Raw genomic sequence first — 114161 nt, forward strand, 5'->3', positions numbered from 1 at the left:
GAAAGTTAATTCTACTCATTTGAAAAGAGTTTTGAACTCAGTGTTGAAGGTAATGAGTTAATTACATATCTCATTACTTCAACTTAAATGGAGTAAGTTCACAGTACTCATATAGATTTAATTTTTTAACTCAAATGGTTTGAGTTGACTTAACCTATCGTGTTTTACAGTACTCAGTTGGTTTGAGTTCTTTTCATTTATTGGGTTTTACTGTGCTCAAATTGCTTCATTTACTTAAATGGATTAAGTTCACAGTACTCATTAGGATTAGTTTTTGAACTTAAATGGTTTGTTGCAATCGGTTTCCTCAAATTATTTGAGTTACCTTAACTTTTTGGGTTTTACAGTGCATGATATTGCTTTATGACTTCAAACATTTTGATTTTATAAAAAAGCTTTCACAATGTGTCGAATTCATTAAAATGTAAAGCTATTATATTTATTTTTAAAGATTAACGTTAATATTTGTAAATACCGTCGACGCAATAGCCTAGTGCTCAGCGTGCTGACATATGGTGCAGTAGCACTACAGGGCGTCCCGAGTTCGATTCCCGGCGCGAGGACATTTCCCATCCCTACCCCCTGTCTCTCTCCTACTTCACTTCCTGTCTATAATACTGTCCTATCTACTTAATAAAGTCCAAAAAAAAAAACAATAATAATAATTATATATATATATATATATATATATATATATATGTAAATGTAAATATGTAAATATTGTTATTTATTAAATGGTTATTATGATCTATTAATACTGTTAATATTATTATTACAGTTATTTATTAATATTTAGAAATTTATAATTTATTAATATAGATTTATTTTAAACATTTTTTATCACCCAACACAAAAAGAATAACATTTTTAAGTTGAAATATATTTTATTGTTATATTATATTTATATTATATATTTTATATTTTATCATTTTTTATATTTTATAATTTAATTAATTTCATTTATTTATTTGTATTTATTTTATTTTGTTAAATTGTTTTGAGGAAGTCTTTAGAAAATGATATATATTATAGGTCAAAACGGGCTCCGCGTTCAAAACAATAACATGATGATTCTACATCTAATCAATAATTCAGCATTTATTATTTGAAGTGTGACTTATCTAGATATAGGTCGCCATTCATAAGAGGGTTAAAAGAAAACCTGCTTTGATATCAGTCTGGTGATGTCATACGACAGCTGTGATGACGTGTTTCTTGACAGGTGCAGCGGTAGCGCTAATGCACGCGGCTCCGCTCAGACTGCAGAGGTCCAGATCTGGACAGACAGTGGCGGACAGATGTTCAACACGTGGAAAAACCCTGACAGCTGCTGCTTCTCCCACAATCAGCTCAGGGTCTCTCCATCATTCACCTTCAGATCCGTTTATTTGATTTACCAACACAGTCTGTAGAGTTGATGTAATGCATGGTGGATCAACGATTTCATGTTGTTTACGCCGAATATGCTCTTCCCATCCTAATGTTGCAGCAGAAATCAAGACTCATCACTCAAACTAGACTTTTCCCAAGTCTTCCATTGTGAAGATTCCTTCTGTATTTTGTTACTATTAAATACTGTTATTATTAATTGTATTATTATTGTTACTGCTGTTATATTATTCGTTATTTATTAATATTAAAATCATATTTTTATATTTGTATTTTTAGTCATGACCCAACACAGAGTCACTTTTTTAAAATAGAAATTTATTTTTTTAAATAATTGTATTGTATTTATTTATTTTTGTTATTCAATTTTATTATTTATATTTTGTTTATTTTCTGAAGAAGTCTTTAGAAAGTTATATGTATTTCTTATATTTAGTAGCCACTCAGACTAGACTTTTCCCAAGTTTTTTATTGTATAACTTTGTGAAGATTCCTTTTGTATTCTGTTATTATTAAATACTGTTATTATTAATTTTATTATTGTTGTTACTATTATCCTGATATTACAGTTATTTAATAATAGTTTGAAAAATCATATTCTATAGTTTTGTGTCTTTAGTTATGACCCAACACAAAAAGAGTAAAAATTTTAAAAGTAGAAATTTCTATAAACATATAAGAAATTCATAAAGACTTTGAGACTTTCTAAGAAAAAAAATATATATATATTCTTATATGTATTATGTATTTCTATGACTGTAAAATAAAATGCAGTTATCTTTTTTCCATGTAGCCTATCATACGGTAGAAGTGCGATTTGGTTCTAGCGAATCGATTCACTCGCAAAGCTATTCACCGATTCATTTGAGTCATCTTCGTTTGAACAACAGTTTGAACAATATTCAGATCATCTGAAAATATAGTTCTAACGGTTTTTACCAACAACTATGACGAAAATTATAAAGCTTTACCACACTGTAGTTATATAACGATAAATACACGATGAACTGTGTCTTTGGAAACACGTTTATCACGTTTACCGAACGAATAAAAACATTTAGCCAATCAGAATCCGTTCAGATTTCTGCGCGAGATTTTAAAGCCGCCTTTTTGAATTAGGCTAATAGGCTTGTGTATATTTCTAGCCACGATTTTGGAAACGAGCCTTAAAACGCGATGTGTGGTGTGTTATAATACTTGAAGAGACTTTCATTGTTGCTGTTGTTTGTTCAGTATCTCTTTAAAGTAGTTAAAGCTCCATACTTTTACAGGCTATCGTTTGTTTGACCTGAACTGTAACCTGCAGGTAAGTTACGTTATATCACTTAAACGTAGGCTTAATGTAATCCTGCAACTTATTTATTTAGACTTTAATAGCACTAAAACGGCTTAAATTAAGTTAAATGCTGCTGTTTTAAACAAGTTAAGAGTTAAATTTAGAAATTGAACATTGAGAATTGTGTTTACTTAGCTGAGATGCTAGGCAAAATGAGATGTTTAGCTTCATTGAAATGTATATTTGCCTTCTGCTTAAGATATTTCCTATACATAGCCATTTTAAAATGTTTATTATGTAAAATAGTGATGTAAATGTGTTTGTACGCAGATAAAATCTTCAGAATCTGCTCGTCCAGTGGCGTGCCGGTGATGAAGATCAGTGTGGACAGGTGTGATATGAAAACAGCTGCTCTTCTGGTTAATGGTCTTCCTCACTTTCGCCCCGGGTCTGCTGATGAACTGAAGAAGGTGCGCAAGTGTAACATGAGCGTGTGTCTAAAGTTTCAAACCTTTGAGTGGTCACAGATTAACCATCTTCTGATTGAAAGAAACCAACAAATGTTTGTTTAGACACATTATACCAGTAAAACAGCATTCTTTTAAAGCACGCTTTTCTGCAATATACACACATATATTGGTGTAGTATGTCTAGCAGACATGCAGCTGTCAGTGAGATTAGACTTTTAGCAGGTGTCTATTTATAGTGTCGGTTAAACAGATCACAATGACATGTCCACACTATTGATCATGCTGTTTAACAGCTTATAGAAAACAAAGATTTACGTTACACATCACAACAAAATTCTGATCTCTATATGCTGTTAACTGTTCATCAGTAGGTCCAGACTGAACCCAGAGGTGGTGACATGATTTGGACTGCTATTAATGACTAACACAGGCTACAGCACATGTGATTTCATGTTACACATAATTTCATAAGCACATTTCAATGTGGTGATGATATTGGCCCATGAACATTTCCTGCTTGTATTCTGAAAAATCATATATAGTTTATAGTTTTGTATTTTTAGTTTTGACCCAACACAAAAAGAGTCAAATGTTTAAATAGATTTTTTTATTTGTTATTTAATTTCATTAGGTCAGTACTGAAGGTCCAGTAGGTAAATAGATCCAGACTGAACCCAGAGGTGGTGAGATAATTTGGACTGTGCTATTAATGACTGACACAGGCTACAGCACATGTAATTTCATGTTACACATAATTATAAGCACATTTTCAATTCAATTCACCTTTATTTGTATAGCGCTTTTACAGTGTAGATTGTGTCAAAGCAGCTTCACATAAAAGATAAAAGATTTCAATGTTGTCAAACTATGTTGTCAAACTCTTGCATAACTGTAATGACGCAATTTAATCATAATTTTTTTTATGTTTGAACAACTATCATAACATTATTTATCAATATGTTGACATTTTTTAATTCCTGAAAGCTATTAAATTAAAAATGTAAACTAGGAAATATGTTAGGACCATGTTAGGAGCGTTGTTATTGTTTACATCCCTCAAAATGGTCCATGAACTCTTATTATACAACCAGCACAGGAGCTACACATATACTGAGTCTGAACAACTACGCTGGAAATGAGCAATTATGGGGGTGGGCGATTTGAGATTTGAGTTGAAATTACGGTAGTTTTTCGGGAGAAATAACAAAACGGGAGGGTGGAGAGAGATGGGTCTGAAATGCTGGAGACTCCGGAAAAAACGAGTGTTGTAAACAAGTGTTGACAGGTATGGTTATTTAGGGGATTCAGTCATTTAAAGCCACATTATGTAGGGTTTTTTCATAAAAATTTCCACACAAAAAACGCAACAGAACAGTATTATATATTTTGCTCATATCTTTAGTAACATTATTCAAAATGCATTCAAAAAGAATGTAGAAATCGAGTAAAATAATCAATTTTAACTAGTGAGACGGAGCATACTAGACATAATATTCCGTTGTTTGTGATGAATACGTGCCCTCTGCTGGTGAAATTACATACTGTGCCTTTAAATGTGGTTATACAGTGTGATTTATGACCATTGTGCTTTCATTCATTCATTTTCCTTCAGTTTTGTTCATAATTCATCAGGTGTCGACACATCAGAATGAACCACCAACCCAATACTGAAACCTCATACACACTCTCATATACACACACGCAAACTCGTGCAAACCCCACACAGAAACACCAATTGGCCCAGCTGGGACTCGAACCAGCGACCTTCTTGATGTGATCATGATCATGAACAGTAACCTAGAAGACAAAGTAACTCAAACATAGTTTATTCACTGCAATGCATTGGAATATTTCTGTTCTGCAGATGAAAATATACAGTATCTACCTGTGCATGTTCTCATGTACAAATACAGTGGTCAAAATGTAAACATTGCTGAAGAAAATCAACAAGTTAGCATATTTCATATGTACTTCATTCAGTGTCTGTAGCCTTTAACAGAATGAGGTTCCTTGGATGAAATCACAAGCGAGTGAATAACTGAACAAACAAGTAGTTAAGATCATATAATAGGCAGCCAGTTATTAAGATAAAACCAGAGCCGATGTTATTAAAACAATAAACATTCAAGAAGTGTCACGGCTCATTCAAAGTGTCTTTGACCTGCCAGTGTTGATGCATTTTAAACATCACTGAAAACCAAAAATATATACATGTGAGCTAGAGCTGTGATGAAAAATCATTCAAGAAATTGGTTGTGCATCGATTCTGAGATTTACAAAATGCATTACTATTCTCTTTTGAATTGATTCTAAGCTTGTTCAAAACTAGCCTAGAGCACCACCTGCTGTTCAAAACTAGCCTAGAGTGGCATGTGCTGTTCAAAACTAGCCCAGCCTAGAGCTCTGTCTGCTGTTCAAAACTAGCCTAGAGCGCTATTTGGTGTTCAAAAGTAGCCTAGAGTGTCGTCTGCTGTTCAAAAGTAGCTTAGAGCGCCATCTGCTGTTCAAAAGTACCCTAGAGTGTCGTCTGCTGTTCAAAACTAGCCTAGAGTGCTATCTACTGTTCAAAACTAACCTATAGCAACATCTGCTGTTCAAAACTAGCCTAGAGCGCCGTCTGCTGTTCAAAACTAGCCTAGAACCCCTGTTCAAAACTAGCCTAGTGTTATCTGCTGTTCAGAACTAGCTTAGAGCGCCATCTGCTGTTTAAAACTAACCTAGAGCATCTTCTGCTGTCCAAAACAAGCCTAGAGCACCACCTGCTGTTCAAAACTAAGCTCAGATTTGATTCAACAGAGAATAGCGATGCATTTTGAAAATCTCAAAATCGACACAGAATCGATTTCTCGAACAGTTTTTCGCCACATCTCCAATGTGAGCAAATATGTATTTTCATATTAAAAAAACTGTGCTCTAATAAATAATGCAATATGATACACAGTCCTGAAATGATCACATTCACAAGAATCAAAACATGGCCTTCAACTAGCCCTCACTTATTTTTTTCCATCTAAAAATACAAATTACTTGACATCTTTGTGCAAAAAGTGGATTTATATTCTGGACGATTGGTGAGAAAAATACACTTTACGACTTTCAAAAGCACGTAGTTTCACAGCACTGCACTTCTAACACTCTTAAACATCAGTTCATCAATCATATGCTCAAATAAAACAAACCCAAACATCAGCCAATCACATTCAAAAGAGTTTTACAGCCATATTTTGATGACAGGCAGGCTGGAGAATCTAGAATATTATTATATAAAGAAAAGAACAATCATATGAGTGATGAATAAATCCCTCATTCATTTATTAATAATTTGGTCCACTCAAACATTACTTTTGATTATTAAATCCCTGCAGCCCATCTAAAAAGATCTAAAAACACCATCAAACACCGAACTGGAAATAAAATGCCAACATATAATAGTGAATAGAGTCAAGATATTCAAATATCAAAAACAAAATCGCATGTGTTTTGGTGTAGACGTTGCAGTTACAATTATGAAATTTTCATTTCTTTTCAAGTATTTCCCAAATGATGTTTAATAATGTTCACAGTATTTACTAAAGTATTTTTCTTCTGAAGAAAATCTGACTTTTAGTTTGAGTAGAATTTTCTTCCGTTTATCTGAGGCTGGGTCGCGGGGGCAGCAGTCTTAGGAGAGAACCCCAGACTCCCCTCTCCCCAGACACTTCCTCAAGCTCCTCCGGAGGGATCCCGAGGCATTCCCAGGCCAGCCGAGAGACATAGTCCCTCCAGGGTGTCCTGGGTCTTCTCCAAGGCCTCCTCCCAGTGGGACATGCCTGGAACACCTCCCTAGGTAGACGTCCAGGAGGCATCCGAAACAGATGCCCAGGCCACCTCAGCTGGCTTCTTTCGATGTGGAGGAGCAGTGGCTCTACTCCGAGCTCCTCCCGGGTGATAGAGCTCCTCACCCTATCTATAAGGGCGCGCCATGCCACCCTATGAAGGAAGCCCATTTTGGCTGGTTGTATTCGAGATCTTATTCTTTCAGGGATGACCCAAAGCTCATGACCATAGGGGAGAGTAGGAGCATAGATTGACCAGTAAATCGAGAGCTTTGGCTTTCGGCTCAGCTCCTTCTCTACCACAATGGACTGGTACATTAATCGCATTACTGCTGCCGCTGCACCGATCCGCTTGTCAATCTCACGTTCCATCCTTCCCTCACTCGTGAGCAAAACCCCAAGATACTTGAACACCTGGGGTAAGGACTTTCCCCCAACCTGGAGATGGCAAGCCACCTTTTTCCAGTGGAGCACCATGGCCTCGGTTTGGTTCAGGGAGCACAGGATTTCATCTCTGTTATTAGCAGATGATGTTTCATCGGACATGAACTTTCAGCATGCACTAGGGTGGTTTGCTGCAGAGTGTAACACGGCTGGGATAATAATCAGCACCTCAAAGTCCGGGGCCAGGGTTTAATTTGTGCCGGAACAAGCCAGATCCGGCACCACTGAAATCTGATTCGGCACCGCATTTTACCTATCCCCCTCCTCACATGCACCCCAGCCCCGCCCCGCTCTTCACTTTCTTCTGCGATTCCCAAACCCTCCTCACTTTCTTCTGCAATTCCCAAACCCTCTTCACTTTCGTCCGTGACACCGCCCCCCCCCCTCCCACTCTTCACTTTCGACCGCGATATCACCCCCCTTGCTCTTCTCTTTCGTGCGCGACACCTCTCCCTCCTCTGGTAACATGCCGGATCGCTTACCTCGCCATTTACAAATTAAGCACTATCCGAGGCTATGGTGCTCCACCAGAAAAAGGTGGCTTGCCATCTCCAATTTTGGATGGATTAAAATCGATCGGTATTATTAGCCCCCTTAAGAAATAAATATATTTGATTGTCTTAAATCACAAACCACAGTTGTCCAATGACTTGCCTAGTTAATCTAGTTAGGCCTTCACATTGCACTTTAAGCTGAATACTAGTAACATGCAAAATATCTAGTAAAATGTATACACTCTCATCATGCCAAAAACAACAGTAATTAGTGATTAGAAATTAGTTGTTCAAAGTATTATGTTTAAAAATGTGATGAACAAAACTCTATATTAAACAGCACTTGGGATATTTTTGATTAAAGGTTAAAATTTCACAAGTGGGCAAATAATTTAATCTTCAACCATACATGTTTGGTCCTTATATGCATTCATGACAAAGTGATTGTAGCCAGCATCAAAAATATGAGCTATTTTCATAATTTATGAATGAGTTTGAGTTCAGAGGAATGCTTTAGTTCAGTTTTTGTCATCAGTCTCTTCCGTAATTGTCCTTTAGTGCTGGTTTAGGATTTGTTACCTGTAAAATCCACAAACATAAACTGATCCTGGATCAGCCTCTACCTCAGCCGCGCGGAGAAGCAGCGCATGTACTCGGTCATCCAGCGTTCGTCCGCCACACTCAGCCCCGACCTCCTGCTCTTCTCCAGGTCAGCTGATCGTGCTCTCCGATGATCAGACGCACGGCCATTTTTTTTCGACTCCCTTCGTGTCTGGACACCCACGTCAGCCCGATGAATCTGAAGATAGATTTAGAATTATTTATATCGTCGGCACCAGTGTTATTATAGTTTTGCGTTTTTAAATTAGTTTTTATTTTGATACTATTTTAAAATTTGCTGTACATTTCAGTTTAATTCATTAATAGTTTGGTTAGTTTTAGGTTATTAATATTGTTTTTTATATATTCTTATTGAACATTTTTAGTGCAAAAACAAATCAGAAATCTAGACAGATTTCAGAGTAATAAGATAAAATCTATCACTCAAATCCTGGCCACACACTAAAAATTATAATAAAAATATTATTAATAATAATAATAATAATAAAATAGTTTTTATTATTTTTATTGTTTTATAAAAAGTTTTTATCTTCATTCATTCATTCTCCTTGGGCTTAGTCCCTTGTTTATCAGAGGTCACCACAGCGGAATGATCCGCCAACTATTCCAGCATAAGTTTTACGTATCGGATGCCCTTCCAGCTGCAACCCAGTACTGGAAAACACCCATACACTCACATTCACACACACACTCATACACTACGGCCAATGTAGTTTACCTAATTCCCCTATAGTTCATGTGTATGGTCTGTGGGGGAAACCGGAGCACCCGGAGGAAACCCAAGCCAACATAGGGAGAACATGCAAACTCCACACAGAAATGCCAACTGGCCCAGCCGGGACTCGAACAAGTGACTTTCTTGCTGTGAGGCGACAGTGCTAACCACTAAGCCACCGTGTCACCTAGTTTTAGTTTTCATAAACTAAAATAACCTTGGTCCGCACTCTTGACTTATCTCAGTTGCAGTTTTCTAAACAGATAATAATCCACTTTGTTTAACCTACTAAACCTTTGTATACCAGAGACTGTAATCTGGACGCAGCTTCAGAATATCAGCACTCTATCCTGAATAATTCACCGCTTCCACATGCAGAGTCAGATATCACACGCGCCTTCATTCCACTGATTAGTACACCACCACTGTTTACTCTCTCCAAAACTTTCCTCTTTGTATGATTTATTCAAAACACACTTTTAATTGTGCAAAATTAGCGCAACGTTAGCTCTGTCGCCTCTGGCTTTTCTGTGTGGAGTTTGCATGTTCTCCCTGTGTTGGTGTGGGTTTCCTCCGGGGGCCCCGGTTTCCCCCACAGTTCAAACACATGTGCTATAGGTCAATTGAATAAGCTAAATTGACCATAGTGTATGTGTGTGTGCGTGAATGTGAGAGTGTATGGATTTCCCAGTACTGAGTTGCAGCTGGAAGGGCATCCGCTGTGTAAAACATATGCTGGAATAGTTGGCGGTTCATTCCGATGTGGCGACCCCTGATGAATAAAGGGACTAAGCTGAAGGAAAATTAATGAATCAATAAAGGAAAATTTGGAAATACAGTTGAAGTCAAAATTATTCGCCCTCCTGTGAAATTTTTATTGTTTTTTAAATATTTTCCAAATAATGTTTAACAGAGCAAGGAAATGTTTCACAGTATTTCCTTTTATTTTTTTCTTCTAGAGAATTATTTTATTTATTTATTTTTTTAAATCAATATTATTAGCCCCTTAAGAAATTATGTTTTTTATTGGCTACAGAGTAAACCACTGTTGTCCAATGACTTGCCTAATTAATCTAGTTATCCTAGTTAAGCCCTTAGCTGAATACTAGAATCTTGCAAAATAACTAGTAAAATAATACTGTTTTATTTATGTAAATATTACTATATTATGTACCGTCATCATGGCAAAATAGTTTTGGTAATGGCTTTAAACATATGGCTAAATCATTTGTCTATTTTGTAACACCCATATTAGTTATATAAAGTAATTTTAGTATTGGCTACCCCTACAGCATCAAACAAATAAATAATTATTTAAATATATATTTTAATCTGTCAAAAAAAAAAGATAAATATAATTAACTGCAGCTATTTTACATATATGTAAATGAAATATGTAAATGTATCATAAATGTCTGCAAGAATATATGAAGATATAGAATAAGTATATGATAGTTTTATTCTAAAGAGGTACAGTAGCGCAATAAACAGTTGAAGCCAAATTATTCGCCCTTCTGTGATTTTATATATATATATTTTTTTGTTTCTTTTTCAAATATTTCCCAAATGATGTTTAACAGAGCAAGGAATATTTCACAGTGTTTCCTATAATATTTTTTCTTCTGGAGAAAGTCTGATTTGTTTTATTTCGGCAAAAATAAAAGCAGTTTTTAATTTTCTAAAAATCATTTTAAGGTCAAAATTATTAGCCCCCTTGTTATATTTCTTTTCGACTGACAACAGAACAAAACATCGATACACAATAACTTGCCTAATTTATCCTAACCTGCCTAATTAACCTAATTAAGCTTTTAAATGTCACTTTAAGCTGTATAGAAGTGTCTTGAAAAATATCTAGTCAAATATTATTTACTGTCATCATTGCAAAGATAAAATAAATCAGTTATTTAGAAATGAGTCATTAAAGCTGTTATGTTTAGAAATGTGTTGAAAAAATCTTCTTTTCGTTAAACAGAAATTGTGGAAAAAATATACAGGGGGTCTAATAATTCTGACTGTATAAATATCCAACATAGCAAATATAGAAAATAAATGTACCAAAATGAAATGAGCTGCCGTTTTTAGCAGGTCTCACCTCTCCTGCGGACACAGACGCTCTTATATTTGGTGCCCTCCTGGTCTCGATGTGTCTTTCTGCCCAGTCGTAGCGGATAAAAGGCCGTCTGTTCTCGCGGTTGGATGTCCTCTCCTTGGAGTTTCCCGGAGGTTGGCTCTTGGCCCTGGATGGTTTTCTTGGTACGGATATTCGAGATTCATCGCTATCCAGCTCTTTATTAGGGTAGCAGGGCTCGGAGCGGGGCGCCCGGTGTCTTTGACGCCGCTTTGGAAAGGATTCTGATGGTCCGTTACTAGTCACAGCTTTGTACCCATTTTCTGTGACAAAAGTAAAATGAGACATTTGATATTAAGGGTCTGATATCAAAATTAGGGCGAATTCACACTTGCAGCTTGGTTTTATTTGTCCAAAACAATTTTTTTTTTACAAACGCACAAGCTGTTTACATCCAAAAATGCGAATTAACTTTATGTGCAAAACTGGTATATCGCATAAAAGATGTGCGAATAAAGCAGTGTTTCTATCCAACAAGTCAAAGCGAACAAAATTGTCACTTGCTGATTAACTGGCGCCAAATATCAACAATAAAACCGTAATTTGCTGCAGTAGAAGTTGCGTGAATCTTTTGCTTATTTACTATATGACTTGCTCATAAGAAGACGATGCCGACATGCAATGAAGGCGTGGTGTTATTTGAATGCATAAGAATAAAAAGTTCATCATACTCAGTTATGCGCATACATTTTTAATGCACATTTTCAAAATGTATTCGCATCTTGGCGTTTCCATCGGCGTTTTTTTTTTTTCGCATATCCAAAATGTGCATAAAAATAGGTTGATGGAAATGTAGCTACACACACACACACACACACAAACAAAATAACTTCTTTTATGACATATTTTGCCAGAGAACTTAGCTGTCGTGTTTTGGACTAAACCAAATTCTGGACTAAACCAAAATCTTATTACATCATGTCCTGTTTTTGGTTTACTGATGTGTATTTCAGTCGTCTCACAGTCTGTGTGAACTGGAAGTAGCTGAGACTTTTATTTCAGCATGTTGATGTACTTCCAACAGAAATTGAGTAGGGGGTGGGGGCTTTCTTTTTGTGTATCATTTGCTCATAGCAAATTAATGGTAAGAGGGGCATGGCTAAGAATATTGTGGCTGAACCGTCAAACTGACATCAACAAAGAAGGAGCCAATCCAAACGCAGAGGCAAATGGTCAATATGATGGAAGATTACCAAAATAGGACATTGTTTTTGTGAATTAAGTTGCATAGATTAATTGTTCACCTAAAGAATAGCAATATGCGCTAGCAAAATTAACATTGTAAATTTAGATTTCAGATGGATTCAGATGGAAGGTCGCCCAGCGTAATGAACTGCCAACTATTCTGGCATATGTTTAATGCAATAGATGCTCTTCAAGCCGCAACCCAGTACTGGGACCCACGCACTCTCGTATTCAGAGCTCAAATCAGCAACCTTCTTGCTCGGAGGCGACAGTGCTAACCATTGAGCCACCGTGCCGCCCTTGAACCATACGTTGCATAATGTTATTTCAGTATGAAGACATTTATACATCTGAACCTGTTTATTGAGTAGGGGGTGGGGTTTTACTTTTGCTCTTCTCCTCTAATCTTTCACTCGGAGCAAACTAACGGTTGGAGGGGCGTGGCTAGGCATATTTCACCAAATCCATCAAAGTGACATCATCAGTGAAGGATTGTCATGGGGTATATGCAGAGCTAGTGTTTCTTCCCATACTGATAACTTCCGGTGAACGGTTAATGTGACTTTTTTCCATTTTATACGGTTTCTTTCACAGCAGGGGGGTCCAAACTCGGTCCTGGAGGGCTGGTGTCCTGCAAAGTTTTGTTCCAACCCCAATTAGACACACTTGAACCAGCTAATCAAGCTTTTCTAGGTATACTAAAAACTTTCAGGCAGGTGTGTTGAAGGAAGTTGGAACTAAACTATGCAGGACACCGGCCCTCCAGGACTGAGTTTGGACACCGCTGTTTTAGTGCATCGATGTTGTAATGTAATTAAAATATAATCAGTTAAATAGACTTCAGGCATTCATTTAATTGCTCAAGGATAAAACGAGATGAGAAGCCTTTTACACGCACGTGCCCGTCAGGATTAGCAGGCTAGCGCAGAAGCTTCATTAAATATACTGGGGTAAAATAAATGTTCATATTTTAAAGACATGGCAGGGAAAACGTAATTTAGTGCAGTGCTTCTTGTACAATCTGAAACCCACTTTATATCGGATATCATTAAGCCAGTGGAGATCGCTGATTTTTATAGAAAGCAGACCTTAAACGTGCCGATATTGTAATGGCATACAGTTCACAAGAAGCGCTTGACCCAGGTTACTGACAAATTCCACATATACTCTATTGCAGAGTGAAAGCAAATGGTCAGAATTTGATTACAGATTAGCAAAACAGTTTTTTAACTGTTCTACAATGTGCACTATTAAAATAAACACTGTAAAATTAAAATTTATGCAAATTTAAAGGGGACCTATTATAACCCCCTTTTACATGATGCAAAATAAGTCTCTAGTGTCCCTTGGGTATGCAATTTTGTGACGTTTCAGCTCAAAATATCCCACAAATAATGTTTAATAACTCTCTGACCCTTTTAGGCTTTGATCCTAATTGTGCCATTTTGGTGTCTGTCGCTTTAAATTTAAATGAGATTGCGCTCTTTTCAAAAGAGGGCGGAGCTACAAACGCCTGTGTGTCAGCATAGTGGCAAATTCAAAAACATGCCTAACATCCTACGCAAACGAGGGAGTGATTGTCACTAGTGGGCGGGGCTTTTTCCCTCTGATGACACGTACAACAGGAGAATGTCAAAGTGTTTCTGCAGACTGTTTATATCAAGTGTGATTGTAAACAATAAAATTAATATATTTTTATCCTTAGAAGCTGCTTATATTCACACTGCTGCCACACTACTGTGTTTAAACCCCTTATAAAAGTGATTTTGGCATAAAAGCTCCCCTTTAAAAATAATGAGATCAAGAAAAAAATGAAACCTACCCAGACGAGCAGCGCTTTCCAAGGTAGCACTAGAGTCTGTGTGAACTTCTCCATTCACCTGCGGTTTCCAGCAGTTCAAACTTCTGCGGTCTCGTCCTTGGACTCAGATGACGATATGTAGTGTTTGGCATTTGGGACGTTCACCTCTTGGTGTTTGGGACTGGACGTTGCGCTTGAGTCTGACCCGCTGTCCCATCCCTCAGCGAATAAGGGTCTGTGTGTTTGCTCCATTAACCTCCGCGTAAGTCTGTATTTCAGAGAGTCCTCATAAGACTTCGAGAACGTCTCCCATTTTGGCTCCCTGAATTTCTTCATGTACTCGGTCTTCTTGGACATCATGTTGTTATTGGTAGACATTTCTCCCGGGTGAGTTGGTCACCTGCGGAATGAGCATAATAATGAAGTGAGCATAATAATGAAGTGTCAAGTGCAAGTCAATATGCGCACGCGCCAATCAATCACCATCTGTTCTTCGTAGTAGCTATATTGTACGGTTTATTTTGATATTGCACATGCCTTACCGTGCAAAGTGGAGTGTGTAGTGTTATTCCAGATCTACGGTACGGCAGGTTACAGCCCAGTGCCCACATTATTTATTTATATTCTTTACATAATATATAAGCCGATGTCACGTCCGATGTTTCAAAAAGGACGTTTCTTATGTCTTAAGACGTCTTTAATACTCGTTTATCGTGTTTATTAATAGATCGTGACGAATTTATATCGCATTTTTGTAAGCTTGATGAAGAATAAATATATGCTATCAATTCTACATTCCGTTAAATATCTTTTATATTAATAAAATTAAATATCATTAGCAAATTGATTGGAATAATAAAAGCGTGTTACAGTGTCAGCGCAGTCTGTTTACAGGTCTGCTTTGAGTATGTAGGTAAACACTGTCTCGGATAAATGTAAGCTCTTTAAACTCACCCTCTCTTTCTTATCCGTTCCTTGGGCTTTAGCGATGGACGAATACCTGCATTGCTTTTCTTACATCCTTACGAATTACAAATGCATCTGTGCAATGTTGAGCGCCTGCTGCGTAGTAGAAAAACAACCCTCGCTGATAGCTTTGGTGATTTACAATGCGCATGCGCACAGCATCATTCTTGACTGCCTGAGGAGTTGATGCGCAAGTATGCAATCCAATATACCGTTTCATTGATCCTGATTTGATTATAATCACCTTCTTTGTTGCATATGGTGGTGGAGGATATTAACCATTTATTTGTAATTCTGTAAAAGATATATAATCTACAGGACAACGCCAGTTGTAACAGGTGACAGTCACATATCGCCTTCTACATTCCTCTCGCTACTTGATAAGACTATACAGCGCATGCGCAGGACAGTTCTGAGTTTGTCAGGACCCTTGCAGTCTACATTCATTCATTCATTTTCTTTTTAGTTTAGTCCCTTTATTAATCTGGGGTCGCCACAGAGGAATGAACCGCCAACTTATCCAGCATATGTTTTACTCAGCGGATGCTCTTCCAGCTGCAACCCATCACTGGGAAACACCCATCACACATACACTACGACCAATTGAGTTTATTCAATTCACCCAGGGGCGGATTTAACCAATAAATGAGGTAAGCGGCTGCCTAGGGCCCCAGGAAATCTAGGGGCCCCCAATAAATATCTAAAAGTATAACGTATACCTATAAACTATATATATTGCTTTCTACCATATTTTGTATGGTGAGAGTTAAACAAATACAATTTTAATGTACTTAAATATTATTCAGTATTCAATCAAATAATAATAATATTATAAAATAAAATATCCATCATGGAGCAGTCCAGCAGTCAAATTTCTATACATTTTTTTAAATTAGTTTTAGTTATAAACTAATTTTAAGAAAGTTAACACTATATCTTCTTCATTATATAAATAAATATAATTGATCTTTGTTACACCTCCAAAAGTCATAATTTCTTGTGCCTGAATGTTTTAAACTCTTAAAATGCTCAGTCTCAGGCCCTTAAAACACATGCAAATGATAAACGTTCACTCTATTATGGTTAAACGTTGCACTGACTATAAAGAAATCATGTGTTTGTTGCTCCAGCTCAACTATAATCCAGACTCAACTTTGCGACGTGACTATTTCGATATCGATGCTGAAATTACATATTGTGCAGCCCTAATCTGAGGGTTCAAAAATAATCTAAATATTGAGAAAACTGCCTTTAATGTTGGCTACATGAAGTCCTTAGTAATTAAAATCATATATTTGCAGCTGGACATTTACTAAATATCTTCATGGAACATGATCTTGGCATAAACGACGAGGCCATGCAGCACAGGAACAATATTGTGTTCTTAATAATGTTTCCTAAATAAAAATATTGAAATAAAATGTCGAAGAGGGGCGTCACAGTGGGCAGCACAATCGCCTCACATCAAAAAGGTCGCTGGTTTCAACCTCGGCTGGGTCAGTTGGCATTTCTACGTGGAGAATTGAGGTGAACTGGGTGAGAATGAGAATGAGAGTGTATGGGTGTTTCCCAGAAATGGGTTGCAGCTGGAAGGGCATCCGCTGCATAAAACATATGCTGGATAAGTTGGCGGTTCATTTTGCTGTGGCGACCCCGGATTAATAAAGGGACTAAAAAAATGAATGAATGAATGAATGAATTTACATTGTGTTTACTCGATTTCTGTACTTAAATATTCTCCCCAGACTCCCCAGAAAAAGTCAAAGAGTGCTATTTAAACCATCTGGTGAAACTATCTGACATATATCGCTATGTCAGATTTTTTTCCTATATCGTGCAGCCCTACCTCAAATTATAGATTTCAAATAGTTAAGAATAGTATCTCAGTCTAATATTGTCCTAACAAACCATACATCAATGGAAAACCTCATATATTGAACTGTAAAAAGATGTATAACTCTCAATTTCCCCAAAATATAGCACATATTAAGTAGGTGCTAGCTTATGTAACGCTTAATTTATTGTCCCACACATTCATCTTCCATTATAAACAACCATAACAGTTTATAGATGTCAAATTACAGACATAACAAGACGTCTCACTGTGTAATTAGTCTATAAACCATCCGAGAGGTTGTGTCAGTGTTGTTTAGTCTGTCTCAGTGTGTGCTGAAATGATATTAATGGACAAAAACAATGTTTAAAAATACATGTTCAGTTTTATTTGTCTGTTGAAGTGAGATTAGTGTTGGTCTTGATTAGTGTTGGAGTGTAGAGTGGAACGTATGGCACTGGAATCTATAAGGGAGCGGGAGTCCTTTTCGTTTCTTTTAAACAGCATCCACCAAAATACCAAGCCATGGAAGTCAGTAATAAATACAGTTGTGTGCAACGAGAGCGCTTGGTATTTCTGCTGTCCCTTGATGCTAGTGTCCTTTTCTCAGTTTATGCTTTTAATGCTCTCTCCTACGTCATCGCTTTCGAAAATCTGTCCACAAGAGCAAGGCATCGTTGCTTGATACCCAAGCAGGAGGCAGTGAGGGGATGTTGAATTGTGCGATCAGAAGCATTTGCGGTGGACGATGCTAGGGCCAGCCTCATCGTATTCCTGCTTAGTGATCCACATCTGCTGGAAAGTGGACAGAGAGGCCAGGATGGACCCACCGATCCAGACGGAGTATTTGCGCTCAGGGGGAGCAATGATCTATAGAGGAGGAAGAGATCAAATGATACTTAGAAAACCCATTTTTAGGGTCAATAATGTCAACACATGAGCAGTTTTGGAGAAAAGCAAACCTTTTTACTTTCAGGGTTCCTACTTTAATGGGAATTCATTGCACCCCTATTCACAAGATGTAAAATTAAGTCTCTAGTGTCCCTAGAGTATGCATGTGAAGATGCAGCTCAAAATACCCCACAAATAATGCTTGATAACTCTTTGAAACTGTCGCTTTTAGGCTTTGACCCTAATTGTGCTGTTTTGGTGACTGTCGCTTTAAATTCAAATGAGATTGTGCTCTTTTAAAAAGAGGTGGAGCTACAAATGCCTGTGTGTCAGCATAGTGGCAAATTCAAAAACAAGCCTAAGCCTAACGCCCCATTCACACGGGGCTTCAGCGACAACGCTTGACAGAGGGCGTGTCTGAAGTTGGGGCTGACACGATCGTCATAGCAGCGTCAGCCAATGAAATTAGTCAGCAATAGGCCACTGCCTGAGCTGGTGTATTTGCATACAGCGATCTGATTGGCTGACGCTTCCGTCGCAACTTCTGCAGCGAGCAACACCTCTGAAGCGGCGCCGACGGATCCACAATGCAGTTCGGCAACGCCTCACCCATTCAAAGTTAATGGGAAGCGTTGAAGCGTTAATACATTTTTATGATTAGAAGCTTGTTATATTCACACACTGTTGCCACACAACTGTATTTAAACCCCTTATAAAAGTATTTTTTGCTTAATTTAAGTTAAATATCAAATTCCCTGAAGTTTTCCTGACTTACTTACTAAAATTTTGAATTTGAATGACATCTAATGCACGGAGAAACAGGCCATTGTTTGTTATTGTTGTAATATTCATTCATTCATTCATTCATTCATTCATTCATTCATTCATTTTCTTTTCGGCTTAGTCCCTTTATTAATCTGGGGTCACCACAGCGGAATGAACCGCAAACTTATGCAGCAGTTTTTTTTATGCAGCAGATGCTCTTCCAGCCGCAACCCATCACTGGGAAACATCTACACACACACACAGTACACTACGGACAATTTAGCCTACCCAATTCACCTATACCACATGTCTTTAGACTGTGGGAGGAAACGCACACACAGGGAGAACATGCAAACTCCACACAGAAACGGCAACTGATCTAGCCGAAGCTCGAACCACCTTCTTGCTGTAAGGCGAACGTGCCACCCACTGCTCCACTGCGTCGGCTGTTGTAATATCATGTTATGTAATATTAAAATGGTTTTGACTTGAATCTCATTTTGCATGACTTTAATAGACATACAGTAGATGATTTACAGTACTTATTGTTTGCCTGGATGCAAAGTTCAGTAGTTTTACAAACTTTACATTTAGCTTAAGTTGTCGTTTTGAAGCCAAAGTCTATATTGTCCTGGCATATTAGCTTTAGTTAACAGGTATAGTCTGGTGACTCCATTTGATTTCAGTGACTGACGGTTGAGTAAAATGAAAAGTAAAATGATGCAAAAAATAGCCTAACCATAACAACAGCCGTGAAAAAGTTTCATATCAAAATACAGTATATTCTTTATCCACCTTATACTTATTTTAATTTATCTTATTATTATTATTTTACATATTTATTTATATTTCAAATGTTTTGTCTGGGTGTTTTTTTTATTTTCTTCATTTTCTGAACAAAATTTAATGTAACTTGAAGGACTAACATGCTCAAATTTAACACTGTATTCTATGCAGTGTTTTGTTCTCACAAAAAAATAAGTAAAAAATCTGCTGTAGAAAAATTACATTTTGATAAACGCAAACTAAAATTTAAAACGGCAAACAAAAAGCCCTGATATGCCATGACTTTGACAAAAATATATAAAAATCCCTGACGTTAAACATCGGGAATAGATTTTTAAACATTCCAGATATTTCGGAAATTACCCATGGGTACCCTGTACTTTAAAAAATTCTACTATTTCACTTTATTTTACTCTACACAGTTACCAATTTCCTGTGGAATCTACAACAACTTACAGGCAGCAGTTTACCAGTAACTTACTGTAAATCAATTACAGCAAAAATACTGTATTTTACATTTGCAGTACCATTTATCTTGCTGTATATGTATTTACGCTATTGTTCGTTACTGTAAAATATACATTGCAACTTTAAAATACGGTAACATACTGCATAACTGTCCTGCAGTAAAATACAGTTCACTTTACAGTTAAATACAAAAGTTGTTTACCTTAATCTTCATCGTGCTTGGAGCCAAAGCTGTGATTTCCTTCTGCATGCGGTCAGCAATACCCGGGTACATCGTGGTACCACCAGACAGTACGTTGTTGGCGTAAAGGTCCTTTCTGATGTCAATGTCGCACTTCATGATGCTGTTGTATGTGGTCTCGTGAATGCCAGCAGACTCCATACCTGTGATTTAAGGACAGTAAATGTTACTTACAGGCCTAAAAGGCAAAGTGACTGATGGTTTTAGATGTTTTCAGACAACATACCAATGAAGGAAGGCTGGAAGAGGGTCTCAGGGCAACGGAAACGCTCATTACCAATAGTGATGACCTGACCGTCGGGAAGCTCGTAGCTCTTTTCGAGGGAGGACGAGGAGGCGGCGGTAGCCATCTCATTCTCAAAGTCCAGAGCAACATAACACAGCTTCTCCTTTATGTCACGGACAATCTCACGCTCGGCTGTTATAGACAATGAATGACAATTTTGGTTATTGGCAGGCTAAACACACCCATGCACAGATTGTTTAGCTGTTGCATGTAGGTCCACATTGGTTATTTGCAAGCAAATGGCTTAAATGGTAGTAAAAATGTCGAGACGCGCACCAGTCGTGACGAAAGAGTATCCACGCTCAGTCAGGATCTTCATCAGGTAGTCTGTCAGATCACGACCAGCCAAGTCCAAACGCATGATGGCATGAGGAAGAGCGTAACCCTCATAGATGGGCACATTGTGGGTCACACCATCACCAGAGTCCAGCACGATACCTAACAAGAACAAGAAATCAGTCACCAATGCAGAGCAAAAGTAAGGATGTTTGAAAGCATAAATAGTCACAAATATAATATTACATTAGTGTTGGGGGTAACGGATTACAAGTAATGCAAGTTATATAATCATAATCAGATTACCTTTTCAAGTAACTAGTAAAGTAAGGCATTGGTTTTTGAATTTCCTAAAAAAAACAATTTAATTTACTTACAAAAAAGGTGATGCCAGTTATTTGGGTTTCCCATGGATCAACTCAATGTTTTGAGATAAACTGAGTGCATTTGTGTTGTGTACGATGTGTAAACTGAAATACCTGAAAAGAACTGAGAGGCTTGGGTTTATTTTAGTAGTATCTTTGCTTTTGTATTCTTGTATGCTGTAATGTTTTGGTAACCCTTTATAATAACTACACACTATGAATCATTTATTAAGCATTAGCATCTAGTGAATTCATTATCTGTTAAGCATTAACTCTACATTAATAAACGTTAGTAAGCAGTTTATAACTGCAGCTACAAATGCTGTATTCTTGACTTATAAGCACCTATATAGTGTGCTTAATAATTGTATTTTCATACTTAGTTATTGATTTATTTTTCATTACTAAATTAAGTATTGTATTATTTACAAACCAGTTGTATTTAAGAGTAGTTGAGGGTTTTTAGCATAATTCAGAATGAGTAAATGATTAATAAACTATTAAAATCAACGTTTATATGTCCTATTATTCAGGCATATACTAATAGTTAACTAATATGTTAATAAATGCTTTATTAACTCAACTTCATGCAGTTTTGTAACCTAATCTAAAGTGAGGACTATTTATGCTTTATAAATCCCTTATAAAGGACAATTAAAGGCTCAGAATCAAATGAATAATAATCTTTGCAATCTGTTCCAAAAAATAAAATTACTGTAAAGTTTAAACATTGCCAAATAACAGGAGTGCCAAAATACAACATAAAACTGGATAAAACAACAACAATATAATAATTTAACAATATAATAGGATGCAATGTTTAAACTCTACAGCTATTTTATTTTAGATAAGGTTGCAAAGATTTATTTTTCATTTGAATTACAGTTTTATTTCTGTATCTTTAAATGAAAAGGAATGAATAATGTCAATTTTCCTGTTTAGAATTTAACTGAGCCTTTATTTGTCATTTATAAGGGATTTATTAAGCTTAAATAGTCCTCACTTTAGATTAGGTCACAAAATTGCATGAAGTTGAGTTAATAAAGCATTTATTAACATATTAGTTAACTATTAGTATATGCCTGAATAATAGTACACATAAACGTTGGTTTCAATAGTTTATTAATCATTCACTAACTCATTCTGAATGATCTTAAAAACCCTCAACTACTTTTAATGGTTTGTAAATAATGCGATACTAAATTTAGTCATGAAAAATAAATCATTAGCAAAGTATGAAAGTACAAGTATTAAGCACATTATAAATATGTTTGAAAGTCAAGAATACAGCATTTGTAACTGCAGTTATAAACTGCTTACTAACGTTTATTAATGTAGAGTTAATGCTTAACAGATAATGAATTCACTAGATGCTAATGCTTAATAAATGATTTATAGTGTGTAGTTATTATAAAGTGTTACCAATTTTTTTTCTTTATTTGTATTAGACATTGTCTTGTTTTTTTACTGAACATATCATATACCAATCTGTACTGAAACGGTGACTCTAAAACTGTGAGCAATCTGTTACGTTGCACACCTAATAATTATATAATTATTATTCTTTCATTTAAAGCAGGGGTGCCCAAACCTTTTCTTAAAAAGGGCCAAAAACCAAACTTGATTGAGGATAGTGGGCCGGAGGTAAATATAGTCGCCATGGCTAATTTCCTAATTTATTTAAGAATATTTAAAAATAACTAGAAAACATTGCTTTATATTAACTAATGGAGCATTTTTTAAAACATTTTATAATGAGCTTAATACTGTAAAAACAGCAATAATCTCATTTATAACAGAATGGAGTTGAACTAGTTTTTGCCTTGATTTGCTCACCAATGTGTTCTGCATAGTCCTCTATCCGTCGAGTGACATTATTTCCATTTTAAAATATTAACATGCTTTTTAGGTAGCTCAGCAATAAAACAAACAAACAAAAAAGCATACGTCAAATTATAAATGATGATCTCTTTTAAAGGCATTCGCCCCAACCCTGTCCATCATTCTCATTCTTTTCTCAGATGGAATGGTGGGCCAAATTAAAGGTTACAATGAGTCTACTCTGGCACGCGGGCCCTACTTTGGGCATCTCTGATTTAGAGTCTTGCCGATGATAAAATCGGCATTATAGGGATCCTAGATTCAATGTACATTTATCATTAGCAATTAAAGCTTTTAGATGAATCAAACCTTTCTTATATGATAATACATTTCCTGTGGCCGTTATTGTCATTTGGGTGGTCAAAAGGGCAGCAATGTGTAGATATCCAATGCAACTCAAGGTTTACAATTTTTTTAGTACGTTTTTTGACATTAAGATGTGTGTGATCTTTATGGTTATTTTGGTCAAAAGGGCATCAATGTGTGCATGTCAAATAAACATCAAGGATGTAACATCAAATCCATCTTTCATTTTTTGACATAGATTAGTGGTTGTTATCATTATTTTGAGAAATTAATATCAAGGTTTTGATCATCAAACTGATTTTTATTTTTTTGTCATCAAGTTATCTGGTCGTTATCATTATTTTGGTGGTCAAAAAGACAATTCATGGATGTCAATTAGACGTCAAGGTTTCGACGTAAAATCGATCAGCATTCGTGATGTGTTTATTTTTTGACATTAAGGTGCTCGCTGGGTTACATAATCATATCCTTTTATTCAGAGTCTTACCTGTGGTACGGCCAGATGCGTAGAGGGACAGAACGGCCTGGATGGCCACATACATAGCAGGGACATTGAAGGTCTCAAACATGATCTGGGTCATCTTCTCGCGGTTAGCCTTGGGGTTCAGAGGGGCCTCGGTGAGCAGTGTTGGGTGCTCCTCAGGGGCCACGCGCAGCTCATTGTAGAAGGTGTGGTGCCAGATCTTCTCCATGTCGTCCCAGTTGGTGATAATGCCGTGTTCAATGGGGTACTTCAGGGTCAGGATACCTCTCTTGCTCTGGGCCTCGTCTCCAACATAGGAGTCTTTCTGACCCATACCGACCATCACACCCTGGAGGAACACAGGAGCTCATCAGAACAGCCCAAAGATACACTAAACCACACTACAACCACTCGGTTAAAATAGAGGGGTTAAAAATACCCCAATATACAACCCAACTATAGGTTATTATAGCACCGTCCCAACTATGGGTTATTTTAACCCAATGCATTGGGTTATTTTGATTAAATAAATTTTTTTTCTATTCTGGTATTACTTTTACTTTTACTAGTACTACCATTAATTTTATAATTATGGTTGTGTAAATAAATAAATGTTCCCACTGGGTCCTAAAGGTGAGAATGACGGCCGAATATCTCAAATATGTGTATCATTTTCTCCCAAAAAAAACCCCAAAACTGTAGAGATGAACATGGGAGGTAGAGAAAGCATTTTATCCATTTAATATAGATCGGCTATGAAACGCACATTTGTATCATCAATAATTCAGAGTGCTGGTGAAACGCAAAAACAACATTACGCACGCATATTAATACAGCTGGTCTGTGTCAATTAAATCAGTTGACTGTTGAAATTCTAAATTTTAACCCACGTGGTTGAGTTATTATATAAATAACCAAATAAAGGTAAAAAAAAATAACACAACAAAGCACCAAATATTTAACCCAACTAGTTGAGTTATTAATTAAATAACCTAATAAAGGTTATAATAACCCAACAAAGCACTAAATATGTTTAACTCAACCATTGGGTTAAATAAATAACTCAGCGTTTTTTAGAGTGCACTAAACATTATACAATTCTGAGTGTGCCTCACATTGGTGAGTGGGCTTGGCAAACCACCTGTAGGAATCACACTCTTTCATCTCTTTGACACTTTAACCAACACTTGGACAAGTTTTGGTTGGAGCGAGGGTAACGGGAATGATACTGATACACAAACATGAAACTACATTTCAAGAGTTCACACTGATGATAAGAGTTAGCTGATGATTCATCAAAAGCTTGTTTGGCATGCTGTCCCGGGAGAGAGCCCCGAGCTCAAGGGATCCTCGAGCCCGGGGCTTCCTCCCGTTTGCAGAGCGAGAAGGGAGCTTGAGCTCGGTGGATCTCAGAACTCCTCGTCTGCAGTAGCTAAGGGAACACGTGAGGAAAAAAGGGGGCTAGACAAATGCTTGATTGTTATGCATGATGTATATATTTGGATGGTGGGAGGAAACCGGAGAACCCGGGGAAAACCCACGCGGACACGGGGAGAATATACAAACTCCTCACAGAAACACCTACCGACCTGGCAGGACCAGGGCTGGCAGTGTTCTTGCTGTGGGGCTAACAGTGCTAACCACTGGGCCTCCATGCCGCCCGATCTATAGTGAAGGAGGAGAATGGGGAGGAAGGGGGGTTTCTTCCAAACCAAGATAAAGTGGACTAAAAACTGTGGTTATTTATAGTAGCTTATGGCTCACATGATTGGATGATACTGATTAGCTTAATACGAGACCGGCTGTGATAAATCATAAGCACGTGATCCTCTCGAAATTAGTTTATTAATAAACCCCACTTAAAATCTTGGGACTAAAAATATGTCTTCAACATAGATTTAAAAGATGAAGGTATTATTAACTAATATTAATACAATTTCTACTTGAAGATACTTAAAAACTGTGTTTTTGGTAAATTCAGATTTTGTCTTAATTCCTGAAAACTGAGCATAGTTTCATGATCCCTCACCCTTAATACAGGAGTACGTTCTGTCAAAAACCTAGGAAATCTTTTTTACCTCTAGCTATTAAAACTATATAATTCCTCAGTTAAAAAATGAACTTAGAGTGTAATATTTACTCTCATTATATTATTATTATTATTATTTAATGGAGATGCAATCACAAACTCAAGCTCCCTCCGGGGGTTAATAAAGTCTGTCTGTCTGTCTGTCTGTCTGTCTTATTCAATGATTTTAAAGGTCCTGTGAAATTAAATGAAAGTTTTTTAGATGTTAGTATTTGTCTGTTAGTTTTAAGGATATCTATAAGCTAGTGTGCTCCAAAACAATAACAAAATTCGCATTTCGAAAGATATAAAACTGATATAAACATCCAAAGCTTGCAGTTTGTCACCTCCGCCTAAATGGATTTTTTGACGTCACCTCATACTTCAGTTTCTCATCAAATCTTCTGACCAATCAAACGCTCTCTAGTATCTGACAAGCGCCACCATTTTTTAAGACACTTCTTATTTGCTTTTCACTTGATGTGTTTGTGCTCTACACTGGCAGAGCTGTGAGAAAAACAAAACACTATTGGCTGTTTTTTAAAAAGGGGAGGAGCTACTCTATGTGCTCTCCTCATATTTCAGTTGAGATTACTTCAAACACTGAATTAATTGCACATTTAGAAGCACTTCACGGGACCTTTATTTCATATTTCAGGAGTTTACCTGGTGACGAGGGCGGCCGACAATGGATGGGAAGACGGCTCTAGGGGCGTCATCTCCGGCGAAACCAGCCTTGACCAGGCCTGAGCCGTTGTCGCACACCAAAGCTGTGGTCTCATCGTCGTCACACATCTTGATGGGTTCTACAAACAGACAAAGCAGGTGAGAAAACAAAGCCACACACACTTAAATAAGATCACTCAAATGGGCTATGTATGCACAGCTATTAATTTTCAGATATATTTCTGGTGAACTATTTATGACTATTTTCAATTTCATAAGGTTTCTTTGACAGCATCGATGTTGTGATGTAATTCAAATATGATATGTTAAAAAGATTAAGCATTCATTTAGTTGCTCATGTGTAAAACAAGATGAAAAAACAGGCAGGAGCTGAAACTCCATTGAAAATACTGTGGTAGAATACATTTTCATATTTTAAAGAGATGGCGCAGATCAATGTAATTTAATGCAGTGATTCCTGTCCGGTCTGAGACTCACTTTATATTGTATCTCAATCAGGCAGTGAAGATTATCGATTTTTAAAGAAATCAGATCTTAAACGTGTTGAATTTGTACAGGAAGGGCTTGAACTGGCTGACTGAAAATTAAAAGTCTATGTGCATATATTAAACCCAGATAGTAATTTGTTGAGAACTGATTACTTAATCCTAACCAAGCATCTTAACATTTTCAGTTCATAATGGGTTACTTCATAACTTAGATATTAAAGGGATAGTTCACCCAAAATTTCTGAAAAATCATTTATTCACACGTCACTTGTACCAAACCTGAGTTTCTTTCTTCTGTTGAACACTAAAGGAAGATATTTTGAACAGAACCTGTATCCACTGACTTCTATAATACTTGTTTTTTTCTATCACTCAAAAACACTTTTTCTTTGCTCGTTCAAACTACTTAATTAAAATGAGCTGAATAAACACAATTCTTGAGATTTCTTTTGGACGGCTTCATGTTTTTATGTTCAATCCACATAAATTTGTTAAAAGTGTTAACTTAATCAATTTGTGTTGGGACAACGTGAATGAATTGTGTGGAACCCTGCATTTTTTACAGTGATGGATGTCAGTGGGTATTTTCATTTTGGGTGAACTATCCCTTTAGATCAGGGGTGTCAAACTCAGTTCCTGGAGAGCCGCTGCCCGGCACAGTTTAGTTCCAACCCTGCTCCAACACACTTACAGTACCTGTAGGTTTCAACCAAGCCTGAGGGTCTCAATTAGTTTGATCAGGTGTGGGTTTTTATAAGGATTGGAATTAAATTGTGCAGAGCTGCCGCCCTCGAGAAACTGAGTTTAACAACTGTGCTTTAGATTAAAATTATTTATACAGTTGGCTAATTATGTCAAATACTACAGTCTTTACATTTGTATTGCCATTTGCAGCAATACTGTCAAATAATCAACAATCAATTGCATACTGTATACTAACATAAGTGTGCATTGCTGATTCATTACAATGATTTTCAGCATTATAATAATTCAGAATATTAATATATTTGAAAAAAAAAAAAAAAAATATATATATATATATATATATATATATATATATATATATATATATATATATATATATATATTTACTTCACAACTGCATAACGAATTGATATTGCATTTATTTAGTTATTCAAAGAGTTTGATTACTCTAGTTCAGACTATATGAAAATAGTAATTAAGTTAGCCTACTGCATTACTCAGACATTTTAATGTGTACGTTTAGTTAGCGGAATATGTCATATACTATAAATCTACATTTAATTTTAATAAAAATAAGAGAATAGTTGTTATTATTGCTAAATATGATTTGTGTTTGCATTTAGAACATCATCAAATAGCTTAATCAAGTTGTCAACAGCTGTAAACTGTATACTAACATAATCTCACTACTGCTTAATGACAAAATAAGTTGATAAACAAACACTTGGATGTTTTTGATCCTTATAGTACTGATTAATACATAATATAATAACTAATTACAGTTATTATAATTAAAAAAATGCCGATAGTTCAAGCAAAAACAAAAATTCTGCTATTATTTACTCACCTTTAAGTTGTTCTCAGCCTTTATACATTTAATTTTTCTGCTCAACTCAAGTCAAAACAGGACATTTTGCTACCAGATAATTATTAGGAGTATTTCACATTTCAGGTATACGCTATCCCTTTAAGATTTACCGAGAAAAGTTTACTCTAACATCAGATCAGCGCATTAAAGTGAATAAAAACAGAACAAGCAGTTTGTAAACCACTTAGCATTAAATATTCCCATTGACATCATCATAAATGTTCATAAATGGCTATCCTTGTTAACACTGCGTCCGCTTCTCATTCAAATTCATTAATGCGGGTGCGCGTTCCCGCGGCTGCGCGCTCTTACCTGCGTCTGCTCGTGCTCGTGAGTCCTGAAGTAAAGCAGAAGTGCTCCCGCTACACACAGTGACCTGCTCAAACCTTCATCACATATATACACACACACCCGTCCTCTGCTTTTACTGCACTTCGGACAACCATTAAGGAATGTCAATGCATTCAAACGGAATTCCTGCCGATCCTCGTCCATATTTGGGTGTCGGTGGGTCGAGTTCCGGGCGCGCGGGACGCTCCATACATGGCGCGGCAGACCCCAAAGCACAGCGGGCGGTGCAGGCCCGTGTAAGGGAGTCCGGGGCCACTAGTGGACACAGGATGTCCTTCGCACTGGATGTCTGTGGACTGCATCTCAATATAAGGGCATGACAGTGGGTGGGTTATGATTGTTTACCATTAAAAAACACAACTTCTTTGCTGGAAGATTAGTATAGTAGTTTTAATTTTAACTAGCGGTGTCAAAAATAATCACGCATTCAAAATAAAAGCTTGTATTTACATGTATTCATCTATAATTTACATGTAGGCTTATAATATATGTATACTGTAGTGTTTAGTCTTTAGTTAAAATAGTATATGAAGAGTTCAGAGGCAAAAACCTCTGAGTCCCGTCTGAAATTTCCATAGAAAATGAACAGTTTTTTCAGCCTCCTTCGTTTATGTTGAGTTATTTCACTTTAAAGACCAGGAAAAGGACGTATTTTTGCCATAAAATTGATATTACTGAACAAACACACATGAGCCTGATGAAAATGCTCATTTTAGAGTAAAATTTAAGATGGCATTTAGAGGTTTTTTCATCTAAACTCTTCACATATATACTGCAACAAATTATATGATCAATTAGACCTCACAGCATAGGTCATTGTAACTTATTAAACTGAGTTAATCATGATCTTACTTAATTTTATAAGTTACACAAGCTGTTTTAAGTCAGTTTAACATAAAATAAGTTCAATGGAGTCATAAGGTTAAATTGATTCAGCTTAAAAATTTAAGGCAACCAGGATTATTTTACAGTGTACACACACACACGCACGCAAACACACACACTCACGCACGCGCACACACACACACACACACACACAATCATACATCAGTAGGTTATTTATTTATTTTATGGCTTGTTTTGGTCAGTGTCATATAAAAAAGTGTAGTGCTTTTTGTAAAAAAAAAAACTGGGTAAAATCAGGTAAACCATGCAGGACACTTCTAGCCAATAAACAGCATGAATTATTGTGGGGTGTGGATAGTCTGTTGGATAGCAGTTTCTTCCTCTTTCTTAGAAAGCTACAGATGCAGAAGTATTATCCTTTAAAAGAGGATGAAGGAAAATATCATATTGAAAAATAATCCTGCTTGAGTGCTTTGTTGAACTTAACTTTTACTCAAAGAGATCGTTCACCCCTAAACTCTTTTCCCTTTTCTTGTTTCAAACCTTTAAGTTAATTTTTTTCTCCTAAACACACAAAAAGATATTTAGAAAAATGTTAGAAACCTGTAAATGTTGATTTGCATAGTATTTCTTTCCTACTGTTTAATCAATGGTTACAGGTTTTCAGCTTTCCTCAAAATATCTTCTTTTGTGTCCGGCAGAATAAAGAAATGTATAAAGGTTTTTGGAAATACGTGATGATGAGTAAACAACGAGTACATTTTCATTTTCCCTTTTACACAGCCACCATATTAGGCCTTCAAAAGGAGAACGCCAATGTATTTCCTTGTTCATAATCGTGCATTATCTAATAATACTTCACTGTAAAATATAGGTCCATAAATTAGCAGCTTTCTGTGTTTTGGGATTCGTGTTTTTAGTTTTCCCTGATTATAAATGCTTTTGTTTTGCATTGTGAGACGTTCATCTTTCTTCCAACAACCTTTAAGCTAGTTTTAATAGTTTAAAGTGATATATTGTCTGGGTTGCAAAAAAGCCTTGTAATAAACTGCCAGTACATTTTCTGATATTTTACAGACTTAATTCTCCATATATCAGGGTGTTCGCAGGGTCCTAATTTCCTAAAACTACATTTTAGGCCTTAAAAAGTGTTAAATTTACTGAAATATTGTGTTGTAGGTCTTAAATTATTTTAAACAGGTCTTGATTGTCCTATGAAAAGCTACTCATTCAGGCCGAAATCATCCAATCACCAACAATCCATCTCAATAGAACTTTTAACAAATAGTTTTTAACTCTATTTACCAATATAGTTATCTTCTTTACAATAACATTCGTTTAAAAGTAATTTATTTATGGTGAGGACACTGACCTGGAGAGACTTTTTAAGGAAATGTTGTTAATATTTTGTTATGTTATCCTTTGATGAGGATAGTAAAAATCTTTTCCTTTTCCATTAGAAAACAATCCTTACAGAGTTTATCCCTGAATAAGTCTTAAATTACATTGATAATGGTCTTAAGATCTTAAATTTGACTTTATGAAAGCTGCAGAAACCCTGATATATGATTTATTATACATTATATTATTTAAAACTACTAAAAGTTCATAATAAAAGTCACTTTGGTAAACCGTAGAGTTGAAATTTCAACATTAAAAGGCAACAGAGCATAGATCAACATCCCATAATGCAATTAACAACCATAAATAAACAGAAAACACTGTTAATTACCAGATGTTTTACAGTGTACATTATAAAATCATAGCAAACACTTCACTAATGACCAACAATATAAGAGCCACTCATCATTAAGCCTCCCAAGCTTTTAATGAGCAGGAACAGGATATTACAATGACAATCTTGACCCTTCAGGCATCTCTGATATATGTTTGATGCCAAGGTCTAGCCAAGTGGCACGAACAACCCAGTGTCACATTTCCCCCTCCTCCGGTTGCCGTCAGTTTATTTAGCGTCTTCTGGGATTGCAGCGGCTCCTGCCCCATATAGGGTGTCCGAGGACCCCCTTAAAGTTCACTAATTTTACCCTCCCTCCCCTATTTTTAGGAGACGTTTGTTTCTCCATCAGTTCAGCTGCTCCTCATACCAGCTGCTGGAGGGGAAACAACAGATGAGTGTCAAAACAAAAGGCTAACAATTCACACTCTTTACTACTGCTGCATTACCTGCCTATTATTATTAGATTTAGTGGTTAGTAGCACTTATAAAGTAGCATCTTATTTTACATTCCTAATCCAACACCTAAACCCAACTAATAACTATTAATAAGCAGGTAATTAGTAGTTTATTAAGCTCTTAATTAAGGGTTTGTTGATTATGTGAATTGTACATTAAAATAAAGTGTGACCCACAAAAGAAAGCCCTGCACATACATTGGCTTCTTAAAGGGATAGTTCTCCTAAAATATAAACATTTTGTCATTATTAACTCATCCTCCACTTGTTTTCAACAGAAAAAAAAAATCCATTCAAACAGGTTTGGAACAAAAGAAGATATTTTGAAGAATGTTGGAAACCGGTAACCATTGACTTCCAGTGTTTTTTTTTTTCCTACTATGGATGTCAGTGGTTACCGGTTTCCAACATTCTTCAAAATATCTTCTTTTATGTTCAGCAGAAGATAGAAATTCATAAAGGTTTGGAAATCAAGTGAGTAAATATTATAAAGAATGAGTACATTTTCATTTTTGGGTGAACTGTTTCTTGAAGAGTGTTTGTATTTTGACTGCGTTAGCCAGTGGAATCTGCTGCTCAAACCTTTGCATGATTGTAAAATTGATGAATTGGCATTTTGGTGACTTTTAGTGGGTGCATAAAGTTAGTTTGAGCATGGTTTGCGAACACTAACAAATATAATGTTTCGTTTTTAAGACTTACAAGCTACTTTGTGGAATGTTTTGCTTGAAAACTGCACATTCTTCTTTGAAATACTCACCTGAAACATTTCTTTACACAAAGAGATATTTAAAGGGATAGTTCACACAGAAATGGAAATTCTGCCATCATTTACTTGTTCCAAACCTGTTTGAGTTTCCTTCTTATGTTGAACACAAACTAAATGTACTGAAGTATAATTAAAAGAAAAAAAAAATACTAAAATGTCAATAAGTCATCTTGTTAAAGCTGTAAAGCTGAGTTTTCAAGATCAAAAGTAAAGAGAGCAGAGATCGACATCCCATAATGCAATTCACAACCGTAAATAAACAAAAACCTTGTAAAAACTCTGTTAATTAGCAGTGTACATTATGAAATCATTGCAAACATATTATTACTGTCCAACAATAAAAGAAGAACCACTCATCATTAAGCCTCCCAAGTTTTTAATGAGCAGGAACAGGATATTACAATGATTACAATGACAGTCGTGACCCTTCCGGCATCTCTGATATATGTTTGATGCCAAGGTCATCATGTACTCGTTCCAAACCTGTTTGAGTTTCTTTCTTTTGTTGAACACAAACTGAATGTACTGAAGTATAACTGAAAAAAAAAACTGCTTATTTATTTGTTCCCACTATTGAAGTCAATGGTTGTTTTTCCTGCATCTTCATTTGTGTTCAAACAGAAGAAAGAAAACTGGCAAACTGGCAACAGGAGGATAAACTGCTAATAGCAAAATTATGCAGACATTGATTTGTAGTGTTTATTGTAATAAGGAAGATGAAAGTATTGTGTACTTATTTTATGACTGTATTTATGCCAGATTATTTTGGTGTGGTTTGACGTTTTATGTGTAACAAAGTACCAAGACTGACTTGCAGCTCAAAGAAAAGGATCTTTATTTTTTAATGATGACTTTCAATATTTAATATTTCAAATACTTTCAATACTTTCAAATATTAATGATTTTCAATATTTGGTATACTGTGAAATTACTCATTATTTATGGAAAATGTTTTATTCGTAAGTGTAAACCGGCAAAAACCTAGTTTTACTCATTTATAGACAGAAATGGCTTACTTCATACTTTAAAAGAGACAAGTGATATTAAAATGGGAAAAACTATATTAAGGCCTGAAACCTATTTTTTTTAATAATTTGTTATTATTTTACAACAATTGAAGATGGACTTGTCATGTCTTTTTCTCTTTCATTTTATTATTGTACTCTTTTCTTTTCTGGTATTGCCCTTGTGTGTTTATTGTTATACAAATTAAATCTTACCCTCGCAGTTTTGACTTTTTTTCCCACAGTTTGAAACTGAAAAATGTCATTTAATATAAAATGAAAATATTTATTTTACTCCAGGAAAAAAACATTCACTCAAAGTCTAAATATTGTTTTTATACATATTAATTAATTTGATTATTGTTCATTTATTACTACACTGACGAATATTGTTAACTAATCTTCCATGAAACCTTATTGTAAAATGTTTAAAGAAAATGCTAAATGGGACCATTTAAGTTTCAGATATATCTTTGGCAATAGTCATTGTATTGATCTTTTATGCCATACATCATTCAAATATTAAGTAGAAATAACTCATGAAGACATTTTGTAATGTTTCTATAGTAAACATTCATTTGTTCATTCAGGGGTCTCCACAGCGGAATGAACCACCAACTATTCCAGCATGTTTTACACAGCGGATGCCCTTCCAGCTGCAACTCATTACTGGGAAACATCCATACACACTCATTTACACATACACTACGGCCAATTTAGTTCAATTCAATTCACCTATAGTGCATGTGTTTGGACTGTGGGGGAAACCGGAGCACCCGAAGTAAACCCACACCAACAGGAGGAGAACATGCAAACTCCACACAGAAATGCCAGCTGACCCAGCCGAGCTCGAACCAGCGACCTTCTTGCTGTGAGGTGACAGTGCTAACCACTGAGCCACCCTATGGTAAATATATCAATGCTAAAATATAAGTGGAGGAGAAGTGACAGAATTAAAATTTTATTGAAACTATCCCTTAAACACTATAAAGCCCACCATTTGGTCGGCATCAACATTAGTCTATCAAAGTCTTGAAGAAAACAATCAGCCATCAAATACAGAAATACAGTTTATTCACAAACGTCAAGAGTTGGATCATGTAATTGTCTTTTTTATGAAACAGTACAAAAAGTTGGCATATTAACAAGGAAACAAACATCACATCTGCACATTAAGGTAGTGCTCGTAAATGGCTCGCAGGAGGAACTCAAAATACGGCTTTGATTTGAGACTGTCCAGCTCCTCTTCCTGCAGTAGATCCTTCACGTCTGGCAGGTAGGTCTGCAGAGAATCATCTGTGTGCAGACACAAAACACACTATATGTATATATGGAGATTTTGCACAGTAACACACTAGTTATGAAACTTCGAAACCTTTATGAATCTTCTAAATCCGTGGTTTGGAGCACGTATTAAATTAGTAAAGTCATGTGAGTTCAGTAAACAGGGTTTCGATATGTCATTATGGTTTCGTAATGTTTCAAAGTTCTCCATTAGGGGGCGATCTGTGTAACGACATACAATTTACATGACTCACGTGTGTTCATGTAGATCGCCCTCTAGTGGTAAATCACTAAACAGGTTATGTTGGTTTAAAAAATAAATAAATAATATTTGGTTAATAGTCTGTTTAATAAAAAATTGTAATAACTTTTTAAAAATATATATAAAAATAATAATAAATATAATTTAAAAAATCTAAAATAATGCATATTACATAGACACTTCATATTTAATGATAATAGATGATAGTGAAATTTCTATTTAACATTTGCAGTGTTGTACTTTAACGTTGTCACATTTACATTGTTTTGACCACTAGGTGTCCCGAGCACGTGGCATCTCAAATGCTTCAAAACTGCAAATCATTTTGTTCATTCTTTCATTTTCCTTCAGCTTAGTCTCTGATTTATCAGAGGTTTCCATAGCGGAATGAACCACCAACTATTCCGCATATGTTTTACACAGTAGATGCCCTTCCAACTGTAACCCAGTACTGGGAAACACCCATACGCACATTCACACACACACACACACTAATACACTATGGCCAATTTAGTTTATTCAATTCATCTATATCGCATGTGTTTGGACTGTGGGGGAAACCGGAGCATCTGGAGGAAACCCACACCAACATGGGGAGAACATGCCAACTCCACACAGAAATGCCAACTGGCCCAGCCGGGACTCAAACCAGTGACCTTCTTGCTGTGAGGTGACCGTGCCACCAACAAATCTCTTTGTGAAGAAGTTAATCCAATTGTTGGAAGCTTTAAAAGGATTCATTTCTCCTATTACTAACACTAACTCTCTGCAAGTGTTGATGCAGGCAGTTCAAGCTTTTGGAGTCTATATTTTATACTTAAGATCTGCCCTGAACCATTTAAACCATAAATTCTCATACTCATAAAAATCCTCATACGTTCTTGTATGAGTTTCTGTAGGATCTTGACAAAAGTGCTGTCTCTGGCCGCTTCTAGAGGATCATCATTACCATCAGAAGAGGACCAGCTGCAAGCAATCAAATCAATCAATCAATCAAATCAAATCAATCAATCAATCAATATTACAGCATCATGTAAAATAAAGCATCATGTAATCCTCATTTTTATGATGCTCACCTCTCCTTCCAATCTTTCTTCAAGGCTTTACAGAAGATCTCTCGCTTAAGAGCATCAACATCAACGCCGTCCTTCTACAGAAGATGAATACACATCAGTAACATACATCTCTAGGAAAGTTTTGAAGATTTAAAATCACTGATTATCAATATGCTAAAACATTCCAGCAACGTGCTAATACAAGATAAATTATGTTTATGCATTCTGAACTCAACCATCTGGTGGATGAACTTCAAAACCATTGTGTATGGTTCTTTTGTCATTCATGGTCTACTATAGTTGTATTTCATATTGTATATTGCATGAAGTGCCTTAATTTTTTAAGTGCATCATCCACTATTTAAAATGCATTTTCCTTTGGTTAAATGGGATGCACCTAATGTGTTTAAACATGTTAGCAACTTGCTAAAACGGGCAAGAAATATGCTAACTATGATAAAACCATCAGAATGGAAACAATAATGCTGTGCTAAATCTTGCTATCAACATAGTAAAATATGCTAATCATGTCAGCTAACAATGAGCCAAATATGCTTTTATTGACTTCTCTGAGTAGAGATACCCAACTTCAAGCTTTCCAAAGTTATTTTAAACGTCTGAAAAGGTTTAAGCCAACACAAAAGGTATTAAAGGGATAGTTCACTCAAAAATGTAAATTTACTGGTTAATTTAGTGGTTGCAAACCTTTATAGGTTTCCTTATTCTGTTGAACACAAAAGAAGATATTTCAAAGAATGCTGAAAACCTGTAACTATCGACTCCAATAGTAGAAAAACAAATGAATGTAAATGGTTACAGGTTTCCAACATTCTTCAGAATATCTACTATAGTGTTCAACAGACGAAATAAACTCATAAATGTTTGAAGCATGAGTAGATAACGACAGAATCTTCAATTTTGGGTGAACCACCCTTTTAAATATGCGTTTTTGACATGGTGTTTAAAATTCCAGATGTAGCTGAAAACACATTTGCTCAGACTGTTTTTATACATAATAGACACAAGGCCTTAGTTATTAAACTATTTAATTAAAACATTAAACATTGTCCATTATTTTCAGATACCGCCTTAAAGTACTCCAGCAGATCGAGAGCTTTCTTGAAGTCGTACTCGTTGGCTCCACGATTCTCATCGCAGATGTACAGCTGGAGAGACAAAGTAAGCAAAATGAGCAAGAAACTCAGAAGAATGTAGAAGCTGCATTATTTCAGATGTTTACTCACACTAATGAGGTGTTGAGGGCTCAGTAAGGGCATGCTGTCTGGGTTCAGCTGCTTCTCCTCCAGCAGCTGTTTGGGAAGAGTCTCCTGGTGAAGGAGAAACCTCTCCTGCTCCACTATGTCTACATCACAACAACAATTATAATTCAGTAAATTATTATTCTTTTTTTCGTGGATTAAATATTTGGTGGCTCAGGAGATTATCTGAGGAATATGGAGGTCAGATTTGATTTGTGCTAATTGTCAGACCAGACAAGCTGATACTGGTACATACTGTCTGTCTGTCTGTCTGTCTGTCTGCCAGAGGATAAAATAAATGCTACAAGCTGCATCATTTGCTCCTCATTTTGTTGACATACATTGAATTAAAAGGCTTATAACTTAAAAAGATGGAAGTAATAGTTTTAAAAGTAATTTTTAATTAGTCCAATTATGCTTTTTTACACTCAACTTTCCTTGTGTGTAATGTTAAGAGCTAAATCATTTGAGAAATCGATATCTGTGATTTTTAAAATGCATTGCTATTCAACCCTGATGAAGGCAATTTTGCCGAAAATGTGTAGGTGCTGTTTTATAATTAATTGCCATGATAATAAAGCCTTTTTCATTTTTTCACTTTGTTTTTGAGTGCCACAGACTTATGATTTCGTTACTTATCTTTATCTGCCTCTGAAGCACTTTTGTTTAATTTTGTATTTATATGCATTGCTATTTACTCTTAAATTAATTCTGTGTTTAGATGGTGCTGTATGCTTTACAAACTTCCAATTCCATACAAATACCACTTGAACCTAAAATAATTGTGAATAAAGCTAGGAAAGATTTAAATGAATTACAGGAGTGTCCATAGTGAACTGTTTACATTAATCTTGTGACATAAGACTCAGTTCAAAACTAGCCTAGAGCTCTGTCTGCTGTTCAAAACTAGCCTAGAGTGCCATCTGCTGTTCAAAACTAGCCTAGAGTGCCGTCTGCTGTTCAAAACTAGCCTAGAGCGCCGTCTGCTTTTCAAAACTAGCCCTGAGCGCCATCTGATGTTCAAAACTAGCCTAGAGCGCCATCTGCTGTTCAAAACTAGCCAAGAGCGCCATCTGCTGTTCAAAACTAGCCTAGTCATCTGCTGTTCAAAACTAGCCAAGAGCGCCATCTGCTGTTCAAAACTAGCCTAGAGCACCATCTGCTGTTCAAAACTAGCCTAGTCATCTGCTGTTCAAAACTAGCCTAGAGCACCATCTGCTGTTCAAAACTAGCCTAGTCATCTGCTGTTCAAAACTAGCCTAGAGCGCCATCTGCTGTTCAAAACTAGCCTAGTCATCTGCTGTTCAAAACTAGCCAAGAGCGCCATCTGCTGTTCAAAACTAGCCTAGAGCACCATCTGCTGTTCAAAACTAGCCTAGTCATCTGATGTTCAAAAATAGCCTAGAGCACCATCTGCTGTTCAAAACTACCCTAGAGCGCCGTCTGATGTTCAAAACTAGCCTAGAGCGCCGTCTGCTGGTCAAAACTAGCCTAGTCATGTGATGTTCAAAACTAGCCTAGAGCACCATCTGCTGTTTAAAACTAGCCTAGAGCGCCATCTGCTGTTCAAAACTAGCCTAGAGCGTCATCTGATGTTCAAAACTAGCCTAGAGCGCCATGTGATGTTCAAAACTAGCCTAGAGCACCATCTGCTGTTCAAAACTAGCCAAGAGTGCCATCTGCTGTTCAAAACTAGCCTAGAGCGCCATCTGCTGTTCAAAACTAGCCAAGAGCGCCATCTGCTGTTCAAAACTAGCCTAGAGCACCATCTGCTGTTCAAAACTACCCTAGAGCGCCATCTGCTGTTTAAAACTTGTTTAGAGCGCCATCTGCTGTTCAAAAGTAGCCTAGAGCAGTGTTTCCCAACCCGGTTCCTGGAGGCACACCAACAGTACATATATTGTACGTCTCCCTTATCTGACCCATTCGTGTCAGGTTTTGGGATCTTTTCTAATGTTCTGCTGAGTTGATTTAGGTGTGTTTGATTAGGGAGAGCTTGAAAATATGTACTGTTGGTGTGCCTTCAGGAACAGGGTTGGGAAACACTGGCCTAGAGGACGGTCTCCTGAACAAAACTAGCCCAAAGCATGGTCTGCTGATGAAAACTAAGCTCAGAATCGATTAAAAAAAAAAAATAGCAATGCATTTTGACAATGAGAAATCAGTTCTGTAACAGTTTTGACTGTTGAAATTAATTTTCACCACAGCTCTAGTAATGTTACTGTTTAAGTATTAAAGTGATCTTGAAGTTACAAGTAATACTAGTTTGCTTGTTTTTTTTCCCAGAGTAACTGAGGCACTAGCTGTAAAGACTCCACCTTCTTCAAAAAAGGGGGCGGGGAAGAGTGGCTCATTTGAATTTAAAGAGACACATAAAAACTGTTACTTAAACGGGGCATTTACAACATGGTATATAATTAAAGATTTGTGTGGTATATATTAGATCTTGTACAAAGAAGCATTTTGGTATGCCAGTAGCTCTCATAAAAGCGCACTGCTGACCACTGAGCTGTTTGCAGAGTACGGGTTCAGACATGTCCGACGCCAGAGCCGTGAGTTTGCTGAGGGCCAGCAGGGTCTTCTTCTTGCTGAAGTATCTGGTCTCCATGTTGGCCTGATTATATAGAGTACGATGGGCCTGTCATGAAGAGAACAAGACATTGAGTATGTTTACATTGACACCAATACTCCGATTAAGACAATACTCTGATTAAGAGTCGACCATGTAAACAGCGATTTCCGATTACCTTAATCCGACTTGTCATAAGTTATAATTGAACTAAAGAGTAAAGGAATTAAGACATGGGGAGTGTGCCTATTTAAGTGGCATTATAGAAGTGCAGTACAGATATGTAAACACTTATCGAATTATTACTGTTTTGTAGTACCTTTTGCCACATTTTGCAACAGGACACACACACACACACACTGATATAAAATGCATGCATTTGTTGGTGTATTTACTCTCTGGTAATCCTGCACATGTATGTCGTGCAGCCAGCTGAGGTGATCGTGAGCCTGCAGGAAGCTGGCCAGCTGTTGGTGTGTTGCCATTGGCTGAGAGAGCAGCTTTCCTCTCTTGCCTTTCTCCATGTACCAGCGGAACAGGAAGTCAGCAAAGTTCTACAGGAAACAGAAAGGGCTGTGAGTAACGACATTTCATACAAGTAGAATAACTCAAATAGGACTATAATACAAAAATGTTAAAGTGTTTGCTTGCTTTGTTTTTACATTTAATTTATTTCTTCTACAGAACTTAAAAACTATTTTCCAGATGCATCAGCTGATAATTCACTAGTTTAAATATTTGGAGTGAATATGATTTATAGGAGTCTCTTCTGCACACTAGGCATTTATGCATTTACTTAACATAAAATAGAGAAAACAATAACATTGAAGCATTATTACAATTGGATTATTTCAGTGTTACATGATCCTTTAGAAATACTGTGATTTGATGGCTTAAAACTATTTCTGATCATTTTTAATATTGAAAAAAAATGTGTTTCATTATTTTGTGCAAACTATGATACACTTTTTGATATATGCGTCTTAGGCTGCATTTACACTGCAGATCTTGATGGTCAATTCCGATTTTGTGACTGTATTTTTTTTGATGACCTGCTTACATCATCTTTTAAAAGTGACTCGTATCCGATCGTCTGCATTTACACATCACACGGCAAAGGCACAATGACCCGGAAAAGAAGAGCGGGCGCTGACATTGCGCTCTCTCGCTCTCGTTAACATACCTGTGCTATATGACAATATAAAAGCTGTTTTAGTCCTCGTGTAGGAGATTTAAGGTTTGGGACTCTGAAGTCTGTTCTGAAATGAAAGCGTCAGACTTGACTTCATTCGCTACGGTTTTTAATGATGTGCGACTCGCTTTGACAGGTGAAAATACGATCTGCCTGCTTACACTGCAGACACGAGAACACAGATCGGATTCAAATCGGATAAATTTCCACATATAAACAAGGCCTGAATCTGATCGGAATCCACGCGATTTGTTCCTGCTTACACGTACATGAGCCATATCCAATCTGTGCCACAAGGGAGAAAAAATAAATAGAAAATTCGGAATTGAGTCACTTGAACAGTGGCAGTGTAAATGCAGCCTTAGAGAAGTAAAAAGTTCAAAATAAATTAAATGATAAATGTTGTCACTCTCACTTTAAAATAAAATGAATGCATCCCTGATAAATAAAATGATAATTATTGACCTCAGTCTGCACAGTGGCATGTGCTGGCGTTTGGTGTTGATGCGCAGTTTGTTTAGTCACCTGATCAGCGAATTTGACCATGTACTGCTGCAGTCGACTCTGGTTATCCGTTCTTTCACATAACTGCACCAGTATATCAAAATCACAGTATTTTTCTGCCAGCGCTGCAACCCACTGATGCTGACCCAACTCCACTGCTCGACACAAACACAACACGCATACATTCAGGTCATTTTGCCGACTCGGACAAGCAGAAATCCATTCATCACAATTCAAGAAATTATTCTGCATGAACTTTAGGATTTTCTGAATACATTGTGTTTCTCTGTTAAATGTATTCTGAGCTTAGTTTTAACCAACAGATGGCACCGTGTGCTTTACAAACAGTCAAACTCTTGTTTACAGAACATGACTCATACAGACATACTACACTGTGTTCTTGTCATCTGCTATTAAAAACTACCCTAGAGCACCATTTGCTGTTTAAAACTAGTCTGGCTAGAGCGCCATCTGCTGTTAAACTAGCCTAGAGCTGTCTACTGTTCAAAACTAACCCAGAGCGCTATCTGCTGTTCAAAACTAGCTTAGAGTATCATCGCTGTTGAAAACTAACCTAGAACGCTGTCTGCTGTGCAAAACTAGCCTACGGCACCATCTGCTGTTCATAACTAGCCTAGAGCGCCATCTGCAGTTTAAAACTAGTCTGGCTAGAGCGCCATCTGCTGTTAAAAACCAGCCTGGCCAGAGTACCATCTGCTTTTGAAAACTAGCCTAGAGTGATATCTGACATTCAAAACTAGCCTAGAGCACTGTCTGATGTTCAAAACTAGCCTAGAGCGTCGTCTGAGGTTTAAAACTAGCCTAGAGCACCATCTGCTCTTCAAAACTAGCCTAAATAGCAGTCTGCTGTTCAAAACTAGCCTAGAGCGCCATCTGCTGTTCAAAACTAGCCTAGAGCACTGTTTGCTGTTCAAAACTAGCCTAGAGCACTGTCTGATGTTCAAAACTAGCCTAGAGCACGGTCTGATGTTCAAAACTAGCCTAGAGCGCCATCTGCTGTTTAAAACAAGTTTGGCTAGAGCGCCATCTGCTGTTTAAAACTAGTTTGGCTAGAGCGCCATCTGCTGTTGAAATCTAGTCTAAAACGCCATCTGCTGCTCAACTAGCCTAGAGCTCCATCTGCTGTTCAAAACTAGCCTAGAGCGCCATCTGCTGTTCAAAACTAGCCTAGAGCGCCATCTGCTGTTCAAAACTAGCCTAAAGCACCATCTGCTGCTCAAAACTAGCCTAGAGCACCGTTTGTTGTTCAAAACTAGCCTAGAGCACCATCTGCTGCTCAAAACTAGCCTAGAGCGCCGTCTGATGTTCAAAACTAGCCTAGAGCACCGTTTGTTGTTCAAAACTAGCCTAGAGCACCATCTGCTGCTCAAAACTAGCCTAGAGCACCGTTTGTTGTTCAAAACTAGCCTAGAGCACCATCTGCTGTTCAAAACTAGCCCAGAGCACCGTTTGTTGTTCAAAACTAGCCTAGAGCTCCGTTTGCTGTTCAAAACTAGCCTAAAATTCCATAATTACTTCAAAACTAGCTTACTTAGCTTTCAAAACTAAGCTCGGAATCAATTACAGAGAATTGCAACACATTCCATAAATTTAAGAACCAATCCAAGGATCGCAATGAAATGATTAATCATCTGAGGCCTTCAGGACAGGGTGGTAAAGTACTGAAAAAATAATCAGGTTTATTTTCATGTGAAAGTGTTTATGAATCAGCCATGTGAACTCACGGAGCGGCTTAAGCAGCTCTGAGCGTTTCTGCGTGTACTCGTTTTCCAGAGTGTCATATCGCTCCTGCTGTCCGCCGCGCCTCAGAGACGTCAGCTGAGCCACGTAGCCACTCAGCAGAGAGTCCAACAGCGCCACCAGCTGCTCACAGAGGACACTACGCAGCTCCGCGTCTGCGTGAGGATACGCCGCCCGCAGGATTAGCTCGTGCTGCCGAGAGATGATGCTCCGAACTCCACCGACTCCTCCAGAAGCTGAAGGGATAAAATATGAAGTCTATACTGAGGTACAATTAAAGTCAGAATTATTAGCCCCCCATATAATTATTTCCCCAGTTTCTGTTTAACAGAGAGATTTTTTTTCAACACATTTCTAAACATGATAGTTTTAATAACTCATTTCTAATAACTGATTTATTTTATCTTTGTCATGATGACAGTAAATAATATTTGACTTGATATTTTTCAAGACACTTCTATACAGCTTAAAGTGACATTTAAAGGTTTAACTAGGTTAATTAGGGTAAAGTTAGGGCAAATCATTGTATAATGATGATTTGTTCTGTAGACGGTCAAAAACAAATATTGCTTAAGAGGGCTAATAATATTGACCTTAAAATGGCTTTTAAAAACTGCTTTTATTCTAGCCGAAATAAAACAAATAAGAATTTCTCCAGAAGAAAAAATATGATCAGACATACTGTGAAAAATTCCTAATATTTTAATAATTCTGACTTGAACTGTATACATTGCTCTTGTGGTCAGAGAAACGGCATGGAGGGTGTTCAGAAGTACCTGTCCACGGGATGTACTCTGGCTCAGGGCTGCAGCTTTCAGGCGCTCTGTACAGAGATGCTTTGGTCTCTCTGTATTGCGCTGCTGCTTGAAGCATATCCTACCACATTAAAAAAAAGAGAATGAATATTTTAACAAACTCACAGACAAGGAAGACGCAAAAAGTTCTTTTAGACCTCATGAATTTAAATTAAGTCTTTAATGCCCAGGTATATTAGCATTAAGGCATTTTAAGACAAAGATGTGACAAGATCTTTAAATAACACATTTTTTAAATAATTGATTGAAATGTTTTTTTTATATTATATTAATTTTGTATAGTTTACCAATTAAAATATCCTAAATAATTAGTAAATTTTGAATATATTTGAAAAACTCACAGAAAATGCACAGCATTCTTTCAGGCCTCATGAATTTAAAATTATGGCTTAAAATTATTAAGATTGAGATTTGATAATTGACTGAAATTACTTTTAATAGTTTATTATTTAGTGTGATTACTGATTATTTTAGATATTTGGTACAAGTTATAACATAAATATGCTTAATGTTTACATAAAATATATATATATGTTATGCTGAATGACAATGGGACATTATTACACCCATGTTTTACATTTTCTCAATTGTTATATAATGTAACGCAGGGGTGTCAAACATACGGATCAGGCCTGCATACGGGTTTAATCCAGCCCGCAAGATGATTCTGTAAAGTATAGATATGAGCTGCAATTTTTGAATAAAAGAAAGTGCTGTTCCAATTGTGTCCACTGGATGGCGCAGTAGCAATTGCAACCACACACCTAAACCAAACCGTCATTGGTGGATAAGCAATTGATAATAAATCGTAAAAATGAGATCGTAGGAATTAGCCACTAAGTCAAAACTTGTGAATTGCGGTGAGATAGTGTTGTCCTCCGGCTCCAGCTTTATGTTTTATATTGATCTTATTAAAACAAAGAAAACAATCTGAAGTTGTTGTTAAGTTATTTACAGGGCTCGAAATAACCTTTTTGCATGGTAGCACTGGTGCTCCTAACTTTAAAAATTTAGGCGCACCAGCCAATTGAGCACCATTACTACAAGTTTTATATAACAGATTTATTGCATTTGAAATCAACACCATTAAAAACTGACAAGCAAAAAATATATATGCATGAGTGAGGAAAATATGAGCTGCAATATTATATGAGCTGCAATATTAGGTTAATCTTAGTCAGTGCAAGCCCTTTTGCGATAGTGTACGTGGTGTTAAATTTTACATAGCTTCCACTTGCACGAAGGATTAAACAGAACCTCTCCAAACAGTTACCTGAAAATTCCGTCCCACAGACTTTACAGTGAATGCTTTAGTTATTATCATAGCGGACTTGAAGCCACTGGAAGTCTTTTATCCACTCTTGGAAAAGTGTAGATCAGGCATGTCCAAGCTCGGTCCTGGAGGGCCAGTGTCCTGCAAAGTTTAGTTCCAACCCCAATCAGACACACCTAGGCTAGCTAATCAAGCACTTACTAGGCTTTCTAGAAACATCCGTGCAGGTGTGTTGAGGCAAGTTGGAGCTAAAATCTGCAGGACACCGGCCCTCCAGGACCGAGTTTGGACACCCCTGGTGTAGATGGTGGATTAACATTCACCACATGATCAATAATCAGATGTGCCATTATTTGTAGCTTTAGGTGGTTTCTAAAACAAAATCTGTCATGTTGTTTTCATTCTCATCTTCAGCGCGTGACATTTTAGCGGTTGTTGCTCTCCTCTGCATTGACTGAGTGATTGACAGCTGATATTAACCAATCCATTTGCAGTGAGTTCTAGAGCAGTGGGCCAATATGAAGAGCGCGAAGGTGGGGCAGGCATTGCGGGCTTTGTTTACTGCAGCAAAACAGTTTTAAACTGATCCTCAGCGCTGCGTTTTAAGTGCAAAGATGCATTCTGCGTGAATGTCTCCTGAATCCGCGCATGCAGTGAACATTTTGCAGTGAAAACCAGTCGCATGCAACAATTTTATGCACTCGCACAAATGCTCCCAAATACATTTTGAGGTCGCATAGATAAAATTTCGGGCGCATATGCGACCAAAACGGTCGCAATTTTGAGCCCTGCATATATATATATATATATATATACACACACACATACACACCATGATTTTACCAATACGGCCCACTTGAGAATAGATTTTCCTCTATGTGGCCTCTGAGCTAAAATGAGTTTGACACCCCTGATGTAAAGTGTATAATTTCTCATTAACTTAAATAATATCGTAACGCAAATGGCAAAATAATTAATGATTAAAATTAATATGCAGAGTTGTTATTCCCAGAAAAAGGAAAATAATAATAACAAATAAATAAATAAATATTATTGTATTGGTAAATGTATTTAATGTATTATTTAACGTATTCAATTGATAGTAAATGAGAATAAAGACATTCATAACGTTTATTTTTTATTCTAGCTGCAACAAATCCTGATAAGATTATCCCAGTTTCCAAACTCAGCTTAGTGTAGTATAGCAAAACCTATTCTCCCTAACAAAGAACAAAACGACTGGATTGTTGATTAAAGTGCATTAAATTAATAAACAGGTGAAAACGTGCTGCACACCTTGATGATGTCATTAACGCTGAGCACCACCGAGCCCCACCGAGCCGCGTCCAGATGCTCTTTCAAAGCTTTTTCCTCCTCATCCAGCAGACACTCGAAGATGGAGGAGATCTGAGACACCTGCAGACACAAACAGGAGATGAATCACAGAGAAACATCCACCTCTTTCCTGCGTCCCATAATGCTTCGCGTAAATTATAAGAGTAAAACTTTTAGTCAAGTGTTTTAAAAATAATTGAGTACAAAGAGCTGTCATTATTCTGCTCACTGCTCATCCATTAAGGATGCAAGAAGGACACATATTGAGACACAACCATAGTCTCTCACCTCTCTGAAGAACACATCCGCTGGCGTCAGGTTGGTCGGAGTGTCTGTGCTGTTCTTCTTCAATGCCGTCTGGATGGCTGTGTTCACCAGTTCGGGATGTTTGGCATGATGGTTCTTCAGCACGATGGCGGCCGAGAGCTTCTCCGCATGTTCGCAGAGCAGCAGGTCGTGTGCCATTGAGCACGAGCGCACCTTTGTGGAAGCGAGACGGTCTAGAAGGCCTGTCTATATAGAAAGTAATACAGAAAAGCACATTACTGGACAGCGTCTGAAGAATGAAGAGGGCTGCACGATAATGGAAAAATCTAATATCTATATTTTATTTTTCAGCAATAAATTTTCAGATATGAATAGTTTTTTTTTAAGATGGGTTGAATAGCTCTATTTGCCAGTTTTCTGGGGAGTCTAACAGTATTCAGATGCAGAAATTGAATTATCACAATGTGAAAAATGCTTTTCTTACTTTGCTTTGTCTCGTTTCTTGTCCAAATATCTACATATTCTTATATCAAGTAAAATATTGTTTTGTTTTCCTTAAACAAGTAAAACAAGTAAGAGATTTTCCGTGAAATAAGTAAAATTATCTGCCAGTGGAGGAAGTAAAAGAAAACAATAGTTTTAGCTTTGAAATGTAGATATTTGGACTAAAAACAAGATAAAAATTCTATGCAAGACATTTTTTTGTTGCAGAACTCATATAAATTCCGTATAAATACTTTAATAAATGCAATTCTGCAGCTCCTGGTCAACTATAATTCAGATTAAATTCTTTTCATGTGACTATTGTGACTGTGCACATTGCGATATCAATGCTAAAATGCTGATTGAAGAACCTGTAGCAGGAAGTCCATGAGGCAGCGGTGAGCCTTCATCTTATCCTCCAACTGATGGAGAAGGATCAAGGACGTCAGTGTGAATCCAGCGCCCTCTACAGGACAAAACATGCACAATCGTGTAAAAAACTGACCAAATTGAACAACTTTAACCATTGAATTTAACATTTCCCCTGCTTAAGCCTAGTACCAAACTAAAATGCAGTTCTGAGCTGTTTTAACTGAAATAAACCTGCACTGACTGATCTGAAAATATATCAGTGCCTTTGTTTTGTCTCAAGATGGACACCAGAAATGATTTAAGGCACATTTATAAAAATTACTCAAATATCCTAATTAGTTATTAAGCCTGGCCTGTTCTAAGCCCTGTCTGGGAACCCAGGCCTAAGTTTTACTAGGAGAGGATTAGGATATTGTAAGCAAATCGAATCAAAAACTGTCCTCCAGATGTATTTTGACTAGAAACTACACAATTTACACACAAAAACTGATAAATTGTTAGAAATAAATAATTAAAACCACAAAAAAGTATGATTATTTTTTGTATAGATATTGTATTTACATATTACTTATAGACTTTAGCCAAATAACTTATTTTGTCAATTAAACAATAATTAACATTATTATTATTATCATCTGAGAGAATTATAACACATTTATTTGTAGTTAATTATTAAGTGGCGATGCAGTGGCGCAGTAGGTTGTGCTGTCGCCTCACAGCAAGAAGGTCACTGGTTCGAGCCTCGGCTGGGTCAGTTGGCGTTTTTGTGTGGAGTTGGCATGTTCTCCCTGCGTTCGTGTGGGTTTCCTCCAGGTGCTACGGTTTTCCCCACAGTCCAAAGACATGCAGTATAGGTGAATTAGGTAAGCTAAATTGTCTGTAGTGTATGAGTGTGAGTGAGTGTGTGTGGATGTTTCCCAGAGATGGGTTGTAGCTGGAAGGGCATCCGCTGCGTAAAACGTGCTGGATAAGTTGGCGGTTCATTCCGCTGTGGCGACCCCGGATTAATAAAGGGACTAAGCCGAAAAGTAATGAATGAATAATAATAGCATTTATACTGACATTTTCCAGATAATAATTTTGCATTGCCATTCACATCACTCTATATATGGAAATTATTACTAGTAGTATTTATAGTACTAATGATATTATAACTAACAGACGTCTCATAGTACATATATTTTTAAAATATACACAATAATCATACTACTGCATGAGCACTGTGCTACGTCCGACAGATCGCACTATTGTGTCTTTCTTTTCTTTTTCATTCTTTTATAACCTGTTTTAACACATTTTAATCTGTTTTTGTATTATTTGTTTTTATTTTTTCTTATACTTGTCTCTTTTATTCCTGTTTATGTAAAGCACTTTGAATTGCCACGGTGTGTGAAATGTATTATAGAAATAAACTTGCCTTGCCTTCTTATTTCGCAGCCTGAATTTTTCCTTTATTTATGTGCATGAATTTAGGATGATTTCAAGCTTTGGAAGATCTAATTAATCAGGCCAAAACAAAATTTAATTGTGTGCTCATGTCTCACCGTCAGGAACAGACTCGGCCCAGCGAGGGTCACATGCAGGATAATCATCCACCAGATCCAGATCAATCTGAGTGACCACAGTATCCAGATCAGCAGATCCTTCTCCATCACTGGGGAAAAGCTCATCCACCATACTCTGAGCTCCGACCAGATCATGACTGCAGATTAAACACCATCATCATCATCAGTGAGTTATTGACCTCACAACAAACACAAACAGAGCATATTTGTTTGTTTATTTATTGCCACATCTCCAAGTTATGCCTATTCCATAGCAAGATCAATATAGATAGACACAGATTACATAATAATAACAACAACAAGGTAACACTTTACAATAGGTTGTAATAGACAATTGGCTAACACTTTAGTTCAGGTCACAATTCATGCTATTGACTACTAGCTTCTTACCTGCCTATTATAAAGATATTAACAGTTATAAAGTATGATCTTATTCTAGATGCCTAATACTACCCAAAACCTAAACCCAACTACTACCTTACTAACTATTAATAAACAGCTCATTAGTAGTGTATATTAGTAGTGACCTAAACTAGTGTTACCAATAATGCATTCACTAACATAAACAAATAATGAAAATACATTATTACAATACTTATGTTAGTTGATTCTTAGTTCATGCAAACTCACAGTGCAATAACTAATGTTAACAAGCATGAATTGGATTGTAGTAATCCATTAGTAAATATTGAACTATGATTAATAAACGCTCTACAAGTATTGTTCACACTTAGTTTCTTTGTTAGTAAATACACTAATTATTGAAACCTTATTGTAAAGTGTGACCAATAACAACAAAAACTTCATAATTCAATAAGAAATAATACAATAAACAAATTTAAAAACGGATTTTTTTTAGTCCAACGCATGATAAACAACTTAGATTCTTCATTAAAAATGTGCTTTCAGTATAGATATAATGTCTACTAGTGTTTAAAATGTAAGCAGAGAGCAGAACTGACCGGCAGAACTGCAGGAATGCTTGCTTCAGAAGTCTGGTTTTGTCCTCCTGGGCCACCATGTCAATTTTGGGTGGCGTCTCTAATGGAGTACCCTAAAAAAAAAAAAGAAATATGTTCGTTAATTAAATAGAGGTAAAACAGTATCAATGACCAACATTAAATCCAAAATAACAGTCAATATAATTCATTTGTTTGAACGTTCATATAAAATCAAAGCCAAATTAGCAGTCAAATTAAAACAGGTCTCATGCTGGAGCAATAATTATTATTAATTGGCAATAAATCATATGTAATGAACAGAAAAACTCAATTTTACCACAGCGTATTTGTTTAATTAGTTTGTGCTTTTCTAATTCTCAGTTTGTCTGGATTAGTGCTTTTATGAGGTATGGGTTTGATTAAAATGTTAATATTTGTCTAAAAATTTTTTTAATACTTTCCAAGCATTGTTTAAATGGAGAGAACATTTCTTCAACACATATTTATATATAGTAGTTTTAATAGTAGCTTATTTTACAAGATGCTAGTATTCATTTAACTAGGGGCTTAACTAGATTAAATACTAGATTCATTTAACAGTGGTTTCTTAAGGAGGCTAATAATATTAACCGTAGCATTTTTTATTCTTTTAAATAATCTTTTTTATTTCCAGCCAAAAACAAAAAAAAAACAAAGACTTTCGCCACAAGAATAATACATGCTATATTTAATTTTAAAATGTGAAAGAAATTTTAGTTCAAATTTTACTCAAAACACATAATTATATATCAAAAATGTACGCTTTTAAAGTGGTCAGTTAATTTTGTCCGACCATTGTATATGTATGCGATGTCAGTATATTTTACAGACCTCAGGTCCTGGTCCAGCCACTGAAGTGCAGAGCGAGTCCTCCATGGTCTCAGGGAGAAGAGAAGCAGTTTCTCTGGCTAAAACAGCAACCAGTCCACTGTTCTGTGAGAAAAATACCGGCAGAGCAGAGCAGACCCCACCGCCACGCACACGGTCACCTGAAACACACACAACAGCTACAGTAAGTGGAGTTATTTATAAAGCATATTTATCTTCAGCTTGTACTGATCAAACAAAACCAATACAATCCAAAAATATGAGTAAAAATAACAATGAAAGCAGTAATAAAATAACAGTTTTAAAGGGATAGTTCACCCAAAATGACAAATGTATCATCATTTACTAAAATTCAGCTTTGAATTACAGGAATAAACTACATTTTAAATATATATTCACATAGACATTGCTTTTATTATTAATAAATGCATCCTTAGAGAACACCAGAGAAATTAAACATTAAAACAGCCTAATTATTCCAAACTTGACCTGCAGTCTACAGACTTAAAGAACTATTTAAAGGGACAGTTCACCTAAAAATGAAAATTCTGTCATCATTTACTCACCTTTACTCATTTTAACCTTTACAAGATTCTTTCTTCTATTAAATCACAAAGAAGATATTTTGAAAAATGTTGGAAACCTTTAACCATTGACTTCCATAGTATTTTTGTTCCTACTATGGAACTCAATGGTTACACTACAAAAATTGGGTGAACTATCCCTTTAACAACTCAATACACCACTGAAGATTGTGAAAGCAATAGAATAAAAATGTGTCTCAAGTTTAGATCTAAAAATATAGAGAGACAAAGCACTAATAATAAACACAGGAGCAGCTGAGGGTCAAACCTGGAGAGCTGAAGAGGATTTTCTCCTCAGCGAGTCCTCCGCGTCCAGCACCGGTGCTGCAGGCGAACACCAGCTCCTCATTATAGAGATACGCAGCTGGACTCGATGGATCGGGCAACACAGACGTGTCTTCAGCAGCTCCTCCTCGCTCTGACAGAGAAAAACAGAGCACAATTGAGCCATCTTGATTTTTGGTCTCCCTTTATATTAAGTGGCCTTAACTACTCTGTACTTATCAACTTGTAAATACAATGTACTTAATGTGTTCATAATGTATTGAAGAACACTGCTGGTGCTATTGAGATGGGATACAAGCAAGACTAGGGACACGATTGGTGGTATGGGTAGGATTAAGGTGTAAGGGATGTTTAACAGTGTGATTAGAAATGCAATGACAGAAATTATTTACAGATATAATAACATGCATGTATTAGTACAATGTAAAAACATGCATTTATGCAATAAGTACATTGTAACGAATTAATAATTTCAGTGTACGTACATATTAGTTAAAGCCACTTAATGTAGTGGCAGCTGATTTTTTTTTATAACTGATATCGATACAATAATTTGTGAGGTTATATGACCAATAACTGATTTCCAATAATTACATTTTATTTAAAAATAATAGTGCTGGGCAAAGATTATTCACGATTAATCGCATTCATAAACAAAAGCTTGTTTTGATATATGTGTGTATATATATATTTATTATGGATTATGTGATACACATGCATCAAAACAAAACTATTTTGTTATATAGATATTTAAATTTAGATATAATTTGTATCACATACATATATATTTTATATCTAAATATAAATAAACATTTTCTCAAATATATTAATGTGTGTATTTATATATGCACATTATAAATATATAATGGGAACCTATTATGCCATTTTTACAAGATGCTAATAAGTCTCTGGTGTCCCAAGAGTGTGTATGCGTTTCAGCTCAAAATAACACACAAATAACTCCTTGAAGTGCCTCTTTTAATTTGATCCAAATTGTGCATTTTTGGTTATTGTCGCTTTAAATGCAAATGAGATTGTGCTCCTAGCCCCCTTTTCAAAAAGAGGTGTGGCTACAAATGCCTGCGTGTCAGCATAGTGGTAGTTTCAAAACTCTAATGGTTGATGGCTGCTTCTCACTCAGGGCTGTTTATGCTAATGAGGGAGAGATTTTTTAATTAAGTATGATCATAAAAAGTAGAATTAATACATGTTTACCATTAGAAGCTGGTTATATTCACTCACTGCTGCCACACAAATTTATTCAAACCCCTTATAGAAGTGATTAATGCATAATAAAGTAAATAAATCAATGAATAAGTAAATAAGCATCAAATGTGCTATATAAATAAACCTCCCGTCTTTAAATGGAAGCATCTGCCAAATATAAATGTATAAAAACTAAAATTACAGTGGTGTACCTGGAATGGTGGGTTGTATTTGGTGACCTCCACTGTGAGCAGGTCTGGGGACGGCACTATGCTTTCTGCAAGCGTGACCAGACAGAAATACGCCACGCATGGAGTATCGCCCGGATACCAGGCGGCTGCTAGCACCACCAGCCCCGCGCTGGAGAAACACACAGCGCAAGTATGAGCCATTACTGTATATGCATTACAGCATAAACCGAACATGATTATTTAGCATCATTATTACACACTCACTTGCTGTGCTGCATGTCCAGATACAAGACGTTCACTCCTTTCTTGATCTCCGAGTAGTTACTTTCTGAATCCTAGAGGACCAATGAAGGATATCACACAAAATAAATGAAAAAGGTTAGTTCACTGTAAAAATCACTTATATTCCTGTTCAACACAACGACAACACTGTTCACCAATCTAACCTGGGAGATTTCTGTCCATTTAGTCAAAACACTGTGGCTCAGTGGTTAGCACTGTCACCTTACAGCAAGAAGGTCGCTGGTTTGAGTCTTGGTTGGGTCAGTTGACATTTTTGTATGAAGTTTGCATGTTCTCCCAGTGTTGTGTGGGTTTCCCCCAGTCCAAACACATGCACTATATGGTGAATTGAATAAACTATGTTGGTCGTAGTGTATGGGTGGAATGAGTGTGCATGGTTGTTTCCCAGAACTGGGTTGCAGCTGGAAGGGCATCCACTGTGTAAAACATATGCTGGATAAGTGGCGGTTCATTCCGCTGTGGCGACCCTGATGAATAAGGGACTAAGCCGAAGGAAAATGAATGAATGAACATATAAATGTCTTTGGACACTTTATGTGATAAACAGAATTAAATATGAGCTTGATGAACATTTTTTATGAATGTTATGAAGCATTAGAGATTTGCGTGATTACACTTTCAATGGCCAGAAAGAAATCGATGATTAAAATATCTTCATTTGTAAAGACTTTTGAAAAAACAATCCTACAACAGCCTCAAACATTTCTATACTAATGCACATAAATAAAAACTTTATATAATAAATGCAAACAGTACATTTGGGGTGCTTCAGTAAAAAATATACATACAGTTTAAGTCAGAATTATTCGCCCCCCCCTTTTAATTTATTATTTTTTTTTTTAATATTTCCCAAATTATGTTTAACAGAGCAAGAAAATTTTCACAGTATGTCTGATAATATTTTTTCTTCTGGAGAAAGTCTTAATTGTTTTTAATTTTATTTAAAACCATTTAAGGTCAATATCATTAGCCCCCTTAAGCTATATATTTTTCAATAATCTACAGAACAAACATCGTTATACAATAACTTGCCTAATTACCCTAACCTGCCTAGTTAACCTAATTAACCTAGTTAAGACTTTAAATGTCACTTTAAGCTGTATAGAAGTGTCTTGAAAAATATCTAGTCAAATATTATTTACTGTCATCATGGCAAAGATAAAATAAATCAGTGATTAGAAATTAGTTATTAAAACTATTATGTTTACAAATGTGTTGAAAAAAAATCTTCTCTCCATTAAACAGAAATTGGGAAAAAGAATAAACAGGGGGGCTAATATTTTTGACTTCAACTGTAAATAATCCAAAGGTCAGAGTTCAGGTAGGGAAAAAAGTAACTGTTTGGACCATTTTTTTGCTATTTAAATCAATTATACTTGGATTTTAAAAACGTATCTATGTAAGAATGCTAGATTCTGTGTCATATCAAAGAAATGGTTGAGCCAAAAATGAAACCACAATTAATTTACTCACCCTGAGGCCACTGAAGATGTAAGTGACTTATACTTATTGGATAAAACGTTTTGAATCTTATCTTATAGAACATTTTATCTTATAGTATATGTTAGTTATGCATAGGTTTTTAAAATAGCTCTTATGTCCAGTGTTGTGTTTGTATTTATGATTAATTTATGTAGCACCGTTATCCTGCGAGACACGGCATTTCGTTCCTCAGTATGCCCACACATGTAGCGGAACGACAGTAAAGCTTGAATTGACTTGTAACTGAATAATAACAAAAGTCACGTACATTACCCAGTGGCCTGAAGACGAGTAATTTGAGTGAACTACCCATTTAAATAAATAAAAAAAGCACATTTAATTCTATAATCTTGCAGCAAACATGTCTGACCCAGATGGCGTCTGTAATGCTGTCGGTGATGATCTGATTGGTGCTCCAGCTCAAAACCTGCGTCTCGCTGTTCTCGTCCACCTCCCATTTACTGAGACCACATGAGCTGAGGGAGTATAGACAGCTGAAGGCCTTCACCCACAGCACACTGTACACCTGATGAGGGAAATATAGACAGTAAAATCTGAAAATTAACACCAAGAGTTCATTTCAACACTCTAAAAGTGCATATTTGGGAACTACCCACAAAGTGTTAATTTTAACACTTTTTAACACCAACACAGTGTCAAAAAATTAACACTAAGAGTCAAATACTAACCAATGCAGATTCAAGAGTTTCAATTTTACACTGTTCTGAAATTGACCTTCTAACAGTAAAACAGTAAAAATGACAGGAATGGATCAACAACAATCAACAATGAATGATTACACGCGATTATGTCTTGGCGATCAAAAAAATGTGCTTATAATGGAAATCAAAGGGGCAAAAAACAGCCATGAACATAATGAAAAGGTAGTCAGTTTGAACAGTACACAATGGTTATTCCTTGATATCTCAGAAATTCTGTGGGAACCCTGTTTTACAGGAAGCACTAATACTGACAGAGAGGTCGGCTGGTTGGCCACGGATCCCAAAGAGGCTGGAAACCCTGCGGCCGATGCCCGACAGCATCCCCTGACCCTGCTGGACAGGCCTGTGGTGCAGCTTCCCAGAGGAATCTGCAGAGAGCCGGAGCAGATGACCACGGTACGAAGACACGATGAAACTCCCACCCTGAATGAGCAAGACAACAGTCCCAGAATGAAAAACGTATATAAACGCCTTTTTCAGCCCTTTAAAAGGTAAGTATATAGACATCATATGCACAATTACATTTTAAGGCACAATAATGTTCAATGCTTTGGAAGAAAAAAGACATACATATATTTAAAAAAAAATCTTTTTAACTACAGCTACATTTTTTGACCAAAAAATAAATAAAAACAGTTAAGAGAGTGTCAATTCTCTCATTTGAGTATATTAACGACTGGTCAAATGGGATAACGGGACAAATGTTTTATTAGACTTAGACTCAGTATTTGACAAATGTCATTTAACAAAACTTTTTGTCAGATCAGAATGAACTAATGAAATAATTTTATTTATTTTCAAGGTTTACATTTATTTTAGATTTCATAAATAAATTTTTATAATGAAATTATATATTATATTAATTATTACAATTAAAATGTACATTGAAATATATATTTTGAAAATGTATTCCTATGATGACAAAGCACCCATGAAATTTGTATTTAGTGCTAAATTATTTATTTATTAACATTACTAAAACTCTTTTCAAAAGAGTGAACTAAATATCAAATAAATTACCCACAGAATAAAATGCTTCTTAATTTGCAAAGAGAAAATGTCTGGTTTTTACCTTAACAGCGGCCACATAGTTGGACAAGTGTCCACTCAGGTCCAGAGAGATCTCAGTGTAAGACCCTTCATGCGCCAGACTGGGCCAGAAGCGAACCAGACCATCAGGAGACACGGCCAAAGCACTGATAGACTGTGAAAAACACATTTGCATCTCTTTTAAGTGTTTTTGTTCTGAGGTAGGCTCAGAAAACTGAAGCATTTGTACTTCAATTTCAAAATATTTATTATTATATTATATATATTTTTTATTTTGATGAATGGACCCTTTTCACAAGCCTGTTATGACGCGTTTAACTGTCATCAGCATCTTAAATCCTTTAAAGTTTTTAATATTTTCATTTTAAAAAAACAACTTATGAACATTTATATGTATTTATTTATGCATTATCATCTTTGCTTCAAATTACAACAAACAAACTACTGATTGTGCGTGGTGTTTCTAATACAGAGTTTATGGGACAGGTCAGCAAATTTGATGTTATTCTCTCCTCTGCCTGCCGTCATCAGTCTCACACAAATTTTTCCTTTTTCTGAATGTCTTTATAAAATCATCGTGGCGTTTTTCTTTTATTATTATTTGAGCAAATAAGTAAAATGAGTTGTTGTATTTTCCCCATTCATCCCCGCTCAAAGTTTTCCCAACTATAATGACTTCAGCTACCGAGAAACCCGGGAGTGTGAAAAGGGTCTATATCTTTTGTACTGCTCCTTGTTGCTGTTGTTGTTTCTTAGAAGAATCTTTTTATTTTATTATTTCAATGGTAAATGTGCCCTGCAATGTTGATTGTTCCCTGTTTTGTGGTGTACAATTTTGCTACAATTAAAAGCACATTTGCAGTTCTGAAATCTCCTCTGATGTTCATATGCAGCATCTCACCTGAATGGGAGCCAGATCAAGCGGCCCGGAGGAACTGATGGAGACCAGATCAGCACTGTATGCAAACTCACTGGGTGGCAGCTGGAGGTCCTTACACACCGACAGCTGAGCAACAAAATAAAACAGCACAATGTTTGCAGAACAACACTCAAATTGTAATTATATACTGCATCCCAATTCACCTACTTATTCTAAGTCCTAAAAACATGTACTGTTTTGTGAAGAAAAAGTAAGTACAGTTAAAGTCAGAATTATTAGCCCTCCCTGTATTATTTTCTACAATTTCTGTTTAATGGGAGAAGATTAACACATTTCTAAACATAATAGTTTTAATAACTCATTTCTAATAACTGATTTATTTTATCTTTGCCATGATGACAGTAAATAATAATTTACTAAATATTTTTTAACATGCTAGTATTCAGCTTAAAGTGACATTTAAAGGCTTAACTAGGTTAATTAAGCGAGGTAGTGTAATTAGGCAAGTTATTGTATAATGATGGTTTGTTTTTTAGACAATCAAATACAAATATTGCTTAAGTGGGCTAATAATATTGACCTTAAAATGGCTTTTAAAAATTAAACTACTTTTATTCTAGCCAAAATAAAACAAATAAGACTTTCTCCAGAAGGAAAAAAATGTATAGGAAATGTGCCCGCTTTTCTGACCTTCGCCACAGACGTCTGAGATACTTTCCACACAATCAGCCGCTCCCCACAAACCATCCAAGCCCAACCAGACGCGTCCACCTTTACCGAGATCTGATCATCCACTGAAAGAAATAAACATTTAGAGGATTTCAGACCATTATATACACACTGGATCGGCTCTAAAATACAGCCAAAATCTATACAAACAAAGATTGTCACCATCAGCCATGGTCAGCGCCTCCATGACCTTAACAGGTAGAGACGATCCAAAAGTCTGCACATCAAAATTATAAGATTCGACGACGGCATGACTCTGAACTCGCGTGGGAGTAGATCTGCAAGGGAGAAAATCAAAACAATTGCATATATAATTAGCAAAAAATTTAATTTAAAATGTAACTTGGAATAATTAGGCAACTTAAATTCTTCAAGTTATACTGATCAATAATTATTGTAAAAAATATTATTTTATTTATTATTTAAGGGCGACACAGTGGCTCAGTGGTTAGCACAGTCGCCTCACAGCAGAATGTTGTTGGTTTGAGTCCCGGCTGGGTCAGCTGGCATTTCTGTGTGGAGTTTGCATGTTCTCCCCGCATTGGCGTGGGTTTCCTCCGGGTGCTCCGGTTTCCCCCACAGACCAAACACATGCGCTATATAGGGGAACTGAATAAACTAAATTGGCCGTAGTGTATGTATGTGTGTGTGTGTGTGTGTGTGTGTGTGAATGAAGGTGTATGGGTGTTTCGCAGTACTGGCTTTCAGCTGAAGGGGCATCCACTGTGTAAAACATATACCGGAATAGTTGATGGTTCATTCCACTGTGGCAACCCAATGATGAATAAAGGGACTAAGCCGAAAGAAATAAATGAATGAATTTGGAATAACTAATCAAGTTATATTGATTAATAATTACTGTAAAAAATATATTATTTTATTATATATTTTTATTTATTATATTATTTTATTTAATATTTTAGAAGTAAAATATGTATGTTTAATCAATCAAAGACTTGGTTTACTAGGTATTAGATTGAGCTAAATATTAATATTGGCTTTATTCTGTAAATGTCTTTGTTTCTTCTGATTTTCAAATCAATATATTGTCATTTTAATCCCTTTTCCCCCCCAGAAAATGCCAATTTGTAAGAATAAGAAATGTTTTCACTTGTTGTCACTTAAAAATCAGATTATTCAAGCAAATATTGGTATATTAACTCAAACTTCAAAATTTTAAACATTGTATTTCGTTGTCTAAACATTAAAGGATGTCACTTTATTGTCATTTTGCACAACTATAATTGTTTTTATTTCAAATTTGGAAGAAATGTCAATAGTAGTTTAAAGAATAAAACATACATTACATTTACACAGACATAATAATTCATAATCCAGACAAAATAATATGAATGCCAAGTGGTGACAGTTGTTATTCTGTATATGGGTCTAAAATAAATGGTATATTATTACTACTACAATTATTTATATTAATATAATACAATGAATATAACATGTCATACAAGTATCTAAAATTAATACTAATATAAAAATGTAATTGATTTAAGATTAAATTTACTGGAAAAATTACCATGGCTAAATAATCAAATGTTAATAACACTTAATTATGATATTCTTCAGTCCCAGGATATATATTATTAAATTATTATCATCATCATCATGTATATATCTAAAACACACGCATGTCAGTGTTAATTCAGAGTGTTTACTGTGTTTTTACCGTGCTGTGACAGCGGAGCGGCGCGGAGAAAACAGCAGTCCGGGCTGAACGACGCTCACACTCCTCCGTCCGCCGGTTCGGGGCGCCTGTCTGCGGCCTGAGCCCGGTGTGCCGCGGGGGAGAAAACATACCCGGTCCACAGTCCGTTTACAACCGCCAGAAACCGCTCAGAAGCGACGAAATGCGATGTGAAATCGAGAAAAGCCGTTTACCGCGCGCTCACTGAAGTCAGGCGCGCACATAATAAGCGTCATCACAGGAATGCGCATGCGCTCCTCTGCAGCTGATCCTAAAACCGTTTAAAATCTTTCTCATATACGGATGAAGAGTCGTTGAGACATGAAACTAATCCTGGAACAGTGTTACAATAAATAGCACATTAGTTAGGATTAATGGTAGTTCTCAACAGCAATATATACGAAAATGTATTTCCAATGCATGTATAAAAACAAATAAACAGTAAACAAACACTTTAAAAGTAAGTGTTTTAGTAAAGTCAACTTCCCTGGGGAAGATGCTGCGCGTTGTTGATTCTGTCAATGCGCTAGATGGCGCAGTGCAGCACCTGCAAGTCTCAGCGCGCCGTCAGTGGAAGCGCCGAAGAAAAAAATCGCTCGACACATGGAGCTGCGCTGGAGAAGAGAAGCGGTCAGTCTCACAGCCTCTTTCATGGCGTAAAACAGCACTTTTCTCCAGGACAGGCATTCACGGATTATGCAGTAGGTGTTTTAACATCTTTGCTAAACTATGAGGAGCTGTAAACCGGAATAGATTTAGTGTATTTGTGTTCAGAAATCTGGAAACGTGATGATGGTCGAGGGCCGCGCAGCTGCAGGAGTCTCTTGAGTAGCCTTGATTTATTCAATTAGTTTAATTAAGGTTATCTTAAGATTCTCGTGAATTGATTTGTGTTCTGGCTTTTCACCCTCCATTGCTTTGTTGCATTGCACAAAATCTAACCTGCTACTAAGGCTGTATCTCCAAACTCTAAACGAGTTCCCTAAGTAGGCAGCATTAATTGAACAACGTCAGATGTTGAATGCGGACGCGAAAGTTTGATTCATTACGCGAAAATCAACGGGGTATTTCACCCAAAAAATAAAAAAATCCTCACCAGTTACTCACATTAAAGTGATACTAAACTTTGATAATTGTCTTTTCTTCACAAAACAAGATATTTCAATTCAATTCACCTTTATTTGTATAGCGCTTATACAATGTAGATTGTGTCAAAGCAGCTTTGAACATTTCTGGGGGTAAAAACAGACATTTACATTCGTCGTAGGAACAAAAATAGCAGATACGTCTAAGTTTGTATTTTTATAGTTATATTTTAAATAAGAGATTGTAAATAAGAGATCACCCATCAAGTGCGTACATCGAGTAAGCAAAAACCACACAAGCATATGAGTAAAAAATCTCAAAGTATACTCTAAAAATAGATATATATATATAGAGCTTAAACATATTGAGGTAAAGTTGGCTTTATATTGACACATTCATTTGTTTTTGAACCGTGACAACTTGCGTCAAGGTCACTATATTGTTTAGCATGCTACTTTGAATATTGCATGTAAACGCATGTAATTGTGATGTCAGAACAACAGTATCACCATTTACCTGACTATGAACAATGTTGTGCTTTGATACTCGTTGGCAGCTAATATAAGGATTCATACGGTTTTGGAAACCCAGGAAAAGTCATGGAATTTTTACATGCCATTTTCCAGGCCTGGAAAAACAGAAAAACCCACAAGGTTTTAGAAAAGTCATGGAAATTACATTTAGTCATTTAGCGGCTTAAGCTGCGGTCACACTTGAGCTTGTGCTTGCGAAATTCTGTCGTGCAGCGCTGTGAAAAGGGGCAGGGTTAAACAATATGATTAGACAATTGAGCGATTGCTCCATATTGTAAATTTCTTATTTTATATGATCTTCTATTGGTCTCACACATTCACCTGATGTGATTTCACAGGTAAGATTTCACCAAGCTTGAACTTACGAATGCAGTGAAATGCGAAACACGTGCTAGCGTTTCTGGTCTGCCGCATTAGCATGCCTATAAATGGAAGTCTATTGAGTGAAAAGTGCAGTGTGATCACGGCTTTACAATAGAAGTAGGTTTACCTACTATTACAAGTTTAACAAACTATTAACATCATCTAAAATTAGTTTGACAAATATCTGTATACTGGAATGGAGGTTAGTTGTTTTTAATTTTCTTTTCTTGGCCAAAAACATGCTCTCACATCATTAGTGCTGTGTAAGCATCGTCTATTTTACATAGATATTAAAATAAATGGAAACTATTGCGTGTTTTATGAAATGCTGTAATAAATTTTAACGTTTCTTATGATTTACTACGTATATTTAGACATTACATGAAACATTGGGTCATGAAAATTGATTTGAAAGTCCTGGAAAAGTCATGGAATTTTGTAGTAAAAATGTGTATGAACCCTGTAATGTGAAATCCCTGTTCAGCATTTGCAAAGAAGACTGTTCTGATTGTAATATTAAGAAGAAAGTCTGAATTTGCGAGTATAAAACCAATTTTACCTCAATTTGAGTAATGTCAGAGCTTGTGTGCCGACTCAACCATTTGATTCACTATGCCAAAATTACTGCGGTAATTCACCCAAAATAAACATTTCCTCACCATTTACTCACATTCTAGTGACACTAAACTTTTATTAATTTTTTTTCTTGTTCACAAAGCAAGATATTCTGAAGATTTCTGCTGTAAAAAAAGACATTTGCGTTTGTAGTAGGAACAAAAAATACTATGAAATCATCATTATTATTACGATAAGTCAATTTTTTAATTGTGTGCAGAATTTTCACAGCTTTATTGCAAATGATATAAGAGATCTCCCATTGAGGGCGCACATCCAGTTAGCAAACACCACACAAGAATATAATCCATAAAAACTCAACGCAGGCACACCACAGCTCTGAAAATAGCAAAATTCTCACCTCAGGTTTGACCTCAGACATCCCTAGAAAACGCCCCTTCATCATACCTCTGGGAAAATAGTAACACTTGTAGGTTTTCTAAAAATGAATCAAATATTCAAGCTATATTCCCCTGTTATGATACTTAGATGATTTGCTTCTACAGATGCTTGATGTTTAGTGTGTATTCTGTGTGTTCTTGAGGAGATGAAGCGTGTCCGCACGGAGCAGATACAGTATGCGGTGACGCAGTACCTGAAGAGGAGACAGTATATCGACACTGATGGATCACTGAAAGGAGCAAAACTCTCCCAAACCGCTGAGGAGATGGCGGCCAGTCTGACAGGTGAATAAACCAAATTATTATATTTGACCTCCTGTAAATTTTTTTTATTATTTCCCAGATGATTTACCAGAGCAAGGAATTTTTCACAGTATTTCCTATAATTTTTTTTTCTGGAAAAACTCTTATTTGTTTTATTTATTTTGGCTGGAATAAAATTATTTTTTAAACCATTTTAAGGTCAACATTATTAGCCCCCTTACGCAATATCATTTTTCCATTGTCTACACAACAAACCATCATTATACAATGACTTTCGTAACACTAACCTGCCTAATTAACCTATTTAAGCCTTTAAATGTCACTTTAAGCTGTATAGAAGTGTCTTGAAAAATATCTAGTCAAATATTATTTACTGTCATCAGGCAAAGATAAAGAAATCAGTTATTAGAAATGAGTTATTAAAACTATTATGTTTCTAAATCTGTTGAAGAAAATCTTTCTGTTAAACAGAACATATGAAAATATAAAAGAATTAAAATTTTACCGGAGGACTAATAATTCTGACTTCAAATGTAACCGTAAATGATAACAAAAGCAATGCTAATCTCGACTGTTTCCCTGTGTTTCTGACCTGTGCAGTTCAGACCGAGTCGAGTTGTGCCAATGTGGTGTCTGCAGCCCCGTGTCAGGCGGACCCTCAGCAGTATGAGAACCAGTTCTCCAGGCTACGCTCCTTCCTGCAGGGTGAGAGACCGGATCCTCACACACACCCGGGATGCACGATATTTAATATTCAGATGAGAAATGATGTTAACAATATTTGTAATATTTATATTATATTAAAATGTAAATTCAACATTAAATATTTAAATTGTAATTAATATTATTTAAAATTAAATTCATAAAATAAATATTAAAATATGAATGTTGCATTTATTTAGTTATTCAAAGAGTTTGATTACTCTAGTTCAGACTATATGAAAGTAATTAAGTTAGCCTACTGCATTACTCAGACATTTTAATGTGTACGTTTAGTTAGCGGAATATGTCATATACTATAATCTACATTTAATTTTAATAAAAATAAGAGAATAGTTGTTATTATTGCTAATATGATTTTGTTTGCATTTAGAACATCATCAAATAGCTTAATCAAGTTGTCAACAGCTGTAAACTGTATACTAACATAATCTCACTACTGCTTAATGACAAAATAAGTGATAAACAAACACTTGGATGTTTTTGTGATCCTTATAGTACTGATTAATACATAATATATAACTAATATTACAGTTATTATAATTAAAAAAATGCCGATAGTTCAAGCAAAAACAAAAATTCTGCTATTATTTACTCACCTTTAAGTTGTTCTCAGCCTTTATACATTTAATTTTTCTGCTCAACTCAAGTCAAAACAGGACATTTTGCTACCAGATTAATTATAGGAGTATTTCACATTTCAGGTATAAGCTATCCCTTTAAGATTTACCGAGAAAAGTTTACTCTAACATCAGATCAGCGCATTAAAGTGAATAAAAACAGAACAAGCAGTTTGTAAACCACTTAGCATTAAATATTCCCATTGACATCATCATAAATGTTCATAAATGGCTATCCTTGTTAACACTGCGTCCGCTTCTCATTCAAATTCATTAATGCGGGTGCGCGTTCCCGCGGCTGCGCGCTCTTACCTGCGTCTGCTCGTGCTCGTGAGTCCTGAAGTAAAGCAGAAGTGCTCCCGCTACACACAGTGACCTGCTCAAACCTTCATCACATATATACACACACCCGTCCTCTGCTTTTACTGCACTTCGGACAACCATTAAGGAATGTCAATGCATTCAAACGGAATTCCTGCCGATCCTCGTCCATATTTGGGTGTCGGTGGGTCGAGTTCCGGGCGCGCGGGACGCTCCATACATGGCGCGGCAGACCCCAAAGCACAGCGGGCGGTGCAGGCCCGTGTAAGGGAGTCCGGGGCCACTAGTGGACACAGGATGTCCTTCGCACTGGATGTCTGTGGACTGCATCTCAATATAAGGGCATGACAGTGGGTGGGTTATGATTGTTTACCATTAAAAACACAACTTCTTTGCTGGAAGATTAGTATAGTAGTTTTAATTTTAACTAGCGTGTCAAAAATAATCACGCATTCAAAATAAAAGCTTGTATTTACATGTATTCATCTATAATTTACATGTAGGCTTATAATATATGTATACTGTAGTGTTTAGTCTTTAGTTAAAATAGTATATGAAGAGTTCAGAGGCAAAAACCTCTGAGTCCCGTCTGAAATTTCCATAGAAAATGAACAGTTTTTCAGCCTCCTTCGTTTATGTTGAGTTATTTCACTTTAAAGACCAGGAAAAGGACGTATTTTTGCCATAAAATTGATATTACTGAACAAACACACATGAGCCTGATGAAAATGCTCATTTTAGAGTAAAATTTAAGATGGCATTTAGAGGTTTTTTCATCTAAACTCTTCACATATATACTGCAACAAATTATATGATCAATTAGACCTCACAGCATAGGTCATTGTAACTTATTAAACTGAGTTAATCATGATCTTACTTAATTTTATAAGTTACACAAGCTGTTTTAAGTCAGTTTAACATAAAATAAGTTCAATGGAGTCATAAGGTTAATTGATTCAGCTTAAAAATTTAAGGCAACCAGGATTATTTTACAGTGTACACACACACACGCACGCAAACACACACACTCACGCACGCGCACACACACACACACACACACACAATCATACATCAGTAGGTTATTATTTATATGGCTTGTTTTGGTCAGTGTCATATAAAAAAGTGTAGTGCTTTTTGTAAAAAAAAAAACTGGGTAAAATCAGGTAAACCATGCAGGACACTTCTAGCCAATAAACAGCATGAATTATTGTGGGGTGTGGATAGTCTGTTGGATAGCAGTTTCTTCCTCTTTCTTAGAAAGCTACAGATGCAGAAGTATTATCCTTTAAAAGAGGATGAAGGAAAATATCATATTGAAAAATAATCCTGCTTGAGTGCTTTGTTGAACTTAACTTTTACTCAAAGATCGTTCACCCCTAAACTCTTTTCCCTTTTCTTGTTTCAAACCTTTAAGTTAATTTTTTTCTCCTAAACACACAAAAAGATATTTAGAAAAATGTTAGAAACCTGTAAATGTTGATTTGCATAGTATTTCTTTCCTACTGTTTAATCAATGGTTACAGGTTTTCAGCTTTCCTCAAAATATCTTCTTTTGTGTCCGGCAGAATAAAGAAATGTATAAAGGTTTTTGGAAATACGTGATGATGAGTAAACAACGAGTACATTTTCATTTTCCCTTTTACACAGCCACCATATTAGGCCTTCAAAAGGAGAACGCCAATGTATTTCCTTGTTCATAATCGTGCATTATCTAATAATACTTCACTGTAAAATATAGGTCCATAAATTAGCAGCTTTCTGTGTTTTGGGATTCGTGTTTTTAGTTTTCCCTGATTATAAATGCTTTTGTTTTGCATTGTGAGACGTTCATCTTTCTTCCAACAACCTTTAAGCTAGTTTTAATAGTTTAAAGTGATATATTGTCTGGGTTGCAAAAAAGCCTTGTAATAAACTGCCAGTACATTTTCTGATATTTTACAGACTTAATTCTCCATATATCAGGGTGTTCGCAGGGTCCTAATTTCCTAAAACTACATTTTAGGCCTTAAAAAGTGTTAAATTTACTGAAATATTGTGTTGTAGGTCTTAAATTATTTTAAACAGGTCTTGATTGTCCTATGAAAAGCTACTCATTCAGGCCGAAATCATCCAATCACCAACAATCCATCTCAATAGAACTTTTAACAAATAGTTTTTAACTCTATTTACCAATATAGTTATCTTCTTTACAATAACATTCGTTTAAAAGTAATTTATTTATGGTGAGGACACTGACCTGGAGAGACTTTTTAAGGAAATGTTGTTAATATTTTGTTATGTTATCCTTTGATGAGGATAGTAAAAATCTTTTCCTTTTCCATTAGAAAACAATCCTTACAGAGTTTATCCCTGAATAAGTCTTAAATTACATTGATAATGGTCTTAAGATCTTAAATTTGACTTTATGAAAGCTGCAGAAACCCTGATATATGATTTATTATACATTATATTATTTAAAACTACTAAAAGTTCATAATAAAAGTCACTTTGGTAAACCGTAGAGTTGAAATTTCAACATTAAAAGGCAACAGAGCAGATCAACATCCCATAATGCAATTAACAACCATAAATAAACAGAAAACACTGTTAATTACCAGATGTTTTACAGTGTACATTATAAAATCATAGCAAACACTTCACTAATGACCAACAATATAAGAGCCACTCATCATTAAGCCTCCCAAGCTTTTAATGAGCAGGAACAGGATATTACAATGACAATCTTGACCCTTCAGGCATCTCTGATATATGTTTGATGCCAAGGTCTAGCCAAGTGGCACGAACAACCCAGTGTCACATTTCCCCCTCCTCCGGTTGCCGTCAGTTTATTTAGCGTCTTCTGGGATTGCAGCGGCTCCTGCCCCATATAGGGTGTCCGAGGACCCCCTTAAAGTTCACTAATTTTACCCTCCCTCCCCTATTTTTAGGAGACGTTTGTTTCTCTCTCAGTTCAGCTGCTCCTCATACCAGCTGCTGGAGGGGAAACAACAGATGAGTGTCAAAACAAAAGGCTAACAATTCACACTCTTTACTACTGCTGCATTACCTGCCTATTATTATTAGATTTAGTGGTTAGTAGCACTTATAAAGTAGCATCTTATTTTACATTCCTAATCCAACACCTAAACCCAACTAATAACTATTAATAAGCAGGTAATTAGTAGTTTATTAAGCTCTTAATTAAGGGTTTGTTGATTATGTGAATTGTACATTAAAATAAAGTGTGACCCACAAAAGAAAGCCCTGCACATACATTGGCTTCTTAAAGGGATAGTTCTCCTAAAATAAAACATTTTGTCATTATTAACTCATCCTCCACTTGTTTTCAACAGAAAAAAAAAATCCATTCAAACAGGTTTGGAACAAAAGAAGATATTTTGAAGAATGTTGGAAACCGGTAACCATTGACTTCCAGTGTTTTTTTTTTTCCTACTATGGATGTCAGTGGTTACCGGTTTCCAACATTCTTCAAAATATCTTCTTTTATGTTCAGCAGAAGATAGAAATTCATAAAGGTTTGGAAATCAAGTGAGTAAATATTATAAAGAATGAGTACATTTTCATTTTTGGGTGAACTGTTTCTTGAAGAGTGTTTGTATTTGACTGCGTTAGCCAGTGGAATCTGCTGCTCAAACCTTTGCATGATTGTAAAATTGATGAATTGGCATTTTGGTGACTTTTAGTGGGTGCATAAAGTTAGTTTGAGCATGGTTTGCGAACACTAACAAATATAATGTTTCGTTTTTAAGACTTACAAGCTACTTTGTGGAATGTTTTGCTTGAAAACTGCACATTCTTCTTTGAAATACTCACCTGAAACATTTCTTTACACAAAGAGATATTTAAAGGGATAGTTCACACAGAAAATGGAAATTCTGCCATCATTTACTTGTTCCAAACCTGTTTGAGTTTCCTTCTTATGTTGAACACAAACTAAATGTACTGAAGTATAATTAAAAGAAAAAAAAAATACTAAAATGTCAATAAGTCATCTTGTTAAAGCTGTAAAGCTGAGTTTTCAAGATCAAAAGTAAAGAGAGCAGAGATCGAACATCCCATAATGCAATTCACAACCGTAAATAAACAAAAACCTTGTAAAAACTCTGTAATTAGCAGTGTACATTATGAAATCATTGCAAACATATTATTACTGTCCAACAATAAAAGAAGAACCACTCATCATTAAGCCTCCCAAGTTTTTAATGAGCAGGAACAGGATATTACAATGATTACAATGACAGTCGTGACCCTTCCGCATCTCTGATATATGTTTGATGCCAAGGTCATCATGTACTCGTTCCAAACCTGTTTGAGTTTCTTTCTTTTGTTGAACACAAACTGAATGTACTGAAGTATAACTGAAAAAAAAACTGCTTATTATTTGTTCCCACTATTGAAGTCAATGGTTGTTTTTCCTGCATCTTCATTTGTGTTCAAACAGAAGAAAGAAAACTGGCAAACTGGCAACAGGAGGATAAACTGCTAATAGCAAAAATTATGCAGACATTGATTTGTAGTGTTTATTGTAATAAGGAAGATGAAAGTATTGTGTACTTATTTATGACTGTATTTATGCCAGATTATTTTGGTGTGGTTTGACGTTTTATGTGTAACAAATGTACCAAGACTGACTTGCAGCTCAAAGAAAAGGATCTTTATTTTTTAATGATGACTTTCATATTTAATATTTCAAATACTTTCAATACTTTCAAATATAATGATTTTCAATATTTGGTATACTGTGAAATTACTCATTATTTATGGAAAATGTTTTATTCGTAAGTGTAAACCGGCAAAAAACCTAGTTTTACTCATTTATAGACAGAAATGGCTTACTTCATACTTTAAAAGAGACAAGTGATATTAAAATGGGAAAAACTATATTAAGGCCTGAAACCTATTTTTTTTAATAATTTGTTATTATTTTACAACAATTGAAGATGGACTTGTCATGTCTTTTTCTCTTTCATTTTATTATTGTACTCTTTTTCTTTTCTGGTATTGCCCTTGTGTGTTATTGTTATACAAATTAAATCTTACCCTCGCAGTTTGACTTTTTTTCCCACAGTTGAAACTGAAAAATGTCATTTAATATAAAATGAAAATATTTATTTTACTCCAGGAAAAAACATTCACTCAAAGTCTAAATATTGTTTTTATACATATTAATTAATTTGATTATTGTTCATTTATTACTACACTGACGAATATTGTTAACTAATCTTCCAATGAAACCTTATTGTAAAATGTTTAAAGAAAATGCTAAATGGGACCATTTAAGTTTCAGATATATCTTTGGCAATAGTCATTGTATTGATCTTTTATGCCATACATCATTCAAATATTAAGTAGAAATAACTCATGAAGACATTTTGTAATGTTTCTATAGTAAACATTCATTTGTTCATTCAGGGGTCTCCACAGCGGAATGAACCACCAACTATTCCAGCATTGTTTTACACAGCGGATGCCCTTCCAGCTGCAACTCATTACTGGGAAACATCCATACACACTCATTTACACATACACTACGGCCAATTTAGTTCAATTCAATTCACCTATAGTGCATGTGTTTGGACTGTGGGGGAAACCGGAGCACCCGAAGTAACCCACACCAACAGGAGGAGAACATGCCAAACTCCACACAGAAATGCCAGCTGACCCAGCCGAGCTCGAACCAGCGACCTTCTTGCTGTGAGGTGACAGTGCTAACCACTGAGGCCACCCTATGGTAAATATATCAATGCTAAAATATAAGTGGAGGAGAAGTGACAGAATTAAAATTTTATTGAAACTATCCCTTAAACACTATAAAGCCACCATTTGGTCGGCATCAACATTAGTCTATCAAAGTCTTGAAGAAAACAATCAGCCATCAAATACAGAAATACAGTTTATTCACAAACGTCAAGAGTTGGATCATGTAATTGTCTTTTTTATGAAACAGTACAAAAAGTTGGCATATTAACAAGGAAACAAACATCACATCTGCACATTAAGGTAGTGCTCGTAAATGGCTCGCAGGAGGAACTCAAAATACGGCTTTGATTTGAGACTGTCCAGCTCCTCTTCCTGCAGTAGATCCTTCACGTCTGGCAGGTAGGTCTGCAGAGAATCATCTGTGTGCAGACACAAAACACACTATATGTATATATGGAGATTTTTGCACAGTAACACACTAGTTATGAAACTTCGAAACCTTTATGAATCTTCTAAATCCGTGGTTTGGAGCACGTATTAAATTAGTAAAGTCATGTGAGTTCAGTAAACAGGGTTTCGATATGTCATTATGGTTCGTAATGTTTCAAAGTTCTCCATTAGGGGGCGATCTGTGTAACGACATACAATTACATGACTCACGTGTGTTCATGTAGATCGCCCTCTAGTGGTAAATCACTAAACAGGTTATGTTGGTTTTAAAAAAATAAATAAATAATATTTGGTTAATAGTCTGTTTAATAAAAAATTGTAATAACTTTTTAAAAATATATATAAAATAATAATAAATATAATTTAAAAAATCTAAAATAATGCATATTACATAGACACTTCATATTTAATGATAATAGATGATAGTGAAATTTCTATTTAACATTTGCAAGTGTTGTACTTTAACGTTGTCACATTTACATTGTTTTGACCACTAGGTGTCCCGAGCACGTGGGCATCTCAAATGCTTCAAAACTGCAAATCATTTGTTCATTCTTTCATTTTCCTTCAGCTTAGTCTCTGATTTATCAGAGGTTTCCATAGCGGAATGAACCACCAACTATTCCGCATATGTTTTACACAGTAGATGCCCTTCCAACTGTAACCCAGTACTGGGAAACCCCATACGCACATTCACCACACACACACACACTAATACACTATGGCCAATTTAGTTTATTCAATTCATCTATATCGCATGTGTTTGGACTGTGGGGGAAACCGGAGCATCTGGAGGAAACCCACACCAACATGGGGAGAACATGCCAACTCCACACAGAAATGCCAACTGGCCCAGCCGGGACTCAAACCAGTGACCTTCTTGCTGTGAGGTGACGTGCCACCAACAAATCTCTTTGTGAAGAAGTTAATCCAATTGTTGGAAGCTTAAAAGGATTCATTTCTCCTATTACTAACACTAACTCTCTGCAAGTGTTGATGCAGGCAGTTCAAGCTTTTGGAGTCTATATTTTATACTTAAGATCTGCCCTGAACCATTTAAACCATAAATTCTCATACTCATAAAAATCCTCATACGTTCTTGTATGAGTTTCTGTAGGATCTTGACAAAAGTGCTGTCTCTGGCCGCTTCTAGAGGATCATCATTACCATCAGAAGAGGACCAGCTGCAAGCAATCAAATCAATCATCAATCAAATCAAATCAATCAATCAATCAATATTACAGCATCATGTAAAATAAAGCATCATGTAATCCTCATTTTTATGATGCTCACCTCTCCTTCCAATCTTTCTTCAAGGCTTTACAGAAGATCTCTCGCTTAAGAGCATCAACATCAACGCCGTCCTTCTACAGAAGATGAATACACATCAGTAACATACATCTCTAGGAAAGTTTTGAAGATTTAAAATCACTGATTATCAATATGCTAAAACATTCCAGCAACGTGCTAATACAAGATAAATTATGTTTATGCATTCTGAACTCAACCATCTGGTGGATGAACTTCAAAACCATTGTGTATGTTCTTTTGTCATTCATGGTCTACTATAGTTGTATTTCATATTGTATATTGCATGAAGTGCCTTAATTTTTTAAGTGCATCATCCACTATTTAAAATGCATTTTCCTTTTGGTTAAATGGGATGGCACCTAATGTGTTTAAACATGTTAGCAACTTGCTAAAACGGGCAAGAAATATGCTACTATGATAAAACCATCAGAATGGAAACACTAATGCTAGTGCTAAATCTTGCTATCAACATAGTAAAATATGCTAATCATGTCAGCTAACAATGAGCCAAATATGCTTTTATTGACTTCTCTGAGTAGAGATACCCAACTTCAAGCTTTCCAAAGTTATTTTAAACGTCTGAAAAGGTTTAAGCCAACACAAAGGTATTAAAGGGATAGTTCACTCAAAATGTAAATTACTGGTTAATTTAGTGGTTGCAAACCTTTATAGGTTTCCTATTCTGTTGAACACAAAAGAAGATATTTCAAAGAATGCTGAAAACCTGTAACTATCGACTCAATAGTAGAAAAACAAATGAATGTAAATGGTTACAGGTTTCCAACATTCTTCAGAATATCTACTATAGTGTTCAACAGACGAAATAAACTCATAAATGTTTGAAGCATGAGTAGATAACGACAGAATCTTCAATTTTGGGTGAACCACCCTTTTAAATATGCGTTTTTGACATGGTGTTTAAAATTCCGATGTAGCTGAAAACACATTTGCTCAGACTGTTTTTATACATAATAGACACAAGGCCTTAGTTATTAAACTATTTAATTAAAACATTAAACATTGTCCATTATTTTCAGATACCGCCTTAAAGTACTCCAGCAGATCGAGAGCTTTCTTGAAGTCGTACTCGTTGGCTCCACGATTCTCATCGCAGATGTACAGCTGGAGAGACAAAGTAAGCAAAATGAGCAAGAAACTCAGAAGAAATGTAGAAGCTGCATTATTTCAGATGTTTACTCACCTAATGAGGTGTTGAGGGCTCAGTAAGGGCATGCTGTCTGGGTTCAGCTGCTTCTCCTCCAGCAGCTGTTTGGAAGAGTCTCCTGGTGAAGGAGAAACCTCTCCTGCTCCACTATGTCTACATCACAACAACAATTATAATTCAGTAAATTATTATTCTTTTTTTCGTGGATTAAATATTTGGTGGCTCAGGAGATTATCTGAGGAATATGGAGGTCAGATTTGATTTGTGCTAATTGTCAGACCAGACAAGCTGATACTGGTAACATACTGTCTGTCTGTCTGTCTGTCTGTCTGCCAGAGGATAAAATAAATGCTACAAGCTGCATCATTTGCTCCTCATTTTGTTGACATACATTGAATTAAAAGGCTTATAACTTAAAAAGATGGAAGTAATAGTTTTAAAAGTAATTTTAATTAGTCCAATTATGCTTTTTTACACTCAACTTTCCTTGTGTGTAATGTTAAGAGCTAAATCATTTGAGAAATCGATATCTGTGATTTTTAAAATGCATTGCTATTCAACCCTGATGAAGGCAATTTTGCCGAAAATGTGTAGGTGCTGTTTTATAATTAATTGCCATGATAATAAAGCCTTTTTCATTTTTTCACTTTGTTTTTGAGTGCCACAGACTTATGATTTCGTTACTTATCTTTATCTGCCTCTGAAGCACTTTGTTTAATTTTGTATTTATATGCATTGCTATTTACTCTTAAATTAATTCTGTGTTTAGATGGTGCTGTATGCTTTACAAACTTCCAATTCCATACAAATACCACTTGAACCTAAAATAATTGTGAATAAAGCTAGGAAAGATTTAAATGAATTACAGGAGTGTCCATAGTGAACTGTTTACATTAATCTTGTGACATAAGACTCAGTTTCAAAACTAGCCTAGAGCTCTGTCTGCTGTTCAAAACTAGCCTAGAGTGCCATCTGCTGTTCAAAACTAGCCTAGAGTGCCGTCTGCTGTTCAAAACTAGCCTAGAGCGCCGTCTGCTTTTCAAAACTAGCCCTGAGCGCCATCTGATGTTCAAAACTAGCCTAGAGCGCCATCTGCTGTTCAAAACTAGCCAAGAGCGCCATCTGCTGTTCAAAACTAGCCTAGTCATATGCTGTTCAAAACTAGCCAAGAGCGCCATCTGCTGTTCAAAACTAGCCTAGAGCACCATCTGCTGTTCAAAACTAGCCTAGTCATCTGCTGTTCAAAACTAGCCTAGAGCACCATCTGCTGTTCAAAACTAGCCTAGTCATCTGCTGTTCAAAACTAGCCTAGAGCGCCATCTGCTGTTCAAAACTAGCCTAGTCATCTGCTGTTCAAAACTAGCCAAGAGCGCCATCTGCTGTTCAAAACTAGCCTAGAGCACCATCTGCTGTTCAAAACTAGCCTAGTCATCTGATGTTCAAAAAATAGCCTAGAGCACCATCTGCTGTTCAAAACTACCCTAGAGCGCCGTCTGATGTTCAAAAACTAGCCTAGAGCGCCGTCTGCTGGTCAAAACTAGCCTAGTCATGTGATGTTCAAAACTAGCCTAGAGCACCATCTGCTGTTTAAAAACTAGCCTAGAGCGCCATCTGCTGTTCAAAACTAGCCTAGAGCGTCATCTGATGTTCAAAACTAGCCTAGAGCGCCATGTGATGTTCAAAACTAGCCTAGAGCACCATCTGCTGTTCAAAACTAGCCAAGAGTGCCATCTTGCTGTTCAAAACTAGCCTAGAGCGCCATCTGCTGTTCAAAACTAGCCAGAGCGCCATCTGCTGTTTCAAAACTAGCCTAGAGCACCATCTGCTGTTCAAAACTACCCTAGAGCGCCATCTGCTGTTTTAAAACTTGTTTAGAGCGCCATCTGCTGTTCAAAAGTAGCCTAGAGCAGTGTTTTCCCCAACCCGGTTCCTGGAGGCACACCAACAGTACATATATTGTACGTCTCCCTTATCTGACCCATTCGTGTCAGGTTTTGGGATCTTTTCTAATGTTCTGCTGAGTTGATTTAGGTGTGTTTGATTAGGGAGGAGCTTGAAAATATGTACTGTTGGTGTGCCTTCAGGAACAGGGTTGGGAAACACTGGCCTAGAGGACGGTCTCCTGAACAAAACTAGCCCAAAGCATGGTCTGCTGATGAAAACTAAGCTCAGAATCGATTAAAAAAAAAAAATAGCAATGCATTTTGACAATGAGAAATCAGTTCTGTAACAGTTTTGACTGTTGAAATTAATTTCACCACAGCTCTAGTAATGTTACTGTTTAAGTATTAAAGTGATCTTGAAGTTACAAGTAATACTAGTTTGCTTGTTTTTTTTCCCAGAGTAACTGAGCACTAGCATGTAAAGGACTCCACCTTCTTCAAAAAAAGGGGGCGGGGAAGAGTGGCTCATTTGAATTTAAAGAGACACATAAAAACTGTTACTTAAACGGGGCATTTACAACATGGTATATAATTAAAGATTTGTGTGGTATATATTAGATCTTGTACAAAGAAGCATTTTGGTATGCCAGTAGCTCTCATAAAAGCGCAACTGCTGACCACTGAGCTGTTTGCAGAGTACGGGTTCAGACATGTCCGACGCCAGAGCCGTGAGTTTGCTGAGGGCCAGCAGGGTCTTCTTCTTGCTGAAGTATCTGGTCTCCATGTTGGCCCTGATTATATAGAGTACGATGGGCCTGTCATGAAGAGAACAAGACATTGAGTATGTTTACATTGACACCAATACTCCGATTAAGACAATACTCTGATTAAGAGTCGACCATGTAAACAGCGATTTCCGATTACCTTAATCCGACTTGTCATAAGTTTAATTGAACTAAAGAGTAAAGGAATTAAGACATGGGGAGTGTGCCTATTTAAGTGGCCATTATAGAAGTGCAGTACAGATATGTAAACACTTATCGAATTATTACTGTTTTGTAGTACCTTTTGCCACATTTTGCAACAGGACACACACACACACACACTGATATAAAATGCATGCATTTGTTGGTGTATTTACTCTCTGGTAATCCTGCACATGTATGTCGTGCAGCCAGCTGAGGTGATCGTGAGCCTGCAGGAAGCTGGCCAGCTGTTGGTGTGTTGCCATTGGCTGAGAGAGCAGCTTTCCTCTCTTGCCTTTCTCCATGTACCAGCGGAACAGGAAGTCAGCAAAGTTCTACAGGAAACAGAAAGGGCTGTGAGTAACGACATTTCATACAAGTAGAATAACTCAAATAGGACTATAATACAAAAATGTTAAGTGTTTGCTTGCTTTGTTTTTACATTTAATTTATTTCTTCTACAGAACTTAAAAACTATTTTCCAGATGCATCAGCTGATAATTCACTAGTTAAATATTTGGAGTGAATATGATTTATAGGAGTCTCTTCTGCACACTAGGCATTTATGCATTTACTTAACATAAAATAGAGAAAACAATAACATTGAAGCATTATTACAATTGGATTATTTCAGTGTTACATGATCCTTTAGAAATACTGTGATTTGATGCTTTAAAACTATTTCTGATCATTTTTAATATTGAAAAAAAATGTGTTTCATTATTTTGTGCAAACTATGATACACTTTTTGATATATGCGTCTTAGGCTGCATTTACACTGCAGATCTGATGGTCAATTCCGATTTTGTGACTGTATTTTTTTTTGATGACCTGCTTACATCATCTTTTAAAAGTGACTCGTATCCGATCGTCTGCATTTACACATCACACGGCAAAGGCACAATGAACCCGGAAAAGAAGAGCGGGGCGCTGACATTGCGCTCTCTCGCTCTCGTTAACATACCTGTGCTATATGACAATATAAAAGCTGTTTTAGTCCTCGTGTAGGAGATTTAAGGTTTGGGACTCTGAAGTCTGTTCTGAAATGAAAGCGTCAGACTTGACTTCATTCGCTACGGTTTTTAATGATGTGCGACTCGCTTTGACAGGTGAAAATACGATCTGCCTGCTTACACTGCAGACACGAGAACACAGATCGGATTCAAATCGGATAAATTTCCACATATAAACAAGGCCTGAATCTGATCGGAATCCACGCGATTTGTTCCTGCTTACACGTACATGAGCCATATCCAATCTGTGCCACAAGGGAGAAAAAATAAATAGAAAATTCGGAATTGAGTCACTTGAACAGTGGCAGTGTAATGCAGCCTTAGAGAAGTAAAAAGTTCAAAATAAATTAAATGATAAATGTGTCACTCTCACTTTAAAATAAAATGAATGCATCCCTGATAAATAAAATGATAATTATTGACCTCAGTCTGCACAGTGGCATGTGCTGGCGTTTGGTGTTGATGCGCAGTTTGTTTAGTCACCTGATCAGCGAATTTGACCATGTACTGCTGCAGTCGACTCTGGTTATCCGTTCTTTCACATAACTGCACCAGTATATCAAAATCACAGTATTTTTCTGCCAGCGCTGCAACCCACTGATGCTGACCCAACTCCACTGCTCGACACAAACACAACACGCATACATTCAGGTCATTTTGCCGACTCGGACAAGCAGAAATCCATTCATCACAATTCAAGAAATTATTCTGCATGAACTTTAGGATTTTCTGAATACATTGTGTTTCTCTGTTAAATGTATTCTGAGCTTAGTTTAACCAACAGATGGCACCGTGTGCTTTACAAACAGTCAAACTCTTGTTTACAGAACATGACTCATACAGACATACTACACTGTGTTCTTGTCATCTGCTATTAAAAACTACCCTAGAGCACCATTTGCTGTTTAAAACTAGTCTGGCTAGAGCGCCATCTGCTGTTAAACTAGCCTAGAGCTGTCTACTGTTCAAAACTAACCCAGAGCGCTATCTGCTGTTCAAAACTAGCTTAGAGTATCATCGCTGTTGAAAACTAACCTAGAACGCTGTCTGCTGTGCAAAACTAGCCTACGGCACCATCTGCTGTTCATAACTAGCCTAGAGCGCCATCTGCAGTTTAAAACTAGTCTGGCTAGAGCGCCATCTGCTGTTAAAAACCAGCCTGGCCAGAGTACCATCTGCTTTTGAAAACTAGCCTAGAGTGATATCTGACATTCAAAACTAGCCTAGAGCACTGTCTGATGTTCAAAACTAGCCTAGAGCGTCGTCTGAGGTTTAAAACTAGCCTAGAGCACCATCTGCTCTTCAAAACTAGCCTAAATAGCAGTCTGCTGTTCAAAACTAGCCTAGAGCGCCATCTGCTGTTCAAAACTAGCCTAGAGCACTGTTTGCTGTTCAAAACTAGCCTAGAGCACTGTCTGATGTTCAAAACTAGCCTAGAGCACGGTCTGATGTTCAAAACTAGCCTAGAGCGCCATCTGCTGTTTAAAACAAGTTTGGCTAGAGCGCCATCTGCTGTTTAAAACTAGTTTGGCTAGAGCGCCATCTGCTGTTGAAATCTAGTCTAAAACGCCATCTGCTGCTCAACTAGCCTAGAGCTCCATCTGCTGTTCAAAACTAGCCTAGAGCGCCATCTGCTGTTCAAAACTAGCCTAGAGCGCCATCTGCTGTTCAAAACTAGCCTAAAGCACCATCTGCTGCTCAAAACTAGCCTAGAGCACCGTTTGTTGTTCAAAACTAGCCTAGAGCACCATCTGCTGCTCAAAACTAGCCTAGAGCGCCGTCTGATGTTCAAAACTAGCCTAGAGCACCGTTTGTTGTTCAAAACTAGCCTAGAGCACCATCTGCTGCTCAAAACTAGCCTAGAGCACCGTTTGTTGTTCAAAACTAGCCTAGAGCACCATCTGCTGTTCAAAACTAGCCCAGAGCACCGTTTGTTGTTCAAAACTAGCCTAGAGCTCCGTTTGCTGTTCAAAACTAGCCTAAAATTCCATAATTACTTCAAAACTAGCTTACTTAGCTTTCAAAACTAAGCTCGGAATCAATTACAGAGAATTGCAACACATTCCATAAATTTAAGAACCAATCCAAGGATCGCAATGAAATGATTAATCATCTGAGGCCTTCAGGACAGGGGTGGTAAAGTACTGAAAAAATAATCAGGTTTATTTTCATGTGAAAGTGTTTATGAATCAGCCATGTGAACTCACGGAGCGGCTTAAGCAGCTCTGAGCGTTTCTGCGTGTACTCGTTTTCCAGAGTGTCATATCGCTCCTGCTGTCCGCCGCGCCTCAGAGACGTCAGCTGAGCCACGTAGCCACTCAGCAGAGAGTCCAACAGCGCCACCAGCTGCTCACAGAGGACACTACGCAGCTCCGCGTCTGCGTGAGGATACGCCGCCCGCAGGATTAGCTCGTGCTGCCGAGAGATGATGCTCCGAACTCCACCGACTCCTCCAGAAGCTGAAGGGATAAAATATGAAGTCTATACTGAGGTACAATTAAAGTCAGAATTATTAGCCCCCATATAATTATTTCCCCAGTTTCTGTTTAACAGAGAGATTTTTTTTCAACACATTTCTAAACATGATAGTTTTAATAACTCATTTCTAATAACTGATTTATTTTATCTTTGTCATGATGACAGTAAATAATATTTGACTTGATATTTTTCAAGACACTTCTATACAGCTTAAAGTGACATTTAAAGGTTTAACTAGGTTAATTAGGGTAAAGTTAGGGCAAATCATTGTATAATGATGATTGTTCTGTAGACGGTCAAAAACAAATATTGCTTAAGAGGGCTAATAATATTGACCTTAAAATGGCTTTTAAAAACTGCTTTATTCTAGCCGAAATAAAACAAATAAGAATTTCTCCAGAAGAAAAAATATGATCAGACATACTGTGAAAATTCCTAATATTTTAATAATTCTGACTTGAACTGTATACATTGCTCTTGTGGTCAGAGAAACGGCATGGAGGGTGTTCAGAAGTACCTGTCCACGGGATGTACTCTGGCTCAGGGCTGCAGCTTTCAGGCGCTCTGTACAGAGATGCTTTGGTCTCTCTGTATTGCGCTGCTGCTTGAAGCATATCCTACCACATTAAAAAAAAGAGAATGAATATTTTAACAAACTCACAGACAAGGAAGACGCAAAAAGTTCTTTTAGACCTCATGAATTTAAATTAAGTCTTTAATGCCCAGGTATATTAGCATTAAGGCATTTTAAGACAAAGATGTGACAAGATCTTTAAATAACACATTTTTTAAATAATTGATTGAAATGTTTTTTTTATATTATATTAATTTTGTATAGTTTACCAATTAAAATATCCTAAATAATTAGTAAATTTTGAATATATTTGAAAAACTCACAGAAAATGCACAGCATTCTTTCAGGCCTCATGAATTTAAAATTATGGCTTAAAATTATTAAGATTGAGATTTGATAATTGACTGAAATTACTTTTAATAGTTTATTATTTAGTGTGATTACTGATTATTTTAGATATTTGGTACAAGTTATAACATAAATATGCTTAATGTTTACATAAAATATATATATATGTTATGCTGAATGACAATGGGACATTATTTCACCCATGTTTTTACATTTTCTCAATTGTTATATAATGTAACGCAGGGGTGTCAAACATACGGATCAGGCCTGCATACGGGTTTAATCCAGCCCGCAAGATGATTCTGTAAAGTATAGATATGAGCTGCAATTTTTGAATAAAAGAAAGTGCTGTTCCAATTGTGTCCACTGGATGGCGCAGTAGCAATTGCAACCACACACCTAAACCAAACCGTCATTGGTGGATAAGCAATTGATAATAAATCGTAAAAATGAGATCGTAGGAATTAGCCACTAAGTCAAAACTTGTGAATTGCGGTGAGATAGTGTTGTCCTCCGGCTCCAGCTTTATGTTTTATATTGATCTTATTAAAACAAAGAAAACAATCTGAAGTTGTTGTTAAGTTATTTACAGGGCTCGAAATAACCTTTTTGCATGGTAGCACTGGTGCTCCTAACTTTAAAAATTTAGGCGCACCAGCCAATTGAGCACCATTACTACAAGTTTTATATAACAGATTTATTGCATTTGAAATCAACACCATTAAAAACTGACAAGCAAAAAATATATATGCATGAGTGAGGAAAATATGAGCTGCAATATTATATGAGCTGCAATATTAGGTTAATCTTAGTCAGTGCAAGCCCTTTTGCGATAGTGTACGTGGTGTTAAATTTTACATAGCTTCCACTTGCACGAAGGATTAAACAGAACCTCTCCAAACAGTTACCTGAAAATTCCGTCCCACAGACTTTACAGTGAATGCTTTAGTTATTATCATAGCGGACTTGAAGCCACTGGAAGTCTTTTATCCACTCTTGGAAAAGTGTAGATCAGGCATGTCCAAGCTCGGTCCTGGAGGGCCAGTGTCCTGCAAAGTTTAGTTCCAACCCCAATCAGACACACCTAGGCTAGCTAATCAAGCACTTACTAGGCTTTCTAGAAACATCCGTGCAGGTGTGTTGAGGCAAGTTGGAGCTAAAATCTGCAGGACACCGGCCCTCCAGGACCGAGTTTGGACACCCCTGGTGTAGATGGTGGATTAACATTCACCACATGATCAATAATCAGATGTGCCATTATTTGTAGCTTTAGGTGGTTTCTAAAACAAAATCTGTCATGTTGTTTTCATTCTCATCTTCAGCGCGTGACATTTTAGCGGTTGTTGCTCTCCTCTGCATTGACTGAGTGATTGACAGCTGATATTAACCAATCCATTTGCAGTGAGTTCTAGAGCAGTGGGCCAATATGAAGAGCGCGAAGGTGGGGCAGGCATTGCGGGCTTTGTTTACTGCAGCAAAACAGTTTTAAAACTGATCCTCAGCGCTGCGTTTTAAGTGCAAAGATGCATTCTGCGTGAATGTCTCCTGAATCCGCGCATGCAGTGAACATTTTGCAGTGAAAACCAGTCGCATGCAACAATTTTATGCACTCGCACAAATGCTCCCAAATACATTTTGAGGTCGCATAGATAAAATTTCGGGCGCATATGCGACCAAAACGGTCGCAATTTTGAGCCCTGCATATATATATATATATATATATATACACACACACATACACACCATGATTTTACCAATACGGCCCACTTGAGAATAGATTTTCCTCTATGTGGCCTCTGAGCTAAAATGAGTTTGACACCCCTGATGTAAAGTGTATAATTTCTCATTAACTTAAATAATATCGTAACGCAAATGGCAAAATAATTAATGATTAAAATTAATATGCAGAGTTGTTATTCCCAGAAAAGGAAAATAATAATAACAAATAAATAAATAAATATTATTGTATTGGTAAATGTATTTAATGTATTATTTAACGTATTCAATTGATAGTAAATGAGAATAAAGACATTCATAACGTTTATTTTTTATTCTAGCTGCAACAAATCCTGATAAGATTATCCCAGTTTCCAAACTCAGCTTAGTGTAGTATAGCAAAACCTATTCTCCCTAACAAAGAACAAAACGACTGGATTGTTGATTAAAGTGCATAAATTAATAAACAGGTGAAAACGTGCTGCACACCTTGATGATGTCATTAACGCTGAGCACCACCGAGCCCCACCGAGCCGCGTCCAGATGCTCTTTCAAAGCTTTTTCCTCCTCATCCAGCAGACACTCGAAGATGGAGGAGATCTGAGACACCTGCAGACACAAACAGGAGATGAATCACAGAGAAACATCCACCTCTTTCCTGCGTCCCATAATGCTTCGCGTAAATTATAAGAGTAAAACTTTTAGTCAAGTGTTTTAAAAATAATTGAGTACAAAGAGCTGTCATTATTCTGCTCACTGCTCATCCATTAAGGATGCAAGAAGGACACATATTGAGACACAACCATAGTCTCTCACCTCTCTGAAGAACACATCCGCTGGCGTCAGGTTGGTCGGAGTGTCTGTGCTGTTCTTCTTCAATGCCGTCTGGATGGCTGTGTTCACCAGTTCGGGATGTTTGGCATGATGGTTCTTCAGCACGATGGCGGCCGAGAGCTTCTCCGCATGTTCGCAGAGCAGCAGTCGTGTTGCCATTGAGCACGAGCGCACCTTTGTGGAAGCGAGACGGTCTAGAAGGCCTGTCTATATAGAAAGTAATACAGAAAAGCACATTACTGGACAGCGTCTGAAGAATGAAGAGGGCTGCACGATAATGGAAAAATCTAATATCTATATTTTATTTTTCAGCAATAAATTTTCAGATATGAATAGTTTTTTTTTAAGATGGGTTGAATAGCTCTATTTGCCAGTTTTCTGGGGAGTCTAACAGTATTCAGATGCAGAAATTGAATTATCACAATGTGAAAAATGCTTTTCTTACTTTGCTTTGTCTCGTTTCTTGTCCAAATATCTACATATTCTTATATCAAGTAAAATATTGTTTTGTTTTCCTTAAAACAAGTAAAAACAAGTAAGAGATTTTCCGTGAAATAAGTAAAATTATCTGCCAGTGGAGGAAGTAAAAGAAAACAATAGTTTTAGCTTTGAAATGTAGATATTTGGACTAAAAACAAGATAAAAATTCTATGCAAGACATTTTTTTGTTGCAGAACTCATATAAATTCCGTATAAATACTTTAATAAATGCAATTCTGCAGCTCCTGGTCAACTATAATTCAGATTAAATTCTTTTCATGTGACTATTGTGACTGTGCACATTGCGATATCAATGCTAAAATGCTGATTGAAGAACCTGTAGCAGGAAGTCCATGAGGCAGCGGTGAGCCTTCATCTTATCCTCCAACTGATGGAGAAGGATCAAGGACGTCAGTGTGAATCCAGCGCCCTCTACAGGACAAAACATGCACAATCGTGTAAAAAACTGACCAAATTGAACAACTTTAACCATTGAATTTAACATTTCCCCTGCTTAAGCCTAGTACCAAACTAAAATGCAGTTCTGAGCTGTTTCAACTGAAATAAACCTGCACTGACTGATCTGAAAATATATCAGTGCCTTTGTTTTGTCTCAAGATGGACACCAGAAATGATTTAAGGCACATTTATAAAAATTACTCAAATATCCTAATTAGTTATTAAGCCTGGCCTGTTCTAAGCCCTGTCTGGGAACCCAGGCCTAAGTTTTACTAGGAGAGGATTAGGATATTGTAAGCAAATCGAATCAAAAACTGTCCTCCAGATGTATTTTGACTAGAAACTACACAATTTACACACAAAAACTGATAAATTGTTAGAAATAAATAATTAAAACCACAAAAAAGGTATGATTATTTTTTTGTATAGATATTGTATTTACATATTACTTATAGACTTTAGCCAAATAACTTATTTTGTCAATTAAACAATAATTAACATTATTATTATTATCATCTGAGAGAATTATAACACATTTATTTGTAGTTAATTATTAAGTGGCGATGCAGTGGCGCAGTAGGTTGTGCTGTCGCCTCACAGCAAGAAGGTCACTGGTTCGAGCCTCGGCTGGGTCAGTTGGCGTTTTTGTGTGGAGTTGGCATGTTCTCCCTGCGTTCGTGTGGGTTTCCTCCAGGTGCTACGGTTTTCCCCACAGTCCAAAGACATGCAGTATAGGTGAATTAGGTAAGCTAAATTGTCTGTAGTGTATGAGTGTGAGTGAGTGTGTGTGGATGTTTCCCAGAGATGGGTTGTAGCTGGAAGGGCATCCGCTGCGTAAAACGTGCTGGATAAGTTGGCGGTTCATTCCGCTGTGGCGACCCCGGATTAATAAAGGGACTAAGCCGAAAAGTAAATGAATGAATAATAATAGCATTTATACTGACATTTTCCAGATAATAATTTTGCATTGCCATTCACATCACTCTATATATGGAAATTATTACTAGTAGTATTTAATAGTACTAATGATATTATAACTAACAGACGTCTCATAGTACATATATTTTTAAAATATACACAATAAATCATACTACTGCATGAGCACTGTGCTACGTCCGACAGATCGCACTATTGTGTCTTTCTTTTCTTTTTCATTCTTTTATAACCTGTTTTAACACATTTTAATCTGTTTTTGTATTATTTGTTTTTATTTTTTCTTATACTTGTCTCTTTTATTCCTGTTTATGTAAGCACTTTGAATTGCCACGGTGTGTGAAATGTATTATAGAAATAAACTTGCCTTGCCTTCTTATTTCGCAGCCTGAATTTTTCCTTTATTTATGTGCATGAATTTAGGATGATTTCAAGCTTTGGAAGATCTAATTAATCAGGCCAAAAACAAAATTTAATTGTGTGCTCATGTCTCACCGTCAGGAACAGACTCGGCCCAGCGAGGGTCACATGCAGGATAATCATCCACCAGATCCAGATCAATCTGAGTGACCACAGTATCCAGATCAGCAGATCCTTCTCCATCACTGGGGAAAAGCTCATCCACCATACTCTGAGCTCCGACCAGATCATGACTGCAGATTAAACACCATCATCATCATCAGTGAGTTATTGACCTCACAACAAACACAAACAGAGCATATTTGTTTGTTTATTTATTGCCACATCTCCAAGTTATGCCTATTCCATAGCAAGATCAATATAGATAGACACAGATTACATAATAATAACAACAACAAGGTAACACTTTACAATAAGGTTGTAATAGACAATTGGCTAACACTTTAGTTCAGGTCACAATTCATGCTATTGACTACTAGCTTCTTACCTGCCTATTATAAAGATATTAACAGTTATAAAGTATGATCTTATTCTAGATGCCTAATACTACCCAAAACCTAAACCCAACTACTACCTTACTAACTATTAATAAACAGCTCATTAGTAGTGTATATTAGTAGTGACCTAAACTAGTGTTACCAATAATGCATTCACTAACATAAACAAATAATGAAAAATACATTTATTACAATACTTTATGTTAGTTGATTCTTAGTTCATGCAAACTCACAGTGCAATAACTAATGTTAACAAGCATGAATTTGGATTGTAGTAATCCATTAGTAAATATTGAACTATGATTAATAAACGCTCTACAAGTATTGTTCACACTTAGTTTCTTTGTTAGTAAATACACTAATTATTGAAACCTTATTGTAAAGTGTGACCAATAACAACAAAAACTTCATAATTCAATAAGAAATAATACAATAAACAAATTTAAAAACGGATTTTTTTTAGTCCAACGCATGATAAACAACTTAGATTCTTCATTAAAAATGTGCTTTCAGTATAGATATAATGTCTACTAGTGTTTAAAATGTAAGCAGAGAGCAGAAACTGACCGGCAGAACTGCAGGAATGCTTGCTTCAGAAGTCTGGTTTTGTCCTCCTGGGCCACCATGTCAATTTTGGGTGGCGTCTCTAATGGAGTACCCTAAAAAAAAAAAGAAATATGTTCGTTAATTAAATAGAGGTAAAACAGTATCAATGACCAACATTAAATCCAAAATAAAAGTCAATATAATTCATTTGTTTGAACGTTCATATAAAATCAAAGCCAAATTAGCAGTCAAATTAAAACAGGTCTCATGCTGGAGCAATAATTATTATTAATTGGCAATAAATCATATGTAATGAACAGAAAAACTCAATTTTTACCACAGCGTATTTGTTTAATTAGTTTGTGCTTTTCTAATTCTCAGTTTGTCTGGATTTAGTGCTTTTATGAGGTATGGGTTTGATTAAAATGTTAATATTTGTCTAAATAATTTTTTTAATACTTTCCAAGCATTGTTTAAATGGAGAGAACATTTCTTCAACACATATTTATATATAGTAGTTTTAATAGTAGCTTATTTTACAAGATGCTAGTATTCATTTAACTAGGGCTTAACTAGATTAAATACTAGATTCATTTAACAGTGGTTTCTTAAGGAGGCTAATAATATTAACCGTAGCATTTTTTATTCTTTTAAATAATCTTTTTTATTCCAGCCAAAAACAAAAAAAAACAAAGACTTTCGCCACAAGAATAATACATGCTATATTTTAATTTTAAAATGTGAAAGAAATTTTAGTTCAAATTTTACTCAAACACATAATTATATATCAAAAATGTACGCTTTTAAAGTGGTCAGTTAATTTTTCCGACCATTGTATATGTATGCGATGTCAGTTATATTTTACAGACCTCAGGTCCTGGTCCAGCCACTGAAGTGCAGAGCGAGTCCTCCATGGTCTCAGGGAGAAGAGAAGCAGTTTCTCTGGCTAAAACAGCAACCAGTCCACTGTTCTGTGAGAAAAATACCGGCAGAGCAGAGCAGACCCCACCGCCACGCACACGGTCACCTGAAACACACACAACAGCTACAGTAAGTGGAGTTTATTTATAAAGCATATTTATCTTCAGCTTTGTACTGATCAAACAAAAACCAATACAATCCAAAAATATGAGTAAAAATAACAATGAAAGCAGTAATAAAATAACAGTTTTAAAGGGATAGTTCACCCAAAAATGACAAATGTATCATCATTTACTAAAATTCAGCTTTGAATTACAGGAATAAACTACATTTTAAATATATATTCACATAGACATTTGCTTTTATTATTAAATAAATGCATCCTTAGAGAACACCAGAGAAATTAAACATTAAAACAGCCTAATTATTCCAAACTTGACCTGCAGTCTACAGACTTAAAGAACTATTTAAAGGGACAGTTCACCTAAAAATGAAAATTCTGTCATCATTTACTCACCTTTTACTCATTTTTAACCTTTACAAGATTCTTTCTTCTATTAAATCACAAAAGAAGATATTTTGAAAAATGTTGGAAACCTTTAACCATTGACTTCCATAGTATTTTTGTTCCTACTATGGAACTCAATGGTTACACTACAAAAAATTGGGTGAACTATCCCTTTAACAACTCAATACACACTGAAGATTGTGAAAGCAATAGAATAAAAATGTGTCTCAAGTTTAGATCTAAAAATATAGAGAGACAAAGCACTAATAATAAACACAGGAGCAGCTGAGGGTCAAACCTGGAGAGCTGAAGAGGATTTTCTCCTCAGCGAGTCCTCCGCGTCCAGCACCGGTGCTGCAGGCGAACACCAGCTCCTCATTATAGAGATACGCAGCTGGACTCGATGGATCGGGCAACACCAGACGTGTCTTCAGCAGCTCCTCCTCGCTCTGACAGAGAAAAACAGAGCACAATTGAGCCATCTTGATTTTTGGTCTCCCTTTATATTAAGTGGCCTTAACTACTCTGTACTTATCAACTTGTAAATACAATGTACTTAATGTGTTCATAATGTATTGAAGAACACTGCTGGTGCTATTGAGATGGGATACAAGCAAGACTAGGGACACGATTGGTGGTATGGGTAGGATTAAGGTGTAAGGGATGTTTAACAGTGTGATTAGAAATGCAATGACAGAAATTATTTACAGATATAATAACATGCATGTATTAGTACAATGTAAAAACATGCATTTATGCAATAAGTACATTGTAACGAATTAATAATTTCAGTGTACGTACATATTAGTTAAAGCCACTTAATGTAGTGGCAGCTGATTTTTTTTATAACTGATATCGATACCAATAATTTGTGAGGTTATATGACCAATAACTGATTTCCAATAATTACATTTTTATTTAAAAATTAATAGTGCTGGGCAAAGATTATTCACGATTAATCGCATTCATAAACAAAAGCTTGTTTTGATATATGTGTGTATTATATATATTTATTATGGATATGTGATACACATGCATCAAAACAAAACTATTTTGTTATATAGATATTTAAATTTAGATATAATTTGTATCACATACATATATATTTTATATCTAAATATAAATAAACATTTTCTCAAATATATTAATGTGTGTATTTATATATGCACATTATAAATATATAATGGGAACCTATTATGCCCATTTTTACAAGATGCTAATAAGTCTCTGGTGTCCCAAGAGTGTGTATGCGTTTCAGCTCAAAATAACACACAAATAACTCCTTGAAAGTGCCTCTTTTAATTTGATCCAAATTGTGCATTTTTGGTTATTGTCGCTTTAAATGCAAATGAGATTGTGCTCCTAGCCCCCTTTTCAAAAAGAGGTGTGGCTACAAATGCCTGCGTGTCAGCATAGTGGTAGTTTCAAAACTCTAATGGTTGATGGCTGCTTCTCACTCAGGGCTGTTTATGCTAATGAGGGAGAGATTTTTTAATTAAGTATGATCATAAAAAGTAGAATTAATACATGTTTACCATTAGAAGCTGGTTATATTCACTCACTGCTGCCACACAAATTTATTCAAACCCCTTATAGAAGTGATTAATGCATAATAAAGTAAATAAATCAATGAATAAAGTAAATAAAGCATCAAATGTGCTATATAAATAAACCTCCCGTCTTTAAATGGAAGCATCTGCCAAATATAAATGTATAAAAACTAAAATTACAGTGGTGTACCTGGAATGGTGGGTTGTATTTGGTGACCTCCACTGTGAGCAGGTCTGGGGACGGCACTATGCTTTCTGCAAGCGTGACCAGACAGAAATACGCCACGCATGGAGTATCGCCCGGATACCAGGCGGCTGCTAGCACCACCAGCCCCGCGCTAGAGAAAAACACAGCGCAAGTATGAGCCATTACTGTATATGCATTACAGCATAAACCGAACATGATTATTTAGCATCATTATTACACACTCACTTGCTGTGCTGCATGTCCAGATACAAGACGTTCACTCCTTTCTTGATCTCCGAGTAGTTACTTTCTGAATCCTAGAGGACCAATGAAGGATATCACACAAAATAAATGAAAAAGGTTAGTTCACTGTAAAAATCACTTATATTCCTGTTCAACACAACGACAACACTGTTCACCAATCTAACCTGGGAGATTTCTGTCCATTTAGTCAAAACACTGTGGCTCAGTGGTTAGCACTGTCACCTTACAGCAAGAAGGTCGCTGGTTTGAGTCTTGGTTGGGTCAGTTGACATTTTTGTATGAAGTTTGCATGTTCTCCCAGTGTTGGTGTGGGTTTCCCCCAGTCCAAACACATGCACTATAGGTGAATTGAATAAACTATGTTGGTCGTAGTGTATGGGTGTGAATGAGTGTGCATGGTTGTTTCCCAGAACTGGGTTGCAGCTGGAAGGGCATCCACTGTGTAAAACATATGCTGGATAAGTTGGCGGTTCATTCCGCTGTGGCGACCCCTGATGAATAAAGGGACTAAGCCGAAGGAAAATGAATGAATGAACATATAAATGTCTTCTGGACACTTTATGTGATAAACAGAATTAAATATGAGCTTGATGAACATTTTTTATGAATGTTATGAAGCATTAGAGATTTGCGTGATTACACTTTCAATGGCCAGAAAGAAATCGATGATTAAAAATATCTTCATTTGTAAAGACTTTTGAAAAAACAATCCTACAACAGCCTCAAACATTTCTATACTAATGCACATAAATAAAAACTTTATATAATAAATGCAAACAGTACATTTGGGGTGCTTCAGTAAAAAATAATACATACAGTTTAAGTCAGAATTATTCGCCCCCCTTTTAATTTATTATTTTTTTTTTTAATATTTCCCAAATTATGTTTAACAGAGCAAGGAAATTTTCACAGTATGTCTGATAATATTTTTTTCTTCTGGAGAAAGTCTTATTTTTTATAATTTCTAAATTTTTTTAAAACCATTTTAAGGTCAATATTATTAGCCCCTTTAAGCTATATATTTTTTCAATAATCTACAGAACAAACCATCGTTATACAATAACTTGCCTAATTACCCTAACCTGCCTAGTTAACCTAATTAACCTAGTTAAGACTTTAAATGTCACTTTAAGCTGTATAGAAGTGTCTTGAAAAATATCTAGTCAAATATTATTTACTGTCATCATGGCAAAGATAAAATAAATCAGTGATTAGAAATTAGTTATTAAAACTATTATGTTTACAAATGTGTTGAAAAAAAATCTTCTCTCCATTAAACAGAAATTGGGAAAAAGAATAAACAGGGGGGCTAATATTTTTGACTTCAACTGTAAATAATCCAAAGGTCAGAGTTCAGGTAGGGAAAAAAGTAACTGTTTGGACCATTTTTTTTGCTATTTAAATCAATTATACTTGGATTTTAAAAACGTATCTATGTAAGAATGCTAGATTCTGTGTCATATCAAAGAAATGGTTGAGCCAAAAATGAAACCACAATTAATTTACTCACCCTGAGGCCACTGAAGATGTAAGTGACTTATACTTATTGGATAAAACGTTTTGAATCTTATCTTATAGAACATTTTATCTTATAGTATATGTTAGTTATGCATAGGTTTTTAAAATAGCTCTTATGTCCAGTGTTGTGTTTGTATTTATGATTAATTTATGTAGCACCGTTATCCTGCGAGACACGGCATTTCGTTCCTCAGTATGCCCACACATGTAGCGGAACGACAGTAAAGCTTGAATTGACTTGTAACTGAATAATAACAAAAGTCACGTACATTACCCAGTGGCCTGAAGACGAGTAATTTGAGTGAACTACCCATTTAAATAAATAAAAAAAGCACATTTAATTCTATAATCTTGCAGCAAACATGTCTGACCCAGATGGCGTCTGTAATGCTGTCGGTGATGATCTGATTGGTGCTCCAGCTCAAAACCTGCGTCTCGCTGTTCTCGTCCACCTCCCATTTACTGAGACCACATGAGCTGAGGGAGTATAGACAGCTGAAGGCCTTCACCCACAGCACACTGTACACCTGATGAGGGAAATATAGACAGTAAAATCTGAAAATTAACACCAAGAGTTCATTTCAACACTCTAAAAGTGCATATTTGGGAACTACCCACAAAGTGTTAATTTTAACACTTTTTAACACCAACACAGTGTCAAAAAATTAACACTAAGAGTCAAATACTAACCAATGCAGATTCAAGAGTTTCAATTTTACACTGTTCTGAAATTGACCTTCTAACAGTAAAACAGTAAAAATGACAGGAATGGATCAACAACAATCAACAATGAATGATTACACGCGATTATGTCTTGGCGATCAAAAAAATGTGCTTATAATGGAAATCAAAGGGGCAAAAAACAGCCATGAACATAATGAAAAGGTAGTCAGTTTGAACAGTACACAATGGTTATTCCTTGATATCTCAGAAATTCTGTGGGAACCCTGTTTTACAGGAAGCACTAATACTGACAGAGAGGTCGGCTGGTTGGCCACGGATCCCAAAGAGGCTGGAAACCCTGCGGCCGATGCCCGACAGCATCCCCTGACCCTGCTGGACAGGCCTGTGGTGCAGCTTCCCAGAGGAATCTGCAGAGAGCCGGAGCAGATGACCACGGTACGAAGACACGATGAAACTCCCACCCTGAATGAGCAAGACAACAGTCCCAGAATGAAAAACGTATATAAACGCCTTTTTCAGCCCTTTAAAAGGTAAGTATATAGACATCATATGCACAATTACATTTTAAGGCACAATAATGTTCAATGCTTTGGAAGAAAAAAGACATACATATATTTAAAAAAAAATCTTTTTAACTACAGCTACATTTTTTGACCAAAAAATAAATAAAAACAGTTAAGAGAGTGTCAATTCTCTCATTTGAGTATATTAACGACTGGTCAAATGGGATAACGGGACAAATGTTTTATTAGACTTAGACTCAGTATTTGACAAATGTCATTTAACAAAACTTTTTGTCAGATCAGAATGAACTAATGAAATAATTTTATTTATTTTCAAGGTTTACATTTATTTTAGATTTCATAAATAAATTTTTATAATGAAATTATATATTATATTAATTATTACAATTAAAAATGTACATTGAAATATATATTTTGAAAATGTATTCCTATGATGACAAAGCACCCATGAAATTTGTATTTAGTGCTAAATTATTTATTTATTAACATTACTAAAACTCTTTTCAAAAGAGTGAACTAAATATCAAATAAATTACCCACAGAATAAAATGCTTCTTAATTTGCAAAGAGAAAATGTCTGGTTTTTACCTTAACAGCGGCCACATAGTTGGACAAGTGTCCACTCAGGTCCAGAGAGATCTCAGTGTAAGACCCTTCATGCGCCAGACTGGGCCAGAAGCGAACCAGACCATCAGGAGACACGGCCAAAGCACTGATAGACTGTGAAAAACACATTTGCATCTCTTTTAAGTGTTTTTGTTCTGAGGTAGGCTCAGAAAACTGAAGCATTTGTACTTCAATTTCAAAATATTTATTATTATATTATATATATTTTTTATTTTGATGAATGGACCCTTTTCACAAGCCTGTTATGACGCGTTTAACTGTCATCAGCATCTTAAATCCTTTAAAGTTTTTAATATTTTCATTTTAAAAAAACAACTTATGAACATTTATATGTATTTATTTATGCATTATATCATCTTTGCTTCAAATTACAACAAACAAACTACTGATTGTGCGTGGTGTTTCTAATACAGAGTTTATGGGACAGGTCAGCAAATTTGATGTTATTCTCTCCTCTGCCTGCCGTCATCAGTCTCACACAAATTTTTCCTTTTTCTGAATGTCTTTATAAAATCATCGTGGCGTTTTTCTTTTATTATTATTTGAGCAAATAAGTAAAATGAGTTGTTGTATTTTCCCCATTCATCCCCGCTCAAAGTTTTCCCAACTATAATGACTTCAGCTACCGAGAAACCCGGGAGTGTGAAAAGGGTCTATATCTTTTGTACTGCTCCTTGTTGCTGTTGTTGTTTCTTAGAAGAATCTTTTTATTTTATTATTTCAATGGTAAATGTGCCCTGCAATGTTGATTGTTCCCTGTTTTGTGGTGTACAATTTTGCTACAATTAAAAGCACATTTGCAGTTCTGAAATCTCCTCTGATGTTCATATGCAGCATCTCACCTGAATGGGAGCCAGATCAAGCGGCCCGGAGGAACTGATGGAGACCAGATCAGCACTGTATGCAAACTCACTGGGTGGCAGCTGGAGGTCCTTACACACCGACAGCTGAGCAACAAAATAAAACAGCACAATGTTTGCAGAACAACACTCAAATTGTAATTATATACTGCATCCCAATTCACCTACTTATTCTAAGTCCTAAAAACATGTACTGTTTTGTGAAGAAAAAGTAAGTACAGTTAAAGTCAGAATTATTAGCCCTCCCTGTATTATTTTCTACAATTTCTGTTTAATGGGGAGAAGATTAACACATTTCTAAACATAATAGTTTTAATAACTCATTTCTAATAACTGATTTATTTTATCTTTGCCATGATGACAGTAAATAATAATTTACTAAATATTTTTTAACATGCTAGTATTCAGCTTAAAGTGACATTTAAAGGCTTAACTAGGTTAATTAAGCGAGTTAGTGTAATTAGGCAAGTTATTGTATAATGATGGTTTGTTTTTTAGACAATCAAATACAAATATTGCTTAAGTGGGCTAATAATATTGACCTTAAAATGGCTTTTAAAAATTAAACTACTTTTATTCTAGCCAAAATAAAACAAATAAGACTTTCTCCAGAAGGAAAAAAATGTATAGGAAATGTGCCCGCTTTTCTGACCTTCGCCACAGACGTCTGAGATACTTTCCACACAATCAGCCGCTCCCCACAAACCATCCAAGCCCAACCAGACGCGTCCACCTTTACCGAGATCTGATCATCCACTGAAAGAAATAAACATTTAGAGGATTTCAGACCATTATATACACACTGGATCGGCTCTAAAATACAGCCAAAATCTATACAAACAAAGATTGTCACCATCAGCCATGGTCAGCGCCTCCATGACCTTAACAGGTAGAGACGATCCAAAAGTCTGCACATCAAAATTATAAGATTCGACGACGGCATGACTCTGAACTCGCGTGGGAGTAGATCTGCAAGGGAGAAAATCAAAACAATTGCATATATAATTAGCAAAAAATTTAATTTAAAATGTAACTTGGAATAATTAGGCAACTTAAATTCTTCAAGTTATACTGATCAATAATTATTGTAAAAAATATATTATTTTATTTATTATTTAAGGGCGACACAGTGGCTCAGTGGTTAGCACAGTCGCCTCACAGCAAGAATGTTGTTGGTTTGAGTCCCGGCTGGGTCAGCTGGCATTTCTGTGTGGAGTTTGCATGTTCTCCCCGCATTGGCGTGGGTTTCCTCCGGGTGCTCCGGTTTCCCCCACAGACCAAACACATGCGCTATATAGGGGAACTGAATAAACTAAATTGGCCGTAGTGTATGTATGTGTGTGTGTGTGTGTGTGTGTGTGTGTGTGTGTGTGAATGAGTGTGTATGGGTGTTTCCCAGTGCTGGGTTGCAGCTGAAAGGACATCTGCGGTGTAAAACATATGCTGGAATAGTTGTTGGTTCATTCCACTGTGGCAACCCATGATGAATAAAGGGACTAAGCCGAAAAGAAAATAAATGAATGAATTTGGAATAACTAATCAAGTTATATTGATTAATAATTACTGTAAAAAATATATTATTTTATTATATATTTTTATTTTATTATATTATTTTATTTAATATTTTAGAAGTAAAATATGTATGTTTAATCAATCAAAGACTTGGTTTACTAGGTATTAGATTGAGCTAAATATTAATATTGGCTTTATTCTGTAAATGTCTTTGTTTCTTCTGATTTTCAAATCAATATATTGTCATTTTAATCCCTTTTCCCCCCCAGAAAATGCCAATTTGTAAGAATAAGAAATGTTTTCACTTGTTGTCACTTAAAAATCAGGATTATTCAAGCAAATATTGGTATATTAACTCAAAACTTCAAAATTTTAAACATTGTATTTCGTTGTCTAAACATTAAAGGATGTCACTTTATTGTCATTTTGCACAACTAAATTGTTTTTATTTCAAATTTGGAAGAAATGTCAATAGTAGTTTAAAGAATAAAACATACATTACATTTTACACAGACATAATAATTCATAATCCAGACAAAATAATATGAATTGCCAAGTGGTGACAGTTGTTTATTCTGTATATGGGTCTAAAATAAATGGTATATTATTACTACTACAATTATTTATATTAATATAATACAATGAATATAACATGTCATACAAGTATATAAAATTAATACTAATATAAAAATGTAATTGATTTAAGATTAAATTTACTGGAAAAATTACCATGGCTAAATAATCAAATGTTAATAACACTTAATTATGATAATTCTTCAGTCCCAGGATATATATTATTAAATTATTATCATCATCATCATGTATATATCTAAAACACACGCATGTCAGTGTTAATTCAGAGTGTTTACTGTGTTTTTACCGTGCTGTGACAGCGGAGCGGCGCGGAGAAAACAGCAGTCCGGGCTGAACGACGCTCACACTCCTCCGTCCGCCGGTTCGGGGCGCCTGTCTGCGGCCTGAGCCCGGTGTGCCGCGGGGAGAAAACATACCCGGTCCACAGTCCGTTTACAACCGCCAGAAACCGCTCAGAAGCGACGAAATGCGATGTGAAATCGAGAAAAGCCGTTTACCGCGCGCTCACTGAAGTCAGGCGCGCACATAATAAGCGTCATCACAGGAATGCGCATGCGCTCCTCTGCAGCTGATCCTAAAACCGTTTAAAATCTTTTCTCATATACGGATGAAGAGGTCGTTGAGACATGAAACTAATCCTGGAACAGTGTTACAATAAATAGCACATTAGTTAGGATTAATGGTAGTTCTCAACAGCAATATATACGAAAATGTATTTCCAATGCATGTATAAAAACAAATAAACAGTAAACAAACACTTTAAAAGTAAGTGTTTTCAGTAAAGTCAACTTCCCTGGGGAAGATGCTGCGCGTTGTTGATTCTGTCAATGCGCTAGATGGCGCAGTGCAGCACCTGCAGTCTCAGCGCGCCGTCAGTGGAAGCGCCGAAGAAAAAATCGCTCGACCAATGGAGCTGCGCTGGAGAAGAGAAGCGGTCAGTCTCACAGCCTCTTTCATGGCGTAAAACAGCACTTTTCTCCAGGACAGGCATTCACGGATTATGCAGTAGGTGTTTAACATCTTTGCTAAACTATTGAGGAGCTGTAAACCGGAATAGATTTAGTGTATTTGTGTTCAGAAATCTGGAAACGTGATGATGGTCGAGGCCGCGCAGCTGCAGGAGTCTCTTGAGTAGCCTTGATTTATTCAATTAGTTTAATTAATGTTATCTTAAGATTCTCGTGAATTTGATTTGTGTTCTGGCTTTTCACCCTCCATTGCTTTGGTTGCATTGCACAAAATCTAACCTGCTACTAATGGCTGTATCTCAAACTCTAACGAGTTCCCTAAGTAGGCAGCATTAATTGAACAACGTCAGATGTTGAATGCGGACGCGAAAGTTTGATTCATTACGCGAAAATCAACGGGGTATTTCACCCAAAAAATAAAAAAATCCTCACCAGTTACTCACATTAAAGTGATACTAAACTTTGATAATTGTCTTTTCTTCACAAAACAAGATATTTCAATTCAATTCACCTTTATTTGTATAGCGCTTATACAATGTAGATTGTGTCAAAGCAGCTTTGAACATTTCTGGGGGTAAAAACAGACATTTACATTCGTCGTAGGAACAAAAATAGCAGATACGTCTAAGTTTGTATTTTTATAGTTATATTTTAAATAAGAGATATTGTAAATAAGAGATCACCCATCAAGTGCGTACATCGAGTAAGCAAAAACCACACAAGCATATGAGTAAAAAATCTCAAAGTATACTCTAAAAATAGATATATATATATAGAGCTTAAACATATTGAGGTAAAGTTGGCTTTATATTGACACATTCATTTGTTTTTGAACCGTGACAACTTGCGTCAAGGTCACTATATTGTTTAGCATGCTACTTTGAATATTGCATGTAAACGCATGTAATTGTGATGTCAGAACAACAGTATCACCATTTACCTGACTATGAACAATGTTGTGCTTTGATACTCGTTGGCAGCTAATATAAGGATTCATACGGTTTTGGAAACCCTGGAAAAGTCATGGAATTTTTACATGCCATTTTCCAGGCCTGGAAAAACAGAAAAACCCACAAGGTTTTAGAAAAGTCATGGAAATTACATTTAGTCATTTAGCGGCTTAAGCTGCGGTCACACTTGAGCTTGTGCTTGCGAAATTCTGTCGTGCAGCGCTGTGAAAAGGGGTAGTGTTAAACAATATGATTAGACATAAGTAAATGAGCGATTGCTCCATATTGTAAATTTCTTATTTTATATGATCTTCTATTGGTCTCACACATTCACCTGATGTGATTTCACAGGTAAGATTTCACCAAGCTTGAACTTACGAATGCAGTGAAATGCGAAACACGTGCTAGCGTTTCTGGTCTGCCGCATTAGCATGCCTATAAATGGAAGTCTATTGAGTGAAAAGTGCAGTGTGATCACGGCTTTACAATAGAAGTAGGTTTACCTACTATTACAAGTTTAACAAACTATTAACATCATCTAAAATTAGTTTGACAAATATCTGTATACTGGAATGGAGGTTAGTTGTTTTTAATTTTCTTTTCTTGGCCAAAAACATGCTCTCACATCATTAGTGCTGTGTAAGCATCGTCTATTTTACATAGATATTAAAATAAATGGAAACTATTGCGTGTTTTATGAAATGCTGTAATAAATTTTAACGTTTCTTATGATTTACTACGTATATTTAGACATTACATGAAACATTGGGTCATGAAAATTGATTTGAAAGTCCTGGAAAAGTCATGGAATTTTTGTAGTAAAAATGTGTATGAACCCTGTAATGTGAAATCCCTGTTCAGCATTTGCAAAGAAGACTGTTCTGATTGTAATATTAAGAAGAAAGTCTGAATTTGCGAGTATAAAACCAATTTTACCTCAATTATTGGAGTAATGTCAGAGCTTGTGTGCCGACTCAACCATTTGATTCACTATGCCAAAATTACTGCGGTAATTCACCCAAATAAACATTTCCTCACCATTTACTCACATTCTAGTGACACTAAACTTTTATTAATTTTTTTTCTTGTTCACAAAGCAAGATATTCTGAAGATTTCTGCTGTAAAAAAAGACATTTGCGTTTGTAGTAGGAACAAAAAATACTATGAAATCATCATTATTATTACGATAAGTCAATTTTTTAATTGTGTGCAGAATTTTCACAGCTTTATTGCAAATGATATAAGAGATCTCCCATTGAGGGCGCACATCCAGTTAGCAAACACCACACAAGAATATAATCCATAAAAACTCAACGCAGGCACACCACAGCTCTGAAAATAGCAAAATTCTCACCTCAGGTTTGACCTCAGACATCCCTAGAAAACGCCCCTTCATCATACCTCTGGGAAAATAGTAACACTTGTAGGTTTTCTAAAAATGAATCAAATATTCAAGCTGATATGATTCCCCTGTTATGATACTTCTAGATGATTTGCTTCTACAGATGCTTGATGTTTAGTGTGTATTCTGTGTGTTCTTGAGGAGATGAAGCGTGTCCGCACGGAGCAGATACAGTATGCGGTGACGCAGTACCTGAAGAGGAGACAGTATATCGACACTGATGGATCACTGAAAGGAGCAAAACTCTCCCAAACCGCTGAGGAGATGGCGGCCAGTCTGACAGGTGAATAAACCAAATTATTATATTTGGCCTCCTGTAAATTTTTTTTTATTATTTCCCAAATGATTTACCAGAGCAAGGAATTTTTCACAGTATTTCCTATAATTTTTTTTTTCTGGAAAAACTCTTATTTGTTTTATTTATTTCGGCTGGAATAAAACAATTTTTTAAACCATTTTAAGGTCAACATTATTAGCCCCCTTAAGCAATATCATTTTTCCATTGTCTACACAACAAACCATCATTATACAATGACTTTCCTAATTACACTAACCTGCCTAATTAACCTATTTAAGCCTTTAAATGTAACTGTAAGCTGTATAGAAGTGTCTTGAAAAATATCTAGTCAAATATTATTTACTGTCATCAAGGCAAAGATAAAGGAAATCAGTTATTAGAAATGAGTTATTAAAACTATTATGTTTCTAAATCTGTTGAAGAAAATCTTTCTGTTAAACAGAACATATGGAAAATATAAAAGAATTAAAATTTTACCGGAGGACTAATAATTCTGACTTCAAATGTAACCGTAAATGATAACAAAAGCAATGCTAATCTTGACTGTTTCCCTGTGTTTCTGACCTGTGCAGTTCAGACCGAGTCGAGTTGTGCCAATGTGGTGTCTGCAGCCCCGTGTCAGGCGGACCCTCAGCAGTATGAGAACCAGTTCTCCAGGCTACGCTCCTTCCTGCAGGGTGAGAGACCGGATCCTCACACACACCCGGGATGCACGATATTTAATATTCAGATGAGAAATGATGTTAACAATATTTGTAATATTTATATTATATTAAAATGTAAATTCAACATTAAATATTTAAATTGTAATTAATATTATTTAAAATTAAATTCTTCATAAAATAAATATTAAAATATGAATGTTAAAATATTTTATGTTTGTTTGAATGTTTATATATTATATATATATATATATATATATATATATATATATATATATATATATATATATATATATATATATATATATATATATATATATATATATATATATATTGTTGTTGTTGTTGTAAGGCAATATTTGAATTAATATTGAATATTCAGATTAGAAATTATATAATAAAACATTTTTTTAAATGTGAATATTAAAACCTAAATATATATATATATATATAAATTAATTAATATTGAAATTAAATTATAAATTCAACATAAATATTAAAATGGTAATCAATATTAAAATATGAATATTATTTTAAATAACTTCAACATAAAATAAATATTAAAATAGTAATTAATATGCTAATATATAAGTAATATACTAATATTACTATTATTAAAATATATATATATTAGATAGAAATCCAATAAGCCAATGTTTTGTCAAGAATCAGTCATTTTTTGCTGATATTTTGTCAGATTTGCCATATTTATTCGCAATAAGCTGTAGCTTAAATTGAGTATTAAGTCAAATCAGACTTGTAATTTTACGACTGCAATCCCTCATGAAAAATTATTGTAGTGTTTATGAATCATACTAAAGTAAAGTGTATTAAACAGTATATTAATATCATTTATGTTGTATATTAATTTATATATGTGTATTGCATTTATTTGTATTTTATATTATGTTGTATATTATATAATACAATGCAGATAGGTATGTTATTGCAGGGCAGGCTCATAATTAACTCATCAGCAAGGCATAATTTTCCATTGCTTCCATTTAATGTGATATCACACAATCTGATAAAATATGATCATCTTTAAAGCACACTGTCTGTATGAGCCGCTGTGGTTTTATCAGTGCTTCTCTCTGCTGTCAGAGGCTGAAGGGCCGCTGGTAAAGGAGGCGAGCAGCGTCTTGTTCCCGCTCTTCCTCTACCTGCACCTGCACATGGCCCGATGTGGCCTGAAGGGGGCGCTGGACTCGTTCTATAGCCGCTTTCACTCGCTCTTCCAGCAGGACCCTGAGCAGAAGGCCATCGTGGACCTGCTGCGAGGAGCCCTAACTCTGCAGGTCTGATACTTTACTGTTAGAAACTCTGTGTGTCCTGTATATTTAACATTTTAATTGCTCAACTATACTCTTATTTAGATGGATAGATGTAGATAAGCTGTTTGTATAATATTTCTACATTAAACAGCAAAAACTGTAAAAAAAAAATATATATATATATAAAAAATATATATATATATTTTATATTTTCCACATTTTTCAAGTGCCTTGGGCTGATTTTTGCTTGTTTATTCTGATGAATCTCTGACCCAAAGTGCACCAATACATTATTTAAGCTACCCCTAAGCACTTTTTGTTTGATTTTGAATATTTCTATATTGTTTTATTAAGCAAAACAAATATATCAGGGCTCGATATATATATATATATATATAATTTATTTACATGATTTTTACTAATTTATTTTATTATAATTTATATATTCCATTTTGTCAGATTGAATGCACAGCATATTTCATTCATTTCTGGCATTTCTTTTTTTTTTCCTCATCTTGCAGGATGTGACCACAAACCCTAAACTGTGCGCCCTGCTGGACCACAAGTATGTTGTTCACCTGACAGATCAAGCGTACAGTTACCTGCTGCGCTACCTGCAAAGTGAAGACAACAGCGCCATCTGCTGGGTGCTCACCGCACATCTACAGGTATGAGTATCCAGAATGACTCTAAAGCAGGTCGCACACCAGAAGCGCTGCGCCACGCAGCACCATACATTTCAGAATTCTAAACATAGGTTTCTATCAGGGTACACACACCAGCGCCGCAAGTCGGCAGCTGTCCGCGGCGTCCAACAACGACTAAGGACACTGTTCATTTCTCCGCTGCGCCACAGACACCATCTGATTAGTTTCATGTTATATATAATGCGAATGTCCATGTCTGGTGTGTGATACTTTTAACTGTCATGTGCGCGTCGCTTCCGGTGTGCGACCTGCTTAAAGGCGTACTCTCTCTAGATACAGTTGCCTTGACCTCTGCCGAAGCACGCTTGGCCCCCCTCCTTTCTCCCCCGACAGCCTGCACTCACATTGCATCTGAGCCTGAGCACGCTTACGTTATCGGTGATGCGCTGTTCAGTTTAACAGAAGAGAAGTGCTCTCGCTCAGCACAGTGGAGATTTCTTTAGTTATATATATTATATCATCTTAGTCGTTTGTGATGAAGTGACAGTCAAATATTTCACCAAACAGATAAGTCACTTTTGAAAGTCTGCAGGTATTAGGAGGTTTGCTGAAGGTGCAGCTGTCGTGCAGTGAGGGGTTTGTGTCTTTAATAAACTACGACAGTTTGCATTCATTGAACAGTAAGAATGATTAATAAATCCATATGTAACAGTCCCTTAAAAGTCACGTTTCAGGCAAAAAGAGCTTCAGTTTCGGGCTCAGGTGTGCTTTGCACTCACACTACAAGCATACCACACCAAAGCCCAAATGAACTGCGATCTGGCACACCTCTTTCAACCAGGGTCGGCCAACTGAATCAAGCCTGAGCCCGATTCAGAGCACTCACAATGAAATGAAGCGGGAAACACACCTGGGCATGGTTCGGATAACAGTGTGAGTGCGCCCTAATATAGTACTGACAGAAAGAGTTGTCGTCCTCTATTGGGCTGTTCACACTGCGCTTAACCCTGGATTATCATTGTTATAAACACAACTTCTAACTCCGGGTAAAGACATGTTTAACACCTGCAATTTGAAAGCGGTGTTAGCAATTAATAGCAATTAATAGCGATATTAGTGATTAATAAATAGTATAGAAATATTATACAAGCAATTAATCTATCTAAATAAATGAATATACATATAAAGCATAGCAGTGCTAACTTTGTTCAGTGTGAAACAGAGCAGGGTTTGCTAGTTGCTGATGGACACTTGGAAACATACAGCTAATCAGAAACTGCCATGTCAGTCACAGGAAGAGCAAAAATAAAGTGTAAAACCATAATATTTTCTATACTGAGTGGATCTGCATAAAATATACAATAAAAAAAACAAGTTAAAGCACAGATAAAAACAATTACAAGGTTAAGAATGAGATAATCAGTAAGCGCTTTGTTCTATTTACCTTTAAATTACCTTTATTTACCGTTGTTTTATTGTTTTCATCTGTGCTTTAATATATTTTGTGCGTGTGTGTGTGTGTGTATTTATACAACAGTTCTGTCTTGTTCTTGAATCTGATTGGCTGATAGACGTGTGATATTCTGCAATATCAGCATTTGTACAGCCTCCTCACTCTTCTGTATTACTCCGCCCACATACAGCGACAAGAGGACACTTACGGTTTGACAAATATTGCAGCTGTTGGACAACACAATGTACATTTGAGGCTTTTTCAATTTGTGGATGTAGTTGTTTAGATTGCCATTATGCAGTTTATTTATAAGAAAGTGCCTATTTCAAAATATTTATAATCTTGAGAGATGCGTCCATTAGCCAAAGACAGTTGATGTTGTCTATCCACAAGATGGCACCAGGACCGCATAATAAGCCCTTGCTTAGAAGATTAAAACTGCATGTTTTCTAACTACAGCTGATGAAATCATTATTAAACTGGTAAGTGATATTCTTAGTCGATCTCTCTCTTTTGTTTAGATTGCATCTATGTAGTTTATTTATAAGACGGTCCCTATTTTAATACAGTTACTTTCCTATCCATGTTCTCAACAGTGTTATTCAGAGACCTCACCCCCCGAACACCCCCTCCTTATCGCAAACACAACGGCAGTCTGGTGATGATTGTGCTGCTTTTTTTCGGGGTTAATTATTGTGATATCCCGATTGCAACAGAGAAATACTGTAGACTGTAACACTGTATTGAGATATCTCTGTAGACGGATGGAATTTCATGTTAAGTTCAGCCTTATAATCTTAAAATGTCAGCAAAATCACGTGTTTTGTTATCAATTTAGACATTAAGCTAGAAAATCATTCAAACACTAGCTCTAAAGTGACATTGGGGAAATAGTAACAGCTTTTGCTGTTCTGACGTCAGCTGCAGATGAAAATGAATGGCGGAAGAAAGTAGTTCCTCATTCAAAAGGGTTTTTAGACTCTCCGTGTTTGATTTTCTTTTTTATATACACGATTGTGCCATCGAACTGTTGTATAAATGCAGTATTACACTCGTAGCAGTGCGATATGGATGTATATCAGCACTGGTGGGACACTAAGGCAATGCATACCTCCCACCAGTGCTGGTATATTGCCATATCGCACTGCTTCTCGTGTAATATTGCTCATATATATATAAATAAATAAAAAATAAAAAGTTAGAGTTCTTTTCTATCATAGTCCTCAATTATATTCATATCACAGAAAAACGAAATATTGCAATCTCAGCTTTTTCCAATGTCATGCAGCCCTAATTACAATCATACCTGTGTGTTTTAAGGTGGAGGTGACTGCTGCGCAGAGAACAGACTACCAGCTGTACGGTGCAGGGGTTGGAGCAGGAAACACCAGCTCTTCTTCTTCCTCCACATGGGCATCAGTGGATGGTTCAGATGGAGCGGAGCGGCTGGAGGTGCCTGCAGGTTTACCACAGAACGAGGCTGCACTGGAGACTCTACAGGACTGCATAAAGCGTGTGCGCGAAGGCCCGCCGTCGCTCACCACCGTCTGCTTCTACGCCTTCCAGCACACGGAGCAGCTGCTGAACACGGCTGAGGTGTCAGCGGACAGTCGCCTGCTGGCGGCCGGCTTCGATAACTCCGCAGTGAAGCTCTGGAGCCTGAGGGCCCGCAAGCTGAAGGCAGGACCGCACAGAGCCGACGTGTCCAAGATCAGACTGGCCTGTGATGTTCTGGAGGAGGAGGTGAGGGAACGCTGGCAGACACACTCGTTTTGAAGAGCTCTGAGGGTGTATATACAGTTAAAGTCAGAATTATTAGCCCTCTTCAGTTATTAGCCCCAATTTCTGTTTAATGGAAAGACGATTATTGGAGAAACGATATACAGGGGCCTTATAATTTCTGGAGGGCCAATAGTTCTGACTTCAACTAAATTTTTTATATAAATATTTTTCTTTTTCTCCTCAGGCAGATGACGAGGACGCCTCGGGCAGTGAGATAAAGACTTTGCGTGGACACAGCGGTCCTGTATATCGAACAGCCTTCCTGACAGATGCCTCCGGCCTGCTCTCCTGCTCGGAGGACTCCACGGTTCGCTACTGGGACCTCAAGAGTTTCACAAATACCGTCCTGTACCGTGGCCATGCTTACCCTGTATGGGATGTAGACGTGAGTCCCTGCAGCCTGTATTTCTCCACAGCTTCCCACGACCGCACTGCTCGCCTCTGGAGCTTCGCCCGCACGTATCCACTCCGTCTGTATGCCGGCCACCTCTCAGATGTCGACTGTGTTAAGTTCCACCCAAACTCTAATTATATTGCGACAGGATCAACAGATAAAACCGTACGCCTGTGGAGCACCCAGCAGGGGGCGTCTGTGAGGCTGTTCACCGGGCACCGCGGACCCGTCCTGACGCTCGCTTTTTCACCAAACGGAAAGTATTTAGCATCTGCCGGTGAGGATCAGAGATTGAAACTGTGGGATCTGGCATCTGGGGGCTTGTTTAAAGATCTGCGCGGACACACCGACACTATCAGCAGCCTCTCCTTCAGCCAGGACAGCAGTTTAGTGGCGTCCGCGTCTATGGACAACACTGTGCGCGTGTGGGACATTCGCAACGCTCATGGCTCCGCCCCCACTGACGGCTGCAGCAGCGAGTTGATTGGACAGTACACCGGCAGCACTAGTAACATCCTCAATGTGCAGTTCATGGCCTGTAACCTGCTGCTGGTGACAGGAACAGCCATGGAGAAGCAGGAGCAGTGAGCAGGAATACTCCTCTAGGTCATATTTCACATCAAAATTCAAACATGCTTACTTCACCTAAATAAAAATATGCCATTAAAGTGATGGATCACCTAAAAGTGAAAATTCTGTCATCATTTGCTGTTCCTTCAAGTCTAAACGCTCTAGATCTTCTAAACGTTCTAGATCTTTTGAATGTTTTAGATCATCTGAATGTTCTAGATTTTTTGAATGTTCTAAATCTTCTGAATCTTTTTGATCTTCTGAATGTTTTAGATCTTCTAAACATTCTAAATCTGCTGAGCATTCTAGATCTTCCAAACGTTCTAAATCTTCTAAACATTCTAGATCTTCTGAACATTCTAGGTCTAGAACGTTCAGAAGATACAGAAGGTCTTCTAAACGTTCTAAATTTCTAAACGTTCTAAATCTTCTAAAGGTTCTAGATCTTCTAAACGTTCTAGATCTGCTGAATGTTCTATATCTTCTAAACATTATAAATCTACAAACATTCTAGATATACTAAATGTTCTAAATCTGCTTAACGTACTAGATTTTCTAAACGTTTTAAATCTTTTAAATGTTTTAAACATTCTAGATCTTCTAAACGTTCTAGATCTTCCAAATTTTTCAAATCAGCTGAACGTTCTTGAACGTTTAGAAGATCTAGAATGTTTAGGCAATTTAGAAAATTAAGAAGATCTAGAACATTTAGAAAATTTAGAACTGTAATTTCAAAATTTTTCTAAATCTGTTGAACGTTCTTGATCTAACATTCTAGATCTTCTACATTTTCTAAATCTGCTGAACGTTCTAAAAAATCTGAACATTCTAAATCGTCTTAAACGTTCTAGATCTTCTAAATGTTTTAAATCTTCTAAATGTTAACCTTCTAAATGTTCTAGATCTTCTAAACGTTTTACATCTTCTAAACGTTTTACATCTTCTAAATGTTCTAAATCTTCTAAACGTTTTACATCTTCTAAACGTTTTACATCTTCTAAACGTTTTACATCTTCTAAACGTTCTAGATCTTCTAAACGTTTTACATCTTCTAAACGTTCTAGATCTCCTAAATGTTCTAAATCTTCTAAAGTTGTTTGCGTTTCTTTTTGTTGAACACAAATGAAGAAATGCTGGAAAAAATAAGCATCCACTTCTATTAGTTTTTTTATTCTATAGATTTCAATGGCTGCTTTCTTCCAACATTCTTCAGAATATCTTACTTTGTGTTCAACAGAAGAACAACATTCATCAAAGTTGAGTGTGAGGAAATGTTTTTGGGTGAACTATCTCTTTAAGAGCACTTTATATTCAATCCCAAAGTTCTCTTTGCTGTAATGCAGAAAATAAAGCAAGATGTTATTTAAATTACGATGCATTTATCAGGGGGATATTTGTTTACTTTAGATGAATAATTGATAAATAATTTGAGTGTATCTGTATCTTTACAGTAATAAAATATTTTGTTATAAATGTCATTACTGTACAAAAGTAAACAGGGCAAATATTTATAAGTTTGTGCCAATTAAATTAAATATGCAGGGAAGTATAAAATATCATCATTGAAAATAATAATAATAATTGATAATTATTGTGATTATTATAGGTATTGCAGTATGAACTTTGGGGGATAAATATGTTTAAATATTATAGTCCGATCATTCTTAGTAAAACTAATAACAGGCTTGCTTTTCTTTGAGAAAAATCTCAATATTTTTCCCCTGTGAAATATGACCTGAGTTATGTGAGAATTTAGCTGTTTAAATCTCTCTTTTCTTTGGTGGTTACGATATAAGTTCCTCGTGTTGAGGTCAGAAGTGCATCCTGCTTCTGTCTGGATGTAAATATGTATATATGTGGAGAAGAACGCTAGGTCACTGTTTTCATCTCTGGATTATTTTTCAGATCTGTTAGTTTTGCTGTATCATTTCTATTGTATGTGTTTGCCCACGTTTATAAGGTAATAATGAAAACACTGTTATCCTGCAGGCCTTGGCTTTTCACAAGGAAGCCTGATAATCTGGATTCATCTTACCTTTAGGTGAAAAACAGTCCTTAGAGGAAGTAATGTAGTATCCGAGTCTAGTAGCAGTCAATGAAAGGACGTTTAGTTTAGCTTAAAGGGACAGTTCAACATTTCCTGATTGTTTATTTCCTCACGCTCAAGTGGTTTTTAACGTTAATGAAAGTCTTTCTTCTGTTGAACACAAAACAAGATATTGTGAAGAATGATGGAAAACAACAGCCGTTAACATCCATAGATGAAATTAAAAATAGTGCTTTATTAAATTAATATCGGCTTATTCTTCAGTATATCTTCTCTTGTGTTCAGCTGAAGAAAGAAACTCCAACTGGTTTGGATGGCAGTAAGTAATAGCAGATTTGTTTTTTGAGTGAACTGTCCCTTTAAAGATCAGTTTAGATTGCAGTTTTCGTGGCCTAATAGATGCACTTGAATGATTTGTAGACTCCTGCACTTAGTTTTTACCCAGAATGTTTTTTTCAGCATAATCAATGTGATGTTAGTCTGGAACATTGAAGAGAAAACTAATGCTTCAGTGTCATTTGTTTCCAGAACAGGGTGTTTTTGCATCAACATTTAAATATATCTTTCTAACGTTTAATGGCTGAATCGTCTTTCTGATTATTCCAGCACTGTAATATCTAGACCAGGGGTGGCTAAACTCAGTCCTGGAGGGCCGGTGTCCTGCACGTTTTAGCTTAAACCCCAATTAAACACCTGAACTAGCTAATCAAGCTCCGTCTAGGTACTAGAAACTTCCTGGCAGGTGTGTTGAGGCAAGTTGGAGCTAAACCCTGCAGGACACTCACGAGTATGGGCACCCCTGATCTAGACAATGCCAATATTCAATAATTATGTTGGTGATAACCACAGACAAACTTGATATCTGCTGCACTTCAAAACTCCTTGAATAATTATTCATTATTTATAATTATTTAGATGGTTTCTAAAAATATTCAGATATTATTTGCAGTGATTTTCGTAACAGCGCCAAATGCTTTATTTGATCAATCATGTGTCCTAGTATTGTGGCCAACTACAATATTCGATACTACAATAATCTGGCCTGCTGAAATATTAATCGACACATTAGCCATGTTTCCATCCACCTACTTTTTGTGCTATTTGGGAATATTGCAATAAAAATGCTCTATGTAAATGCCAAGATATGCATCAATTTTGAAAATGCACACGACTAAGATAAACGTTTTATTCAATAAGAAAAGATGCACACAAACTATGATGGAAACATTCGTTTACCGAATAAAATCCAGTATTCGCATTTTTTTCCCCAGTTTTGCTGGCCTCACAGAAGTGTAGCTATTTTACGTTTTGTCAATTTAGTAGCTATTCGTACAACAGTTCAGTCACACAAAAAGTGACATCAAACAACTTTTAAAAGGAGGCGTGGCACCAAACCCCACCCACAAACACAACCATCATTGGGGGAGGAGCAAATCATACTAATAGGCAAAAAATTTGATCATACAAATTATTCACTAAATCAAAAATGTACAAATTGGCGTGAGATATCGGTTTTCTGCATAATTTCAATTCGCATATTTGGATGGAAGCATATTGCTATTGTTTGATTATTTATACGGCTATTGTTTGTTAAAGATTCTGTGAAATTGAAATGGATTTTTTTAATTGGATACTCATTGATACTACAGTAAATAATATTTGACTAGATATTTTTCAAGACACTTCTAAACAGCTTAAAGTGACATTTAAAGGCTTAACTAGGCTAATTAGGTTAACTAGGCAGGTTAGGGTAATTAAGCAAGTTATTTATAACGATGGTTTGTTCTGTAGACTATCAAAAAAAATATATAGCTTAAAGCGGCTAATAATATTGACCTTAAAATGTTTAAAAAAAAAAAACTGCTTTTATTGTAGCTGAAATTGACTTTCTCCAGAAGAAAAAATATTATCAGACATACTGTGAAAATTTCTTTGCTCTGTTAAACATCATTTTGGAAATATTAAAAAAATTAAAAAATAAATAAAGGGGGGCTAATAATTGCCCCCCTTTGAATTTTTTTTCTTTTTTAAATATTTCCAAAATTATGTTTAACAGAGCAAGGAAAATTTCACAGTCATCTCATACTGTTTTTTCATGTCACCTATTTCTACTAATACTATTTCTGATCAAATCTTGACCAATCAGATGCTCTCTAGTATCTGACATGCCCTTCCTCCTTCAAGACTCTTCTCATTTGCTTTACATTTGATGCTTTTGAGCTCAACCACTCTCACTGGCAGAGCTCTAATAAAAACAAAACGCTATTGGCTGTTCTTTTTTAAAGGGGAGGGACTACTCTATACCCCACCCTCTTTATTTTTCAGTTCAGATTACCTCAAACATCAAATAAAAAAAATGCACATTTTAAAGCTCTTCTTCACGGGGCTTTCAACAATGTGCAATAATGCTTCAACAGTTAACATCATTTAATTTAACTGGACTCAAATTAAAAACTTCAAATGCTTTTATTAACCTTGGCTGATGTACATTTGTAGTCAAGTTGTAATTGTTTAATAATAAGTTCACAACTGAAGAGTTAGACGCAAAAACCTCTAAATGCCGTCTGAAAATTTTCTCGTTCAGTAAATGCACTTTAATGGCAAATAATATGTTCTTTGCATTGACTATAAAGTGAAATAACCGAACACAAACATATTCTGAAAAAAAGGCTCTCATTTTAGAAGAAAATTTCAGATGGCACAGGTTTTTGCATCTGAACTCTTCAGCTAATACTATTCAAGTGTATTTTTTACCTAATATTAATATAGTGACTATAATACATCTGTATTTTTCCTACCTGATTTAAATCCAATAACATTCACTAATAGGTCTTCACCATAAAGTATTATCTGTAATTTACCACAATCCTTTTGCAGCTGAATTAAGTCTAAACATTTATTGACTCTACAATAAACCAGTACGCTAAATATTTTCATTTATTAAACCTGTTAAAGAACTTTTTTATCTGCTTAATTCAATATTCTGATAATATAGCACAATAAAAGCTTCAACGGTTAAGTCGGCACCAGTGGTTAGTGCGTCGACACATGCACTTTGGTGCTCTCGGCGACCTGAGTTCGATTCCCGCCTCGTGGTCCTATGCCGATCCTTCCCCTCTGTCTGCTCCCCAGACTTTCCTGACAATACTCTCTACTGTCCTGTCAAAATAAAGGTGAAAACCCCTAAAAAATAATTATTTAAAAAAAAGCTTCAACGGTTAATCTCAACAAGAAAACAAAAATCTGATACCGTCTTAAACCTCATTGATTTACTCAGTTTTTTAAGGTAAGTGATGGCAAACAATTTATATGGGCTGAATATAACCTAATTTAATTGAGTAATAATCAACTTAATTTGTTTGTTTAAATTCAGCACATATAAATGGTTTGCAAACACTTACCTTAAAAAAATTGAGTAAATCCAATGAATGTTAAGAATGTTAAGATCTAAACGTTCTAAACCCATACATTCTAGATCTTCTAAACATTTTAAATCTTTTAAAGGTTCTAAACCTTCTAAACATTCTAGATCTTCAAAAAAATTTCTAAATCTGCTGAAGGAGCTGCTGAAAGTTCTAGAGCTTCTAAATCTGCTGAACGTTCTAGAAAATCTGAATGTTCTAAATTTTCCAAATGTTCTAAATCTTTTAAATGTTCAAAACCTTCTAAATGTTCTAGATCTTCAAAATGTTTAACATCTTCTAAACGTTCTAGATCTTCTAAACGTTCTAGATCTTCTAAACGTTCTAGATCTTCTAAATGTTCTAGATCTTCTAAACGTTCTAGATCTTCTAAACGTTCTAGATCTTCTATATGTTCTAGATCTAAACGTTCTAGATCTTCTATATGTTCTAGATCTTCTAAACGTTCTAGATCTTCTATATGTTCTAGATCTAAACGTTCTAGATCTTCTAAAAGTTCTAGATCTTCTATGTTCTAGATCTAAACGTTCTAGATCTTCTAAACGTTCTAGATCTTCTATATGTTCTAGATCTAAACGTTCTAGATCTTCTAAAAGTTCTAGATCTTCTAAACGTTCTAGATATTCTATATGTTCTAGATCTTCTAAACATTTAACATCTTCTAAACATTCTAGATCTTCTAAATGTTTTACATCTAAACGTTCTAGATCTCCTAAACGTTCTAGATCTTCTAAACGTTCTAGATCTTCTAAAGCTGTTTGCGTTTCTTTCTTTTGTTGAACACAAATGAAGATATGCTGGAAAAAATAAGCATCCACTTCCATAGTTTTTTTTTTATTCTATGAATTTCAATGGCTGCTTTTTCCCAGCATTCTTCAGAATATCTTCCTTTGTGTTCAACAGAAGAACGACATTCATCAAAGTTGAGTGTGAGGAAATGTTTTTGGGTGAACTATCTCTTTAAGAACACTTTATATTCAATCCCAAAGTTCTCTTTGCTAAAACATAATTATAAAAAATAAGCTTCAACGGTTAATCTCAACAAGAAAACAAAAAAATCTTAT

At 36.0% G+C, this 114161-nt stretch overlaps 6 protein-coding genes across 7 annotated transcripts; 2 read left to right on the plus strand and 4 right to left on the minus strand.

Annotated features, from left to right (window-relative positions):
• Positions 1-7790: 7790 nt before the first annotated feature.
• Positions 7791-15434, minus strand: ccsapa (centriole, cilia and spindle-associated protein a). Its single transcript, XM_056462398.1, is given in 5 exon segments — positions 7791-8687; positions 11320-11618; positions 14363-14443; positions 14446-14741; positions 15296-15434. Coding segments are annotated over 4 exon segments (834 nt in total). The 5' UTR covers positions 14720-14741; positions 15296-15434; the 3' UTR covers positions 7791-8507.
• A 2072-nt stretch (positions 15435-17506) lies between these two features.
• On the minus strand, positions 17507-29105 carry acta1a (actin alpha 1, skeletal muscle a). Its single transcript, XM_056456438.1, has 7 exons — positions 28998-29105; positions 26604-26743; positions 23894-24218; positions 20855-21016; positions 20519-20710; positions 20254-20435; positions 17507-18011 (listed from the first exon to the last, which is right to left on the minus strand). Exons 2-7 carry the CDS (start codon positions 26730-26732, stop codon positions 17868-17870), a joined length of 1134 nt encoding a protein of 377 aa, XP_056312413.1. The 5' UTR covers positions 26733-26743; positions 28998-29105; the 3' UTR covers positions 17507-17867.
• A 5800-nt stretch (positions 29106-34905) lies between these two features.
• nup133 (nucleoporin 133) lies at positions 34906-61080 on the minus strand. The gene is given in 28 exon segments (XM_056456454.1): positions 34906-35144; positions 36272-36360; positions 36471-36544; positions 37535-37615; positions 37694-37812; positions 40211-40346; positions 40673-40831; positions 41995-42128; positions 43719-43970; positions 44511-44610; positions 47119-47238; positions 47446-47670; positions 48279-48373; positions 49824-49981; positions 50807-50898; positions 51656-51813; positions 52505-52627; positions 52630-52654; positions 53940-54087; positions 54183-54253; positions 56074-56229; positions 56678-56848; positions 57498-57629; positions 58377-58481; positions 59046-59149; positions 59247-59362; positions 60766-60931; positions 61023-61080. Coding segments are annotated over 28 exon segments (3504 nt in total). The 3' UTR covers positions 34906-35007.
• Positions 61081-61313: 233 nt separating this feature from the next.
• On the plus strand, positions 61314-67276 carry LOC130224307 (TAF5-like RNA polymerase II p300/CBP-associated factor-associated factor 65 kDa subunit 5L). The gene is made up of 4 exons (XM_056456466.1): positions 61314-61484; positions 63925-64066; positions 64646-64750; positions 67272-67276. The coding sequence occupies exons 1-4, from the start codon at positions 61314-61316 to the stop codon at positions 67274-67276; spliced, it is 423 nt and encodes a 140-aa protein (XP_056312441.1).
• Positions 67277-71586: 4310 nt separating this feature from the next.
• LOC130223994 (nuclear pore complex protein Nup133-like) lies at positions 71587-97755 on the minus strand. Its single transcript, XM_056456439.1, is given in 28 exon segments — positions 71587-71825; positions 72952-73040; positions 73150-73223; positions 74209-74289; positions 74365-74438; positions 74441-74485; positions 76894-77005; positions 77007-77030; positions 77357-77515; positions 78677-78810; positions 80401-80652; positions 81189-81288; positions 83799-83918; positions 84126-84350; positions 84961-85055; positions 86511-86668; positions 87500-87591; positions 88348-88505; positions 89206-89356; positions 90648-90795; positions 90891-90961; positions 92798-92953; positions 93402-93572; positions 94223-94354; positions 95104-95208; positions 95774-95877; positions 95975-96090; positions 97514-97755. Coding segments are annotated over 28 exon segments (3411 nt in total). The 5' UTR covers positions 97642-97755; the 3' UTR covers positions 71587-71688.
• Positions 97756-98127: 372 nt separating this feature from the next.
• LOC130232526 (TAF5-like RNA polymerase II p300/CBP-associated factor-associated factor 65 kDa subunit 5L) lies at positions 98128-107952 on the plus strand. Of its 2 annotated transcripts, none has more exons than XM_056462587.1 (7): positions 98128-98236; positions 100690-100831; positions 101419-101523; positions 102613-102806; positions 103304-103450; positions 106203-106625; positions 106849-107952. In XM_056462587.1, the coding sequence occupies exons 2-7, from the start codon at positions 100693-100695 to the stop codon at positions 107644-107646; spliced, it is 1806 nt and encodes a 601-aa protein (XP_056318562.1). In that variant the 5' UTR covers positions 98128-98236; positions 100690-100692; the 3' UTR covers positions 107647-107952. The 2 variants fall into 2 exon arrangements, with proteins under 2 accessions (XP_056318562.1, XP_056318486.1); XM_056462511.1 differs by having other exon boundaries at positions 98128-98232; positions 106849-107951.
• Positions 107953-114161: the final 6209 nt, after the last annotated feature.

The sequence above is a fragment of the Danio aesculapii genome, chromosome 1, assembly GCF_903798145.1.
Source record: "Danio aesculapii chromosome 1, fDanAes4.1, whole genome shotgun sequence".
Classification (NCBI taxonomy): Eukaryota; Metazoa; Chordata; class Actinopteri; order Cypriniformes; family Danionidae; genus Danio; species Danio aesculapii.

What these genes read in the sequence shown, in the direction of transcription:
- LOC130232526 (XM_056462587.1), top strand. Translation starts at nt 100,693, where the DNA reads ATGAAGCGTGTCCGCACGGAGCAGATACAGTATGCGGTGACGCAGTAC. An exon ending in GCTACGCTCCTTCCTGCAGG is followed by an intron (nt 101,524 to 102,612) that starts GTGAGAGACCGG and finishes CTCTGCTGTCAG; the next exon opens with AGGCTGAAGGGCCGCTGGTA. An exon ending in GAGGAGCCCTAACTCTGCAG is followed by an intron (nt 102,807 to 103,303) that starts GTCTGATACTTT and finishes CTCATCTTGCAG; the next exon opens with GATGTGACCACAAACCCTAA.
- acta1a (XM_056456438.1), bottom strand. Translation starts at nt 26,732, where the DNA reads ATGTGTGACGACGATGAGACCACAGCTTTGGTGTGCGACAACGGCTCA. An exon ending in CTTCCAGCCTTCCTTCATTG is followed by an intron (nt 20,436 to 20,518) that starts GTATGTTGTCTG and finishes CTTAAATCACAG; the next exon opens with GTATGGAGTCTGCTGGCATT. An exon ending in CAAGCACGATGAAGATTAAG is followed by an intron (nt 18,012 to 20,253) that starts GTAAACAACTTT and finishes CCTCCTCTATAG; the next exon opens with ATCATTGCTCCCCCTGAGCG.
- LOC130224307 (XM_056456466.1), top strand. Translation starts at nt 61,314, where the DNA reads ATGGCGCAGTGCAGCACCTGCAAGTCTCAGCGCGCCGTCAGTGGAAGC. An exon ending in AGGCATTCACGGATTATGCA is followed by an intron (nt 61,485 to 63,924) that starts GTAGGTGTTTTA and finishes TGTGTTCTTGAG; the next exon opens with GAGATGAAGCGTGTCCGCAC. An exon ending in GATGGCGGCCAGTCTGACAG is followed by an intron (nt 64,067 to 64,645) that starts GTGAATAAACCA and finishes TGACCTGTGCAG; the next exon opens with TTCAGACCGAGTCGAGTTGT.